The following is a 128,932-nucleotide window of genomic DNA, read 5'->3' on the forward strand; positions in this document are numbered from 1 at the left end:
GCCAATACAAATAATTTCACTAATAAATTTGAAAGTCTGTGTAAGCCATTGAGTCTCATGCGTCAGGCATGTGCTCCAAGCAGGCTGAAGCCAGTGCTCTTGCTCAACACCCATGAAGAGCCAATGGAGACTCGCACATCAAGTCCAAAAGATAAAAACCTGATCTGTTTAATTACACAGTACAGAGAGAAGTGGGAGTAAGGAGAAACCTAAGACATGTAATGATAAGTTCTGCTTTTGGAGGTAACTGTGTAACTACAACTCTTGGGATGAGTGGCTCTCACTCCTCGACGGTTCATGGAGCCTGTGTAAATGCTGGGGGATGATATGGGGTCAGCTGGTGGACAACCTACTGCAAACCGTGATAGTCTCAGTAATGATCTTACTGATTTCAGCAGGGTTGGAGTAAGGCTGAGAACTGTCACCTGCCCAGCGAACAGGCTTCTCTCCCCTGTGTCCTGCCATGGGAGAGCCATGCACCCCACCAGAGTGCAGACAGGGTGTTTGAAACTCTCCTCCGGTCTGCCCATGCTGCTGCTGGTGCTGTGGCTGCTCATGCACCAGCCCTGCCTGAGCTGGGGCTAGTGGTCACCATGGTGTCCTCACCCATCCCCTCACAGGTACCCCACCCAGCAGGACCCAGCTCTAGGAGTTCACCATAGCGGGATTCTGCAGCACCAAGCAATTTATCTCTTCTCTTTATTTCTGTATAAAACATGTCATGAGGTTTAATCTGCCATCACCTCCCTCCCAGTGATGTACTCGTTGGCTCTCTGCTAAGCCCAGACAAGGAGATTTACATCTTACCTAACAGGAGTGTAAGATTTATAGATAACTCCTGATAAGGAATGTACCATGCCAGAAAGATACCTTTGTGCTAGTAACTTGATCAGTCATTATGCTATAAGCTGACATGTAATTAAGCCTCCACAGGGATCATCAGGTCCAGAACAGGTCTTCAGGAGGAGAAAAATCCATGGCTAAGCACCACGGTGGCGTCTGACCCCGGCAGCTTATCCCGACCCTTACACTGCTGTCAATGACAGTAACGCTCCACAGATAAATCTCCAGTACTGCTTCGGGAAGAGCTGCTGATATTACCTACTCTGAAACAAGGCCTAGCAGGGGCAAATTTCCAACCACTGCTCTAAAACACAGCAAAGACATATTTCTCAGAGACTTTTCTAGGTTGCATCCATGTCCCTACTCATGTCAGATGCCACAAAATGCTTCCCACAGCCCCAGGGGACTCATCTGCAGGCTACAGCTTTCTCAATGGATTTACTTTTCTGAACACATTTCTAGCCTCTAAATGGGCTGCATACATCAGTGTAGGTGTGTAAATCCTGCTGTCCCTTGGTAGGCTGCTAGACATACATCTTCATATTTTCTCTTGACACTGCTATTTGGATGTCTTCAATGGAAATGCACAATGTGGCTGAAACTCTGCTTTTCTTGGCATTTCTCTGTCATGCTATGAAGGAAAGCAACACAGCGCTGGTGAGAGCCAAAGGCTCTGAACGTGTCAAGATGCACCTGGAACCAGCACCCAATAACTCACTTCAGCAATGCACAAAGGACAATGGCTGCCTCCCCAGGCAGCAGGTGTTTCAACAAGAGCTGAACCCTTTATCCTATTGCCAAGGGATTCAGACCGAAATGGGCAATTCAACCCTCTCTGGAAGACTGGTCATGCCTCAAAGCTGAAATCACAAATATCAGGGGTGGGGAAAAGTCAGAACACAGAGTGCAAAGGAGAGCTGGGTGAGACCATGGAGGATGCACTTACATGGCATTTGCAGGTAGTCCACACTCTGTCCTCCAGGCCAAAAGGAAGCCAGGAGAACACAATGGACCCCAAGCAGAGGAAGGAGTGGGACTCTGACTCCCTTCCATGAACACTTTCACTGCTTGTAGAGACATTAGCAAAGAGGGTGGACATCACCCACCATTTTTTCTACCAGTTGTAAAAAATATTGCTAGTGGCTTTTATTTGGGAATGGGTTAAAGAGAGGAAGAAATTATTGCACGTGGGCCATTCCACAGGTTAGAGGAGATACCTTAAAAAAAAAATTGATCTTCTGTCCAATCTAAAACTCACTGAACCCAACAGAAACCCTCCTGTTGCCTTTAACAGACTTACCCAGGCCTGATGGAAATGGAGGGCATGCTTGATGAATTGCCAAGACCTGCAGGTCTCATTCCATCTGTCCTGAGCTGCCCATCTGGGAGAGCAACACAAACCACAGCAGCATCTTGCTGGTGTGGACAGGGTGGTGGCCATCCCTGTGGTGTTCAGAAGAAAGCATGGCTGCAGAGCAAAGAAACTGATGTTCGCTTTCTAACAGTGTTTGATTTCTTGGCACCCTCCATCCTGAGACCGTTCTTTGTGCTCCTCAGTAACAACACGATGAAGGCAAGCTGCCCCAGCACCTGCTATTCAATATTTCACCTCACTAGGTCAACAGCCAATGTAATCAAGTATATGGGGAAACAATAAAAATGGTATATAAAACAAAGGGTCCACCCAATGTCCTGGTTTCCATCCCTCTCTGCCAATTTCTGCCCCATCAGCCTTAGTTGTGAAGATATATAAAGCCAGCATAATTCCTTGGTGTGGCCACAGCAAGAAACGAACTGAGTTAGAAGAATGAGAAGACCAGCCAGGAAAGGTAAAGATGTATTTGTAAAGTGAATAGCTTGATATAGGCATTGCTTGTACTTACTTTGATGTGTCTCTGTAAGGATCGGTTCTCATCAGAGTCCACTTTCTGCAAAGACTGATACAAATATGTATGTTTTCTGCAAGTTAAACTTTCTGAATTGTTTTCTTAATATTGTAACAGCATTATAAACAATTCCCAAATGTTTTTCAGAGAGACAGATAACACTTTCACCTTTTTATCTGGTTTTAGCCTCCTCCCTAACTTCCATTTATTCCTCAATTAATTTTAACTCCTGTTTATTTGCTAGTTTTATACCAGTAGTAGGCCACTGTGTGCTCTTCAGCAGGTATGATATTGCTGCAAGCACCACTGCAGCTTACAGACTTGCAGGGAGTTTTCAAAGCTGAGCCTTCTGTTAGTGTTTTTACATCCCCAGGCTCCACATGAGAGCTATGCCTTGTTATTGTACAAAAGCTGACAAGCTCAGGACCACAAGCCAGACCCGGGAGCAGATCCATGGCTCCTGAGCATGGCTCAGTGCCTCGGTGGCTGGGCCAAGGCCATGCCGCTCTGACCGGGCTGCTGCGGGTGCCCTCCTCTTCCAGGCGCTGGCATGGCGAAGCTCCGCGCCCTGAGCATCCTCCTAAGCCTCCTCGTCCCTGCACAGACCACCAGGTCACCCGACTGTGGGGGCATCCTCACCCCATCAGGACTGAGCTACAGTAAGTCTGGACCCCGTACCTCCCATGCCTTCAGCAGGGAAGGGAGGCAGCAGCATCTTTCAGTCCAGCGATGAAATATCAAACACTGTCACCAGAAATTTATGCCATTAATCAGCTCGCTTTCATCATCCCCTTTCTATAGTTAGTAACAGGGGGGTTTAGTATAGAATGGAAGTGTGTCACCTGGACAGATTTCAGTCTGTCCATCTCTGTGCATCAGACCACAGGCTCCAGAGGGTCTCATAAAATATCTGCCCTCTTTCAGTTGCTGAAGTTTCAAAGCTACAGACAGAGTCAGTCCTCAGGCAGGATCTAATGGCCCCAACAGTCTCAGACCTGTTTCTCAGCTCCCCAAAGCCCAGCAGGTGAGTCTGCGGCCCAGGCTTTGCCACCATACCACTGGTTCATGCTGGTGTTTAGCTGGAGAGTTCTGAATATCATCAGGAAAGACATTTTTCCAGTGAGGGCAAAAGTCCTCATGGAGATCAACATGGCTGTTTGGCAGAGTTTAGAAACGAGTTCCTGGCTCCTCCTTTGGGTTCTAAGGGCAGCAGCCATGGTGCCACCATCAGAGCACTGATTTATCTGTGCACTGTGCAGATCTTACGGACTTTTGGGGTTTGCCCACTGTGAGAGCAGACAGGGATTGCACATCAGTCTGTGCCAGTCTCCTGACACCTTCATTTCTCCTCCAGCAGGAACCAAATTAACTCTGTCAAAGTTGCTGAGCTTTCTCTGTCACTCATCCCTGACACCGGGCTGCGGCTGAGCATCGACGTGGACCTTGGCATCACGCCTGCCCCGTGAGTGCTAGGGCTGTGGGGCTGGAAGCAGCCCAAGCCCCCTGATGGAGCTATGGGGCCGCATCCAGCACTCGCTGTCTGCCTGTGGGAGTAGAGGGGGGGCTGGGGCTAGTGGGACCGGGAGCAGTGCCCACACTCCAGCCTCCACCTCTTTTCCCCTGGCACAGCTCAACCACCAAAGTGATGAGACTGTCCATTCTGGCGGACATCCATGTAGAAATGAACCCTGAAGGGAACCTGGAACTAGTGACCTCTGCCTGCAAACCCACCTTGGAGGAGATGCAGAGCACTGAGGAGTTGGAAAGGTCAACCCCATGGTTTTCCTTGTTGTGGGATCTGGATAAGGGGGGTGAGAGAAGAAACTGAGACACGAGCACTGATAGGCAGGAAGGTGGTACAACTGAGATTTGCTCACTGTCCTAAAAGTTTACAAAGGTTAACACAAAAACTTTATCTTCAGAGGAGGAACTTTCTTGTGCTTGTAGGGTTCGTTTCCCCCTTTTTAAGAGAGTTTCATTCTCTCATAAGGGACTGGAGTGTGGAAGGAACATTTTTAATGCAAGTCCAACAGCAATTCTTCAGCATTTTAGGATTCTGAATTGTAATCCTAACATAATAGGGGTTAGAAAATAATGGTAATGCTGTCTCTGGATGCCTTTTGGGTCAGATAAAAGATGCTCACCTACCCTTGGCTGGTTCTTACCTAACTTCTGTTCTGTTGTTTTCATCCAGCGAGTCCTCTAGTTCAGATGTGGACAAGCAGATTAACGTCGATAAGGTAAGATAAAGTTTGTAAAGGCATGAGACAGGAGAAGAGAGAGTTGTACAGTTCTGTAAGAATTAGGGCACTTTAAGTCAACCTGGTGCTTTGCCAGGTCTCCCTTGCAGCCCTGTGGTCACTGAATGCTGCCATCCCCTGTCTCGTGGCTGCTGCATGCCCAGCTGATGGGGATGCCCATGCCAGAGGTGTTCAGGGGATGCCTGATGCCAGCAGACCCCCCTGTTCATCCAGCACCTCTCTTTTTGTTCTTTATTCCACAGATTTGCCTGGAAGTCTCCAAGTTACTGCTTTTGCCAAATGAACATCTGATGTCTCTGACAGGTGAGCATTTGGTTTTCAGTCTTGTCGCAGACTAAGGGCTTCAGGGCTCATTTTGGAGCAGGTCATGAGATGGGGTGGGCTCCCACCCTGCAGCAGAAACCCAGCAGCAACGGCTCTGCTGCCGTCATCCCTGGGAACCTGCTCTGTCCACCTGGCTCTCTTTCCCTGCCTCGTTACTCGGGAAACCCAGACGCTTCCCAGACCCAGCCTGCCGTCACTGCTCCCCTCCTCTTTCTGAGCATCCCTCTGCTTGGTTTGCAGCTCAGTTCCCCATCATGCCAAGCTGCCAGGTCCAGTACCTGCCCCTGGCTGCACCTGTGTTCTCCAAGCAGGGAATCACCATATCCTTGCAAGTAAGTCCTCATTTTCCACCACTCACAGCCCAGCTACAGGCTTTGGGAGAGCTGCTTCCTCCCAGTGGCACATGCCTCAAACTCCTTTCCTTGCCCATGTCCCTGCAGACGACTTTCCAGGTGGCAGGGATGGCAATCCCCCTGCCAGTCAGCCCTGTGCCATTCAGCATGCCTGAGCCAGCGAGCTCCAGCCCTTCCCACTTCACCCTGGCTTTCTCTGAGCACTTCTACACCAGTCTCTTCTTTGCCCTGGAAATGGCTGGAGCCTTCAACATGACCATCCCGGTGAGTAGAGCAAGGAAGGAGTAGAAAATATGCATTTGGAGAGACAGCCCTGCCCCACAAATGGCTTGGAGGAGCCATGCGTCCTGCGAAGAAATGACAGTGCCTGTGGGAGTCACAACCCCTCACCCCCAGGGTCCCAAAAATATTGCTGGTCTAACAATGAATAGAGAATTTGCCACAAGGAGTAACCAGAATGCTGCTCCTGGCACATCCTGGCATGCAGGAAGGCTCCTGCGCATACCTGTGCTCAGCGCTTACCACGGGGTCTGCACAGCCCTGCGGTGCATGAGCCCTAGAGCAGCAGCCCCAAGCAGCCATCAGTCGGATCACAAGCTGTGCTTTGTCTTTCAGAGCCCACTGACCACCGCCACCGCGGCACAGAAGCTTACTCAGGTTTGTTGCCATTGCTGTTGCTCCAAGAGGCACAGCCCCAGCTCGGGCAGCGACCCCAGCCTCCTGCCCACTACCCCGGGGGCGTAGGGGATGCTGCAGTGCCCAGAAATAACCCTCCTCCCTTGGCAGATGGGCTCCCTCTTCCAGGAGGACCTACCAGTAATCCTGCAAGCTGTGTTCAGGAGCTCACCTCGGGTGGTGCTGGAGGAAGGCAAGGCAGCGCTGAAGCTCTTCCTCACCGTCCATGTCGGGGCAGGCTTGCCAGCTTTCCAGAGCTTCCTGAGTGTGAACGTGGTGAGTGTGCCCTGTGAGCGTGCCCTGTGAGCGTGCCCGAGCTGCACATGGGCAATGCCCTTTGCTCCAAGGCCCGGCCCAATGGCAGCTGTTGCAGGGGGCTGACTGAGCCTTCACCTGCCACAGCGCTCACAGCCCCGAGCAGTGTTTGCCTCTGTTGCATAAAGCAGGGCGTGAGGAGCACTTTGCAGGTGGCAGCACATGGATGCGTTCATTGCATCTCACTATTCAAAGCTGAAGTGGGACCATTTGCTCACTCTGATCCTGCCCTCTCTTTTCCCCTTGCAGGATATGTCTGCAGGACTCCTCCTTAGCGTCGCCGACACAAGGATGACGATCTCTGCAGCAACGATAGAGTAATGAACCCAGCTATGCTCTGAGTCCTTAAGGAGACATGCCCTAGTCACAGCAGGGAAAGGAGAGGGAAAGCGGTCTGGGGAATTTATTAGCTTTTATGGTTTGGGCACTGCACAGGTAGCTCTATCTTGGGGGAAACAGTGAGGCTCCAGTAACATCATTGGAGAGAAAAGTGGAAATTGCACCCTACACTCAGCACAGATGTACGCAGGCAACCGGCACACGCTAACACCTTCTGCTTCTCCCTGTTCCTGCTGCACCGTTGGCACCACTGCCGGGGAAAGTACACGCTCAACTACCCCATCTGCAAACACAGCCCACTGCTGGAGGGGCTCCAGTGTGCCCATCGCTCCAGACCCTGGCCCCACAGCCCACTCACCCCATCACAGCCTGCCCGTTTCAGTGGGGCCCCACGAAAGCTGTTCAACCTGGGTCCTGGGGTCCAAAATGTCCTCAAGCCCTTGCTACTGTGCCCAGGGGGAAAGTCAGGCTTCAGCCACCTGCTCAGATGTACGCAGGCACTAAGTTCACTGTGGGCTTGGCCCTGAACTCAGCCTGAACTCAGGCGTTCAGGTGAACATGAAAGTCACTGCTCATTACAACTTATTACAAGCAGTTTCTGTGCCACTGTTTGTTTTCCAGGGATATTGAGCTCAGCCTGGCTGCCTCCGACGTGGGCCCCGTACCGGTAGGTGCCCCAGCTGCACACCCCCCTAGTGACCAAGGGCAGTCACATCCCCTCCTTAAACCATGCTGCTGTGACTTGCTGAATGCAACAGGCCATGCCTTAGCACCATCCTCTAACAGCTGCACCAGCCAGCCTAGACTGCCCTAAACCATCCTGGGGTTGGTTAGCAGCAGGGAAATATTTACTTCGGGTGCTCACTGCACCCTGCAGAAGGCAGAGGCAGGTCCATGCAGGATTAGGAAAGGTGCAATGAGCATCAGGACCCCTCTCTTGCTGGTCGCTGCCCCTCTCCTTCTGCTGTAGAGTCATGCCATAAGCGAGCTGACCGTGGATTTCCCTTTGGCAGGCTGCCTTACTGGAGGAATTATTTTTGCCCACAATCCGTGAGGAGGTACCAGCTCAGATGAACGGTGAGGAGTCAGGAGTTTTGCAGCAGTGCTGCCACACAGGATACATGATGAGGATGAAGGCAGCACCCACGTGGTAACTTTCCCTCTTTTTTTTTTTTCCCCTAGTGGTCCTGAGTGAAGGTGTATTCCTGCCCCATGTCTCCAGCTTTACCTACACCAACGTCAAAGTCATGATTCACAAGGTAAGAAAGAAGACATTTAAATTGCTCCCTGCTGTGTTTGATTTAAAGGGAACCCAGGAGCGATGCTTACCTCCTGGCTCCAAAATAAATCAGACCTTGCTCCTTTAGCCCTGTTAACCCGCAGAACCAAGTTTCATCACTTTAAATAGACATAGTTCCTCTCTAACCCCACTGAGATGAGCAATAGCTGTGTTGGAGGAACCATTGGCCTGCAGAGAGCCCTGTGCAGGCTGGTGTGAGCCACAGAGGCACCTTGCGCAGCCCTTGTTCCTCCCCTTGCTTAGGACTATGTCTTGATCCCCTGCAACCTTGAGCTACAGGCGAGGACTGGAGAGAAGACTACTGTGGGCTGAAGTCTGATGTCCAGAGTAAAACTGTGGCAAAATTGTTCTGTCAACTCTGAAATCATGCTTTATGTTTTGTCACTGCTTGAAATGCTGAAAATCATCTTTCTTGCCTTACTAAAACAACACTTTCTCAGATTTAGGATAATAACAGCATTGCACAAACAGCTTTCCTTTCCAGTCCTGCTCTTGTTATTTTTGTTGCACAAAGAGGATGGATTGTAACAATGTTCCATACCTTAATTAAACATTTCTCTTTCATACTGCATTTTCTGTATGACTACTGACTTTTTTCCCCTCAACGATTTGTATCTAAAAAGACAGATTTTGTCTTGCTAAGAACTGGTACCAGTACAGAAGTCCAGACTTTACATTTAATTAAAGGAGCATGAAAATTCCACTAATTTACAAGGATGCAAAGTAGCCCTGTGCCTCTCAGCTGCAGAATGACATGGCCCCTACCAACAAGAGCTCTTTTATCTGCTTTTCCTCCATTTCTCGTGTTACTATGGGAACATTATGGCTGGCAGTTTTCCCTAGGTCAGAAAGAAGGGGAGGGGAGAGAAATTAGTCTGCACCATGGTTTCTAATTTTAGACTTGAAGGCAATCTTATTTTCAAAACTATACTTCTGACAAAGCTCATGACAGAGAAAATGCTGAATGAAACATAACTGCACACGTACAGACAGTGCCACGCACTGGCTTGGCAGGCGCCCGCCCAAGGGTGCCAGTGGCTGCATTTGTCGACATTGGTATGCTCTTTCCTACTGACCAAACACGTCTCCATGCTCAAGAGGTTGTTCAGCAAATTAAAGGGGTGAAAAAAAAAAAACCCAACACAACAGACTTGAGAGTCTGAAATGGAAGGGTGGACTCGTAACACAGATCCTAAAGCCGCCCGAGTCGCTCCATCGGCGGGTGCTGTTGGCAGCTGCCTCTGGACAGGGTGAGTGCATCGCTGTGCCAGTGCCCAGGAAGAGCACCCTTATTGCTGCCTGTGTGGCTCTCACGTAACCTCTGCAGGGATGATGCCCATGAAACCATATTAATTACATATACCTCTGCTTTCACTTGCAACAGCTATACACATCGTTTCTAGTCTCTGGACCTGCTGAAAAGCACTGCAAAACCTCATATTTCAGAGACTCAGAAATAGGAAAGCAAACACAACAAGCCAAGTTGATTTATTATAAGGAGTAAAAAACCCTGGAGGTTTATGTGCCCAGCTTGGGGACCTGACTAACGATTTTAATGCCCAAAGCTGGCAATAGCGGGAACTGCTTCTAATAAAAATTTCCTGGTAGAGCTGCAACCATTATTCTTTGACTAATATATCTTAAACCAGTTTGCCAAATAGAATAAGCTACAGTAGTAAAATATATATTTATTTACCAGTGGCTATTCTGGCTTTAGGCTTTACTGCATAGCTCTGCATCTCCGGTGTAGGGCTGTGGTTATGGGAGCTGCACACCTCGACTCCCAGTGCCACACACCCGACCTGGGACCAGGTGCAGGCTTGGGGCAGAGCTGGCTTACGCTAGAGAGCTGGGGTCTTCTGCTGCTCCCCCCATCACCCCATTTACCGACCCCACCAGCACCTGCAGGAGTGTTAGAATCATAGAATCATTCCATTTGGAAAAGACCTCTAAGATCATCAAGTCCAACCATCAACCCACCACCACCATGGCCACCTAAACCATGTCTCCAGGTGCCACGTTACACAGTTTTTGAACATCTCCAGGGATGGTGAATCCACCACCCCTCTGGGCAGCCTGTTCCCATGCCTGACCACTCTTTCAGTGAAGACATTTTTCCTAATATCCAATCTAAACCTCCCCTGACACAACTTGAGGCCATTTCCTCTTGTCCTATCACTAGTAACGTGGGGGAAGAGACCAACACCCACGTCGCTGCAACCTCCTTTCAGGTACTTGCAGAGAGCGATAAGGTCTCCCCTCAGCCTCCTCTTCTCCAGGCTAAACACCCCCAGCCCCCTCAGCCGCTCCCCAGCACACTTGTGCTCCAGACCCTGCCCCAGCCCCGCTGCCCTTCTCTGGACACGCTCCAGCACCTCAATGTCCTTCTTGTCCCGAGGGGCCCAAACCTGAACACAGGATTCAAGGTCGGCCTCCCCAGGGCCGAGCACAGGGGCCCCATCCCTGCCCGGCTCCTGCTGGCCACACCAGTGCTGACACAAGCCAGATGCTGTTGGCCTCTTTGGCCACCTGGGCACTGCTGGCTCATGCCCAGCCGGCTGTCAACCAACAGCCCCAGGTCCTTCCTCACCCGGCAGCTTTCCAGGCACTCTTCCCCAAGCCTGTAGTGTTACCTGGGGTTGTGACCCAAGTGCAGGACCCGGCACTTGGCCTTATTAAACCTCACACAATTGGCCTTGGTCCATCAATCCAGCCTGTCGACACCCCTCTGCAGAGCCTTCCTACCCTCGAGCAGATCGACACTCCCACCCAATTTGGTGCCATCTGCAAACGTACTGAGGGCACGCTCAATCCCCTCGTCCAGATCATTGATAAAGATATTAAACAAGACCGACCCCAAAACCAAGCTCTGGGCAACGCTGCTCATGACCAGCCGCCAACTGGATTTAGCTCTGTTCACCACAGCTCTCTGGGCTCGGCCATCCAGCCAGTTTTTAACCTGGCAAAGAGTACACCTGTCTAAGCCACGAGCCACAGCTCTCTATGAAAAAGCTGTGGGAGACAGTGTTGTCCCAAGCAGTCACTTTGGGTTCACCTGGAAAAAGAGATGATGAAAAAAGCATTTGTAGTAGCAACTTTGGCATAAACAAAATCCGTAGTTTTCCTGGGCATTATCCCAGGCTCCCACGGGATGCACTGCTTCCCTTGCCAGAGGCACACAGAGGACAGCCAGATGGTTCAAATGCTTGAGAAACAGAGATGAGTCCCTTCGCCAGCCCCTATGTGTCAGCAGAGGGATGAAGCTTTACCAGGGACATTCCTGGAGCAAGAGCTGGAGAGACCAAAGTCCCACACAGCCCAGGCAGAGCAGCCAGCCCATCACACCCTGCTCCTGCCACTCACCCATAAAGAGATTTGTCAGTGTGTTGGGGTGCTGGCATGCTGGAAAATGACTGCTTAGTGGTTTTTTCACAGTGGACAGGATTGTCACAGTTCCTATGAATTCCAACCTGCAGTTTTCTTCTCTGGATTTGCTCCTGAACCCACCAGCAATTCAAAGCACTAGATTTATGAGATGCAGAAGTAATAAGTTATACTGAGGAGCTGCTGCCCTTTCCTTTTGAAAAGGCTCCTCTGCTTCTTCCCGTGCAATAAACGATGTGACAGAAGCTGGGGCCTGGGAGGAAAAGCCATTTCCAGATGCATGAGAGGACTTCACTTTTCTGTGATCCCAGGCCCGCGCAGCCCCTGCCCTGGCCCTACAAGACAGCAAGCTCTCCAGTTACACTCTACCTGCTGTCTTTTCTTTCTCAAGTCAAACAGTCCCCTGGGACAGCGACAGATCACAGATTATTCCACAGTCTTCCAGCAAAATTAACCTTCCCCCACCCCAGCAAACCAGAATGCACACAAAAGTGCTGGCCAGGAGTGTGCAAGAAAGGTGCTAAACTTCACTTACCATACAGAAGGTGTTTGCTCAGTAACCAGAGCAAAACCTTGTACAAACAAAGCCTGTTATGGCAGCCTGTGGGCAAAAAGGATGGATAGACACCAAGCCCCCATGTTCTGGTAACCCCGAGGTGGCACAAAGCAGCTGCGAGTGCTTTGGCTGTGGGGCTGACAGTGCAGGTCAGCCGAGCTGTTCATCCTGCCCACCAGGTAACAGGGTCACACAACCCCCTGAAACCCTGCTCTACCAACACTATGGACACACCGGCATCAGAGAGCACAAGCAGTGGGGTCTGAAGTTCCATGCTCCCGGCTCACGAGCATGGTCCAATGGTCCACAGTGTCCCTTCTTGTTCACAACTTGCCTCATAGATATTCCTCACGCACATGGTTTAGCTGGTGGCTGGGGCTGCCCACAATACACTACTTGAATGGGGAGTCCCATCACCATGCAGGAGCATCATTTCTGCCCAGGGACAGAGCAAGGTCTGTTACCAGCAGCTGAATGGCCTTTGGAGAGCACAGCCCCACCAGCAACATCAGCCTGCATGGAGCTGGGAACCAAAGGAGCTGTTCAGACTTGCCAAAACACCAGTCTTCAGCATTACCATGTACTTCAACCCACCCAAAACCCTCCTTCCACGACACAAGACACGCCTGCCCACACAATGACAGTAAGTGACACCAGGTTTGCCATTTGGCACAGCACAGGAGACCTCTGGGCAGTTTGCATGAGCCGGGACTGCCAATGGGTCCAGCGCATCCTCTGCTGTGTTCAGTGATTATTCTGCAGCATCTCACTGGGATGCTGGAAATTAATGCAACAACCAAGGGCTTTGGCCAGGCAGATATTGAACTACTCTTACCTTTAGGCAGAAATGCAGAACAGGATGTTGCCCCTGTCTGTTACCTGATCGGTGCTAGACTTCTTCCACACACCACCCATGCTTTAACACTGATGTACCACCACCAACTTTGGGGACACTGGCAATAAATAATGTCTAGTGCTGTTTTTTAACAGGTATTTGAGAAGCCATTTGGGACCTCATGTTTGTTTATTTTTTATCCAGAATCATATGTTTTTCTGAAATCAAAAAAGCCTGAATTCTTTCCCGTGACATGCAGAGACCAACTGACTGTCACATCAGCCTAAGCAAACATGGACTATTTCACGCAGATAGGTGTGCTCCAGTTTAATTGTACTTACCAGTTACCTGGTAATGAATCCCTTCAGATTCTATTAGGAAATGCTTCATGACCTTTGGAAATTCAATTCCATTCTGATTTCTACTTGTGGATTAGCATCTAGTCAGTAGGTTACCTGGCCAGGAGTAGCCACGAAAATGCAAGTGTTTTTTTTCTAAGGAAGTTTGAGTGGAAAAAGTTTTCAAACCACAAACCCAAATATCAGTTGTCACAAAGGAACCAGATCCCATAGAAAAAGGCAGGACAGATACTGTCCCTGAGAAGCATCAGAAACCAGAACCTCATTCCAAGCACTAAAAAAGTAGGAATGTTTATTAAAAGAGTTACATGACAAATGTATCCTGAGCTCCTGCTCAGCACTTCATACCCTTCTGAACGTGGATGGTGACATTTACTTAGAAAACCATATGCAACAAGTTTACTTTTTTGTTATATCAAGAACAATTTTGCCTCAGAACAAATTTAACAATTCCACTCCAGCATCACATGCAACCGCTATAACTCTGCACCCAAAATCATGCTAAGTTCTCTAAATAAATATTCGTACACAGAGCTGCCTAACGGGTTTTGGCTTATGCAAGTATCTTAGCACCCACATGAGCCAATTAACTTTAGTGTGTCTTAAATGTTTTCAAGAATCTTGAATCAAGTTTAGAAGAGAAAAGTAGATAATGCCAGTCTCTGTGTTCCATCCTCATTGGTCTTTCTTCTTCTTTCTCTGCCCAGAAAGACCTCTCCATGCCTTGTACTCCCCAGCTCACACAAGAATCGCCAGCAGGCCCTGAAGAAGTGCAAGGAGCAACACATCCATGTTATTTCCCAACTTCAAGGGGTGCTGGTTCACAATAGCTTGTCAGAAACACACAGTGAACCAAAAACCCTCTTGCAAAAATCCTCACATCAAATTTTTAATAGGAAGGGCACTGTACGCTTTGGGAAGTGTTGGAGAATATCCCGGCCCCTCTGGGGCATCTCCAGGATGCACAGGGCTGAAATTTGCTGTAATTCAAGACATTTTGACCAGAGCCACTGGAAAGGGCTTGCCAGACCCCATGGACCCACATCAGAGCTGCTCACACAGAGTTCTCCAGAAAGGAAAGGCACCCTGGGTGGGGAACCAGGACCTACCCCAAAGGGGCTGAACATTGCTCATTGTGTACCTGGTTCGATAATACCTATTGGCATGAAATACTCAGCAGCATTTTCTGACCTGAAGGAGGTCAGACAGAGCAACCTTTTCTGACCTTTCAAGGCTTAAAATCTATAGCTCTTGCATACTAAACCACCACTGGCAGGGTCCTGTTACAGGAGTCAGCTGCTAGAAACAGCCCCAGTGACCTGCACTGGTGCCTTGCAGGAGGAAATAGCCCTTCCAGACACTTACCGCTAATATCTGAATATCCACCTTTATTAAGGGAATGCCCAGCACGTTTGGCAGAGGGATCCCGATGCCCAGAGCACCTGCAGGGAACAGACAGGTCCTTACACACCACCGGAGGAGTGAGCCCAGCTCCTGCCCCAGGACAAAGCTGCTCCCAGGGAGGGTGAAGGGAGCAGAGCTGCTCAGGAGGCATGGACAACTGCAGCACCACTGTGCACGATGCATTTGGCTTTCCTTATGCTCTCTTCCACTAACTGTTGCTAGGGGCCTTAGGACTGAAGCTAGGGTGGATGGTATAAGAATAAGGTTGGGACTTTTAACTACAGCCTCAAGATGGGTATTGCAGGCCTTTAAAGGCTCCAACTCTCCTGCTACAGCTTTCAATCACGCACACCTACCCCTCTCCCCTCCTCAGTCAAAACACTCCCAATGTTACAGCTATCCCGGGCACCTTACCGTTGATAAGGGGCAGTAATGTTTCTGCCAGCAGACTGCTGAAGTGTGGCTTCAAGTTCGAGATCTGAACCAGAGAAGGAACAAGTGTGTGAGCGGTGTTGCCAGGCACACAACAGCGGCAAGCATAGCCCAGCACTGCAGCTGGAAGACAGCCAGTCCTCAGGACTGGAAATCACTTCCCACTTCCCACTGACACAGCAAAAGAACAAATAGTCCCTCTTTTCTTTAATGCAAATCTACTTTTCTTCCTCAATTTGTATTTGGTCCTTCCTTTGGGAAATCTTCTACCAGGTAAAACTCCTGCTGGACGTCCATGTAAACTTTGACCAAGCAGGGGTGAATAAACAAATAGACTTCAGGATTTACATTTGCATTATTAGAAAAGGCAGAAGAATTTTTTAAAAGTAGCAAAAGAAGAATTGCTATGACCTACAAAGTAGAGCAGCTAACAACTAAGACCCTTAGCAGACGTAATCCATCACAGCCAGGACACATTTCAGCATCACACAGCAACTGCGTGTCTCCCTGCTTCCCAGAGCCGCAGTGCACAGCACTCAGGCACTCCGCCCATCTAGTAAAGCCTAGACTGGTACAAGAGACTTACATTACTGATGCCAACATCAGAAGACTCCAAGGAGAGGGAAATGCTGCAGGGAAAGTAAAGCAAACAGCACATCAGACAGCAAGTCACTGGCCAGAGCTCACAGACCCCTACCATGTGAGCCCTGCCATCTCCTGGTGCAGCGTTATTCAGCCTGCGGGCATCATCAGGGCAACCATAAAGGGATCACGATATCATAACACAAAAATCAGGCACTGCCACACTTGCAAGAGAGAACAGAAAATAGGAAAATAAAAGCAATAGATCGATACCAAAAGCTTCACCTAATTTTTATTTGCTTGTAAATGAAGCAGCACTGCAACAGGGCACACACTAACTCCTAGCTTCCCCTTCCTTCTCCCGTGCCCAGGTAGTTATTCACCTTGGGAAAGGGGTCAGCTCTTGGCTAGCTGAGAGCAGAGCTTCTAGAAAAAGCATCCAGTCTGGATTTAAAGATCATGAGCTCTGGAGAACTTGCTACAGCTCCTAATCTATCATTGCAATCACACAACTATCTCCATAGCTAAAACGTATGCTTTATTTCCACTTTGGATTTCTCTTTTCTACTTCCACTGAATCTTATTATATCTTTGTCTATTGAATTAAAAGCCCTTTGATGCATTTCTATTCTCTATATCCCTGCATACAAGCTATGCCAATGTTGCTTCTAAATCTAGCTCTTTGACAAGCTAAATGTCTTGAAATCCTCAAACCTCACACTATAAGGAATGCTTTCTAATCTTTAATCATACCTTGACTGGCATTAATGACAGTACTTTCCTTTACTCCTTTATCACTCATGTCCAATATCAGACATTTCAAACTACTGTCCAGGATCAAAGTCAAGCTGACAGTCTTACAATTATTCAGGTTATCTCATCTCTCCTTGTTATAAAACTGACACAGACTTTTCCTCCAGTCTCCTAAAACTTTCCCACTGTTGTAATGTTTCCGGAAAGTCAGCAATACTTGTCCACCTCGTGCCATCAGCCAGGTATGAAATTCTCAGATTCAGGAAATGAAATGTCTGTTTTACGGACACTGAAAGACATTTCAAGCTAGCAGCTCCAGAGCTAATATTGCAATGCAGAGAATGTCACCATCCTGTAAAAGGGCAGCACTGCCTGGCTTAGTCACAGCCGTGTTTGTGCAACACTCCTGTCCCTTCTGCCGTAGTTCAGGCAGCTCCAGCAGTGCTGTGTCACCAAGGGACGCGCTGTTATAGTGCTCAGAGTGTCCCTGATGAGTTGCAGTCCTTCCTATCATCCTGCTCTCTTCGGGCTATGGCTTCCCAGCAAACTGAACCTGTACCCTGAGCTCTGGGAATGCCAGAGTCTCCCAACGTGGCTGAACACCCAGTGCTGTCTCAGGAGAATGAGGGTGTCCAGCAGGCTGGAGCATTGCCGCAGGCTTTGCTTTGGGTATAGGGACAGCCTACCTGCCCAGGGACAACCCCAGCACCAATCTGCCTCCAGCAATCGACACGTGGGCGTTTAGACTGAGGTCCTGCAAGCAGACAGGGAGAGGATCAGCCCATGGAGATGTCCCCATTCCAGCTGCCAGTCACTTGGCTGGCTATACACTTCACCAGTTTGAGGTCTTTACATCCACACTTACGGCCTTCAGGAGCAGGAGGTTGAGGGTGGTTCCATCTAAACGCTTAATGAACACCTGAATCAAGACCGAGAGCTCGACGGTGGCTTTGTTTTCTTCCAAGAGGATAAGCGGGTTCCCAGACAAAGTTAGCTTAATGTTCAGAGGACTGGTCCCACGGCAGGTGGAGCACTGTGGGAATCAGGGACATATGGAGGTGGCTACCCGCACCCCACACACTGGCCAGGCAGGGGATGGGCCGTCCTCCCTCTGGTGGACTCCCACAGCCCCTTAACTCTGTAGGGCCTCCCACAAGGTCACACAGACCTTGGACAAGCCAAATTTACAGAGCCTATAGGTCTGGCAGCACAGGTCAGCACTCCTGGCTGCAGGCAGTAAGGGGCTGAGGAAGCAAAGGTGGACAGAAAGCAGGCTGTGGCCCTAAGAGGGTGCCCATGGTGCCCAGGAAACGGGAGTTGCCAGGCATTTATCAGTTCTTTGTGTCAATGGCTGTGAGCTGCAAGAGAAGACACTCCCCTGCTTAGGGAGTGGGAAAAGGTAGGCTACAGCTAATGGTACACAGGAGGACAGGCGCTGTGCAGAGGCTGCTGAGGGCTGAGCACAAACCTCCGGTCCCTTCACCCGCTCCCATCAGCTGGTCACACAGCAGGGCAGCCTCAAGCTGTGCTGGCGCGGTTTGGCCATGGTGCACGCTCAGCGTGGCTGAGGGGAGGGGAGCAGAAGGTACTGAAGACCTTTGGCAGCTGCACCCCAGCATATCCAGGAGCATCACTTGGATGGCCTCGGGCCTGGCGAGGTTTACACAAATCCTCGTGCCAGCGAAATTCACTCACCCCAGCAGGAATGAGAGTCATGATGTCTTCTTGCAGATGGCTGGCATCAGAGAACTGTTGGAGCAAAAGCACAAGCAGCCCTGATGAGCACTCCAGCTGATTTCAGCAACACCATCCTGCCAGGGCCGCCCCTCTCCCACTTGTGTCGCTGCTCCCAGCCAGATCGTTCGCACTCCCGAGGCCAGTCCCTGGGGCCTCATTCAATCAGTGTCCCCAGTGAAGCCGCCGGCACCTCAGTCACACACAGACCTATGTTACAGCAGCACCGGAGCCCTCTGCCTTTTCCATTGCTCCCCAGCTGCCTGGGCGATTCCTGGTCAGTCATTAAGTTGAGAGCAACCAGCAGCAGAAGGAAAGGTAACCCACAGGCTTTCAATGTTTGTCAGTATGTAGACCCCAAATACTTCCCAGTGGAAGTACAGATCAGAGGTACAGAAAATGCATATGCCTAGAGAATTGTATTGCATATATGAAGTTGCTTTTCTCAGTGACTTTTTAAAGAGTCCTTGAAACAGATTACAGACCTCCAAGAGTCTGTGGCATAACTGGTACACAACTGGTTTCAACAGGTTTCCCTGGGGGTGCCCATACAGAAACAAGAATGGCTGATCGTTGCATGTGCTATTATAGCTTTCTGAAAAAAGCAGTAAGGACGCAGTGCTGGGGCTTGAGCATCTGCAGGTGAGCACATGCACATGCGGGCCCCAGACCAGCCACGTGCTGAGCACCAGCAGAGGCTGTGCATGCCATGAATGCCATGCACAGCTTGCTCCCTGAGCAGGCCTAAGGTCACACTGATGCATGCCCCTTCCCACCTCCCCTGGCATGACACATGGGTGCTGCTACACTCACGACTTCTGGCGCACAGGTGAAGGTCTGCGGTGGTATCTGGATCAGGAGGGACAGGACTGCATTGAGAAAGCTCTGGCGCAGTCCCAAGATCAGAAGTTTGTCCATCAGTGGAGGCAAAGCAGAGGGGGATGAGTCATGGGGGATGATGCTGCCTCCCACCTGCTTCACCGCACCCTGTGAAGAGAGGTGACACAGACGTTAAACCTATTCTTCAAAGCCATGAAGCATGCCCAGATCCTCGAGACGGATAGTACTGGGTCTGTGCCAGCTGAAACGGCCCTCCTCTCACCAGCCGCTTAGGGAAAACATTGGACTTGGAGCAATTCCCTCTATATTTAATAGACAAAAGGAGCTGATAAAGGCCAGAGTGCATAACTGAGGCCTTCTTAGCTAGTAACACACCATGTCCAAATCACAACTCACTGCTTCAGTTCATCCTTGAGATTTCACTCCAAGAGCAAACAAGCGGTGAAAGTGCTGCCAACCCAAACCCAGCAGTCCCAGCCCTGCGTTCCCTCCCTCCAGGGCCCAGCCAAGGGTGAGCCACCCTTGGACTCCACAAACTTGCACTGATACCATCTACTTGCTAAGGACACCAACTCTGACCATCTGGGGATGGTGGGGGCAAAGACTAATCCCAGTGAAGTATCTGGACTAAAGCAAGAGCAGCAGTGCTGACTGTACAGACCACAGTGTTTGTTATTAACCCTTGCTATTCTTTTTTGCTTATGTCCCAGTTACTTCTCACCAGCCACTTTTATTTAAGTTCTCCAGTTTGAAAGCACTGTTTGTTTTTTGCTGGTTTTCTTTTTTCACCCCCAGTGAGATAGTAGTAAAAAAATCCATTAGCTCGGTTTAATATTCACCCACCACAAAGACTTAATAGCAAAGGCAGAAAACAATAGCACCCCGTCTGCAGGCAGGATGAGGGAGAGGATGAAAACTGCTTGTCCCAGCAGTTACAAAGAATAGACAAACACTCTCAGGCAGTCTCAGGATAAGTTTGCAAACAGAGCAAAAGCGGGCTTGAAGAAAAGTACACACAGTCACTTGGCGGTGATTTGGATAAGGATGTAAATATTTAGCTAGCATTTCCAGAAGAAGTTGTTAGCCCAGCTCCCCCCCATGGTTGTACTGGAAGAAGATAACTGCTCCCACAGGACAAGGTGAACAGTCTGAAAGCCACCACAATGCAGTCACACTTGCAGAGCCTTGTCACCCAGCAATAACTTACATCTAAATCCAACCCAAGGAACAAGCCAGAGGTAAACGGGAGGCTCGCCAGCTGGTAGTGAATTGTTCCTGCTGTACCAACTGGGATCACCGCTTCATGGAGGGAAAGAGATCATTACAACATCAGGAAATGTGCTGCAACACAAACTCATTCCCTGACTCCACAGGCCCCCAGCCAGACCTCACACCCACAAACCAGTTCCCGAGCATGCACTTCTGAGGGATGCTCGCTGCTACTCAAAATGGACAAAACAGCCCCAAATTCAGCTTTGTGGGATCTGCCTTTAGAATACAGCCTACAAAAAGCATCAAAGATAATAAGCTAAATCCAAGGGTAATGTATAAAAATGGCCTAAGGAGGACCAAGGTGTGAGTGGATCACTTGGACTGCTTGGGTGTGAATTCAAGGTTCAATAATAGCCCTGCAGAAATATAGCTCCTCCCCAATGCACTTATGGACTAGACATGGGAAAGGGCGCTTCCCACCGCAGGACTGCAGGGAACGTGAGGAAGCAGCACCTCATCCTCCACAAGAAACGCACCATTGAGAGTACCCAGGAGCTGGATGTTCACAAGGTTGACGACGATATCAACTACTGGACACAGCTGCAACACAAAGCAGAAATGAAACTGCTCAACCCCCCTTGCTACCCCTCTACAGGGAGCCATCACCCTACAGCCTGATCAGACCCACTCCTTTTAATCTAAATCCCCAGGGGAAAAGTGCTGTCTGGTATTAGGCAGCAGCTGGGATGCTGTGAAGAACTTGGGGGCAGTGGCGCACATGTGGAGCTGTGGTACTGCACCAAAGGGGACTGCCTTCATCTGGAGAATATTTCAGGCATCACCCTGCAGGCAGAAATATACAGGCAGCAGCCAGGCTGACCACGGGCATCCCTGTCAAGCGGCACATGCCAGTGACATGGGAAAGCAACACAGAAAGACAGTGCAGCTTGCTGTGACCTCATAACATGTTGTTCCTGATATTTCTGCGTTTCAGCTATGAAAGGAGGGCGATATTCAGGCTTACCAGACCAGGCAGAGTTGCTGTCAGCTGCTTAAGCACTATGTCATTTACTGATAGGGAGAGTAAGCTGGAAAGGAAAGAAAAAAATTTCCAGTTACTACAAACACAGCTCCAGGAGACCAAAAGGTCCCCAGCCTTCACTTTACACACTACTATGTCTTCAGTCATCCCTTCAGGGACACTGCTGCAGCTAATACTGGCAAGAGCAGGGGCTGTGCAGAAGGCAGGAAGGGCAAGGAGCTGCTCTCCTCAGCGAGGGGAGAATTGAGCTAATTTCTGAGAACTGAAGCTTCAGCATTTGGGGTGTGCAGACATCATTGCACGAAAGGAGTGAGCCTCTCACAGTATAACCTGAGTTTGATTGTCATCTTCTGGTATTTAAATCAGTGGTGTAGTTAAGGGAAAGTGGAGTCGTAATGAAATATCTTCATGTTAGTTATGGGAAACAAACCATTTACATGTGGAATAACAAGAGGAGAAATCTGCTGCGTAACATTTTGACACTGCTGCTAAATAGATCACTCTGGGGTGCGTGATGCCTGCAGGCAGTGCAGAACAATTTACTTTTGATAATCAATATATTTCTGGACTATTGAGTTAGAACATGCAGCAGCACACTTAGCAAGCCACAGACAGCAGGAATTCATAATGCATCTTGTTATTTATGTCCAAGTTCTGCCTATAGGCACAGCTGAGGAACTGCTATGAAGTCAATCACATGTACCCCCACTCCTCCTTACCCCACAGGGACCACACCATCACTTTAATCCTGCAAAAACTTAAAATATGACCTGCAGAGTGGGTGAGCTGTGTTCCTCTACTCACTTATGCAGCCTCCTTCAAACCAGCTGCTGCCCCGATTGGAATATAATGCATAATGCAAAAATTAATTAGAAGAAATGCAATGAACCTGAAAAGTGAGTAATTCAAAAGCAATAAAAGAAAATATTTCCCATGATGAGTTTACCGTTGCATTCATCAATACACCAAGTCAGCAAATTCTTTCTGCCAAGAATTTAAAAAGACTGAGCAAGAGATGGCACATTTGCATGGAATTACACACCCCCACAGCAGTCAGACCAAAAGCCCATACGCCCAGCATCTTTCTGTGACAGCAGCCAAAGGCAGAGTATAAAACCAGGACAAGAAATGGTGCTGTTTTCCTAGAACACTCCTTGCCCTATTATTCCTACCCTTTGGATATCAGTTCACTAGCTAAGTCTAAAGTGCACTGGAGTAGGTACCAAACATCATACTTCAGATCTTAAAATTTCCACGGGCAAACAGGGCAAATTAACCCTCATCTTCCAACAACTACATTTTTTGCCAGTTCCACTGAAGCAACTGGCTTTGGCAACAGGAAAGAAATTACTTCCCCGAGGTCTGGCTCTGTATCAGCTTAGCACCGTCTGTGTCCTGGCAGACTGTCTAGATCATTGGATAAAGAGACGAGGATTACAAGCAATGGAAAACATAAATCCACAGGCACTTACCCAGAAAGCAGCTTGATCTTTATGGCACCAAGAATGCAGAGGCAGTCTTCAATGACGACCTGGACAGTGCCCGATTCAAAATTTGTGCATTTAATGTTTGCAGTAATGTTCACATCCACTAAGATATCAATTAGTTCTGAAAGAAGGCCAACCAAGCTGAAAAAAGCAAATGGGTTGAACAGATTTCACCTCTCAGCCTCTAACCAGAGAAACTCAGCAAAGCCAGAAGCAACAAACTGCACCTCCATCTCCTGCAACTCATTGCAAATACCACAAGCCATCTTTCGGTGCCTGTTCTGCTCTGTGACTTTATTATAGGTAAGAAACACCTAGAAATCCATAAAAGATGCAAAATGTTGTGCAATAGGAAGCCTGTGGGAAGGGGTTTCCCTTAGCAGCCACCGTGAAACACTACACTCACCAGTTGCCACTGAGCTCCAGCTTTGCAGCGATGGTCAGCTGGACCCCGATTCCTGGCAGCAGCACCACTGACAGCTTGGGGAGCCGAACCTTGACAAGGTGTAGGCTGCAAACAACAGCAAAAGCTGGCACAAATTAAAAGCATCTTCTAACAGCTGAGCAGCTGTATGCGCTGAGGAACATACAGCGCCCACAACACCACCACCACCTGCAGCTGGAGGCATGAGTATTATAAGCAAGAGATACCAGCTCCAGGATGAGGGACAGAGTCTGCAGCTGAAACCCAAAAGAAGGCAACCTCAAACCAGATTGGCGTGAAAGCCAACTTTATAGAGCAATCAACTTTTTCTCTCTGTGGCACCTTCCCCTCTCTCTCAGTGCTGTCAAGCATCTCAGATATCAACATCAGCATCAGAGCCACCATTCTGCATCTGCATCCATAACCTGCAGTGCACTTCACCATCTACCTTGCTACCACACGAAAACTTTTGTCAAGCCAGAATTTCAGTATCGAAATAAAATGAGGATAACTACTTGGGCCAATCATGACAACTGCAGCTCAGCTTCTGTTGCTTCAGAATTGCTGCTCAAGGTGAGAAGCCCTCACTCTCCACTTACCCAGTGATGCTGGTGGGAGAGTTCAGCAGACCCCCTTCACCCATGATGTTTGGGAGCACAAGGCCCTGGAGGTGCTGCTGGAGAAGTCCGTTCTGAAGTATGGCATCTGAGAGAACTGGAAAACATCTCTGCATGAGGACCAACACTTGCAGCCATGACGTCTCTCCGCTTGGTCAGATCTGTCTTGGCAAAGGGGTCACACAACAAAGCCCCCCACCGCGCAAACCTCCTTATAAAGTTGTTACCTGTCTCAATGCAGTCAAATCACACAGGGGATGACATTTTACAATGTGTAGTAAGCCAAAAGTCCCCTTAGTGACTTTACCAGGAGGAGTAGCACTGGAGAGCATCCCAGACCTCCAACGTAAAGATTACAGTGCGGTTATGCACTACCAGCAATGACAATGACCCTACTCAGTGGGAGCTGTGCTTCAACTCACAGCTTGTTTCCCATTTGTAAAGGGGTTTTGTTTGTTTGTTTGAAATAGAAACAACTTGAAACAAGCCTCCTTTTTTTTTTTTTTTTTCTGGAGCATTGCAAATATTAACAAGGCTGCTAAACTTCACAGCAGTTATTTGTCAACTATCAGCTGCTCCAATATGGAAATGAGAAACTAAGACAAAAACAGGAAGCAATCCAGATCTAGCCCTGAAATTCTGTATGGCTGTTTGGTGCTGAAAAGTATCCCAGTTCTGGAGCAGAAAGATTTCCCTGACCCGTGAACCCAGCAATGGCTGTCAGAAGTCTGCAGCCCCAAGGAACTACAAAATAAAGATGAAGACACTCAGAAGGTTTTACTCCACAACACAGTCTCACATAGCTTTCAAAACAAAGATAAGTTCATGCTTTCTAGTTACCATTCTGCATTGCCCCTGGACTGACAGCGCAGGACAGGCCGGACAAGACTTCTTGAGAGGGCGAGAGGAGGCCACAGAAAAAGACAATTCCAAAAAGCTTCAACATCGTCATCGCCAGAAGACTCCCCTGCTGGCAAGGGAGACATCAGGGTGAAAAGCTGGGGGAAAGCCTCTAGGAAGGGATCCCAGTGTCCTTATGAGGAAAAAGGTCTAGTGAGATATCCCTTCTCTACTCTTTATTGAGCTCAAGTAAGACTCTCCTCAAGCCTGGTGCAGCACAACCTTGTTCAAGTCCGCTCACATGGACAGACTTCAAACATGGGTCAATAAAAGCCCTTTTCTTGTCCTTTGTGAGTTGCCCCAAATATTCTACATGTTCACACAAAATAAAGCCACACTGCTTTTCACGTGAACTGATGTTTAAGCAGTCATAATTTCTGTATCTCTTAGATGAAAAGTTACACATGTTTTGGTGAGAGTCTTTGCCAAGAGAAGCATCTGAGGATTGTTCTTGTTTTTTCTACTTTTCAAAAGCAATAACTAAAGCTCAAGTAATAAAAATAAGCTAACTATAGAGTTAAATAATTATTAACATAAATTTAATTATGAAGTGACAGACATAGGCAGATGGTTAAGAGCTTGGTGCACAGCAAATTCCCAAACTAAAGAAGCCAAGTACTAGACGCTATACGCATCTTTCCAGAGCTATAAGGTGGTAACACTGCTACCACGCACGTCTCCCTGCCACCACGCAGCCTTCACCAGCTGAGGCTTTGAGGCACAGGTGATGGTATTACCTGCATCAGCTGCAGCCAGCTGGGAAGGGTGCTCGGGTCTGCTCAGGCTCTTTTGGAAGTCGTCGAGACTCTGCGTCGTCCTCCCTTTTTTTCCTGCAACTGAGATGGAAGCAGTTGCCCTTATATAAGGACTGCAGCCAACGAGACACACCTTTTCCTCACAACCTCCACGTCTCACTATCATCTCTATCTACACTCCTGCTCTTCGCAAGCAACAACCAGCTGCCACCTCTGTGATTTACACGAGGTAACGTCACTGCTGACTCTTTGACCAGGTGCTGTGTCCCTTTGTGTCCTGAATCACTCAGATGCCGCTTTTCACCCCCCCAGTCTGTTTTAGAAAGTATGCCCTGTAATGGTGGTGATCTCCATGATTTGAGAAAAGTCAAATTTTAGGAAATCAGGAGAATTACTAAAGCATCTAAACCTGACAGGAGGTTGATGGGGCTGCCTGCCATGGGCAGGCAGCGCACAGAGCACACGGGCACAGATTCAAGGAGGCTTACAGTAAGAAATTATCTACTTTTCCCAAACCCTGAGAAGTTGTAGGACTTATAATGCTCATTCCTGTTTCAAATGCAACACAGGAAAATATCTTCTTGACAAAAAGCAGCATGGAGAAGTTGCAGAAACTGACAAATGTTGGCTTTGTTAAGACCAAGCTTCAAATTGACTTCAATTGTATCTGTAAAAGGTGTCATGAATTGACTGTAAAAAAAATGAAGTTGAAATGAAATGTATAAAGCCAACAATAAATATTATTTTGAATAAGCAATGCTTATGTTTTGTTTTATATAGCTAGTTTTTTAATATAGATACATTTATATAACATTCATATACTGAATGAGTCAAAGGAGCAGAAACGCATATTTCAAAGGAAAATCTCATCCCACAGGGATCAAAATCTCATCCCTCAGCAGACGCCTTGGCCGGGCTTTGCGGAAGTTTCCATTGTGCAGGTCCTCAGGAAGATCTTATCTGGTGACTTTGATCAGGTCTGGTCACCCGTGTTCAACATGGATCGACTCAGATGGAAAACAGGCAGCAAAGGACTGCTGAGATGATTGGGAAAACGGAGAGGGGCCAGTGCTCGGCCTCGCGGAACAAAGACGAGCAGAGATACAATCATTCGCCACAAACACAGGAGAGGGGTAAATACTGGGGAGGGAGAGGAGAGGGGAGCTGCTCAGGCTCAGGGACAATGTTGGCACAGGAACAAACACAAGCCAATACACTCAGATTGAAGTTAGGAGAAAGCTGCCACCACCACAGTTAGTTTTGGGCTAACTTTCCCATGGGAATACAGAACGCAGCAAAAATAGTATTAGGATGTTCTTCAATACAGCACAAGGTGTTTTGCAGTAACAGCGAAGTGCTCTCGCCCAGCAGGAAGGTCCTCCAGTACCTGCTTCCAAGGGCTCAGACTCAACAAAGTAACTCCATCACAGAAAAGCTGTATGAGCTCTTATTTTATTTAACACACACTCAATCTGGACTGCATTTGGTGTGCTGATGACAGTCTAGTCCCAAAAACAGGGAATGAGGTTAGCCCCTCTGAGAAGGCTGGAGTAGTAGAGCAAAGTCAAAATCCATCTTCCCCAGAAGATGCAGCCCAGCTGCCCACTGAGATTGTGACTGCAGCGCTTGGTCAGCAGGGAAAAGACATGAAGCAACACTGTGGCCCACTCCCAGGCCCTTTATGGGGTGCCAGGTGCAGAGCCACACAAGCGCAGTCCTTCCCGCGGCCGATCCCTCGGCAGCACACCACGGTGCCTGCATCCGACCACCGGCTCTAGTCCTGCCTTCCCCATTTTCTTCCCAGGTGCCTCAGGGTGATTTACACATACTGGTTTTAGCACTGACTCCACTGCTTGCCCTAATGCGCTTTTACTGCCTAGGACAACCTATGCATGTTTCTCCTTTTTTGTTCCCTTTCAAAGATCCTCATCCCAATGCACAAGGGTGAGTGGTCATCATGAATGTCCACAGTGAAGAATTCAGGAAACTCTGCCTTGTACATGCTACAGGAATATCACTGCTGGCAAAAGTCAGCTACTGAGCATGTACAAAAGCAGATTTCCAACTGGTTTCAGACATGCCGCTGTGTGTGCAATAAACACCCAAGTTGTTGCATATGCACAACACGACTGCACGCTCAAACCAGATAATCTCGCAGTTAAATGGCAAGAGGCAGACATTGGTGTTCGTACCTGACACACACGTATTGTACCAACAGCAGCGAGCAGAAGCTGTAAGGAAAGCAGCACATTTTATACACCGCTGTAGATATTTCTTCTTGCTGTGCGAGTTTTTCTTATTCAGTCATATCCTTTGCCTCCCTCTTACGCACCTATATTTCATTCTCTCCTTGCAGCAGTGATTTAGATATCACTTACCAGAAGGCTGAATTCAGTTCTGCAGTGACAAGGGAATATATATTAAAATGAAGCATTGCAAGAAATGCTAGATGAGATTATCACAACACAAATGCCGGAAAGTGGAAGGGCTTATAGAAAGAGTAACACCCGCAGAGGAAAGATGCTCCAGAGCAGCCTCTGGCATTCTGAACTGCCCTGAGCTTGTGGCTGAGAAAGATGGCAGGTTAAACTGCAACGGGAACTTTAAAAAGTAATATTAAAGTAAATCAATATTATAACTTATTTTATATTATTAAATTCACTGATATTTTTTCTCTAATGTTCAGAGCCATAGAAGCCTAGGGAAAACTTAGGAGAATTGCATACATCTCAACCTAAAATGTGGCACAACATCGAAGAAGAGCAACAAAAAAAAAAAATCTTAATTTTTCCACCACAGTTTGAAGAATACCACCATACTTTTATGACAAATGAATCCTGTCTCTCAAGATGAAAAATCTAAATATTGTAGCAAGAATTACACCCTGTGATGGAGCTGCCTTGTAAAATATTCAGCCTGGTCTCTTGCAGGGACACTTCCTGGAAGTAGGTGACTGCTTCCAAACAGATGCTGTCAACATTAATGAAACTGCTCAGTTCAAATATGGATGGAAAGTAACTTCCCTCATGTCAACAAAAAGAAGGCAGCTCAAGAGAAAGGAGAAAGCACTCAGGTAGAAAAATGACACAGCAAACCTCAAACTAAATTAGGCTGCTAGAACAAAAACTGGAAAAGGAAGGGGATAAAATGAAATAAGTTTTAAGCACTGGCTGCACCTGGGCTGTGAACTTCCAGTCTGGTTTCCAAATAGCTGAAGTTCAGCTTTATCAACTGTTTTCCACACCTGACACTTCACTGGGGAATACGGCGACAATGGCAGTACGGTCAGATTTGCACTGCAGTAGGTCTGACACTTCAGCCAGTGTGTTGGTCAGTGGCAATTCAATCCAGAGACTGGAAAGCAAATGCACGGAAAAGTGTCATTTAATGCTGTATTCACTCTGCCTCATTGTAAGCAGCCTTGCTCAGGGGAGATTTTTTCCACTCCTGTTTATGAAATCGCTCAGGGAAGTGGAAGGAGGGAACCTCTCTCTGAACTCCCCAGTCCAGCGTAACGCACTGAATTACACTAACCAGAGACTGCGTTAGTGAAGCATCTATCATTGAAAGGTTACCTGTGCTCTTGTTTGGTTTGGGATGGATGAATCGTCCCAGAGCCAGACTCAAAAGCTAATTTCTAGCAACAGGATTTGTCAAAACATGAACTAAAATCTCCTAGAAAGGAGCTGGTGGGTTTCAGTAAGAACTGAAATAATCAAACCCTCAAAGTCCAATCCCAAAAATCAAAGTTTTGGGACTGGACTTTAGCCCAGGATTGTCAGAAGCCCACAATCCCCACAGCCAGATTTACAGTTGATTTAGCAGCTTCCATTGTCAGCGGTCCACAAGGGCAGAGCAGTTTAATTAATACCAATCACTCTTTATAACAACAGCGAGCCTTGCCAAATCGATCCAGGCTTGCATTGACCCAGGACTCCTGCTTAGCGCATGTACCAGGGACTTGTGGCATGTTGTGCGTGGGCAGACGTCAAAAGCATCCTTTTCAGGTTTACTTGTGTCTGATCACTCACCCATGCAGTTTCCTACACAGGGAACTTGAGAAACAGAAAGATAATTTCAGGGAAGGCCCACGCGGAGAGCACGGGCAGGAAAAACAAGGAGAAGAACGCGAGGCTTATGGGCAGCAGCTCTAAGGAGCTGCCTGTCAAAAGGAGTGAGAACACCAGCATTGATTTCTGGATGCATCCGCAATGCCGAGCATAAACAGCAAGGCAGAATAAAATCGCTGCCATGAGATAACAACAAATCAATGTCTCCAGGAATTTTATAGACAGGAAACTTTCTGCTTCCAAGATGTGAACTGAAGTAGAACGAGTGTAATGTTATCAGCCACAAAGAAGGGACAAACTTCATTAATCAGATGCAACATGATGTGTTGCAGTGCAAAAACAGAGACGCTTTTGCGGACATGTCTTCAGGCCTTACCAAGATATTGGAGCTCCACAGTGCAATGCTGAAAGTAGCACTGGCCAAAGGACTCACAGGAGGAACCAAGCCACACCAGGCAGGAAAGGCTGGGAAGCCCTGCAAACCCCTCCCCAGCTGCTTTGGGCAGACGTTGGTTTCACTGAGTTCTGCAATATTTTGTCAGTGTCTGTCTGTCATCGGCCTGCAGAGACTGAGTTGAAGCTGAGGTGGCACCCTGAGCATCTTTCTGGGTGAACATCTTGCATCTTGACTTTTTCAGGTCTAGCACATTCCAAGATTCCCGAGGCCATCCTTTTTCACCTGGCCCCACACAAGGCAAGCTTGGCCGCTTGCCACAAACCACCTGATGTTCAAAGGCCTGGTCAGGTCAGCAGAAGAGGCTGTAACCCTACTGCAGGACTGCCAGGAGTCCCACGCGACAGGACATGGGGCACACAGAGACTCACTGCCCCACATTTGGGGTGCGTGGCCAGAACCACCCCCATGTGTCTGCAGGCAGCTGCTCTGCACTGGCATCCCTGCGTGTGCGCTGCCTGGTGCACGCCCCAGCAGAGACATGGCAGCATGGATTTCTCAGTGATGCAAAGTGCACCTTAAAGTTAAATCTAGTCCTATATTTCAAACAAATGAATCCCTTTCCTGCCTTCTTCCCATCACTTCCAATCACTTGTGCTGCGAGCGCTGTGAACGCCTCAATTCCTCCTCACTCCTCATTCTTCCAATTCACTTTTTGCCTTCCTTCCAGCCTAGAAAATGGATTTCTGTCCATTTCATTGTCTCAGAAAGTGTTGGCACCATGATGCCAACAGAGACTTTTAAAATAAAGACAGCTATTTCCATTTGACTGAAGGAGAGCAACACAGACTCAAAGCCATGTTTCTGTATTGCCTCAGGTTTGGGGAAGCTTCACTTTACAAAAAGAAGAGCAATATTGAGTGAAATTGTCCTTGATCATCTCTATTAATCCCTGGGAATAATTAGCAGCAGCCTTATATTACACACATACATCATTTGTAAATAAAGATTTTAAGCTTTCTATCTTATTCTCAGCTTTTAACAGTGACTTGACATGGTCTCTATGGACACATCATCAGCACAGGTGGCAGAATTAGTGCCATGCTTTGTCCAGACATTCCTTTGAGGATAAATTACAGCCCCTACAAGTAGTCAGCGGTTTGAAGTCAGCGTTATGTAGATAAATGTTTATTTCTAGGAAGATACCAACTGTTCTAAAGAAACAGCAGCTGAAACAAGAGAGTGAGTTCATGTTTAAACAAATCTTGCTAATGAGTTAATTATCCTGACGAGTAGGACTTAGGTCTAACTCACCTATACGCTATTTCCCTTCCATTGTCAGTCAGTACATGAATCCTGTCTCAGGGCAGAAGCCTCAGAACACCAGTGCGATGCTGAAAGGAGGAGACAAAGAGGCATTGGAGGAGATGAAACCGGGAGCCAGCTGGAGGGGATGAAGTCATGCTGGCAGGGCAGGCAGCTGTCCTGCTTCTGACCCTACGTGGCTCAGCATCCCAATTCATGCCTACAACTGGCGTGGATAATTTTGAGTATCCATTCCCTGCCCAGCTCCTATGCACTGGGGAGACGTTACAGATCTCATAAGCACCTTCTCTCGGTTCCCCTGCTTCCAAACAGAAGAGCAATTTTGATGCAAAAACATGGGCAAGGGGAAACAAGTGAAGAGGAGCAAGAAACAGCCACGTTCCCCCACCCCATGATGCAGGCAGTGCTAGGAGCCTGGAGCTAACCCAGGACTGGGGCCCGCGCTGCCCAGACCTTGTACCGACATGGAAGCAAGCCGCCCTCACCCCGGAGAGGTCTCCCCAGAGGGTGGTGAAACACACCCACACACCGCAGCGAGCAAGAGCACAAGGGAGAAGCCCCCGGGGACACGCCGGGCACAGGGAGCCGGAAAATAGCCCGAGGCACACCAGCACGGGGCTGACACGGCCGGAGCAGCCAGTGCCGGCGCCCCGGAGCTGGCGGGGAGAGCCTCGAACCGGCGTCCGCCCGGGCAGCGGCCGGCTGAGGGTGGCTCCGCTCCGGCCCGCGGCGCTGCGGGGTGCGGCGCAGCTGGGGTTGTACCGCCCCCTGCTGGCGGCGTGCGGCCGCGCACCCTGCCGCCGCGGCGGCTCCGCGACCCCCACCCCGGGGCTGGGACCCCCCAGCCTTGTCAACAACGCACCGCCCAAAGATCAGAAAGGCTGTACGGGATCAGTGCAGCGCCGCGGCAGAAGAGTTTTGGTGAAGCTTGATGGCATTTAACGCACGGCTGAAGCGCTGGTGTTTATTAGAGCTGGAACCAAATGTAAAATGGTTGGGGATGTTACGCAGACAATTATTTCAAAGACATGCGCAGGATAACACTCTTCTGAAACAACTCATGGTAGGGTCAAATTGATTCCTGTGCACAAAAATGCAATATAGGCAAAAAAGGAGAGATATTTAATTCCCCTTTAACTCTGAAAAACAATTCGATGCGGTATCTGACACATTGCAAAGAACTAAGCATCAACCTGCAAAACAAATATAGCGCAGTGGAGCGAGTCACACACCAGGCCCTAGTATTTCACACTAGAGAGTGAAGTTAAGAAAAAAAGAATTGGTTCAAGGCCAATTTCACTCACACAGCAAAAACAAGACTTTGTTAATATTGGAAAAGCACAGATTGATCTATTAACAACAACCACTAACAAGCTCTGCAGCCAGAACTCCTCGCATACACAATGGCAATATACTCACCTACACAGACACACCAAAGGTACCCTGCCATCTGCGAGCGAGCGGCCCCACGGCACTGCAGGGAAGCACACTACATTACTCAGCTGCATAGCAGCAAAAAAGGTGTCATGGTTAAAAACTTGCTGCCATCTAATTAAAACCTAAATAAGGCGCCACGGTTCCTTTTAGCATCCTATCATTTAGCAAGAGAGACCCTTTGTAAACATTTGGGGGCACAGATGCTTACAACTGGAATTTGTGCGTGAAATTACAGAGTGCTCTGCTGAGACGTTTCAGCTGGATCACCACAGATAACGAAATGGCTGAACCACAGCACGCAGCCATTAATATTGTCTCTGAAATGAAGAACTGGATTCTTCAAGGCATCGCCAGGCTCTGGTAATTTTCAGCAGCCTCTCCTGACTGCAGATGCTCAGGCCATAAATAATCACTACATATTTTTGCTACCATTGATATTTTATTGCTTGAGGCAACCACTTGCTGGTCTGCCTCCGAGATAAGGCCAGGCAAGCTTCAGAGAGTTTGGATATTTTCAGTGATATCTTCTCTACATCAAAGTCCCAGTAGGATTTTTAGTGAGACTTTAGAAACCAAGTTAAGGATTTTAATGTGCCATACACCAAGTAGCATCAAAGCAACAGCCATCTGCAGGGAACTGCTGTTTAACAGAGTCACCCATAGCATGGAAATAGAGCTGAACTAAACAGCTTTATCACTAGTATTTTGAGAAACTTTTATGAACAGGAGATGAGCACTCTGGAGGTTTATTTGGAGCAGACAGTCTGAATTTTAAAAATTACTTCCCTATTTTCCATATAAAATTACTCAGATGAAAATGAGCTATTGAGATTCTTTGAGCTTGTGCTGCACAGCGCAGAATAAATATTCTCATTGAATTATGATACTTTGCAGCCCTCGTGTAGAATCAAGGTCATCTTTACCAGTTAGCAAGAGAGCTCTGCTCCCTGATCTTTGCCATTTCAGCGTACAATTCTTTTTTCTTTTTCAGCAGAAGTTATTGCTAAGCAGGGGCTATCTGGACTGTCAGGAGTGGAACCATGTTTAATATGACCATAGGCATCAGCAATATTGCTGGATGGGAAACACAGCCGTGCTGTTCAGACTCTGATTCTGATAAGACCAATGGCTCGTAAATCGTTTTCTCCTGTTGTGCATTTCTTCCAAGGAACCACAAGCATCTTGTCACTTGCATCGAATTCTCTGCATGCCTGTGACACCGCACCCTTCAGAAGCGACGGTGAAGAGGCTTGTGATCAAATACACCCAGGACTTCAGGGTCACAGCACTGCCTTCGCTAAATCACGCCAGCAGCGAGGGCAGCGCCTGTACCGCAGCTGCAGCAAAGAGCATCTGTTTTGTCAACCAAAATGCAATTCAGCATGGAGGAATTGAGCATCCAGGCACTGCTGCTGCATTGTTAGCTTTGTCGCTCTCAGCAACACAGGCTGCTTTTCTGGAAGCTGGAGCGACCATACGTTTTCCACCAGTTACCTCTATTTTATAGAGAATAATTAAGACAACAAGGGCAAAGAAACACCACTGTGGCAGAGCAGGATACATGACTCCCTTCTGCAGCACTCCGCACTCAAAATGAATGTGAAATGCCTGCTGCCTCACACAGGTGATGGGACATTTAAAGATATAACACACAGAAAACAAAATAGCAGCAGTTGTCTGTCTTGCCTGCGATACGGTAACAGCTTCAGATCCACACAATTCTCTCATTTGTTTTTGCCAAGTCATTACGCAAGGAGGAGATAAGACATTCTGAGACTTAATTTTCTAAGGAGAAAAGCAGGATCCTGATTAGATCCCTGTTCCTTGTCAAAGAAAATGTGCGCCCAGTCCTACATTGCAACATTCTGTCTTCCTACCTATTCGGTTTTTTTCCTTTTTTACTTTTTGAAGAAACAGCCTCTAGCATCTTTCCAGATCAGCTGGTAACATCCCTACAGATGCCATGGCCCCATTGCTGAATATTATGCTGATGACATTTGTGCAAAGCAGCAAGCCTAAATTGAAATGCTTTGGACAGCTTTTCATAAACCTTTCTGCTTGGACAAAAGCAGCTATCTGCTGTCAGCCAAGAGCTGGGGAGCAGCAGGTTTCCTGGTTGCCACACAGCTGAAAAACCAAACAAATATTAAGTTAATGCCAGCCCTGGGTGCCTCCGCTAGCTATCAAGGCCACCTTCAGCTTTACCAACATGCAGTGACTCGTAAAACACTGAGCTGAAACAGTATTTCATGGCCTGAATTGCTTCAAATCCCCAAGGAACAAGTGTCAGGACTTTCAATAGCTATAGTGTTAATAATAAAACAGGGAACTCTTCCCGTATCAGAGCACAAACACTAGTTATTTCTCTTTCAAAGCTTTGATTCCTAAAACCTTTCTTACATTCAGCTTGACATCAAAACACCCATCTCATTCACTCAGACTGTCACACGAGAATTGTGTGCTGCTATTAGAAATAGCCCTGAGGTGAATTAAGAACAGTCTGAAATGATGTTCCACTACAGCAACTTTATTTCTACCAAACCAAATAAATGAGCAATATTTTATCTGATGCGCCTTGGCTCAGCAGAGAGCGGCAGCTGCTCCCTATATGATTTATTGAATGGATGTTTTCTAAATAGCCAAAGTGAGGCTCTGAAGCCAGTCACAAAATCTCCTATTCATAACAGCCCAGCACACAGGTAGGGAGAGAGAAATTCAGATTCTGGATAGCGGCAAGTTTGAGCATGAACCATTTTATTTGCAATCTTTTTCTCCTGTAAACACATGCAAGAAGCAGTATAACAAAATCTATGAATATTGATGCTTAACAGCTGGTAGCAATGATAGAGGGCACAAACCAGCCTCTTGCTAAACAAATGCAGAAGCAACCCAGTCCCTTTCAGTGCAGCAAGAAGTCAACGGAACATTGGGTGTTTGAAGGCACATAGAGTGCCTCCAGAAGACTGGTGGATGGGGCTGTGAGGAAAGGGTGGAGGGTGGCAAGGAAAGATGGACCTTGCTATGTTTTCAGGAGTGGTACCTCCCAGCACCGCAGTCACACTGGGGTTCGATACTGTCATGTATGCGGTACGCTGGATTGCTGCACCAGTTGCCCCAGAACAGCCAGCCCCTGGCACTGTGGTGAGATAAGCAGAGACAGAAGCAAAAGAAAGAAAAAGAAATCACATAAGTACAAGACCTCCAGCAAACGGGACTGTGGCATAAGCAGCTAAAGGAGGGATTTTTGGCTTTTGGAGAACTGGCATGAGGAAATGTATTTTCACATTGGAGATTCAAATATGGGATATCCTGCCAAAGGACATCTCTGAAGCCAAGGCGTTATTTCGATTCAGAAAAGGTCTGGACATTTACACAGACACTGAGGACATAGGGAAGCATCGGAGTGACTGGTAATATATTTCAATTATATTACTCTTTGGAGGGCTCCAGCTCCTACTCCCAGAGACTCTGAGACCAAAACCACGAGGGGAGGCAGACAGGTGGTTTCAGATGTGCTGCAGAGTGCCGGTACCTCCCTCTGAAGGGCCTGAAAGCAATAGCTGTCAGCAAGAAGTGACAGTCCTGAATGGACAGAAATAATCCACTCTGGCTATTTCAGTTATTTTAATGACAGAGCAAAGGGAAGAGCTGATGAGGGCAGAGCGAAATCCTGACACGGCAGCAAGTGCCCAGCATAGCAGCACTGGGATTTCTGCCCTGAGACATGAAAAACACCCAAATATTTATAGCCTGAGGAATGCCAAGTGCCTGATTCCACGCACTGGCAGGATGTTCACTCCAGGAGTGGAAACTCCGTCCCTGAACTGCAAGGGATAAGGGAACGAGGGGCCACCAGGCTGTGCTGAAAAGACAGCAACTCCAAGAATTACCATCTGTGGAACTGCTGATTAAACATAATCAGGCTGGGAGGAAAGCTCAAACGGCATTGTTTTGTTGGCTTGTAGTTAGCATGTTAGCCCTGTCTCTAATGAAACATCAGTGAAGTCTTAAGGAAAAAAAGCTTGAAATGTTCACAAAATCCTCAAAGGCTTGTCCTTATGCCAGTTCGAGTTCCTCTGTGCAGATTCCCAAACCAAAGAAACCTTTGATGCCAGTGGGGCTCACAATATTCCACTCCATGGTTATTTAAAAGAAAAAAAAAAAGAAAAAGAAAAAGATTTCTCTGATACTTTGCCTTCAACTACTGTGGACTTAAAGAAACAAATAACCACCTGGCCTTGCCATTGAAGAGTGGCACAAACATTTCCACAAGCAGATTATTGACCAGAAGTACAGAAGCCAAGTTATAAACAGGATAGTAATTCAATAAACAAAACAGTACAGCATTTCAAAACAGACCATACAAACATCATTTTTACCTGCCCTCCTACAAAAGTAGTCAAATATCTATTTATGAGATTATAACTACCTATTTGCTATGCCATTCACCAAAGAGAAGAAAAAGAATCAAGATAAAAAGAGGGCATATTTTAGCTGCAAAGGATTTATTCATTCAATTTACATTTGAATCAATTATCCAGGCAAAGCTCAAACACTGCCAACGTGATTTAGGTGACTGAACACACATCATAAATAGTGTAGCATTCAAGTCATATAATCCGCATCTGCAATTTCTGGATAGCTTCATGAGCAGGAAGAATATCCTGAGTCACAGTGTACCTTTATGTCTGAGTAGCAGTGTGCTTTGCTGTAGTTAGGAACAGAGCTGAAATCTCTCATTCAAAGAAAACCCTTAGTTTTACATTCAGCTCAGCGGACTGGGATAAGCTCCTGGAAGGCTGGGACGAGCACGCTGGCTAGGACCAGTGCTGAGCACAAGCTAAAGAGCTGTGCGAGAGCAGGGCAGGGACAGGCCAGGTTGAGCTGGAATTTTGCCTTTACACTGAGCAAGCCATGAAGCCATCCTTGCTGATCTCTCTTGGAGTGGGCTCGGACCAGGAGAGCCCCTTGCTCGTGCTGTGCCCAGAGGAAAAGGCAAACAGCATGAACGGCTCTTGCAGGTTTTGACAAGGATGGATGTCACCTACAGAAATGGCCCACGACACTCAGCAGCAGCAAGGACGCTGGTTGCAGTACTCACCACCTTCCCCCCGGCTCGTTCCCCACACCTACAGCCTGGCTGCGCAAGGTTCCTCACAGATCAAACCTACAGGCAGCAGCTTCAGTGTCACTGAACTCCTGTTTGGCAGGAAAATTACAGATCAGCCTCTTGGAAGGACCTACACCCTGTGTTTGTAGAAAGTTGATCTCATCTACTTTTTGAAAGATGGAAGGGAGGTTTTGCAGCTATTTCTTGTCCACAGAAAAGGAAAAGCGGAGTGGAGGCCACCACTAGCCCTGCGCTACTACCTGCTGCCCAGGCAGCAGACTTCCCAGCAGCCTTCCATCATGTTTTGACACGAATCCCACAGAATCCCACAGAATCCCACAGAATCCCACAGAATCCCACAGAATCCCACAGAATCCCACAGAATCCCACAGAATCCCACAGAATCCCACAGAATCCCACAGAATCCCACAGAATCCCACAGAATCCCACAGAATCCCACAGAATCCCAGGTTGGAAGGGACCTCAGGGATCATCTAGTGCAACCTTTCTGGGAAGAGCACAGTCTAGACAAGATGGCCCAGCACCCTGTCCAGACGATTCTTGAAGGTGTCCAACGTGGCCAAGTCAACCCCTTCCCTGGGGAGATTATTCCAATGGTGACTGTCCTCACTGTGAAAAATTTTCCTCTCGTGTCCAATCTTTATCTCCCCAAGAGCAACTTGTGTCCATCCCCCCTTGTCCTCTCCACATGATTCCTTGTAAAAAGGGAGTCTCCATCTTCTTTGTAGATACCCCTTAAGTACTGGTACATGGTGATGAGATCCCCTCTGAGCCTCCTTTTCTGAAGGCTGAGAAAAACCATTTATTGGGCTTGATCTCATGCCAAGAAAAGGTTGAACACAGCCAGTTCAGACAGGTAATTGTGTGGTTCTGCTGCGTGAAGGGGTGGGAGGAAACCCTTCTGCTACCCTGCAGTGCATCTGCTGCTTTTGCTATTCCACACACCCTGCTTCTTGTGGTATGCATGCAAAGTGCAGCCGCTTGCTCCCTCCCTGGAAAGCAGCTATGAGGAGGAACAAATTCCTGTTATGGGGAAAATGATCACAATGAAAGTGGTGGCAAAATACAGCCATTTATGTAGAGCAACCAAAAGAAAGCAGGAGCAATAGTCAATGTCCCAAACTTTCCCTTGAAGCACACAACCAAGTACGACGCAGGTTTGGAAAGCAGCACTTCTAGCAGAATGTATTTTTAGCAAGGAGACTGTTTAGATCCTCTGTACTTCCTTAGCTGTAATTCAAAAGCAGATGCAAGAGTTTTTACCACCATTAAAATAATCAAAGTTTTAGAATAACAAATTATGTGAATTAAAATGTCTTCCACTCATGACGGTCTGTCTGTTTACTGTTCAGCGTCAGAGACAACAGCAAGCAACTCATCCTGTACCTCAAGATTTCCTTTTTCTTGCGGTAGTTATGGCACATAATACATTTCTGCAAAAACAACAGATGAAAAAAAGCTCAACTAATTTCACAACCAAAGAGTGAATCCTCTCTTCTGCTAAGTTTTTCTCTAGTCAAACACATCTATTCTGCAATAGAGTTTAGCCTTGTACCAATGCAAGAAGAGAGAAAGAATTGTGAAGCTATGAATCCCATTAGCATCAAAATGCAGCTATGGAGACACGAGGATTTTAGGGAGATAAGATATTTTTTGAAAGAATACTAAGAGAAGGGAAAATTTCTTTTATGAAGCACACATTTTTCATAGACCTGGAATCCACAGCACATTATAAAACTGAATTTGTTGCTGCTGTTTTCACTTTACAGCATTAATCACTAAAGGCTTGCTTAGGTAGGCAGGAAAAATCCTTTTTCCATTGTATTAACTTCATACAATTTAAGAAGCCTTTCAAGACCCACATAAATGCAAGTAAACACTTCTGAGTCTAGCTGGTCCTGGGCTAGCCTGGGCACACGGCTGCACCAGAACACAACCTGCTGGACCTGCCTTCCACAGATGTACCTGCACTGCTGCTCCAGAAGGCAGAAAGCACTTAAATCACGGCAGCTCCATCTAGCCAACGTTTGATTTAAAGCCCTTCGGAAAGTCACATTTCCAGAACACCATTTCCAGTATTGCAGGGGTGCAATTCTGTTTAATCTTATGTCCTTGCACAAGTGGTAGAATTCACAGGTGAAGCAAACACACTGTGCAGAGAGGCACAGACAAAAGGGACCAGTGCACACAACAGCAGGGAGAGACATCCTTTAAGTAAAGTCCTGGCTGCAATTCACAGGACATGTTTCTGAGGACAATGACAACCTGCTCATAAATCCTGCTGGCAGCAACCATAACAGGCCAACTACCATTTAGGGACAGGAGATGCCTCCTCAGAGGTATTTGGTTCTGTGCAGCTTCTGCTGGACATGGCATTTTAAAAAACATGGTCTTGAGAAAAGCCACCACACACCGAGATACTGCAGGGAAGGGGAGAGGAGACTCACCCTGTATCCCAGAGGGTTACCTGTGCAGGGGGACAGTAAGCATCTTTGTGTGTCAGTCCTGGGATCCTGAGTGCAGGATTTTCCTGACTTTGATGCATCCTGAATAAACAAAGATCTCAACACCTTTGGCCTGCCAAGTCTCCCCATTAAGATTTGACTAGAACCAGGACGGGGGACAAAGGTAACAGAAAGGTTCTGTGCAAATATTTAACAAATGTCTTCCATATTTGCAAAAGCTTATGTGTATTTACAATACAGGAATACTACACTCCAGGGACAATATGCTGCCTTTATGCAGTTCTTAGTAAAATTATCTTATTACAATGTGAAGGAACAGATGGATTTGGTGCATGCATCTGGAGATAAACAAACCTAAACCAGGTGTATGCAGAAACATGCATCAGGGCTTTTGAATTTCACTGTTCAGTCCCCCAGACAACCACATCTTCATACAATATACATATATTGCTTTAGCACATAAACAGTGCAGTCTAAGAATCAAACTGATGGTTGTGTCTATGCAAGATTCCTAATACCCAGCTTGCCTTTTACGAATTAACACAGGTAGAATATGCAACTGCTCCAGCAAAGAACAGACACTTGAACTGCTCCAAAAGGGGAAGAAAAAGCCAAACAAAAAAAACTCAAAACCCCTCATGGCTTGTATAATTTGGATTTTGACTAATGAGAAATCAGGGAAGAAAACATCCCTGTGGGCTTACAGCTGATTTCCAGAACAAAAGCTCCCACGGGGTCTTGAAGAAGGTTGATCCAAAAAACAAAAGATGACCTCATAAGAAAGTCAGAATGCAGTGCTGAAATCCTACCCCATGTCATCTAGGAGGAAGTGGATTTCTGCTAGAATGGCTTTACACATTGTTGCCATGTTAGCAGGAAACAGTGTGAACGCAGTTTTGCCATTGCATGGCATTGTCATGGGTTTGTCCCCCACTCCTGCCCCCCAACCTGCTGCTGGGCTGCCCACTACCGCTCCGTTAGCTGCTTGTACACAGCTTCTTGCAGAAACTGTCAAGGAACTTCAGGCTCACAAGCGACACTTGGCTCTCACTTACCTCTAGAGGTATTTCAATGGAGTAATTATGCACTTTGGGTGGCTTGGGCACATAATGATTTTCCTTTTCTCAAATGCAATTACAGCTGCATGGAAAGAGAAAGAGATTTATGGACGAAACACCAGTAGAATCGATATATCAGATCAGGTGGAAAACCATGATTTTGAGCTGCTGCTGAACTATATTAAACCACCTAAATTAACTTAATTAGGTGTCAAAACAAGTCTGCCTGATTTATAAGAGATATTTGTTTTTAAAAAAACTCAGTCCTGTTTAAAAAAGCAGGCTCAGCTCCCAATCAAGATAGCTCCTCTGATAAACTTTTAAAAGCTGCATATACCTTGAGATACAGGCCATCTCTGCAAAAGTTTTTTAGCTCTTCTCAAATTTGTATTTAGATAACAGGGATGCCAACATTCAACAATTTACAGAGGAAAAAAAAAACAAATCAGAAATATCAGTAAACAAATGATTCAAGAGAAAACAGGGAGACAATTTAGGGTTGAAAGCTAACCTTTACATGCCTAAACTTCCCATAAGCCCTCAATATAGCTGCAATTAGCTCTTCACAAATCTGGAGAGAAACAGCCACATCAGAAGACATTGAACTTTTCATTAGGTATACATATATATAAAATACATATATATGCATATATAAAGAACTTTGACCATCCCTGCCCTTCTTTCTCTTTTTCCACACATTTTTTACTTTTCGTACATTTAGGGCAGCATTTAGAGTAGCTTTTCTACATAATTAGCAACTGTCCCCATGGTGCTCTCTGTCCTGAAGCCAGTGACAGGTCAACATGCGTGCAGCTGGAACAGGCATTCTGCATTTGGGGTGCCCACAGTGTCACAGCCCATTGCAAACAGCCAGACAGAAGGGGAAAGCACCAGGGCATCTCCCACCAGCATTAACAGGTGCAAAAAGAAACTGAAAAGGAGCCTCACTTACAATTTATATGATGCAGCAACCTCCTATGCCCAACGGAAAAGCAGCCTGGAAGTATGTGTCTGAAACACATGAGAATATTATTCCATTCCAGGCTCAGAGATTTAAGCTTAAGTCAGGTGGAAAAAATAGGCCTAGATTGTTTTCCTTTTAGCAGTGGCAGAATCTGACCGGTGCTGTCATACATTGTTTCAGGGGTGTTAGTCATTAGCACCGCAGGACTGAGCGGAGATCTCCTCTAGAGATACGGCACAGAAGGATAATGCACGCAGCTCAGAAGGGTTAGGGTGTAACAAAACTACAGTTCACTCTGCTCCCAGCAGGGACCTGTCTGCTGCAGCCCTGGAGAGGTTACGTGCCCATGGTCAGGAAGATAAACCAAGGTTCTGCCCCATTTCAGCAGTGTGGGTTTGCAGAAGGGGGGTCTCAAGAAGCAAGTGCTCCATGTCTGCACTTGGAGGAGCCAAGGGAGGAAAAATTGCTTTTCTCTGCCTCATGCTTCTAGTGAACATAATCAGAAATTAGTTGGGTTTTTTTAACTCAAACAGGATGTTGTTTCTTAATGTGACTTCCATGCTTGCATCAATATTGCTGCAGACAAAACGACACTATTACAAAAAAAAACAAACCATTATCAGACAAAAGCACTTGAGAGAAATAAGAGAGCTGATCATCAGGAGATGATTTGATCCCAATTTAATGTTTTTAAGTGCTGCCTCCAGGCCCTTGCCTCAGGAGAAGGCAGCCTTAGCAAGCAGATGAATTCTACCCCCCTCCTGTGAACAGCAAGCAAACAAACCACAGCAGGTTTCATTTCACAGCTGTCTCCAGGCCAGTCAATCCCAAAACCAAAAGGCTGGTTCGAAAGGTTCCTTGCTGAGTGCCTGCCATGGCAAGGTCTGGACCTGGGGAGACCACAGCTGACAAGCCCCACCAGACAGCCTGGGCTTGGCACTGACAGTGTGCATTCATAGAATCTCAGAATGGTTAAGGTTGGAAAAGTCCTAGAGCATCCAGCAAAGCAGCTCCTGCAGGGCCCTTAATTTGCTTTTAAAACATCAACAGTAATACCTAAAAAACCCCCAAAACACCAAAACCAACAAACAATAAAACACCAAAACCCAAATCAACCCCCAAAAACCACAGTTGAAGATGCAGAACAGCAGAAGGAATTGTCCCCCTAAACAGCCCTGGCAGGAAACAAAATGCAGAGAGATGAGAGAGAAATAAGGCTGACTTTTGCAAGATGAGTGTCCAAGGCTGCATCTTTTCTTGCCAAAAACCAGACACATTTATTCAATAAGATTTTTTTTTGCCTTGTCATTTCTCTCCAGATAATCCCTTGCAGATGGGTCTCAGATTCAAGATGTCTGCAAAAGCCTCTCCGTCAGTTAGCTTGTTGATCCTGTAGGCAGGCTGTAATGGATGTACTCAACACATCTTTACTTACCGTATAAGTTCCTCCTGCAGCCACCAGTTTTGCTATGATGCATACAATGCTCACTGTACACCTTAGTCTACAGCTGGGCCTTGAGATTTTGTCAGAAGACAAAGAATCATGCAGAAGCCTTTATTCTGTTTGCCACTCACCCTTTGAAAGCTACTGAATCCACCTTTAATTATGGGAATGTGAATTTGCTCATTTCAGGCTCAAAAATGATATTTGTTGAATCTTCACAAGCTGTAAAGAAAAACACTGTCATTGGGACTAATGCTCAGGATGCCGAGTTGTAACTATGGAAGAGCATCTAAGCTGTCATTTTCTCACTTCTCAAGGGAGGTAACACTTAAAGGAAGCACAGTGCAAGGTTTGTGTTTGCAGTCAGCTAAAGCTGCTCACAATACAATTTAGATTTCTGGATGCATGCAGGTGCACCCAAGGAAGCAGAGAGACATGTGTGGTTTTAATTCAAGTGGATTGCAGCTCAAAAATAGCTCATGCTGTGGGATAGATGAAAAAATCCAAGTCCTTCAAAACTCAGCAGGGCTGAGGTAGAAGGATTCTACAAAACAAGACTGGCTTATGTCCTAAAAGAGATGACATTCCAAATGACCAGGACTTTAATAGGATGTAAAACAAGCAGAGCAGGGAGGAAATGGACATGGAGAAATGCTTATACAATGTGCAGAAATGCTGGCATAAAACTGTAGAGGTTTTACTCACCCTTCTCCTATGTTTCTTGAAATACGATGGCACTTTCTGCATTCGAACCTTGCAGTGATATCAGCAGACCACACAGGAGAAAGACTCAAACCCTCATCATCTTCAGTCTTAATAACCTGCCAGTGACATCCCCAAAGTATTCTCCCTTTGCTCACCTTTCTCTATAGTAATTCAGTCAGACAGGCAGGTATACCCTGTCTCCCATTCAGATGAGTGAGTGAAAACCCCACAGATATTTAAGATATCATAACTTGTCTTTTTACTTTTTCTCTAGAATAATCCACCCATCATCAGCAATTTTGGAGTCCAAAATAGCAACCCACAATTACCTTGCAAAGTATTTGAAGCATACTGTTAAGCAACATGAACCTATTTTCACTTAGCACAGCTTGGTCTGTGCAGGGAACACTCCCTTACACAGGGTGGAAGCCAGAGGTCCTTTCCCCAGACAACTCCTACAAAATCCAGCCCTGGCAACAGCTATTTCACATGGCAGCCCTCCGACAAGATGCCCTGGGTGCAAATCGGAAAACCCAATCCGCAAAGCTCGTCTGTGCAAATGTTTTATTGTGTGCTATTATGACTAACAATTCTCCAAATCATGAAGCAAAGATCATTTTGTACAAAACCTTCATAATAAATACAGCTAGCATTAAAAAATAATAAGGACCTTGCCCTGTTGCTTTACTCTTATCTCTAATAATGAGAAAAAATGTGCTTAGTTCTGAGAAGTTGAGTGATGAGATCTGGATACCAAATAGCCTCACAGCACAAAAGCTTAGGGATACAAAAGATCAGAGAAAGGCCCTAAAGTCTTGGGAAAAGTATACTGCAAAGCCAATGAATTAATGCACCTTCTCCACACTATGACAGAGGCAGCCTCATCACTGACTTCTCAGGCACCTGTCCCTCTAGGCAAATGTACCCTTCCTGAGATGTCCTGCAGATCTTTCTGGCTGCATCCCCAAACCAAAGTCCTTCCCACTCCCACGTAAAATAGGCAAACAAACATACTCTGTCAGGAGCATGATGTGAAGGTGCACTGCTCCAGTTGCAGCCAGCATACCAAGACGACATCCTGCAGCCTTCCTCCTTTTCTTCCCTGCCAGCCCTAGCAGGTACCCAGAGCCACAGGAAACCCCCTGGACCATCCTGCTCCAGGTGCCTGAGCAGTGACCAGGCTGGCAATGGTCCCTAGCACAGGTCACACTAACCTCTCAGGCCACACCAGTGACTAAAGGGGTGAGAAAGAAAAAGGCCAACCTGCAGAATTCATGCTCAGTGCAAAGCTTCCCCTGCCTACATGAAAAGCAGGATGGTACCCTCTTCCTTGCAAGTCTGCAGTGTTCTCCCTCCTCTCCTACCTCCCACACTGTGCAGCGCATATTCACATTGCCCACAGGGAGGTGAGCACACACCACTGACAATCTGCCATGATGGAGGCACACGCTCCACATGCCCAAGCCCCCCAGCTGCTGCTGGCTGTGATATTATCCGCAGCTGTTGTCCAAGCTCTGCTCAGTTCAAAGCCACTTCATAGACAATACGACACTTCAAGGCAGTCCCATAATTGCATGCTAATGACACCTCCATTGCTCTGCACAGCAAACAGCTCCTGCACAGATCTGCTAATTGCTCATCTGGCACTGCACAGTAATGCCACGTGCTTGGCTACAGTCCCAAGGGATAAACCCCAAATTATAAACCTATATTTCACATTATATTTACAGATGAAATGTCAATACCCAGCATCTCTGTCTACTGCAGGTCAACAACTGCAGGCAAACAGAAGCACAAAAAACCTCCAACAGCCTTTCAGGCGTGGATGGACACCACCTAGGTTTGAGCACTGCTCCTTTCTCTGGCCATCCTGGGTCTCACAGGAGCTTTGTCTTACCAGTCCACTTGACCAGAATCCCTGTTTTGAAAAGCTCTGCCCTCAAACCCACCACTGATGCTCCTCATGGTTTCTTCTTGCTCTGCTCCCTTCCCTTCCATGCAAAACCTGGAGCTGGCTCTGGAGACAGCCAGCATAAATTACACATCTAGGCCACTTGGGGAAGTTTTCACCTGCCCCAGCAGGGCAATGCTATGCACACCAAGGTGATCAGTGGTCTGCTACAGCCAGTTTTATCCCACAGGTGCCCACCCAGGCTGGAGCTTTAACCCCTGAATTTCTGCACCAGCAGTGCCCATTGCTGAGCTGCAGGCTGCTCTGTTGCAGTGCCATTCTGCCTGGGCTGGCCCAAGTGTATCACTATTTGTGATGGCAAACAAAGCAGCTGCCTGCATCAGTGCTCCTGCAGTCTCCTTCCTTGCTCAAATACAAGCTTCACACAGCTCATATACACATACACGTTTTACACATAGAATTTATCTTCTTCATGTCTGCCAAAATTGTTCAGAAGGATTCAATAGATAATTCTTCTGGAATAAAACACTGCTCACCAGGTTGTTTCTCTGTTGCCCCATTGCCCCAGCTGGAAGGGTGGCAGCTTCCCATTAGGCACAGCCAGCTCCCAGCACATGAACAAAGGCAGGAGTCAACCTGACATGAGGGAGACAAAATGCTCTGGATGTCGGCTGGTCTCTGGCAGACTCAGAGTGGCTGGTGGCAGTGATGTTTTCCAGACCATTGTCAAGGCTTCACTTAGTTCTCAAGCGTCAAGTGATTTCACAAACCATGACATTTTTCTAGAAAAGACATAACTGTGAATTAATAAGATGCAAGGCACACTGTACAGTACAAAGCATTGTTCCACCACTTGTGTTCTACCTTTGTGTTCAACATCAATGCACAGTAGAGTTCAGGCTTAGATTTAAAAAAAACAATTTCAATTACTTGTTAAAAGAAGATCAGTATCTGTTTCTCATCATGCATTTCCCCCATAACTCTAAATGCAGAGGAGAGGAAGCATTTACAGGCATCCCCTTCTTTCCCTACAACCAAAAAGATGACCCAGACTCCCAGCGTGACACACCTGCCTGCCCTCCAAAAGATGCTCCTCTGCCCTTTGCTGCAGGAAGCTGCTTCCCATTGCTTTGCACTAACCCTTTCAAAGGCTGCAATCCAAGCCTTGCTGGTGCTTACAGTGATGATGTAGTAGAAGCTGCCACATATTTAAGCTTTCCTAACTGTCCCCTATGGTCTACTAAGTATAATTACCAAATAATGTGCATGAACATGAATGCGTCCTTGGCAATTAGGGTGCTGCCATGGAAGGGATATCAGCCACTCAGCTGTCTCTCTTGCTGAGGGTCTCTGGCCAGCCACCATTATCACAATACCTCATCATCTTGCACGTGTTAGCAGAACACCATGCAATGCTCCACTTTCCCCTAAGCAAAGCTGCTGACAGGTTGCTGCTCAGGATTTTAGGCAATGAAAATAACAACCTATCAGTGTTTTAAGGACCAAGCATTCAGAGGAATGATTATGAGCCTGTACAAATGGTGTACTTGCACTTCACACCAGCTGCTTCCCTGTATAAATCCATATGGCCAGGTCTCTTCCCCATCACACTGAGTCTCACCTGTGGGTCCCATCCCTCAGAGCCTGGGGTCCTGTTCTGCCCAGAGCCACTGCCACAGGACAGAGCTGTGGCAGACGACCACCCTCAACACCTGCAATACTGCAAGGACCAAAAAGAAGGATCATGAGGCCAGAGAGGACTGCAAAGGAGACATTATAACTATTGGCAAAAATAAAGTTCACAAGCCTTATTCTTGCTGTCACATCCCTGCTCTTTCTACCAATCCAGTACTTGCCCCCAAGAGAAACTCTTAGGAAAGGGACAGAGGCATTGTCATGCCTGCGCTGTTTGTCAGCTCTGAGCAACCTGCTCAGCCAGTTAATGAGCTTGGCTTTCACTGTGTTTTTAACTAATCTATTCCAAGGAACATCTCTACCTTCACAGGAGGCCGGCACACCCACACCCAACATCTCAAAACCCAGCCAAGATGAGGCAAGGCTTTGGTGGCTCCTGCCTGACGATGCTGGCATCCTGCAACGTGCACACCCTCTCGGGAATAGTCTGCTGGTGATGGCAGCTCCACGGAACCTGCCCTGCCTGCACACTGGGGTTCAAGCACTAGTTCAGGGTATATTCAGCAATAAATGCAATTACTGTAAACATGAAGATTGGCTGTACATATTTCTGAGCAAAAGTGACAATGTGAGATAACAAGAATTGCCGCATTTTCCCACTGGTTTTAGTTGTATTTTGGCCAGGCTGAAATTAACTTCTTCTTGCTATAACTCTAAAATTTAAGTGTCTGCCCCTAAAACGTGGCTGAGTCCAGAGTTGTTTGATCAAAGAGCAACAGATCATAGAATGGCTTGTGTTGGAAGGGACCTTAAAGATGATCTAGCTCAATTCCCCTGCCATGGGCAAGGACACCTTCCACTAGATGAGGCTGAGCTCAATCCCACTGTCTATGTCACTGACAAAGATGTTAAACAGCACTGGTCCCAATACCAACCCCTGAGGAATGCCACTCATCATTAGCCTCCACTTGAACATCGAGCCGTTAACCACAACTCTTTCAGTGTGACCATCCAGTCAATTCCTGATCCACCGAGTGGTCCATCTGTCAAATACGTGTCTCTCCAATTTAGAGACAAGGATGTTATGCGGGACAGTGTACATTCCAGGCAGATAATGTCAGTTGCTCTTCCCTTATCCACCAACACTGTAACCCCCTCGTAGAAGGCCACCAAATTTGTCAGGCACAATTTGCCCTTAGCGAAGCCATGTTGGCTGTCACCAGTCACTTCCTTATTTTCCATGTGCCTTAGCACAGTTTCCAGGAGGATCTGCTCAATGATTTCACCGGGCACAGGGTGCGACTGGCCTATAGTTCTCCAGATCTTCCTTTTTTCCCCCTTTTTAAAAATGGGGGTTACATTTCCCCTTTTCCAGGAAGTGGAAACTTCGCTGGACTGCCACAGCTTCTCAAAAGTGATGGATAGTGGCTTAGCAGCTTCATCCGCCAGTTCCCTTAATACCAGCGGATGCACCTCATCAGGTCCCATAAACTTGTGCACCTTCAGGTTCCTTAGATGGCCTCAAACCTGATCTTCTCCTACAGTGGGCAGTTCTTCATTCACCCAGTCCCTGCCTTTGCCTTCTGTGACTTGGGCGGTGTGGCTTGAGCACTTGCTGGTGAAGACTGAGGCAAAAAAGTCATTGAGTACCTCAGCCTTCTCCATATCCCAGGCAACTGGGTCTCCCATTTCCTTCTAGAGAGGACCCACACCTTCCCTAGTCTTTCTTTTATCACTGATGTACCTACAGAAGCTTTTCTTGTTGCCCTTGACATCCCTTGCCAGGTTTAATTATATCAGGGCTTTAGCTTTCCTAACCTGATTCCCTGGCTGCTCAGACAATTTCTCTCTATTCCTCTCAGACTACCTGCCCTTGCTTCCACCCTCTATAGGCTTCCTTTTTGTGTTTGAGTTCATCCAGGAGCACCTTGTTCGTCCATGCAGGCCTCCTGGCATTTTTGCCTGACCTCCTCTTTGTTGGGATGCATCACTCCTGAGCTTGGAGGAGATAATCCTTGAATACTAACCAGCTTGCCTGGGCCCCACTTACCTCCAGGGTTTTATCCAATGGTACTCTACCAAGCAGATCACTGAAGAGGCCAAAGCCTGCTCTCCTGAAGTCCAGGATAGTGAGCTTGCTTGTGCACGCTCCTCAGTGCCTAAAGGATCTTGAACTCCATCATTTCATGGTCACTGCAGCCAATGCTGCCCTTAAGCTTCACTTTTCCCACCAGCCCCTCCTTGTTGGTGAGAACAAGGTCCACCATAGCACCTCTCTTCATTGGCTCCTCTATCACTTGGAGAAGGAAGTTACCATCAACACATTCCAGGAACCTCCTGGATTTTTTATGCCCTGCTGTGTTGTCCCTCCAACAGATACCAGGGTGGTTGAAGTCCCCCCGATGAGGGCCAGGGCTTGTGAATGTGAGGCTACTCCTACCTGTCTATAGAGAGCCTCATCTGCTCAGTCTTCCTGGTCGAGTGGCCTGTAGCAGACGCCCACTGTAATGTCACCTGATCTTACAACATCTTATGAGATCAAAAGCTAAAGGCTAAAGTAACTAATGCTTTGGGGATAAGACAATTAAAAATAAACAGAGGTATTTCTTCTCTTTGTAAAATCTATACGTAAGTAGGAACCTACTGCGAGGGCTGTCAGGGACCCTTCAGAGCCACGGACTATTCCTCCACTTGCCTCATTTCAGCCCTTCCACTGTTTGCATGGCACAAGCGCTGGATCTGCTGGCACTTCAGCTGGAATCAAATCCTGCTCCCCAGTCTCCCACAAAAACTGACCAAAGGCTAAAACTATTTCTAAGAATGAAACCCTTTTGGTACGAACGAGGCATCCTACTACACTTTCAAATAGGAATATACAGAGTATAAACGAATCAGAAGTTAATTATAAAACCAGTCATAACAGCTAATAAAACACTGGGAGGTAAATATCTGCTCAGGTGATATCATTCTGCCACAGAGCCAAGGTCCCACTTCACAAAGGCCAGTTGATATTAATGGGTGAGTATTCCATGTGGTTCTACCTACGTATCTCCCCCAGAGCTTCCACAGTCTGACATTGCAGCTGCTGCTGAATTAATGACAAGCTTGAGACTTTTTACACACAAAATGTGAGCTATGTTCTTCAAATGACCCTCCAAGAGCTCAGAAGCTCTGAAGGGACCAGGGATGAAATCCAACCATTCACAATCTGCTGAACAGATAAAATTAATTCATGAAGATTCTCACTAAGGACAAGCTCAACAATTTATGGAGGTTCTTGTCAGTTTAACCTTTACATCTTCTCCACTATCTAAATTATTTCTGTAGGAATTGTCACTGTGACTTTAAGAAACTGCAAGAAAGTTATCTGCCAAAAAAAAAAAAAAAAGAAAAGGGGAACTTTCATCCCTTCAGGGATGTGGACAGCAATAACAAACAACTTGTAGAGTTCAGTAGTTCACAGCAACTATGAGACCGAAATGACTCTCAGACACAGCGTGGATCAGTTGAGCACAGTCTTGTTTAGAGATTTGCCTGATGTAAAGTCAGGACCCCGCTGGACCATATTTCTGCATTCAGCACAGGTAAGTACTTTAGTTTAGTTTCCTCCTGAACATACTCCAATTCACCTTAATGCCCAGACAAAAAGATCCAGTTATTAGTATCTGTAGACATGCACTGGGCAACTGCACTCACCTCTCCAGTGCTCTGCTCAGAATTTGCCCAGCTTACCTCCGTTCTTATCTACTGATGAAGCAAAAACGTAGCCATCCTCAGAACTGGTGATTAGGATAGCTGTGTCAGGATTTTGCTGCTCACATTTCTGTTGTAAAATCACCTAGAAGGGAGGCCACAGAGTGACTCATGCATTGTCTGCTCTTCTTACTCTGTGGCCGGTGGGTGGGCTGCAGAGCAGGACCAACAATTCCAACCCTTTGTACAGTTGCTGTTTCACCCCTTAGATCTTTCTGCTAGCTTTGGTCATTTTGTTTTTGCTAAAACTTCAGTTTTAACAGCAGCTTTCTGGTTCTTGAGAGAATCGACACATATCTTGACGTTTTCACCTTCTGCTGGTTGGGCTCTCTGCAAATGTCAGAAGCATCACCACATGCCCAAAGTTCCTACACTTCAAATCATGCTTCACAGACCATTACAGTCATGCTTTTATCTGAAGTACATTCTGCACGTTTGAAGTCCATCACAGCCCTTTTTGAAGGGCATTATTTCAAGATTAAGCATAAGAGAATATCTTGTAAAGACAAATTCTGCAGCAACTTTACTGAGATATAAAACACCCAGAATTAGAACACTATGCTGCTGACAAAGATGAGGCAGAGAGAGAAGCTAGAATGCTAGGAGGTTATGCTTCTTCATTTCTAAAAGAATCTGTTGCTTGGGAGCAGGATGCCTGTAGAAGAAGCAACAGTGCTTACACAGTGAGCAGAGTTTGGATCAAGCGCAAGTTTGCTCCAGCTCTTACCTAAACCACAGAACCACACTTGCTGATGTCCTCTTGCATGAGCAGTCTCTTCTCCTTTGGGCTGTTTCATGACAAGTGAAGCAGATGCCAAGTCTCTGCAAAAGTAGAAACAGAAAACAGAATTCTCTTTAGCACCTTGATGCATCGTGTAAGACTGGCTATATGAGCCCACCCAGCATGTTTTCCTCTCGTCAGCATCACTTGTAGCTTGCACAAAAACTTTGTTTCTTTTGCATACTTCTCACTGATTCCTCTTGATTTTCAGTAAATGTCTGACCATGGGAAATGAATCATGTTTCATCATTGATATTTTCTACTATCTTTCTTTCATCACGCTGCATTTAATACCACTCATTGGCTCCAATAATAAGCACTAAGAGCAAAACAGTATCCACTACTAGAAGCACTTGGAAAAGTTGAATCACTTTTTTAGAGACACACCTGGCAGGATGGCTACAGCAGTTTCCAGTAGAGTCAACTTATAGTGGCTCCACTGAGAACAAGACAGGGCCACCAGCTCAGCACAGGATCAACTCCACAGCCAAACAATATCCATTAGAATACCAAGATGATGAAATCCCTTTCTACTTTTGTAAAAATAAACTGCTTTGTGAAACCTAAGGTAAAGAACACGATGCATTTGTAAAGCATGCAAAAATCCCACTCGGGTACTAGCAGTGCCGTCTGGAAGCTGCAAGAGATTCTGAGCACCAACATGTAAATCAGAGCACCGAGTCAGTCATGAACAGAGTTTTAATCTAAATTTGTTCCATTGATGTGACAGAAATTTATTCCACATCAAGCTGTTTATATTATGATGTGCAAGTGAGTAGATTTAGCTCACGTTTCAGTCTGCTAGAAGCCAAGATATTTTAGAAACACAGTCCATTTAATTCTACTTGGTTTTTACTGCTGGAGTACTATTAATATGCACACTGCTTTTATTTGGATAACTTCTCAATCACTCTTCAACTAGTTTCTAGTGGGCACTTCTCCAAAACCATAATACCCCTGCAAATACTCACCATGGGCCCAGCTCAGGAAAGGCTAAAGACAGACAGGACTGCAGAACAGTGATAAAGCATAATGTAACAAAGCCCATCTCCATGTGTTAATTAGCACTGGTGAGAAACAAGTTTAGGGTTTTTTTTTAAAAAAAAAAAAAAAAAAACACTCTTAAGTAAGCATAAGGGTAATTTGATGAGCTGGACAACATATAATTTGAATGCCTGCATGAACCAAACAAAGCATTCAGCAAAAGAACTACCGGTAATGTCATAGTCCAGAGAGAGAGGGAGCAGCTACCTGCGCACACCCAGGTCTCAGATATGCCTATGCCATTAGAAATGGGATGATTTCACTACAGACCCGATTGCATCAGACCAGCTCACATTCCCAACACCGAAATACATGCATCTTGTACAGTTTCATCCAGCATTACAAAAGGATGCCTTTGCCTCCCTGATGGATTGTGTGTCTAGGGCTCATGCAAGCTGTCCCCAAGAGGAGAGAGTGCACTCCATTGCCAAGATCTCATCAGTTATGCACCAACTCTTTAGAACTATTCATTATACAAATTCATAAATGAGAACAAAGAACAAACTCATTACTAGCTCTTGATGGAGACAGGACATTATAGCTATCAGACAAATGTAGTGGCACGATAACTGGATTAGGAGATCTGTAAATACAGCTTGTTGGAATGGGAAGCTCTGTAACAATTTTTAAAGTAGAAAGGAAACAATGCCTTAAGGACATCTGCAGGGCTGTGTTAGTAGCGAGAGTGCCATTAAAGCCTAGCATATACCGAGCTACTCTGTCATGCAGAGTCTGTCTAAATCATCATCTCCTTGTGTGCACATTGAGAAGCATTTCCCTTCTCTCACCCATGCCCTTTTTCACCGGAAAGGTAGCACACATGAAGAAGTTGCTTACTTTATTCTAACAGGCATCAACAACAGGACAATGGTCCATCAATATATCCCTGCCAGGATTGGATGGGTCACTTTTGTCTGCAAACAAGTACAGCACATTAAAATCACATTAACATGCAACAAACATCATGAGGCCAAAAATACAGGGAATCAAAAGGTGGAAAAATTCTAATTGTATGAATGCTACTTAATTACTTTAAAGGTTACAAGAGAACCCTGACACAATACAGGCTTTATATACCAGCCTTTGCAGAAATTTCTACCAAGCTTAGCACAGTTCTGCCCTACTACTAGAACTGTGCTGCCATTAACGCTGACCAGCATCAAATGGCTGATTAAGACATGAATCTCAGTATTAATAATAAAACAGTGAGTGTCAGAAAAATAGCTATTATAAGCATGTATGATGTCAGCTGCAGAATGGAGAAAAACTTTTATGGTGTCTTGCCAATAACATTCATCTCAGGGGAACCATCAAAACTGAGGATGCCTTTGTCTAAAGCAATCACTGATGGCCTATGAGCAGAGAAAATTACACCTATGCATGAATATTACAACAGGTAATTTGAAACACGTTGCAGATTCTCAGCAGAGGTTGCATAGGATAGGTCTGTGCGTCTGTCTGAGTCTACATGAAGAATTCCAGGGTAAATAAAGAAGGCACAAAAAGGAAAGATAGAAAATCGGACAAGAGGAGACACTGGCTAAAAAGAGAGCAAGGCAAAGAAGGGAACAAAGGTGAGACATTTATAAAAGTATCCAAACCTTGAGCATCTGTAATAGTCACAGACAGAAACTCCTGATCTAATCAGGTTTAGAAAGAACCTCCATCCAGACAATGAAGCTCGATTGATTATATCCGTACCCAGGTAAAAAATTATTACAGAAGAGCAGGGGCCATTGCTGGCCTTCACTTCATGCAAAGCTAATGCTGCATGCAAGTGCTATGCAAATTGTTAACTCTGTTCCCAGAAGGAAAACCAGAGAAACCCAGCACACGGCTAGTCCCTTCACTCCTTTTTGAGGAATAAGAGAGGAAAAGAATGTCTCCTTTTGCAGTGGGCTAGCTGTTAAAGACTGCAAGGAAAAGGAAGGACAAATTGCATGATATCACAGTCCAAGCAGAAAAGGCAGTAGAGAAACAAGGTGTGGAAAGAGCAGCTCAGGAGAAGGATACAGCATGTCCTCTTCCTGCAGGCTGGAACAACTATGAAGCAGAAGTCAAGTGCAGCCACTCTTTATACAAACCCTTGGATAGCACAACAGCCAGGACTGGGCTCTGGCAAGTAATATAGTCATGATTTACAACCTAAAATCAGAGAGTCCTAATAGAAAAATAACAGCCTGTCAGTGTAAGTGATGGTGCTTGCAACGGCCTGCCAGCCTCTCAGAGCAGCCGCTTACAGCAACCGCTGTCAAGGAAAAGGAATGACCAGCCTGGGCAATGGGCTCTTCTGTCAGGAGGGAGGGCCAAAGGGGCTCCTGTTTTGCTTTGGGGATAGTTGGTTTCTCTGGTTTACAAGTCCCGGACAACCCCCAGAGCAGGAGGCTCAGACTCCCAACAGGCACCTTCCAGATCAGTAGCACTTGGTACCCTAATGGAAGAAACACAGCTACTGCTAAAAACTAGAACATTGGCAAAAAAGGACGTGAACACTGTGAGCACAGGTGAAGGAGCACAGAGCCAACTGATTACAAACCAGGATCAACTTTTGGCTTAAAAAAGGGGCCCAGACAAGAAGCTCACACCTGTTCCAAGATGCCTGGAAATTAGTGTCTCTTTGCACTAGAGAAAATTGCTTTGCAAACAGAGAAAGCATTTCTGGAAGGAAGCTCTTTTGGACTGGCCTTCTGCATTCCCTTGCCATGAAGCGCACATGAGGGATGGCTCTGAGCAGCAGTTCTGGCCATGCAGCACAATCCCAGGTTTGCTCAGTTGCTAAAAAAACAACCAACCGTGGTTTGAAAAGAAGCAGGTGTATAGATTAGCAGCAGCAATGGGCCCCCAAAGAAGTAATTTAAACAACCAACAGCGCACCTCAAATGCCAAATTCTGAATATTTGAGGAGCAGTCAGGAATTTGCAAGCCACTCAAGGGCTGAAATTCCCTCATATACAAAGCTTATATGCAAATAACAAAACAAAACAAAAAAAAATCTGCAGAGATGACCCAGGTTAATCCCACCATATAAATCCTTCCCTGAAAACTACACAAAACCCCAGGCAGTTTACAGCAGAAACGAAAGCCCAACAGTACCACCTGGTGGTAATCCTCTTCTGCTACAGCCAGAAGCAGAAAAAAATCATTAAAGTCATTCAGCATATTAAAAAAAAAAAAAAAGTCGTTTTTAAACGGTGGCAGACCATTACGCCATCCTCAAAATTCACTCCCGTACACCAAGAGGAAGCACCAGAAGCTTTGGGTTTAAAAACCACAAGTTTATCAGAGCCACAGTGGAACGGCTTTCTTAGGGAGAAAGGCAACAAGCCCACGTGCAGAATAGCCTTCAAAATCACCACACCATTTCCTTTAGGCTCATCTATCCGGATGCAGGAGAAGATGTAAGAGAAAGATTTTTTAAAGTAAGACAAGACAAAATTTACACGCTGATGAATTATGACAGCCACAGAAGACTCAACATTATCCTATCCACCAGCATCAAAAACAGAAAAGTTTAAGAGTCCAGGTGGCAGCAATAGGGATTTTAGTCTCTTGGAAGCAGTAATTTAACGTTCATATCTTTTGTTATTGCAGAATTGTTTGGACAGGCGAAACTGCAGTTGCGAAGACCCACAATTTCCAGGCAGACGTTATTCGGCCTACATTGCTGAAGAGCAGAAAATAGCCCGAACAGGTAAAACAGAGAGGAAAGAGTGATTACTGAGGGTGAAGAAAACAGAGCGAACAATACTGCTGTAGGTAAAAAAAAATTGTCAGATGTCTTCCAACTTTATAGCAGACCAGATACAGAAACATGTTTGGACAATTGCCAGCATGCTAAATAGCAGCTATGGGGCTTTCTGTTGTACCCCATTAGCTTTCAGGAGATGGTGGATTGCTGCCAGACTAAATGCATTATGAAAGCAGGGAAGGGGGATGGGAGAATGCAGAGCCACAAGAGGGGAAAAAGTGAGAACAGGAATGAAAAAGAGGGATGAGATGCATATAAAGGAGAGACACAATCAAGGAATGTGAACAAAAAAAGGAAAGAGATGGGAACAAAAGGAACGGGGGAATTCAAATGGTGGGAAAGCTGTGTAATATTTGCAAGAAAAGCAGAGAAATAGGACTGAAAGGGGAACCAGAAAGTCGAGGGAGGTGATTTACCAGGAAGATACGCAATTTGTGCAGGTGAGCAAGACGACCTCAAGCATCCCTGTTAAACTAGCCCTTGCTTTCCTGGGCTCATTCCTGCTCCACTCATCTGGGAAGGCAGAGCCCAAATACAGCCATTCAGTACAACCCCTCTTCCCTCTGACCAGAGATCCAGATTCCTCTGCTACCTTACCCCATTTCCCTGCAAATGTCTAAGGCTCCCCAGGCTCACCCTCTTGAGGCAGGCTTCCTCATCAACAGCCCTCCCAAATTCATCATGAGGCTCTAGTCAGCAGCAGCTCAGCCTGAGTCTCTCTGCCACAACCTACTGCCAAAGTCACTGCTCCAGCCTCAGTTCATGTTCCTGGCATCTCGAGTGCCAGTTCTGCCAGAGGCAATGATTCTCTGCTGGGAGAAGACCACAAGTTTTCCCTGGGCCATAGAGCCCTGAGACAATCCACTCAGTTTCCTAAGCCAGGAAGGAGAATGCCTTAAGATGCCCTTCTGACCCAAGGGGGTGGCTCCAAAGGACAATGTTTTCCTACAAAAACCGATCCTGCATACCCAATCTTCCTCCCACTCTGCAGGAGCTGTCCTCATACAGCCTAAAATAACTTTCAAAAGTTTCATTTATTTAAAGGTTAAAAAAAACCACATAAATAATTTTAAAAAGTAAGCCCCTTCCACATTTTCTCCACAACTCATGTTTCCTAGCGCCTGAAAGTTTGGTACCAGTACGTTCTACCTGGAAGGAAGAGAACGTTAAAATACCAGCAGCATTGCCTGATACCATTGTGCAATGGATAAATTACAGAACAGAGACAGAGACCTGTCTTACCGGAGTTTGCCTGTGTTATTTTAATGGAAGCAAAGTAAGCATCGTGGCCCTCTTATCAGTGGCTGAGCAGGAGGCAACAAGCTCGAGCTCAGGAATGAACTTTATCTGGTAACACCAGTTCCCAAGGAGTGCCTGCAAAAGAGGAAAGATTTTACTTAATGACATTGTGATTTAAGCCTCAATGTATTTTACTGCAAACACCTTGCTTTTATGGGAGGAGGTGGGATGGGGGGGGTCCATTCAGTCTAGTCCACTGTTTCTGCTTCCTCAGAAAAGAACAATTCCAGTGGAACATAGGCAGTAAAATGTAAGTCTGCAGAGAAGCAGAAAACAAGAGGGAGTGGAGGGGACTGGCCACAGAAGGTGAAGAAAACAGAAACACTGGAGAGAGAAAACACAATAGAAAGCCAAAGGAGAACAGAGGAGATACAGCATTTCTGTGCATAATCGTGGTTCAGGATAAACAGAAGACTACGCATGCATCATTTGCACTGAATAAAGGCCATGAGTGTGTCTTAACTGCAACAAGAGCAGTAACATCCCCCCAGAGGGATTCCTCTCCCTACAACCCAGTAAGCAAAGGGTATGTGAAGATGCATTAGCCATCTGGGGCAATGTGCGAGCTGTGTACAGGCGAGTGCTAGAGAAGGCTCACACCAAAGTCACTGCTCTTCGGTGAGTTGGCCCTAGGGGGGTGCAGACAGCAGAGCTGCTCACAGAGTGCTGTCACCTGCTCCCAACGGCATGGAAGGCGCAGGAGCATCAGCAGCGAAGTACAGTCCCTGTTTCGGTATAGGAAGGCAGAAGCAAGGAGAGAAGTAGGAGTGCCACTGATCCACTGTTACTAATATTTATATTATGCCAGCAGCTTATGAGCAACAAAAATATTCCAGACAGTTTCATACACAGGATTTGCTGCCTATTTAAGACACACACCCGCAACAACAGTTTGCTGCACTGCCTTACAAGAAAAGACTGAAGTCGTCTCTGTAAAGTACAGAGTTCTTGAAGAGATGCGTCAGGTCTCCTGGCAGGAGACGAATGCATAGCCTGAAGACCTGGAAGAGAGTTATAAACAGTATCTAAAATGGCAGAAGTAAATTAATTTAATTGTCTCCATACCATTCAGTAGTGAGAACTAAAAAATTCAATAAAACATTAAAAGGCCTTACTACTTGCAAAACATGAATGAGCAGCAAGCAGGAACCTGAATTAATCCATGAGTAACAAATTAGTGATTACCTGGAATTTGCCACTGTGACTACGTTGTACACAGCAGCCACCCTGGACACTGCAAAATGGTCAGTGTGGAGCTCAGGCCCCTCCAACTGAAAACAAAAGTTCCCACCCCCAGCACTGAGCAGAATCATCTCTCAGCGTTAGGAGCAGGGAGCCCAGAAGCAGCAAGCATCATTTTACACCCCAGGGAATGCAACCAGACCTCACAAGCACTGCTTTTCCCCCGCCTCAGGGACCTCTTTCATGAAGGGAAGGCACAGACGTCTGATCCAAAGTCCTGTTGTAAAGAAGTCATTTGTCCGTTTGGAGAAGCATCCCACCAGTAATCCAAGGCCATGTCCCAGCTGTCCCATTCAATGAGGCAAAACATCCCGTACATTTGTTGTCACCGATATCAAAGAATTTGGTGCCAGGTCTGCAGAGAGAAATCCCATGACCCAGGACTAATGACATGCTGATGGCACCGTGGCTTCACACACTTTTAACCTAAGGCATCCACAGCCATTTTGACAGTGATTCACAAGCATGCATAGTATTAGATGCACTGGTAATAGCCTCAAATATAAAAATCACAAACCAGTTGACAAAGGCAAAGTTCCTTTGACTTCCAAGGCAAATATACTGTGCACAGCCCAAGAACAGGTAGTAATTTTTCTAATTATTTACCAACAGTTCCATGAGCAGACCCTATCTCTAGCAAGCTGACATTGCTCAGACCCACCATGGCAGCAACCCACATCTTTTGATGTAGTCCTTGATTAGTCTAGCCAAGCTGCAGAGAAGGAACCGCTTGTTTTCAGAATTCAGGCAAAAGGGTGACACCATCTGCTCCTTGAAACTTCACTGTCACTGTAAGTGACAAATAGGCTTCCTCATGCCTCTGCTCTTGGATGAACTCCACTCCAAAAGAGCTGCAAGTCAAATGTTTTTCATCCACAATAACCTTTACAGAGCAAAAAGCCCAAGCAAAACTCTACAAATAATTTTAGCCCGAAGCTCACTAATGACAAAGCAGAGCGAAACAGGAATCAACGGTCTAATTGCACCTGTCCAGAATTCAACCTTGATTCATTACCTTGTGCTCAGTCTAGAACAGTTGACTTAGCAGGCAGTAATTTGAGCTGAGACTAGATGCTTCTGTTTAAACATACCCTGCTGGGAAATAAATGAAAAATATTGCTTATGTGAAAAAGTGCTTGTTTTCCCTCTTACACTTTCTAAAAAGTATTCAGGAGAGCAGTAGCAATATAAAGAAAAAGCATTTCTCGCAGACATCATCAACCATGAATTCATAGACACTTCCACCACCTTGTGACACTGCTCCCGTCCTTGCTTTCTCAGCACCCAGATTTGCTAACTTTGAATTCATCTGGCAGGGTTTTCCTCCATGGACTCTCTCTGGATGGAGAAGAGAGTTGTAAGGCAAATGAAAAAGATGGGAGTGGGATGAAGTAGGACAGAGGACATTGTGCTTTGATGAAAAGGCAAGCATACCTAAGGAGTTCTTCATATTTCACCTTACTGAAGACCTAAAGAATCAGAACCACTTGTTTCTTGAATCATAGAATCAAGAATGGAAGTATAAGGGATCTCAGAGTGGGGGGGGATCTAATCCAATGCCTGCCTACAGTGGAGTCAGGATCTTTATCTTTCTCCTAAATGTCAAACTTTTGCACTCTCCTTAGAAAGTCATCTTCTACTACTGCCCTGCCTTTAGTATTAGAAAGGAAAAAAATATTTGTCTAATATGGAATTTAACTCCAGGAGTTTGTTTCACCACAGACATGGCCAGACTATTTTCTTTACAACAGTCTCTTATGCATATAAAGACTTAAGTCTCTTCCTCCCACCTCAGAGGAGTCGTCTTTCTGGGTTAGATTAACTTCAGTTCTTTTAATCTTCCCAGGTAGGCCGTTTTACCTTTGTAAATCTAAAACCTGTGAAGGAGAATAGCAGTCATATCCCAGTTTGCCTTTCTAACAGGCACACTCTCCTAAATTCATGGTTTTGCATACAATAGCCAAACCAGACTGATTAAACCCAAAAGAGAACTCATTTAAAGGAATAATTTGTCACCAAATCTATTACTTTATAGTAGACATTGTTCTTAAACAAGGGACTGGTTTATTAAGCCAATTTCATCAGGGAGGATGCTCATGTCTTCTATTTGATGAAAAAAAATGAATGCTTAAGTAGTAGACATTTTTCATGGCAGCACAAGAGAACCATTTCAGCGCAAGACAAATACAAGCAGCTCTTAATGCAGGATTGCACCTCAAAAATACCTTACAGAGGGATTACTTTCTTGGGCAGTTTGGAGAGCAAGTGTGATTTGCTTTCCAGCATGGTATACTTGCTTCTGAATTTGAGTAGCACACAGTCCAGATTTACTTCCTGCAAGACAGACAGTGGTTTCATTTGCACACTACCAAAGGGAGAGCACAATTAATTACCTGAGGTTCTGTAGTGTTGACAGAGCAAGAATTATGGAAGACAGCTATGAAAATAAACACTGCCCTACCACCAGTAAAAAATTATGTTCGATTTCTTCCTTTTCTTTTTTAAATATATTGGGAAATTACTTTTGCAACTGCTACTCCTTAGACCTCATCTTTCATCACAGAGGACAGTGTCATTACCCAGGCTATGAAGCATCACAGTCAATGTCAGTCTTTATAACATGTCATCAATATTTTTATTGTTAGTATTATCTATAATTTCTTTCATTGCCATGCAGAACTCGTTCAAACCTGTGAAAACAAACACCGCAAATTGAGACCTAGACCCAACCAGATAATTCATAACTGAGAAAAAAAGACCATAAAGATGGCATGTTGTAATAGCGTTGTATCAAAGGTGAACCCAAAAAGAACTCTGCAGATTATTTCTACAGTTTCCAAATCAGCAAATGCATTTAACTGGAAGCCTAAATGGTGCAGTTCACAGCCATTATGCACCCAGACAGGTATGGTACGCAGTTATTTTTAAATGGGCCATTTATACATGCTGCTTTCTAGTTTGCACACGTATCTGCCATGATTTTGCACACAGAACAAACCACTACATAATTCTGAAGTATTAAAATTGTGTTGTGAATACCACTCACTAATCAAAACTCTCCTAAATTGGTCAAGAGGGAATCACAGGTTGCAGCTGTTATTATTAGAAATCTCTAGCCTGAATGCTATTGCCTTCAAATATTGAATGTGGAAATGAAGGTACATTTTTCATAAAAAGCATATCATAAATTAAGAGGTGAAGAAACTCTTTTCATCACATATTTTGAGAGATGTTTCCCAGCCAGTTTGTTTTTTATTGTAAGTGATCATAAATAGTATCTTCCACTTGTTGGGCACAGGAGATCTCTCAAAGGCAGCCTTTGACCTCTGTCTGAAAATCTCCTAGACTGGAAAACAGTATGATTCAAGAATGGACTGCATGGAGCTTTCATGGCACACAGATTCTCATAATTACATCCCGCAGAAATGGAGGACAGTTGCAGTACAGCAAATACACTGGAACACTCTTACAAGGTTACTATTTCTGACACACTATCTATAGCTGTAAGAAACAGCCTCTGTTTGAAAAGCTTTACCATGCAAGGTAACCAAGCTCACATCTCCTGCTAGCGTAAGCACACTTTGAAGACATCAGCCTGTGAGAACAGAATGAGCCAAGAGAAATTTAGGATAATGCAAGTGTTAAACCCCAGTTTTGATAATGCTTATGACAAACTTCAACCCATCCTTAGTAGTCCAGTTTTCAATTCATAGCTGTGGTGCAGCTAACAGGAAATTATCTGAATAGAGAGGGCATCAACCCCCATGGACACAGCTGACCGAGCTGGCTCTCCAGCCACCCTGCTGCAGCAGCTGAAGCATGGCGGACTCTTAGGGTTCATTTGCCCAGAAAACTAAGGTGAAACTAATAAAGCCTCCAAACAGTTCACTGGGCTGAAAACAAAGCTTCCTGTGCAGAAGGATTACGTAAACATGGATGTTTCCTGCTTAGAGGAGTCTCAAAGGTAGGGACAACTGCGCACGTGTACTCCTGATCAAAGAGCACAGCAGAAACCTTCCAGTAGAGGAAAAAAAACTTTGCTCCCCAACTCCAAGGACCCCGAGAGCATTCCCCCTCCTGTAGATTTGGCTGGCGGGGCTTACACCATCTAATTATTTCAATATATTTATGTGAATTTATAACTATTTATTCAACCATTAAAAAAACAAAGCGACAAACCACCTAAAGCAGCGATCAAAAGTGTCAAAAAATCTTGAAAGCAATGAGTGGCATATTGCAGCTCTTTCATTGAGTCCATCCAAATTATGTTTTAACAGAGCTAGAGAATGCAGGGGGGTCTGGGTTTTGGGTTTTTTGTTGTTGTGTTTTTTCTTTTCTATTCACCTGCATCATGACTGCTCATTCCCCTTGTGCCATTTTTGAAGACCAAGAGATCATTAAACAAGTGCAGCCTATGTCTACCCTGAAATTTCAAATGAATGGAAATAACCTTATGAGCACACTCACTGTGGCAACGCCTTGACTGCAGCTCACACCCGACCTAGTTTAAGATTAGCCAGCTCAGATAATACTATCAGGGTAGCTATGGCAGTACCAAGCCCTACACATACTAATCACCCACACATTTAACCTTCCAGGCCCACATGAATTGAACTAACCTTAATAATACAGCAGTAAGAAGGAAGATCTCTCATTCCTTCATTACATATGAGGAAGCTGAGAGCTCTTAAGCTCTTCATATCCATCCAAGTATTTAATAAGGATCTATGGTGATTGGGATTTCTAGGGAGGTTCAGAAAGAACAGTCTTATCTGAAAAAAGAATGAAACCAGCTGCCACCAGGAGCTTTGTGTCCCATCTTTCAGCACCGTGTCAGAGTAGGACAGTTGTGACTTCTTATGGTGTTATTCACCTTTGTAGCAACACATTTCGTCTGTTCCCACGTTCCTGTGCATTCACTGGTCATGGGGAGACAGCTCCCAGGGGTGACTGCTCCACCTCTTTGCCTTTCTCTACCTTTACGTGGGGCTGCTGTGGAGCTTCACTATTGTCTTGACAGGCACTGTCACAAACCCTTCTGTCTGTTTTCCTCCTCATTCTCCCAGAAAGCCCTTCTTTGAGAGAAAAGCCAAGATTAAACAGGGGTTTGTATTCAGGTTTTGAAAAATGGACCCACTTCCACTTTCCCCTCATTCTAACCTCATCTGCTCATCACTTCATAAATATCAATCTGCAGATCTTTGAATATGTCAGGACTTATATCCACGCTGTCCCATGAGATTTAATGCCTCCTGAATGTCCATTCATCCTTATGCATCCCCTGGGGACAAAATCAGAGTCAGAGCAGTATGAGAAGATTGACAGACAACCATTTTACAAAATTATTTTCAAGAACAAAATGTCTGCAAAACACCTTTCAGACTTAAAACCAAAACCAACACCAGTTCATGTTTCCTACAGTTCTGACAGGCCAAATATATTTTTATACATATAAATGCACACATATATTACATATTTATATATGAATATTGTGTTTATCTTCATGTTGTATAAATATATATAGTTTAAATAATTATTCATACATCTAATTATGTATCAATATGTTAAATATATATACATTATTTAAAGGCCACAGTTTAAAAAGCCTGCCATCTGCATTGAAAAAGACAGAAGAATAATATTTTACAGAAAGCGGCCTTTGACTCTCGAAAGCTGGGATGGCCTTCTGGGAACTTTCTTCTTGGTCTTAGCAAATTTCAGAAGTTTAACTTTGTTCCTTCTCTATTAAAGAGAAAAAGAAAAATATTTTCTTGGACAATAGGTTGTCTGTCTTATTAACAGTGTAAGTATGCATATCCTCAAAAATACCATTTTCTTCCAGATAGTCCAATCTTCCAGCTTAACAGGTACTACAAAAAAGATAAATCCCCTTTGTTTTCCATTTCTTTGGATGGACTTTGCCTGTATCAAAACTAGCTCCTTTTCTGCAGTACCACTACCTAACCACATATTCCCTGTCCAGTATTTGTGCACCATTATTCCTCTTTAGCCATAGAATATTGCTCCTTTCCTTAAAAGTGTTCTCTCACATCAGATTCAAGCATTATCTGTACCATTTCACGGCATGATTTTATTCCTATGCATTTATCTTGCTCCTTTATAACTGCAACCTTCTCTAATTTCTGCTTCCATACCTTTCATGTTCACTAGTCACATCTGTTTAACACCCTTCCTTCCTCTAATTCTAGGCCCATTAACTCATCCAAACAATTTTTGTGAGGAACTGACAGTCACAGACACAAAATCTCATCCCAGATCTTACCAATCAAGTTTATTCAGGTCTCCTTTCAGCAAAAACATGGTTTGCATTTTTGTTCCCTGCATTCTAAGCACCACCAGCTACAGTATTGCATGCTCTCATCCAAACGGCTTGCAATTTCATATTCCAATTAACCAGAAGTGGACCTGAAATGACTTTGTCTCACCTGACTTTCTCTGCATTAAAAGATCAGTAAATTCTTCAGCTGCCCTGCTCGCAAAATGCAGGTGCACATTTTTTTCTCCGCCAGTAACCTGGGTTGTTTGCAGCCCCTGCAATAACAGCCCATATGTTAGGCCCATATTATTACCCACTCTGTTTCTTGCGCTAGCATAGAAATTGAGAGGCTAGTCTGCGTACCACCAGGCTAGCTTGAAATCTACGGTAGAGTCCTCATTATGTTTACACATTGACTTCCAAAAAAACAAAACAAAAAAAAAAATCTTTCTTTTGTGAGAAGTAGATTCTAGCCTTATCCTTGGAAGGATGTTCTAAGAAAGAAGAACTCCCACTCCTGAAGGACACGCACATTCCTGCGAATGGACATTAGACTAGACAGACTACAAGATGACTGGGTGCTCAGGCAGGCACATTAAGTAGTGATGATACAACAGCAAGTAAGTTTTTGGCCTTTATTTGAAGGCGTTTAACAGTTACAGTACGAATTGTCATTGCAAACCAGGAATTCTTAAAAAATTGAACAATAGAAGTTTAAAAAACATCCACAAGTCCACCTGCAAGTAAGACATGTTGGTACAGAAAGGAGATGTGAGCTTTTGCTTCTTCCATTCTGTCCATTTTTCAAATATCTGATAAAACTAAGATACTAAGAAAGGTTGGATGCCATCGGAATTGTTCGGCAGGTGATCATTTAATATTTAACAGCATATACTGTACCAGTGTAACAGAGTAGCTATGTTAAGTCTATGGGTTTGAGTTGGGCTTATTGTTATTTTCTTCCCAAAATGACATTTAAAAACAGATTATGCCAAGATATCTATAATGTAGTCATAAGTTGACTACATGCCTTTGTCCCCATTCCATTTATAACTCATCTTGGTGGCAAAGTAGTGATGTAAGCAACTGGAAATCTTAGCAGCATTTGACTTACAAGACCGCAGTTTCTAGTTTTATAATGCACATCCACACATTCAAGTCTCACAAGGCGCACTAGCAGTATTTCTGACTCATCATTCTCTTAGCATAAAAGGATATTTGCTTGCTTTGCTAACAGAGATCAAAATCAACGTAACACAACCCATTTGATGACCTGGGTGCTTCACAGTTCCACACATGCAAAAGGGACTTCAAGCAACCAGGTCCCAGTGCGCAACTGGACTGCAGACAACCAAGAAGCCCTTTTCAAACTCAGCCACATACTATTGCCATCTTTTGCTTTGAGTTGCTGGAATAATGGAGTATTTAGAGTTGAAAAAAAAATATATGCTTCCAACCTCAAAGCAAGCAAGTAACGGTAAAGAAGATTTTATGTGCATCAAAACCCCCGTTCTAGGTCTGCACTTCTGTAGTCCAACACCAGTAGGCAATGCCAGCAATGCCTGTTCTTTCAAATAAGGTATCTATGGAGCACCTCAGGGGCAGGGAGGGTGTTCTCCAGCATGATAGAGAAGCCCTGCCGGGAACACTTCCAATTTCAAGGATAGATACATCCCATAAGCACTTCTCTGAAGATGCTGGTCTGTGCACACATCTGTGACAGTAACATTTAAGCTCATCTGTGAAACACTTCAAATGAAACAACTCAGCTAAGTTTACAGTCAATCTGCTCAGAGACTGGTGACAGATGCGGTTAACATCTTATTTGTTTATAACTAATAACCAGTGTTTTAGCAGTTTTAAAACATTTTAAACACACTTAAAGTCATGCAACAGCATTCCTGTTACACAGCCCCATTCTCACACCATTAGAAGGAGGAAGCCAACAATACACTCACATCTCATCAACTTGGGGGGGGGGGAATAAAAAAAATAAACTTTTTAAAAAAAAAAAACAACCACAAAACCAACAAAACCCAAACCCAAAACTCAAGCAATGGTTTCCCCCAGCACGCTCCAAGGAAAGTTTCAACATTCCTGCTTTTCAAGTTAGCAATGACTATTACTAGGACTACAGAATGAAAGCTGATATTCCAGGTCCTGCAAGCTTCATCATGAAAACTATCACAGACTTTAGCTTTGCCTAATCATATCTGAAAGCATGAGAGACTCCAGCAGACATGACACTCTTGAAATACAGAACTTTATTTAGAAACTGCTTAAAATAGAAAAACCCTGTCAAGAAAAATCCAAGTCAAATATGGTTTCTCAGTAAAATGGAGTTTTAGGGCAACAAAAGTCTAAAAGGCCACAAGAGAAATAGCACCACTGCAATTTTAAACAATGGCTAGATACTTGCTTTTTTGGCATTCACTGAATTTGGGTTTTTCTCTGAATTTCACAAAGATTCATGCACTACACAACAATTACCATAAAATGCTCTCCTACACACATTTTAGGACAAGCTACCACCAGAAACAAATGAATACAAGCACAACAGGACTGATCAATCTCAGTAGTGAAGGGGGATCAGAAGTCTTGCAGGATCTTGCCAAACACAACAGTAATGAGGGGCATGATAGCAAAAAAGGACAGTTAAGGAAAGTACTTTAAATATTAATATTTAAGTTAGTCTCAGTACTGTATTTTCTGCAATAACATTAGCTCTGTTAGCCAGCATCTTTTAGTTTTTACCCCAGCAGACTACTGAACTGGCAAGTATTATTATTAGATATGCCCTGGTTTGAAAGGGGGAGTAAAAAAAAATAGAAAAAAAGACAGAAAAATCATCATCATGTGTTCAATTCACTTTCAATCTAGATAGTTGTACAGTACAAGTACTGTTACAACTATCGGATTTGATCAGCATTCCTTGGGATGGGAAAGAGAAAAGAACAAATGAGAGACTAAAAAGTATACCAACAAAACCAAAAAGAAACAGGACAAACAGAAAGAAGAGCCAGGAAGGAAATTTACTTCTGAAGAGCATTTTAGGCAGTAAGACTGGAGGCCTTTTGCTTTTTTTTGTTTTGTTTTTCTTACAGAAAACACAGTACATTTTGGCAAAGTCATTAGCCACAATGCCGTACAAAAAGGCTTTAGCACTCTTCAAGGTAATTTATGTGTCTCAGCTGTTCATACTCCCTCTAATCTTGTGACAGGCAACGTTAAGGCCTATTTCATCGAGAACTAATCACTTAGTAAGCAGCTTTACATAGGAATGGAGTTTTGTTTTAATAGCCCCTTTTGAGCACTTGCTGACAAAGTGAGATTGCCATGCAAGGCCTCTCAGACAGCAGTGAATGGAGTTAAACAATCGTCTACCCCAATATGAAGCACATAAAATCTCCTGTCACATTACTTCAATTTGGCATATGGAAGCATATTTTAAATACTCTTAAGGCATTTTATTATAATTTCTGTGCTGCAATTTCACATTAACTCAATCTTTCTGTGAGTCAGAGTCTTCAATTTCTCTAATACACACCAACTTTGATGCAAAGAGTCTTCCCACAAATCAGTGTTTTACCAGCAAATCATTCTGCAACAAGTTCCAAATATTCAGCCTCTTGCTCCCTAAATATACCACCTAGATGTGAATACTGCTCTGCTACAAAGTGAGAAAGAGCTCCTAACTCAAACCCACTGTAAAAAGTGAAACTTCTGCAAAGTGCACTTTAAGAGGAGGTACTTTTTTTGCTTATGAAAAGAAACCAGTGAGTCCTCTAAGAATAAAGTGGAGTATTTTACAGTTAAGCACATGATCTGGGGCAAAGAATTCTGATGTTGCTGCTCTGCTGGTACAGTATGTGGTCTGTTAATACTCTTCTTGTTCCTCCTGTGGTGCTCCTTCGTCAGGTATCACAAAGCCTTCCTGAAGGGGAATAAAACAAGTGCTTTAATGAAAATCTGATGTCAAATCAGTTCCTGGCTACTCTGTATGCTCTTATTATTTCCCTTTTACTTAGGATATACACCCTTAAGTGTACATTTACAGTGTCAAGATATGTCACCAGAAGAGTTATTTTCCTCATCTTTGATGTATCTGTTACGTACTCTGTATGAAAGTCTAACCTTGTTTGCTGCCTGACTATAATTATGTTATCTGTGCCTTTATTACAGCAAAAAGCTAGGCCATAAACCTAAAGAAAAAAAAAAAGTAGAAATAGAGTGAGCCCTGAAAAGCAAACCAGCTTCCAGCTACAGGAGGAGGGAGGAACTATGCAATACAATTTAAACCAGATTACTTACATCTGTGGCATAAAGAATTTCCACAATCCTCTGCAACACTGGATCATTCTCCCCTTCATTCTCCTGGCAGATCAATTCGATGTTCCTCAATTTGCCAAAGTAGAAGTCCCTCTCCTTCTCCAGGTCTTCAACAGTAAGTTTCAATACATTGATCTGTCAAAGGGCATCAATATTAATTTATCCACCACAGACAGAATTCAGTAGTATCTATTCAAAAGGCAGGGTCCCCAAAGCTCTCGGAGGGTGTTAATATGCAAAACACTTCAGAAGTAACCAAGACGGAGGTGCAGAACTGGGAGGAGGAAAAGGTCTAGTTCCCAAATTGTAATATTACTGCCACAACACCTAGTCCAACACACGCAAAACCACTTGGAAATTCTACAGGCTTATTAAATGAAATAGGTAAAGCACTAACTGCCTGCAGTTTTTCTTTGCTAACACATTCTTTCAAGACAACTCTCACACTGATGGCAGTTTTAGTTGTATTACATTCAGTATTTTCAGTGAAGTAGCAGCTGCTCATAGCTCAGTTGGAATGCCGTGATAGCTGCAACACAGCTGTGGAAATACAATGCTATGTGTGATATGGCACATACTAGGTTTAAATGTCTCGGCGCTTATGTTCTGCAGAAGGGGTTTCGCTCCTATCAGGAGAGCACGACCATTATAATTAAGGTTTCCAATTAAATTATTTTAAATGAGCTTACTAGATTCAGATAATTTTCTTCCATCTGCCTGACCCAGTCATTTCATGCTATTTAAAAAAAAAATCTGCACATAAATCTATACAGCACAGGTCAGTATGCAGGACCATTTTGGTCAACACACCTGCTCAATCAATCCTGCTGACTCATCATCTCCTGCAGCCTTTTTGACCATTCCAGTACCAGTTTTTGGAGTTGCTGCAGTCCTCTGCGTAACAATGGGCCTCTGTGGGGCTGCAAGATTAATTCAGTGTTAGTTCCTCTCAGAACACCTTTCTTCCTCCTATAAGGTACTAACCCCCTTCCAAACATGCTTAGGTCTGTAAGAGTTTGAAGATACGGTCCTTCCTTCTTGACACCATATGACGTCCCTTTTTTTTTTTTTTTTTGCATGTGTTGGCACAAATCCTTGCCATTTTCTCTTTTAGAGAAGATTGTTCTTTCTGTAGCTTCCAGAAAACTAGGTACTACAGGATGACTCAAGTGTTTGAAGCCTAGCGTCTCCAAAACAAGATGCAAAATACTGTAACTTCATACACTGATTTCAAATAGCAACCCAGTCTTATTTTCCCCAGAGTTTTTAATGATCTAGATAATCTTTTAACTATTTTCTCTACCTGCGCTGCTAGAACTGAGGGATTTCTTGGGTTTGTTCACAACTGGAGCAACAAGGTTTGGTGCTACTGTCTCTTGGCCTTGTCGAGCTGCAACAGGATCATACTCCTTCCCATCATAGTTTGCATCAAAAAATTTTTTGAACCACTGAACAAATTCAAAGTTGTCCTGAAATTTTCCTTTCACTAGTTTGTCCACAGGGATTATCTGGAGGGGGAAAAAAAAAAGTCAAACTCGTATTAAGGGTAAAGAACCTCTCTCTCTCTTTTTATATGAAGTTTTAAAATTAGTGCATTCAGAAGATATGCAAATGTAAGTCTTTGTCCCACCTAGAGAAAACCCTTCTTGAACATAACTGTATGTCAAACAGTAGGATGTTTGCTAACAATTGGAATTTAAAACAACTAATGTTTTCGCTGTAAGGGTCCAAATAATTTTCAATAATTCTGCAGCAAGGTTTCTGCTACACCAAGTTTCAACACAACACTTCGTTCAGTAAATGTGAAGCTGGCTCATCCAGTGCTAGGTTTCATGAATCTGAACTGCTGACCAATTTCAGACTGCTAACACACAGAACTCCTACGAGATCTAAACATCACCTTTTTAGTAGATTACAATTACAGTTACTCTGGAATGAGGAGTATAACCGAAGATTACTAAAAAGATGCAGGAAACTGAAGTCTTGTCTGTAGGTCACGAGCTGAGAGGTCATTACCTGGCAGGGGCCAGGAGCCACTACCATTACGTGACCACTCAGCATTTGAAAGCATGGCTGGCTGTCCTTTTCTGGACATTCTGCACAAGCTACTTCCCCCATGGAGAAGACCTATTCAATATGCGTTGAAGCTGCTAGCCAACACAGAATGAGGCACCCTCTTAATGACAGAAAAAAACTTTAACACAGAAATGTTCTGCACCATACCAAACATGTTGTCAGTATCTATTACCTAGATAAATCACCCTTCCATAAGCAGAACTATCATTCGATCTGAAAAAGTTTTTTCACAGATGTCATTTTCACTAGCTTAAAGTTACATACGCTTGTAAAGAGGAATTTGAAATCCTTAGGACTAACACACCATTAGGTTATGGGAACATACCTGGTACAAAGATGGTTCAAACGCGAAAGAAGTAAACCTTACCTAACAGAAATTTCAATATTAGTCTGTGCTACATAAGATGCACAGAGTTAAAATGGAAAAATTCATCCAGTCAGTAAGAACTAGAAAGCTAACCTTAGCTGGAATAAAGCAGATATTGTCCTAAATCAAGCAAGGACCCCAACGCCAACCAAAACCAAAACTTTTGATATTTACAAGCCAAAAGCAAACTCTGTTCCCAGATCTATTCGGCTCTAAATTTGAAAGTACATTCCATCTACAGAGAATCACAATCCAGCTTACTTTGTCAACACCCATTCTTTTAAAACCTGCTTGTAGAACCTTGAAGTTCTGAATGTACTCATGTTCCAATTTTGCTTGAAACTTCACTTTCTTGAGCGCTACAGAACCTGGGAAGAGCATATCCATAAATTGACAGTATGCAGCACCTGCCAAAAAAAAAAAAAAATACAGATCCTAGGATGAATCAAGTCATCTCACTACCCTGCGTAAGGTACTTTATAGTCAGATCAGCAAACTGACCTGATGAATTCCTCAGCTACACAATCCCTTAAAGGCAACAAAAGCAAGAAAACAGGAACCTTCAGTCTCCTGTTCTGACAGCATGGTCATAAATAACCTTGAGTGAGCTGCAGAACCAAACGTTTGGTCTCATGACTTGAACCCTTATGAACAAGAGCAATACTGCCTCCATAACCCCCAGAGAAAAAAAACCCAATGAGTAATTTGACTTTCTTCATGGATATCTGAACCACAAATCTGAGACATTTCATGTGTCTAACACATATGTAAGCTACTCTTATCAACCCTAACAGAACTAAACTAGAAAATTATTCTAAAAGTTATATTTAATCGTTATTAAAATAGTGACACACTTACTTACTACAAACAGAACCTATACACAACGCAAGGTGCCCTAAAGGTAAGAGGCCAAATTAAACTGGATTATATTTAAATCATGCCTTAATCAAAGAACTGAAATGAGACAGTGTTTCCTTCTATTAATTTTAAATCTTTCATGTCTTTCAATTCAGCTCTTACTGTAGAAAGAGCAAAAAGAGGGATTCAGTTCAGCCACAAAGACTCGACAACCACCTCCAAAAAAATTGGCTTTTTCAGAACATACACACCCATCCATTAAAAGAAAATACATTTTAAAACTGTATTCTCACTCTGCAGTGATGATATGCAACTGTGTGCCACTGAAATTACAAGTGCAACATTCTAAGCATTATTCCCCCCACCAGTATCAACAAAGCATAATGGGAACCTTAACCCAAAGCTTTAAACAGCTACATGACAAGCTTTTGTGAGGTATCTGAAAGCCAAGAAGTCATACCTCATGGTGTTGCCCTAAACTAGTCTATTCATCTCAGCCACAGGTGACAAAGTCCTATACTGTTCCCCTTCTACCAAAGTATTTTGCAGGTCTCTGGGGCTCCCACTTTCACCTGCTACTAGAAGACTGTGGCTTATCCACTGGTGCAAATTAAAAAAAAAATAATCTTGCTGTTTGATCTCCACTGTCTTTCAGTTCACTTGCTAAAGAACTCCAATGCCCAGCTCAGAAAATAGATGGCTTGCTAGAAATCAGGGGTTTGCTAACTATTGGTAGTTTGAGCAATAAAGATGACAACAAAAGAGAAGATCACAGCATAAGCCAAACATCATCTGTGCATTTATGCAACCAGAAACTGCTGCTGCCACTACTGTCCTTGCCAAAGGTAGCAAAGCAGCTTGGAAACTCCTGTTTTCACATGACTATGACAGACAGTGGAAGCCACTTCCACACCTGCAGAGGCATGAAGTATTTTTGCAGACACAGGAAAGGGACATTACTCAGCACATGCCACATCAACAGCTCTCAGTCTTTTCCTGAAAACAGGTGAGCTGAAATTCTGCAGAGCCAGTATTAATTATCCTCACTTCTCAGAGACAGAGCTGTCATAGCATTCAAGACACACACCAATTCTAAGCAAAACTTCTCAGCTGTATAAATCAATACTGCATGTGTCAGCTTTTTTAATCCGTCTATCTGAAAGTGGACAAAACTTACATTTCCCTTACTCCTGTGGTTGCAGAACTTTGGTTCCTTCATCCATACAGTTTTCCTCCATCATCTCACCAGACAAAAGCCACTACAAATATCTGTCAGATGTCTACTGTAAATACCCTGCTTCTCTGTGATCTTTGTCAATGTTTCTCCCACGGACTCAGCCAGAGGCTGTATGGACATTCCCAGACTTATTTTAAATTTATTCCTTCTTTTATTCTGTATCTCTCATTCTGTGAGCAACACCTTATCTCAAACTCACTGTATGACCGGTGCTTCCACTTTTCACTAAGTCCCTTTCACCTAACTGTTGCAGTACCCAAATCACCATCTTTTACCTACACTGCATTTTCAGCCTTGGGGGTTTTTTTTTTTCAGCTCCTACTCCATAGACTATTATATTTTATTCGTTTCTACAAGCCTCCTCCCACACACATACTCCTCCCTATGATGACACTTGACTCCATTTCAGTACCACAGTCACTTCCCCTTTTCTGCCTACAACTCTATCCAAGATTCTGCTTTGCCAAAGTCAGCTCAAGCCAAAGTAAGCTAGGGTAACACAGGCTGACATGCTTCTTCACCATAAGGAGTTGTAAAGTCCTGAGGCTGAAGCCAAGAGTCACCAGTATGCCTTCCTCACACTGCTCCTTCTGCCCAATCGGTATCTTCAGGCACCTCCCAAATGTCCTAACTAGTTCTCTTCCGTAAGAGATCACATTTGTTTATGCTAGTTATTTTATTTGTAAGACTTTAATCCCCATTCTGTCTTACTGCATCTACACTGAGGTGATTCTGAATACGCCTTTTCATTACACTTACATTATTAACAATGATTTCAATAAAATTCTAACCATAACCAGATTATAACACTTACTGTAACAACACTGACCATGAATCTGTTCATACCAGCAATTAAGGCAACTGTATGGCTGCAGAGGGCCAGCACAGACGGTTCACACAGTGCGGCTGCACCTCCACAGAACCAGGATGCACATGGAACCTGGAATTCCTCTCACTCTGAGCCCCCTTACCTGAGCACAGCTGTTCAATCTTTGTCAGCGTCAGCTGCAGAGACTCATTGATCCACGCGAGCATGTCATGTCGACTCAAGTTATCGCTAGTCACTGAAGTAGAATACACATTAACTGCCATTTTCTGAAAGACAGAACCAAAGGTGTAAATACCACAAAAACTAATACTGCGTGTTTTCATCGCTGCTGTTAAGACACGGTCACTAGGCTGCGGTGGAAGAGCTTCCTTTTGAGCCTTCATGACACAACAGCCAAGCATAACATGAAGCACAGGAAACGCGATGAAGCTGCCTGCTGCTCACAGCTGGGAGGCCGGACCTCGTTTCATCACAACTGTACAGGACAGGGTTTCGTGCTTTCTGAAGAAAAATTAACACCGAGGCACTCACATGGAAACTTTGATGAAAGGAATCACAGCTGCGGCACGTTATTCATCCCTCTCATCCGCGGCAGGAATACTTCCTGGTCGACCACGGTATCTCTCCAGGGAGAAATACCAAGCAGCCCGTCCCCGCCCAGCCCCGCCGGCACAAAGCGGAGCCGCCGCGCTCGCTGCCCGGCCGCGGAGCCCCGGTGCAGCTGCTGCCGGTCAGGGCCGGCCGCGCCGCACGCCCCCGCCGCGGGTGGGGCCGGGGGCCGTGTCCCGTGTCCCACTTCTCCCCCACCGCCGCCGCGCCTTCCCCCCACCCGCCACAGCGGGAGGCCCGTTCCGCCCCGCCCCGCTGCTCCGCCGCCACCGCCTCCCGCCGCGGCCCCGCGGCACCCCGCGCCCGCCGAGGGGCGCGCCCGGGGCAGGCGCGGCCCGGCCCTGCAGGCCTCACGCCGCTCCCCTCACAGCCCGCCGCCTGCCCGCCCGCCGCTCCCCGGGCCCGGGCCCGCGCCCGCAGTCCCGTCCCGTCCCGCCCCGCCCGCCGCCGCAGCGCCGCGGCCCGGCCCGTTACCTGCCCCGCTCTCGCCCCGTCTCCTCCGCGTTCAAACCGGCCCCGCCCGCCTGCCCGGGACCACGTCACTCGCACGCTACGCGCTCGCGTCACACGAGCGTCACACCGGCGGCAGCGAGCGCCGCTCGCCGGCTCGAGAGGGAGCGAGCCGCGCGGGGAGGGTGGGGCGGGCGGTTGCTAGGGGGCGGGGAAACCCGCCGCGTTGCTACGGCGCGGCTCCGCCCACTCGCTTGCCTGCGATTGGCGGTCTCTAGCTCCGCCCACTTCCACGGGATCCCGCGTGCCGATGGGGTCTATCACGGCGCCGGTCCGAGGACCGGGCATGGCGCCCGGCCGCTCGCCACAGCCGGCCGGCTCCGGCGGCCTGGGTTTCCCCGGGGGCGCTGGGCTGGGCCTGTCACCTCAACGGGCGGCGGGGAAAGGGGCAGCCCGGCTCATCACCGCCGGGAACACTCCTCCCTCTGTAAAAACCCCTTTTTCACACAATGAATTCATCAAATAAGGACTGTCCGGTCATACAGAAATACTGATTTTTAATTAGACGACGATAAATGGTAAACTTGTTGACATGGATCCCCTTTCTTTCCCACACCACCATGAGTAAAACTGCGTGGAGGAAGGAACAGATCTTTTGAGTTTTCGCACTCCCCAATACAAAAAGCGTATGAAACATGTTCAACAAAACGATATGCTTCTTTTATTTTTAAAAGATTGTATAAAAACCCGCAAGACTTCAAAGTCAAAAATTCTTAACCTAAAAAATAGCACCAGGGAGAGTTAGAAACCTTTAAAAAGTATTAAAAAGGCGTTTCTGAAATCTACCTCTCCTTACAACATTTTTATAAACACATAATAAAAGGCAGCTTTTACAGGGAAAAATATTTCAAGGAAGACTTGTCTACTACAATTCTTATCAAGTAAGCTTAATGTCAAGACAATTCTTATTCCTCTTATCTTTGTTTACTTTCCCCAAGTCTTTTTTTTTTTTTCTCCTCATCTATTTATTTTTCTTTTGATCAGATACGAAAGGATGTGAGATCGGGAATATGAAATTAGAGACACCACGGAGTGGAGGTTAGGTGTTAGCCCAGTTCAGAAAATAAGAACCATCAGAGGATCCCAAGGCAGAGGATGGCTGTCACCCCTGAGGCCCCTGTCGGGCTCCATGTGGGGGCTGCGGCTGGGGCTGGGCGGAGGAATTAGTGTCATGGCTCGGGTCCAGGCTGGGCATGAGGATCAGAGGTTGGCAAGGGGTCCAAAACCAGCCGGCACAGCGGTGGTGATGCCAGGCTTCCAAACACCTCCAGCACCCGCAGAACCCACCCCGCCATCCTTCCCAGCCACAGGGCTGGTGAACAAAGGTGCCAAGAGGGTGCCACTTGTTCCCAAGCGCTTGCCGAGCGTTGCAGATGCCAGCAGTGACGCGGAGGAGACCGCTTGGCTTTCTGCAGCGGTTTCTTAACTAAAGTGTGCAGCTCGAACACACATCACTGAGATTGAACCCTATGGGAGGACTTTAAAAAGTAACCTCCAGGCAGGACCACAGAAAAAAAGCCTTTAAACTACCTGGGCTTCCCTTCCTGCCCACTTGCAAGTGCAGCCTTGGGTTGGAAACTGGGAGAAGACGGTCCTCAGAGCCTGGGGATGGGCACGGGCTGGAAAGCTGCGCGCACATACACACACACAAGAGTGGGAAATGGGAGGGTCCCTCCTCCAGGGAGGCTGCCGTCCTCCACCGCCCATGAGGAGGGTACAAGGGGGTCCCCGCATGTCAGAGAGGTAGAAGGAACTGAGAGAGAAGCTTTGATTTCCCACTGATGCTGTACAACACCTCGTGAGACAGCCTGGCATTGGGTGAAGGGTTGGTCCAACACAAAACCACAGTTTGCACATGCCTAATTTTGAGAAGGCACCCAAGGACTCTGCCAGACCCAGGCGACAGTTTGTAGTGAACAGCAGAGGTAGGGGAGGACAGAGGGACCAAGGGAAGAACATCACAAGTAGTTTCAGTGCATTGAAATGTGCATTGGAGTTAAAGAGTCCCCAGGAGACGCCAGCCAGGACAGCAGCCCTGAAGCTACAGCAAACCTGGGGGAGGCAAAAGGGCTCTGCTGCGCATGCACCCGCATCTCCCCAGGTGCCAGCCATAGGAACAGCATGCCCAGGACTTCAAGGACAGTGAGATAATCACTCTGGCAAAGTCAGGGAGTGGAGGAGGGCAATCAAAAGGGAGCATAGCAGCAGCCGCAGGAGCTCCCAGTTTTGGGGTATGGCCCCAAGAGCCCTCCAAGACGCTGTCAGGCTGGGACTGGGCATATAACAAGCACAGCAGCATCCCTCTGTGCACAAAGTCACGCACAGGGAGATGGGTGCACAGGAAAGGAGAGGTAGGAGAGGTACAGCGCCTGCCTGCGGACCCCCAGGACCTGCCCCTGCCCCTGCTGCATGCCCCTCACCCCAGCAGCAGTGTCTGCAGTGGCAGGGGTGCACATGTGCAGCCCCCAGCAGCAGCAGCTTTCCCACCTCACTGCCACTGCGGGGTCAGCTCTGCCTGCCCACAGAGCAGGATCAGTGTGGGGTGAGGCCAGTACTGCACTCCTGGACCCTACAGCCCCACGGGGGTTGGGTAGGATTTTCCCTGCGAGGAACCCCCTGCACCACAGCTAACGCACTGCCAATACTGATCGGATTCATGACATTCTACATGACATTTTAGGGGGCTGTACTTTGAACGCAACATTGACTACTACACTATCCTTCCTGCCGATGTGCCATTCATTTAAGAAATGAATGCTCAGAGAACATTTTCCTTTATGGACACTGGAGACCAAATCCTCTGTGCTCTGATTACTGTGTGAGCTTTCAAACCACTCAGCAGGATTTTAAAATGTAAGGAAAAGTTTTTGATGCTTTAAAAAGGAAGTAGTGAATATTTGTAAACTACAGCCAAACATATAAAACAATATTTCTTTAGTTCTAGCTAGAAAAGTATTTCTATCACCTCACAGTTCAGTTTCAGCTACATTCAGGTCTAGAAATCTCCACATTCTTATGTAATGCCTTAAAGCAGCAATAGACATTAAACAACAAAATGAAAGTTTATCAAAAGTCTTAAAAATAAAGATTTGGTTTCTGTATCCTGCATGTTCAGTGTATGTAACCTGACCAGGGTCTCTTACACCTGCTGCTACAGTATGGGGATTTTTGGCAGTTGCTTCAAGAGAGGTTTCACTTGTTTAGGAAAAGCAATAATTCACTATAGTTCAAGTTTGTCTGCAGCACCCCAGCAGCTGCCTCCACACTTACTGCTCAGCAAGTTGTGACTTTCCAGCTCTAGGCTAAAACAGAATATTTAATGCTCTGGGAGAGACTTCTCATCTCATCAGTTATGCATAGAGCTTCCTGTGCTGGGTAATTAAAGCTCTTTTGTCCATCATTTTCTACGTATCGCTGCCGTTAGTCCCTTTAAAGAAAAGTTACCCTGCCAGGTTCTTTGGTTAAAGACATTTCCTCAGCTCTCCCTGCGGGGCCAGGCTGCCTTCCCACAGCACGTGGCCAGGGAGGGATGGTGCCATGGCAGATTCTGGCGGTTGTGCCCGTCCCTCTCCTGCCACGGCAGCGGAGCTGTGCATCTTTACCAGAGAGACGAGGGACGCTCAGCTTGCTATTCACAGGCAAAGTAATCCTTGAGTGGGGAAAAGAGGTGTCGGATGACGGGGACACTCCACGATCTCCCCAGCAGCTTCTGGCGAGCCCCGCGGCCGATATTGGAGACATCTGTGTAGTGCAGGGGGAAGCCAAAGATCCTGTGGAGCAGAGGCGGAAGAGCAGGGAGTGAGGCTTGGCAGCTGCTCCACTCCCCTGGCACCCACTGGCCACGGCAAGGACACGGCATCCCTCTGCCCTGTTCCCACATCCAGCCCACAGCTCCCTCGAGCCCCAGCCGCTTTTACAGTCTCACTCAGCAAGGAGCTTCTCATTGCTAACAGCCAGCGCTCCCCACCAGATCTCCAATTTTCTTGCCCAGAGCAGCAGTAAGCACATACCACTTTCCACCTGAAGCCCTGAGAGCATTTGGCAAAGGCAACGCAGTTGCTCCTGCTCTGCCCAGAGCCAGCGGCAGACCAATCCCAGGGCAGCAGCAGGCAACAGCCGGAGAGCCCACATCTACTACCGCCCTGCTCCTGCAGACACAGGTAGCCTCACAAATCATCCCGCACGTATCTGTGCAAGCTTATCTACCCCATACAACTTAACCTGCTTGAGGACAGAGACCAAGTGCCCAGAGCCAGCTGTAGACTTGAGATGCAACCCAGCCGTCAGAGCCCAGCCAGGAATGAAGGAGCCCCGCATTGCACCTGCTGGCCCACAGAAATCTATATGTGGTAAGTATGCGCACGTGCCTCCCACCCCGGACGTGCTTGTGAGCAGAGAACAGTGAGCTGCCCAGGCACTGGGGGCTCATAGCACCAAGGCATTTACAGACACTGAGGGCAGCCAAAATTAACCACTAGCAATACTAAAATTTTCTATTACAACTCTGGAGCCCACGAAGCTGCTAGGTTGCAGTGATATATGCTGTACTGAAACACTGGTGACTGCGTGAGCCGAAAGATGGATGAGACGTTGAGGTACACCCTGATAAGTTGACAGGACAGCAGCAGCCCTGGGTAGCCACAACCATCTCAGGGTTTGAGTCTTACTGAAATTAAGAGACAATTTCTCATAGCCAGGACGCAGTACAGGGCTCTTGCCTTACCAAAGTGCCCTGACATGTAGTCCATCAGGTGAAACACAGCAAGTGTGCTATGCTTTCCTGAAGTACGTACAGTGATGTGTCCATCCCACCAATGGCCTCTCCTACAGCCACCACAGCTTTCTGCCGAAATACCAGTCACCTCTGTAGACTGCCTGCCTCAAAGGCTGGAGCAGAGGTGTCAAATACAAGAGCATCACTGCACTAGGCAGTTGCTGGAGGGAGCAGAAGCGCTGCAGCAGGCTCTCAGCACACCGCCACCTCCACCAGCACACCCAGCAGCCGATGCCCCTGGAAACATACCCCGGCAGAGCTCAGATTTCCCAGTTAAAGGGAGATGCTAGCATTAAGACCTTGGCATGCTGGCTCCATTTTAAAATTGGATTAGGAAAATAAAAGGTAAAGCAGAAGAGCCACCAATAATCTCTCATCCAGGAATCAGCACTACCACTGAGTACTCGGGAGTAAAAAGTAAACACTAAATATCTAAAGACAACAGAAAGTTCCTCCTCCCAGCAATGTGCGTCAGGTCCTCAGTGCAGCCAGCCTCTCCAGCTTGGCTGAGGTCAACAGATCACTCTCCGAGTACCTACCCGGTTGTTAGAGGCTGTCTGCCATAAACTCACAGCTCCTGCCTGCTCCAGCATATGCCAGACCAGAGCCAGGGCAGGCACAGGAGCCCTTTTCCCCAGGGCACCTCCCTCCCTGAGCCATCTAGAGAGGTAATAAGCTTCAGGAGTCTCCTACAGGAGAGTCTCTCTGCTCCCCTGGTCAGAGTCCTGTACAGCCTGAACAGTATCACCATCCTCACTCTTTAGCCATTCCTAATGGGGCTGGGCAATGCCAACCCCCTTTCCCCAGTGCCCTTGGTAGCTTTTCCTAGTAGTGCTTTCGAGGAGCCCTGTGCCCATGCCATCCTGCCTGCCTCTGCTCAGCAAGACACCTCTGCAAGCGCAGCCCCGGGCTATTTCATGGAGTTAGCTCTGAGTCACCTGGGCGCTTCCCCCTCGTTGCAACCAGATGAAAGTTCAAGTGCCATTTAAACTGCATGACACGACAAAGGCTTAGTAATTGCTATTTCACTTTCAAATACCTACATGCCTCTAGCTCAGCTTTAATTAGTTTTAACTCCAACAAATACTGGCAATTTAAATATAAACAAGCAAAAATATTTAAAACCAGTCTGTGTTTATTGGCTGAGCTTTTGGCTGCACAAAAACTCCACAGTTTTTGTTTCTAAAAGTATTTGGTGTGCAGGAATGCTAGTAATTGGATTTTACTCTACTCCAAGTCCTTCTGTTGTGTTTTGCCATTAATTTGGGGTGTTACAAGGTGTGAACAAAGTTTGGAGGAGTGCAGCCATGCTTTGCCACAGTCGCAGCAGCCACCTGCCATAGCATGAGCTTCCCCTCAACACTGCAACGGGCTGAGCGGCCCCGGCCCAGGCAGCTGCTCAGGTTCACCTCCAGCAAACCCCTGCACAGCACTAAACCAGGGCACAGGGTTGCCATACAGCACCCCCACATCAGCCTGGGTCTTAAAGGCTGGTACATGTGTGCATCCCCAAACTAGACACACCATGCAGCATCCTGCTCAAGCCCTATCACTCTTCCCTCCACAGGCTTCAGGTCCGGGGGCAGAGGATGCTGTTGCACTTCCCCACAGTCCCGTCATTGCTCATTAACAAGTGTATTATCATGTGCACACTGCTGCAGGGAAACTGCATCAAACTGCATGGGAGCTGAAGCTCTTTGGCTGCCAGGAGCTGAGCTTAGGGCCAAGGAAGAAAGAACCACCACACAAGCATCACGAAATATAAAACTACAGCAAGAAATTCAAAACCACAATGAACGATTGATTACCTGTTCATCCCTGGAAGGTTGCCCCAGAAGTAGCGTGCTCGGTGGGCAGCAGATATCTTGATAGCATCAATCATAACTGGGTTACACTGCAGGCCACAAGAGAGGGAAAAATAAATGATAGGAGGTGGAGGTGTGGGCTCAGGCCTCTTCTGTACAGGAAACCCTTCTCCACTGCACTGCAAGGACTTAAAAAGTCTTCAGCAAATCCTCCTAAGGATGTAGCCCCAACAAACCCTTGTTCCACACCAGAGCACGGTCTGATTGGCCACATGGGCTTCCCACGCCATAGCCATGGCCAGAAGCTCATGAAAATCACAGCATGCATCAGTGCCAATTTCTCTGGGACAGGATCAGGACCTTCGGCCTCTGATGGGGCTTTTACACACATTGGTTCCCACTGACCCACAGCTTGTCTTGGCTACCACTAAGTTATAAATCCTTTCCAGTCCCTGACTTCCCTCTCCCTAGAAATAACAGGTATTGCTCTGCACAGATGCTTTATACAAGGCTGGCAAAAGCGTTCCTGCAGAGAACTAGTGCTGAAAGCCATAAGGGATCCAGACCCATGACTGAAATGTTGATTCCTGGCACGTGTATCAGGCAGGGGGTTTTCCAGCGTTGGGGCTATATGAAACCACAGTCAAACCCTCACAGCTTTGGCACACCTTGCACAGCCCAGCGTCTCCTGCTCCAAGGCCTTTCCCAAAGCCGGCGGCAATCCCTACCTCCAGAAACCGAGAAATGTCCCTCTTGTCGTTGACCCTCATGGCCACCACATTTTCAAACATCCAGAAGAAGGGGCGCTCCTCTCCCGCCTTGGGACGGGCATAGTTGAGCAGGTGGTAGAATTCGAAGAACAGCCTCCCGGTTCCTTCTACAAGGGAGGAAGCCGGAGCGGCAGGTTGGGACCAGCTGTGGCATGGGGGCATGGGCATGGAGGCCCTGGCTGCCCTCCCCACCATGACTGGCATGGAGACAGCCTGTGCTTTGCAGGTGACACCCACAGTTTGCAGCTCAGAGGGGAGCCACCACCAATGCAGACTGGGGCTGAAGGACTTCCCTGGACTTTAAGGTGGCTCTGCACCCCAGGAACACCCCAGGGGTACCCAGCCCTGCAGAGACAAAGCAGCCTTACCATACAGCCCCTTCCTGGCTGGATTGACAAGGGAGAGGTCGTTACAGGGGCTTCCACCGATCACCAGGTCAAAGGGACCCCATTCCTCGAGCTAGAGTGAACAGACAGACCCAGTTAGAAGATTCCATGTAAGTGGGTCTCTCCTCCCTGGCAGGGCATGAAGCAAGCCTGTCCCAGGGCTGGTGGGGAGAGACCCATGCAACCGTGGTGCCATGTTCCCCAGCCCTCCCACAGAAGTGGTGCTCACATTTCTCTTGGTTATGTTCCTGACGTCGTGTACGTAGGTGATGTTGCCCTCATGCCGCATGGTGCCCACAGCAATGGGGTCTTCACAGATCTCCGAGGCAATGTACTTTTCCACTTGGATGCCCAAGTCCTTCAGCACCAGATACCCTGCCAAGGGACAGAGGTCTGAGGCTGCACTGCTCTCTTTAGTCTCCCAGTCTCCTTCATCCGCACAGAAGCTTGATGTAGTCACTCTTGCATGTCCTAAGTGGGTGCATTCACACAGGACTTCTGGATGAGCAAACTTATTTTTTTGACCTGTTCATTTGGGCAGGTTTGCTCCCAGAAAGCAGAACTCCAGAGCTGAGTGAACTGAGTCAATCCAGTTGCCCTCAGGCACTTCTTCACCAAAGGCCAGGTTACCGGCACACCCACAGCTCTTGCTTTCGGTGAAACCAGCCACCCAAGACAGCACTTGGTGCATCAGGAAACCTCTGTGATCAAAATTCTTATGCCCTCCCTCCATCCCTCCCTCCTCCACAGCCATGTCCTGCAGGAAGGGAATCCCCTTGCCCCTCATCCCCTTCTCCCCACCAAGCTTTCAGACACAGGTGTGAGGTCAAGAAACTATTAATCCCTGACATTCAGTGCTGCAAGCCACCAGGGCGGTGCTCTTCCAGTGCCTCACCTGTTGCTATGCCATCAAATAAAGAGAGCACTCGAATAGGTCTCCTCTTTGCTGGTGGGACCGTTGGGTAGATTTTGGGTGCAGCCTGCAATGAAAGGACACCACTGAAGCCCCAGCTCTGGGCAGTGCTGCGATGCTCTATGAGGTCAAACCCTGGCTCTACAGGCATCGCCTCCACCTTCAGGAGAGCATCTCTGGGGCCAAGAGCCCAGCAACCTTGGAGAGGGTAGATGAGCGAGACCAAGGCAGAGGGCTGAGGAATTTTGACCTGTTCGCCCTGCCCTCTGAGGCCCTCTCCCACAAAGCATAGTGTGCTGGGCTCCCCTGCCCGCAGCCCTTACATATTCCTGTCCCTTGTCGCTGGTGAAGAAGTCCTGCAGGCGGGTGTTCCAGTCCTGCCGACGCTGCAGCACCCCATAGCTCCTCTGGGGCTGGCACATGTAGCAGTTCCATGGCTCCTGCTCTTTTGCTTTGGCCGACGTCCCTCGCCCCACCAGCACTTCCAGACACTCCACACAAAAGCACCTGCCCAAAACCACAACACGTTATGCCCGTCACCTCCAGAAACTCCTCTGGGTCACCCCAGCCTCTCCTGGCATCTCCCCTGCATGCAACAGAGCCCCCATCCCATTTTGTAGGATGTTTTTCCATGCAGTATTCTGGTTTTTAAGGCTGCTAACACAAGCTGGTGACCCTGGCATGGGTAAAACTCCTGCCATCTTCCCCAAGGCTTATTCAGGTGCAGAGTGTCACAGCGGGTACAGTTAGGTGCTGGAATGTGCTGTGTGGCAGCCAGCTGCGTGCCAGCACAGCACCCTGCCCAGGCTCACACATGGCCCGGCTTCCCAGCAGCTCCCGAAGAGCTCTGCTGCAAGCTTAGCCGGAGGAGCAGAGATGGGGCCCACCTGCAGCAGCTGGCGTTGCTGCAGAGCAGCAGCTCCTTGCCTTCACAGCAGACAGTGCAGTAGGACTGGTAGCCGTCTTCGTCGTACATGTAGAAGAGCTCCAGGAATCTATCCTAGCAATAGGACAGCAGGGAGAAGGACAGAGGATCAGGATCCATGCTCAAAGGGTGAAGAGATAACACAGCTTCACTCCACCCCCGGTGCACGCTGAGAGCTCAGAGATGCACATCCCCAGTGCTTCAAGTGGAGAGAACATGCCACGGGACAGCCCTGTGTTGGATATAGCATGGCCAGGATCCAGCACAGTCAGCCCCCCTGTCCCAGCAGCACTGGCTGCAGTGGAGCTGGACTCTGCACCCCATCCTCCGGCCCCAGGCTCCCACTCACCCCCAGCAGCTCTTACCCTGCATGTCTGGCAGAGGCCTCCCTCAAACAGCGGGTGGAAGGTGGCCGGGTTTCTCCTCCCGCAGGACAAACAGCTGTCTGTGTGACAGAGAAAGCTCTGCTCACCCCAGGGTATGCAGCCCTGTGCAGGAGTGCAGACCCCACGCCTCCACCCCACCATGGGCTGCAGAGGCTGGAGCCTCTCGTCTGAACTATGTGACAGAGCTGAGGCTCCCCAAGGAACAGGCCCCACAGGAAGGATCTGCACAGCAGTCTGCTCCCCTCAATGCAAAGGGAGGCTCAGCAATCTGCAATCAGTGCTTTCCCCCTTCCTACACAGTGCAGTTAAAAAGGGACCCACAATCTTTGCCTAGTGCTGCCCGCAAACACCTGCATCAGCCCCACACCTTTTCCCAAGAGAGATAAGGGCAATTGCTTACCTTCAAGACTCCCACTGTTGTTTGTAACTTCGGAAACCATTTGCTCTTTATAAAATAAATTTAAAAAAGATATTTATCATTTCTTATGTAACAAATTTTAAATGCACTCTACTTACAGATGCCTTATTTCTTGCATTGAAACTGCTACAGCTTTGCCAAGCATTGCACAGAGAAGGCAAGCCATGGGCATATTAGAAATTTTCGTACAAAACCCATGTCCTTTCACTGCTGGAGGTGTTAGAGCTAGAGCTCAAAGTAGCAAACGCAGATCATTTCCAAGCTGAGCAATTAATGGAGCCCAGCTTGTGGCATGATGTCTTGCAGTTGGGTTTGCTGGTGTCTTGTAAGGCACAAGTGAGGAACACGAGAACACAAAAGCTTTTGCCTTGGGAAGCCAAGCTCATGGTTCCCAGGAAGAGCCAAGCCCTTTCCCACAGAGGTTTCCCAGTGCTTTTCAGGATGCACGGCCCAGGCCATGCTACTCCCCAGCTCTCACTGCCAGTTACCTCGGGTCTGGTCCTCTTCCACTCGCTGCTCCTTGCTGTTGTTGCAGGGGTTGGTCTTCAGCCTCTTGGTGGGAGGGCACTGCTCAAGGGATAGCACCTCCTCTGTCCCGTTCCTCAGGGCCCCATTCTCTGCAAGGGAAACATGGATCCCTGGGAACAAGTCTCTGGCCCCCGGAGCTCCCCAGGGCACTGGGAGGATCTCCTGCCAAGCCCTGCCAGGTCCCACCCCAGGAAAAAGCAGAGCCCCTCCTGGCCACCGAGGCTCCCCACGCATGGTTCGAGGCTCAGCCAGGTCATTGACTTCCAGGAGCAATAGTTCTGAGAGTACTTTACTCTGGCTTTTTGCAATGCTGCTGTGGGAGACCTCAGTGAGGAATGAGGAGCCCCAGGGCCATCTCAGGACCAGGCCACCCCAGCTCCATGCCCAGCTCATGCCACCCCCTCACCTGAGGCTTTAGGCGGTCGGAGCCCCTTGAAACCCAAGGGTTTGAAGCCAGTGAGTGCCCAGTCAATCATGGGCTTCAGCTGCTCCTCCAGGGACTCCCCGGGGGCAGCTGCAAACGTCTTCCCTGACCGGCTACGGGCAACCTGCCGATAGAGGAGGGACGGCATGGGCCACGGTAACCCAGACCAGGGAGCAGCCTGGCTGCAGTGTGCATGGCCCATATGCCTGCCAGGGCTGTGGTCCCAGGCCCCCTCCCCACCATGCACACACATGTGCAGGGCTCAGCATCCCTGGCACAGCAGCAGCTGCCAGATTCCCATGCTGGGCGTGCCCTTGGCCACGGTCCTGTACCTCCCCTCCCTGCAATGAGCCCATCTGTCCTCCACCAGTCCCAGTCTAGCTGGAAACAGGGACAGCCCAGCCCCAGCTCTTGCCCAGACTCTGCTACCTGGCCAGCAACAGGAAGCAAAGAAGAGGCAGAAGAAGTGCCTGTGGGTTTGCAGCACCATAACCCAGAGCACGATGCATTCCCTGGATGGGGATCAAACCTGCAGGGTGCTCAGTGCCAGCCCCAACTGCAACGGGCATCCAGCACCAACCCACAACACCTCCTGCCAGTGTGACACTGCCTTGCAACTGTGATGCTTCTATGCAAAGCCCTCAGATGGAGCCTGGCCCCAGGGGTTTCTGCGACAGTGAGACCCTGGAACAGCAGCAGTTACTCCTGAATCCCCCAGGATAAGCAGAGTTTGGCCCCATGGCTGTGCCTGGAAACAGTCCCAGCAGAGAAACGAGGGTTTTCCTACAGACATCTGTCCATATCATCCCAGCAGATGGGCGAAATTATTAACTCTGGACTGTGGCAGGAGCTCCCTCACTGATAGCTCTCAAGGTGACTCGCAGGCATTATCCAGAACCACTCCCAGATGCAAAGCAGAGCAATGTGCAGGAGCAGACCTGGGATGCCCCAGCCCCAGCCAGCTCCCCACACACTGCCTGAGCTCTGCACATTCCTGGGCTGAGCAGATGCCCAGCTTCCCAGCTGGGGCACCTCTTCCTGCCCCAGTGAAGTGTTTCCTTCGCTGGCTCAGCTACGTCAACCACCCCCAGCACAGCCCGTCTCTCCCTGCATCCCACTGCCTCCCACAGAGCCCGGCCGCTTCACTTGGCACCTTATCCATCCAACCCCAGCTCTGCTCCACAGTTACCTCCAGGGCATGGTATATGGCTCGTCGGTAGGAGACCAGCTTATGAAACGTGGAAGAATTGAAATGCTGCCTAAAGGCCATCAGTCCCACCAGCTTGTCTGCAGAAACCTGGGGGAGTGCGACAAAAGCTTACCAGCGGGCACGGGCATGCCTCACTCTGGCCTTCTCCCCCACGGCACCATGCCCCCACGCTGCAGACCTGGCCCTGCAGCACAGCTGTGCTCAGCATGGCTCTCACGCCGCAGCCAAGGGCGCTGGACCGCAGACATGCCACACTCCCAGGGCTTTGTCTGGACTGTGCAGCTACACGAGGAAGTCCAGTGTCAGCTTTGCAGAGGACGACAAGCAGCAGAGGGAGGAACACAGAGGCGGCAGCATCACACTCATGACTAGGACGGGTGTTTTGCACCCTCTGCTGGCACTGTGCCTCTGCCAGCACAGCCGGCGTGGCACGGGCACCTGACACAGCATGCTCCTTCCTCCTGCCTGCAGCCCAGGGGAGGCTGTGGGACGGCCAAGGGGTGATGGGGCTCCGGGAGGGCATCCCTCACCAGGCAGGGAGGGACAGGGGCAGCCCTAGAGACCAGGGCTTGGACAAAACCCTGCAAAGGGGCTGGGCAGCTGTCCCAGTTGCTGGATCCTGTCACCAACCTATGGTGGCCATAGACACTAGAGCCACGAGCATGCCAGCGCCTGACTATGCTAAATACCGGAGTCCCTGCCTGGGGAGGCTGCAGCAGGGCACACACCCACCCCAGCGCCGTGGGAATGGGACAGACAGCAGAAATGTGCAGACAGCAGAAATGTGCAGGGGAGTGGATTTCAGCCTGAGTGAAGCTGGGCACAGGCAGGGGCAGGCAGCAGGCTTACCTCAGAGAACTTCCCGTCTCCAAACCACTGCACCCACCGCATGCCTGAGACAGCCTGGCGCTTGGCTGTGGCTCTGTAGGAGACGACGATCGCAGGCCACCAGGAGAAGCCTTTGATCTTTCCCCAGACGAGCTCCCCAATTCCAAATTCCTTCCCATCCTGAAAGCAAAAGAAGACAACACAGATCAGCCAAAAGCACAAACTCCCCATTTAATCCAAGCAGCTGTGCAGGAGAGCCCTGGAGTGTGGGGGAACGGCCAAGGAGCACCCTGCAGAGCTGCTCTGCCATGTGTGTCACTCGCTGGAGTAAAGTCACATGCACAGACCTCTGTGCAATGATCTACAAAAGCTGCACCCCTCCTCCCTCAAAAAAAATGGCAGAACACATCCCCGGCAGCGCTGGCTTCCAGCCCTGCACCACGCAGCTCAGCAGGAAGGTCTGCACGTTGCCAGCCCCACGCCAAGCCCGGCACCTGGCTCACACAGCACATTGCGTGCTCCTGCACAGCCCTCCTGGCACCGTCATCCTATGCATGCCCACTCCTGCCTGCCCTCCCGGGGTCTCTGAAAACACCAGGAAGCCCTTCCTTGCCCTCACACAAGCCAGCAGCTAGGAAGCTCTGGCTGTCACAGAAGGGCTTGCAGCAGCCCTGGTGATGGGAGTGGTCAAAGCAGGTGGGCAGCAGCTCCAGGGAGTACAAGTGGCCTCTCCTTATCCCCTCACTCACCACAGCCATGTTTGCCTGGGAGAACTCGGCTCACTGCAAACTGCTGCCAAGCCATGAGGCATGGCCCAGGCAGAGGGATGCGGGAAGTGTGGCAGGGGATGCTACATGTCCTGCCTGCTGCAGGGAGGAATTTGCACCGAGGTTGCTCCCTGGCTTCCTGAGCAGACAAGGTTGTTCCTTGGCACAGGGAAGCCCCCTTCCTGGGGCTCACAGCTCAGCTTGTCTGGCTACACCCCAGGGAGAGGGCACCCACCCTCCTCTTGTTCCCACCGGAGAGAGCAGGAAAAAGGGCAAAGCAAAAACAGTGAGAAGAAAAAGAAGAGCTGGGAATTTTGGTGTGACCGTGCCTAGGGCCTCCAGCGGGCAGCCTGTCGGGCCATTTCTGGCATGGTGCTGTGCCCAGGGAGGCATCTCATGCAGGAGCAGAGAGTCACCTCTGCCTGCAGAACCCTCCTTCCCAGCTTTGTTCTGCAATTAGGCACCTAATTATGCAGCAAGATGCAATTGCCCAATTCCTGCAAGTTTCGGGCCCTGTCCTGATGCCCGCAGGCACTGAATCATGCTTCTCTGCAGCTCCAGCAGCTTCATGCCTCTCCAGCATCTCCTGACAGAAACATTTTCTGCACACACAACCGCCTGCCTCAGTGGGGCAGGATATGGCTGCCAGCCTGGCGTGTGCCGCACACACGTCTCTCAGGGGCCCTTGAAGGTTTTGTAGCCCCACATGCGGCGCAGGCAGGGGCTTGGCGGGGCTGGTCCCCGCACACTGCCCGTCTGCAGCAAGGTGCCCTCGCAGCAGCACCGACCCTGCTGCCCTGCCGCTGCCTGATGGATGGGGACAGCCAGGCACCATCACACCCTGGACATGCAGGGAAGGGCAGGCAGAGAAGAAGAGGCAGGAGAAGCAGAAGTGAGGTTTCCAGAGGGTCCCCTCGCCTGCAGGCTCGGAACAAAAGCCCTGTGCTGTCCCAGGCGCAGGAAGGATCTCAATGTAGAGAGTTTGGCCCCTCCATACCTGGTACTCCAGTGCCATCCCCGTGTCTCTGCCCTCCGGCTCCTCGGCCCCCAGCTCAGAGGAGCCATTCTGGCCTTCCTGGGAGCTGCTGCCAGAGAGTGTGCTGCTGCTCTGGGATGAGTCCTGGGAGTCATCCTCCGTCAGGTCAATGGTGGTCACAGGGATGGATGTGGCTGTGCGTCGCCTGGAGCTCTGTGTGGCGGAGGGAGCAGAGTGTGAGTGCAGCAGAACAGCAGGGAGAGGGGCAGGGGCAGCAGAGACCTGCCCAACATTACCCCCAGCCCCTCAGCCAGGGATCAGAGAGCAGAGATGGGGAGCCAGGGAGCAGGGGCACTGCTGCAGGCAGGAATGGAGGGGAGGGCCCAGGCCTGGGGCGTCTGAGGGGGAACTGCTCTGCTTTTACTTGCAAGACACATAGAAAACAGTGCACCACTTGCTCTCTCCCCTTTTCCTCTCCCCAGTTCACCCCAAGGTGTTCAAAGCATCCAGTTCATAGCAGGGGCAAGCAACAACACCCACACACCTACTTTACTTCACAGGGAAAACTGAGGCACGGAGAGGCTGCACCATGTGTGAAGCCACTTGGCCAGGCCACAGCCGAAATGCAGGTCTCCAGAGCCCAAGGGAAGCCCCAGGGAAGCCTTGGCCCCACACAGACCCTCACCCGCAGAGGAGTTGGCAGGTCCCTGAGAGTCTCCACGCTGTTTGTTTCCTTGATCTTCATCTCATGCCGGGTCTGCCCTGCCTGGAAGATGAGGCGGACGGGGGGCTTCTGCCTGAGGCTGCTCTCCCAACCAGCACTGCCCCGGGGCCTCACCTGCAACCAGAACAGAGAGGTGCTATGGCACGGATGCCTTCCCATGCCAGCCGCATGTGGGGACAGGGACAGCGCACACTCCCTGGGGCTGGGCATCAGTGGCACCAGAGCCCTGGAGATGGGGACACGGGGAAGGCAAGAGGAGTGTAGACTATTGTGGGAGGCACCTTGGGCTGAGCCCCTTGGTGTGACCATGCATTTCACAGCATCTCTGCTGGGCTGCACAGCTGTCCTCAGGAGCACCCATTGCTGCAGCCCCCAGCACCCTGCACTGGGGGCAGCAGCCCACCAGCAGCTGCTTGCACCAATTTTTGTTTCCAGCTGACACGTGCATCCTGGACTATACCCTCCTACACCCTCCCGCCCTGCAGCTACAGCCATGGCAATGTGACCGACAGCAGTGAGAACCAGCAGCTGGGAGGACCGGCCACCGGGAGAGCCACGGGCCCTGTCAGAGCAGCCATCATGAGATCATGAGCACAGCAACCGGCTCACACATGGGTGGGTGCTCTCACACAGGCACGGGTGTGCTCCCTCCCACAGCCCGGCCCTGCAGAGGCACCCAGGGCAGCCTTTCCCCTGTGGTTTCAGCAGCCACAGTTTACAAACACTCTAACCCAGGCATGTTTCCTGCATCCGGCACAACAGAGTTTCAAAATGAAATGAGATATTGCAAGTGAAGAGCCCCCGAACCAGACGTAGGGGTAAAGCAGAATTTTCACCCCAGTTGGATTTATTTCTCTTTCTTTTGAAAGCTGACTCATCACAGCAGATCTCCAACCTTAGGGTTTTATTTCAAGGTCAAAACAATAAAGCCAGAAGGCAAAAATGCTCCCAGACCCTGGAGGTTCATCAACCTAGCCCACAAAAAGAGGGATGGCAAAACTGGGATCCAGTCTCAAAGCAGCTAAAAGCAGGCCACCCTGAGAGTGGATGACACGAGATGCTTTGGTCCATCAGTACGGCCAAGACTTTTTAAAGACAATATCAGCATAATAATTATTAGATTGCTGCAACACATAGTGGGCATCACTGCATCGAACACCACAGCCTCCTGCTGCTGCTGACATAACGTGAATCAGGAATTTAAATATGAAAACAAATACTATGCTTGTAAATTAATACTGCATCTGGCATTGGACTGTTCTCCCATCGCTGAGCACGAGAGCCATCCTCCATCCTGGAAGGGAACAGGCGAGGGGCCCGGGCACCAGCTGCCCATCAGTCAGCCCACAAAGCCCCCAGGCAGCAAGGTCTTAGGTCAGCCTTGGTGAGTCCTTACCTCCTCTGCCCCCGTGAGAGCAAGCGGCCAGGTCAGGTCATCCTTGGAGAGGTCTCCCTTGCTCACCCTCTTGCTGTTCTTCAGTGACGGCAGACCCAGGCCCCCAGCATCTGCACAGGGACAAGGCAGAGCAGCCTCAGGCTCTGCAAGCCATTCTGGCCATGCCCCCACAAGCCTCCACCTGCAACTGCTCAAGCGGCAAGGTATGATTTCTTTGAAGAGACCAAAACCTCATCTTGGAGATATGTGGCCAAAAGCGGAAGACAAGCAATGTCCCCGAGACTCCCATCATGGTACTGCTGACACCGGCAGTCCCAGGTCACCCAACTGCCCCCAAAACTGGGAGGGACTCTAATAGCAAGTGTTGGAGCGTTCTTATATACTTTTTTGTATCTGAAAGCTCCAAGGCATAAGGAAACTATACTCCAGCTATTCAGGGCTTATCACCAGTTTACTTAAAGCAGGACCTCAGAACGCAGGAGGTGGGATTTGGAGACCACGACCAGAGAATCCCAGGAGCTGTGATGCAGCCCCTTGGGCAAGCAGCACTCTTCAGACAGGCAGGGGATCCCTGCCTCCCTTGCTCCTGGGGGGTTAAACCATCAAGGCGCAGAGCCAGCATCCCAGCGTGGCACCCATTTCCACAACCGCTTCTGTTGCCATGGCCTGGGCTTGCTGCTGGAAAGCAGAAACCCAGTGGAGTCACGGAGAGACCCTGGCCACGGCTGCAATGGTCAGCCCCCAGCAAGCTGGGAGATCCCTGGCCCTGTGCATCCCAGGCATGGTGCAGCTAGGCTCACCTGGAGTGCTGGGCTTCCTGTTCGCCTCCAGAACAAGGGTGGGTGTGTCGCTAGCAGGATCAGTGCAGTCCCCATTGATGAGGATCAGCTCTGCCCTGCAGTCTGGCTCATCCCGGCCATGGCTCTTGTCCTTTTTCATGGTTGCCTGTGGAAGCCAGAGTGGAAAGGAAATTTAGCCATGCTGAAAGCCCCAGGGAAAGCAAAGCAGATAGCATAAGCTCTTCAAGCTAGCCACAACTTCTCATGCCCTCATCAGAGGGGTCTGGCTGGAGACGCATCTGGAGTGGTACCAGGAGCTAATGGGCACCTGGACAAAACCTCCCCACAAATATGGTGGCCCTGAAGATCCACCAGCTCCAGTGAATGGATCCCCAGACACAACCCCCTTTTCCTTAGGGAAGCACCAGGGCTCTTCTCCAGGGCTGTGCTGGCACAGCCCCACCATCTGTATGCTGTGGCACACTCCTGGGCTCGGTGCTGCCCAGCCCAGGCTGGCTCTGCTGGATCAGTCCCAGCCATGGCTCAAGACCCTGTCCAGAGGGAAGCTATACTCCTCAGCCACCCTGCAGAGACTAGGCGATATCCCAGCCCCACTGTGCTCCATCTGCCCAGCATGCCCAGCACACCCAGCAGTGGGTGGGCTGTTACAACAACAGTGGGACACAGCAGACAGCTCACCATGTGGGGCAAAGTCCTGGTGCCTGCAGTGAGTTAAACTCCCCCAAAGAGAGAAAACTCCTCCTGCCCCTCAGCTGCCCCACCCCAGGGCAAAGGGGCTGGGCAGGTGTCTGTGCCACAGCACTCATGCACCGCCACTCCCTGCCCTGGGGGCCAAGGAGTGCTGGCATCCCCCTGCCCGGGGAGCTGCTGCTGCACAGAGAAAGCCTGGCCAGGTATCCCCCCAGGAGAGGTGGGGCATGCCTCGCCTGTGCCCAAATGCCTCTGCCTTCCCTCTGGTGCCCTTCCTGGATCCTTTTTTCAGAAATGGAAGCTCCTAGGCTCTCTCAGAGGCACCCAGGACTATGCTAAGAAAGCTGCCTCATTGCTGGGCTATGGATCTGTGCTGCAACTTGCCCCTTTGCCAGCACAGTCATCTCAGTACATAACTCAGCTCAACAAGCTAAGGAGCAAGCAGGGCTTTATCCACCTACAGAAGCAAAAGCAATCCCCTTCTGCCCCGAAGAGACCCCAGGTTCCAGCCCCACCACCCCCTCCCTGGTGCTCTCACTCAGCATCGCCTCCAACTGCTTCCCTAACAATTGAGATTTCTGCTTTGAGATCATCTGTCATCACCTCTGACAAACAAAGACCAGTCGGGGTTTGATGTTTCAGATGCCAAGGGCAGCATTTAAAACCCTGGTAACATCCAAACACAAAGAAAAACAGGTGTCCAGCACCCACCTCTGCAGGCCAGAGCCCCCAAGTGCACGTCGTGCCTCCTCCCACAGACCCATCTCCTCAACAAAGGGATGAGGAGAGGAATGGCACCAGAGGGAGTCTAAAGCTGCCTAAACCCCTACAGCTGTGTGCAGAAATCCCACTGCTGCAGCACATCTGCTCCCAGACCCAGTGAACAATTCCTAGGAGCTGCCCAGACTTGCTGTGCTGCCCCCGGCTGCCCCCGTCCCGGGCAGCCGGTCCCGCATGCTCTCCGATGCAGCAACATGTCCCAGTGCAGCACAGCAGGATCAGCTCCTCCAGGGACTGCTTCCCCTCCCCAGCCTGCGATGCTGCAGAACAGCAGTGATGCCGCCACAAAAAATAGCAAATTTCACAAAAAAATAGTGAATATCACAAAAAATAGCGAATCTCACTCGGGAATTCATACAGTGAGATGTGAGAGGATACACTGCTCTCTTAGCATGATGGCGACCCAGAGGAGAGGCTGGGGACAGGGAGATGGGGCTGCGTGAGGCTGTTAAGATCCAGGGAGGACAGGAACAGGCACAGCCACCTCCCAGCCCTGCAAAACATCTGCACCCTCAAAACCCTGCTGGAACCTTCAGGGAACCTTTGCATTCAGTCCTTTGTCAGGACCTGGAACAAGAGCCTGTTTGGGAGCCTCAATAAGGAGCCTAAGCCCAGGAGGCTCAAACTTGCACTGCAGAATGGTTTTTCCTTTCTCAGCCCCGAGGCCCCCAGTGCCTGGCACAAGCAGCCCGCAGCAGGTGATCGGGCAAGTCTGTTCCTGCCAGCCCTGTGCTGCGGAGGGGACACAGCGGCCAGGTCTCTCATCTCACCCCACGCGAAGGGCAGCCCTGCCAGCTGCTCTGCGGGACGAGCAGCCAGGACTGATGCACCCAATGAGCAAAGCTCAGCTTTCCTGAGCACTTAGGGAACTCTGACACCATCTTTGTTCCAAGTGTAAAGTGGGGAAAAAAAGAGTTCACTTTGGAAGCAACCGCTCCCTGGCAGAGCTGAAGACCCCCACACCAGGGCCCTGCGGGTCCATGAGACCTGGCCACAGGCACTGGCGTAAGCACAGGCATTTCAGCTCACCAGGTGCAGGCAGGGCCTGCAGCATACGTGTAGGCACAAGCAGTGCGTATGCAGGAGCATACACACTGCTTGCTCCATGCACTTCTCTAATTGCACCACCTGAGATCCCGTCGCCATCCTCTGATATGCAAGTGGGAAAGGGAACATCACACCATGACCCAAACTACAAAGCTAGTTAAATTCTCACTTTTCCAAAAACCTACACCAAGAGGCAGCAGGACAGCAGTACCCATCCCTTCTCCTGTTGCTGCTGCCTTTTGCACCAAGCAATGAAGCCACACACTCAAGACCGTCCTGCCTGCTGAAGAAGGCTGTCCAGCCCACTGCCCCATCAACAGCAGATGATCTCTTGTAGGAGCCACCATCCTTGGAAGCCTCACCGCCTCCTGCTCAGGAAGAAGGCTCAGCCCTTTGTCCTCGCCTCCCCTCATAGAAACACACACCAACATCTGCATGCAGGGCATTATGAAAATAATAAGAAACAGAGCACTCCCCTCACATGTTCTGTCTCACAGGAGGAGGAGAAAAACAGCACCGCAGTGTTTGCATTGGTTAATGCACCGCAAACATACAGGCATGCACTACAGCCATACGCTTCGTACAAGAACGCACGAAGAGTAAAATAATGCAGAATTCCGGCTCCAATGCTCAAAGCTCCCCAAGAGACTGGCGCTAGCGGCAGCCCCAACACTGCCTGGTGACCAGGACATGCCCTGCAGCGATATCCCACCGAGACAATGAACCCGCTGACTCCGGATCCCGCCCTAGTTTTGCAATACCAGTTTCTTTAAGGTTTGCCAAACTGGTTAAAGACCATGCCACAATATTAACTGCTTAGAGAGACTCCCGGTCCCTGCCTGACCGAGCTCGCTGGCTGCCCTGCAGCAGGCAGAGCGGGCAGAGCGGCTGCGCTCACCTGCGAGGCGTCCCGGCAGGGCCGGGCCTCTGGACCCCGCTGGCCCCGGGACCAGGGCTGCTCCCCCAGCCTGGCTCGGCTGGTTTCAGTTTTCCTTCTTGAGAAAACAGAGTGGCCCTTATCAGGTGCGTTTCCCCAGTAGGTGGAGAGATTGCAGGGGAGACAGCCGGACTTTGCCTCCAGACAGGGGCATGCATATCAAAAGGCTGGAGGGAAGCGTTTTACATGATGGCTGGGATGGCAGCCATCACCCAAGCCCTGTTTGAATAACAAAAAGAAATAAAGGACCCCAATGGCCGGGCTTGCTCCCTCCAGCCTGGCTCCTGCCGAGGGCTCTGGGCTATCGGCTATCGCTCACACAAATGGCCTTTAACTCTCCCCAAACTGAACATTTCCCTCTAATCCTGGGAAGAAAAGAGTTGCTGGGTTGGCAGTTTAGTAAGAAAGGCAGGCCATTTTGGCAGATATGCTCATTAAGAAGGGCAGGCTCTCCCCTCCCCTGCCCGTTTCCTGTGCCTGGCCCCTCTCGGCTCTCGCTGCTCTCCCGCGCTCCGGCACTTCCCTCCATTTTCCCCCTGTTTCCTCTCCTGCCTCCCCCTGCCCCGCTCTGCTCCCCCGACGGACCGCAGCAGCCCTTCGCGGCCATCCCCAGGCTCCAGCACATCGCCCGCTGCCTTTCAGCAAAGCTGGGTTGAAAGAAAAGAAACAAAAAACAAACCGGCCCCTCCTCTCCCAGTGAAGACCAGGCCTGAGAAGTCTCCTGGGCAGCCACCATCACAGCCAGCCGCCGCTCCAGCCGCTCTAGGCTCTTTACCATGCTCATCTCGGTCATGTCCCGCTGAGATGAGCCACGCTGGCTCCCCCAAGCCCCCTGCCCTGGGACGTGCCCGGGGTGGAGCAGGCGCCTGGGCTGCAGGCAGGGCTGGGGGCTGCAGGGGCTCCGCCGTCGCACAGGTGGGTCTCGCTCAGCGGTGGCAGGTCCTCCGTCCGCAGCCGTTACTGCTTCATCCTTCTCCTGCACAAGAGGACATAAAGCGATGACAGTGACACCTCACTGTCCCCATCTCCCCTCACTTGGCCCCGTATAGCGGGGCTCAAGCCTCCAGCCCTCCCCACAGCCGGGGGCTGGGACACCCTGGCTCATTCCCCCTCATTTCACTAGGAATCAGGAAACTGGAGGCAGAGGCAGAAAAGGCAAGTCCTGCTACAGGGGCAGCACGTTTCTGCCCCCCTCACTTCTCCAGCCCCCTTTCCAAGAGAGGTCGATGCAGAACCAGCGAGAGCCCCAGGACCAGTGCTTGCCCCGGGTGTCCCCCCGCTGCTTCCCTCTCCCGGACCCCTGGGACTTGTGCCCCACGTTGGGGCCACCCCGGAGTTCAGTTCGCTTTCTCCGATGCTCTCCATCCCCTGCCTCTCCCTCCACCGGAGCTTCTCCCCGGGGTAGGGGGGAAGAGGATGCCGGCAGAGCTCCCCCCGGGCTCCCCTCGGGTCGGTACCTGCCGGCTGGGCCGGTGCCTGGCAGCTGAGCGCCCCCCGGCTCCAGCCGCCCCCTCCCCTCCGTCCCCAGCCCCGGGGAGATTCCACGCCCGAGGCGCCGGCCGGGAGCTGCTTTCCTGCGAAGAGAGAAAAAAGCAAGATGTACTGACAGATTCATGCCCCAAGAACGGAAAACAAAGGTGTTCAGCCCCGGCAGCACTGCCGCCGCATCCCGGGCTCCCGGAAGCCCTCCCCGTGCCCCCCTGCCTGGGGGCGGCGCTGCCCGGGGCCCGCCGAGCCGCGGGCAGGGTAACCCCAGCCCTCCCCAAACCCTCCCCGCCCCGAAGCCATCACTTGCCGTTTCACCGACGGGAACCCGAGGCTCCCAGGGTTTGCCGTGGTCCCGCCGCGACCCCGGGCTCTGGCCCTGCCCCGCTTTCCCTGCCCGTCCCGGCATCGCCAGGGTGCAGAGGGGGTCTCCAGCACCCTCCCCGAGCCCGCCGTGACAGCCCCGGGACGCGCCCCCGGGATACACGGTCGCGGCGGCGCCTCAGCGGAAAACTCCGAAAGTTGCGACGGGAGCCGGCGGGGCAGGCGGGACCGGGAGGGAGCCCTGCCCGGGGCTGCGGGAGCACCGAGCCCCCCCAAACTCCTCCGGGGGTCGACCACCGGCAACAAGTGGCGGCGGGGCTCGCCGCCCCCTCCGCCCGCTGCCCCGAGCCCCCCCGGGGCGGAACACCGCGAGTACCCGGGATCCGGGCGCAGGGCCGCCCGATCGGCCGGGACCGGGGGCGCTCCCGCAGCAGCAGCCGCTGCCGCGCTCCGGTGCGCCCGGTGCCGCGTCCCCGCCCGCCCCATTGTCCGCCGCCGCCGCGCACAACAAAGCCGCCCACGAGGATGCAGCGCGGCTCCGGCCCCGGTCCCGGTGTCTCCCCCCGCCCCGGTCCCTCCGGTTCCCCCCGGCCCTGCGCTCACCTGCGCCGCGGCGGGACGCGCCGTCCAGCGGGGCCGCGCCGCCGCTCGCCGCCGTCCGCGCCCCGGCCGGCCCCCGACAGCCCCGCGCTCCGGTTACATGGCGCTTTAACCCTGCCCGTGCTGGGCAGCCCCTCCTCCTCCGCCACCGCCGCCCCACGCCCGCCGCGCCGCACGGCGGGGGAGGGGAGGGGAGCGCGGGGTCCGCACCGCACCGCACCCGCTCAGCCCGCCCGCGCCCCCCGCGCCCGCACCCCCCGGGGCTCCGCATCCCTCTCCCGGTGCTCCAAACCCCTCCACCATGCCTCGCATCCTCCCGGGGGTCCCCATCCCCCGGTGCCCCCCCCGCTCAGCGTCCCCCCGGGCTCGACCTTCGAAGCCCCCCCCAGCTCAGCCCCCCGCGGCAGTGGAGCCCCCTCGGGGGAGAAGGGGCACCCTGGGCCGGGCAAAGCCCTCGCCCCGCCGAGCCACCACTCTGCCCGCGGGCCCTCCGTCAGCGTTGTGCCCCTCGCAGCCCGGGTGGACAAAGCCTCACAAGTTTTTACAGTCGGTTTTTGTTTGTTTGTTCTTTCCCGTACAGAGGCGAGACACTTGTGAGGGCTGCACTGGGATGAGGAAAACAGCCCGCGCCTCTCCTGCCCAAGACAAAGCAACCAGAGTCCACGTGGGGTATAATCTTCTCTGCTCACTTGCTATTACTTCTAGATCCAGCAGAAAACTATATAACAGTAAGAAGAAGGAATATGACTATCCTGCTGTGATAGAAATAAGCTTTCAAGGCCAGGAGGAAAAATGAATGCGTTAGCCAAAGTATCTTCACTCTGCGGGAAGTGCCTGTACCAGCCCACAGGCCTGTACAGCAGGTTCCCCCAAACCACCCCTCCATCCCTGCAAAACACAAGCGTGAAAAATGTGGCTGCACGTGCAAAAAAAAGCCCTGCAAATGAACAAGAGAAGGGGCCAAGAAATCTGGTCTGGGTAAGCCTTTGGCAACACTGGAGATTACAGTTCAAATAAACACACATCGCATAGAACTAAAGCTAATTTGCAACTCTGTCGAGGAGATTAAGACCAAGCAAATAGATTTACTCCTGTTTTTCCAAATTTGGGAAAGCAAAATGCTTTTGCAGGTTGTGCTCACGAGGGTTTCTAGGGCACTGTTGGGGTGGAATTAGCCCTTGCTTCAAGCATCCACAGGATCCTCTCCCTTTCTACGGAAACCTTCCTGCCTCTGTTGGCCCCTCTGACCTGCCATCAATCTCCCGCACAGCTGAAACGCCTTCTTTCTCTCTCTCCCCCTCAGTTATCTTTTAATTCAGGAGAACACGTCTGTGCATACTGTTTGTGAATAAGGCTTGGTACAAACAAAGCAGCTCTGGGCAGATTATGAGCCGAACCCTGACCCTTTTCCCTGTTTCTGCTACACACAACCACAGAGAGATGCTGCAAGTTTATTTCTTAACTGTTGAGAGAGTTTGTGTGACATCTCATGGGGAAAAAAAGGCACCTTTAAAGAGGATTTTATATTCAGGGTCCTGCCAGGCATTTCTGGTACCCTGCACCAGGCTCTCAGCCGTTCCTGCTGAACAAGGGCTTGCAGCTGACGGCCTCTGCCAGGTAGCTGCCAGAGCAACCCGCCACCGCTCTCCATCAGCCCTGAGGCTCTCTGGCACAGACAAGCAGCAGGACACGGCCCTGCATCACTGGAGCAGCTTCAATAAACCGGGAGGCGTGGCCAGGCACAGGCTTACCTGGTCAGGGAGCAGGGGCTCAGGAGAGGTGGGGGGTCCCTCCTCACCCCTAGGTGCAGACCGCACATCCTCTGCACACTGTGCCACAGCCACGTCCCTCCCCATGATGGAGTGACTCTCCCAGCTGCGGCACAGCTGGACTGCCCAACACTTCTATAGAAAATCATTTCACCAAGAAGAGCCATTTTCACACCTGGCTGGCCTCCCTCAGCCAGTATTTCAAAGCCATGGAGCCGGTGACCGACCAGCTGAAAGAGTCGCTTGGTCACCATCAAAACAGTCAGATGGGACTGGCAACATCAATTCACATCAGAAGTGACTCCTCACCCTCATCTTCCACTGTGACTTCTTCCCAGTGACTGTGCCAGCCCTTCCACATGTCCATTGCCTTCTCTGCAGCATCCCCAGGTTATGGCACCTGGCCCACCTCCTCTCTGTCCACTTATTCTCCCACATCAAATCTCTTCCTAAAATTCTCATCCACAACCCTGGCTAGGCAACCAACACCACTCCCTGCCCAGAGCTCTGGTCTGGCTCCGATCACCTGCTGCCTCTTGCTTTGTATCCAAGTGTCTGAGTTGGGACCTGCTCCATGCTTCATAAGCAGCATGCCAGGAGATCCTAAATAAATAAAGCAATTGAGCAAATATGTGTCAGTACCCACAGCCTTCAGCAGTGCAACTTTCTCACTTCCGGATCTGTGTGTTCCAGATTCCCAGGTCCCAGTAAAGGCTGAGTGTTTGCTTAGTGTTCTAGCAGGTAGGGAGAAGAACCAGCACCATTAAATCACCTCAGACAGTTGCAAGATCCTTTAGCGACCATGAGGCAAGGAACAGGAGGAATTTTCCTTTCGCTGAAGCCAGTGGCAATGCTCCTGCTGAGTTCAGGCTTTGGGGTTTCCCATGCCAGTGTGCACACAGCATGGCAGCTCTTTCCCAGCCCGCAGCAACAATATTTTTCACTGCAGCATTCTTCACTGCAAGACCCCATCGGAGCACGTCCCATGGGATGTGCCCTACTCTTCCACAAGCAGCTCCATGGCCTGAGCCCTTATCCCAGCCCCACCCTGACCACCTACCTTTCTGCCAGCTCCAATCCATCGCAGCTCCCAGTAACAAGCTGCTCCTCACCACCGCTCCCTGGAGAAGCTCTCCTGCCCCTGGCATCCCTCTGGAGCATAAAGGAGAGCCGTGCTAACCAACAGCACAGTGGCAGGGCTCTGGCTACTGAGAGCAAGGTCTGCCCCTGCTGTGGGGAAGCCTCATCCTGCTGCCACATGTGGGAATACAGCCTATAGCCTCCCGTACATCCAGGATGGCTTTTCCTATCTGGGGGGAATTGCTGTTTACACGGAGATAGGAAGTGTTATCCCTCCTACATGAAGTTTCTAGCCCTTCCTGTGGGCTAGCCAGGACCACATGATACAACCCTCTAATAAAAATAAGGTTAAAAATAAGTGTCATCTGTGTAACCAGAACATGTAGAAAGTCTGCAGCTACTAGCACATAAACTTCAAACGCAAAGGCACACAAAGAAAAATCTTCAATGCCTCTCTAACAGAGCTGGCCACAAAATCCTCTTCTTCCTAGAAAACAGGATACGCCTGCTACAGGCTAATCTGAAGAGACGAGGCCTCCCCAAACCGCCCTCCCAAGCATATGCGCTTTTATCAGGAGAAACGCTGCTCCCAGGGTCAGCTGCCAGCAGAGCCCCCTCCACTCCTGAAGCAGAGCTGCTCCTGCACTCCCGGGTAAGGGATTATTATACCCACTCACAGGCAGGGGAGCCCCAGCAGAGGAAAGGTTTTGCCTGTAGTCACAAGGCAGGAGTGTACCAGAGCTCAACAGTGGTGCTTCCAGCCCCGCCATAACCTTCGCACGCAATGCTTGCAATAATTTACTCCTGTAGCAACATTTGTCTGGGAGCAAACAGTGCAGAACGTGATGGAGGAGAGGAAGGGGCATTGAACTGCATGAGAAAATGAAATCTTGGTCTCAAAGATCTCATTCGTATCAGCCTTCCCTAGGAACAGAACTAACTCCTCCGAAGTTTCAGCCAGGCACTCTCCATTGCACCAGCAAGCTGGGAGGAGTTGCAGCATCCCTCAGCCCGTGTAGGGGGGTGTTCTCATGAGTCCACACAGCCCAAGGCAGACGCTGCACATGGGCAGAACACACAGAAAGTGGGTGAGCTCAGGACCAGCCAGGATGAAAGGTGCCTGGGTTTTACCCCCAGCTTGTTCACACACTCTTATCTTTTCCAGGCCTTTCCCAGGCCAGCAATTGCAGGTAATAATCCCCAACTTCAGGAAGGCACTCCAAGGCTGACCTTGGAGTGACTGTAAAGTGCTTCAAGTGCTTTGGATAGAAAGTGGCATCAGAGAACAGAACGGCAACACCCTGGGATGTGATCGCTTGAGAATATATAGTAAGGAGCCTTCCCTAGGTAACACTCTCCAAGTGCTGAGGAAGCTTTTCAAGTTTGGCAGGTGAAATGAAGCTGAAAAATCCATCTGAAGTAAGGCACACTGATCCTCTGGCTCATTTTGGAATGTACCATTTTTTAATACCCTATTTCCCGGTGTATGTGTGTCCCCCATTGCTTTTTGCTGCTACTTTTACTCCAGTACTTGTGGTGAACAAGCTGCATATCTGTAACGGGGAACTGCTGTCCTCGGCTTGTCCTCAGCTCTGATGAGTCCATCAGCAACACATTCTGCATGAGAATGGCCTAGCAGAGACACCCATTGAGGCTGATGGCTGCCAGGGGACACAGGCTGCCAGCGCCAGGCAGGGGTAGCCCTGGGGGCTCTGCCTGGGGCACTGGGAACCAATTTCCACCTGGCACCCCTGTAACTAATCCAGACCACCATCACCCTGCAACCTTCTCTTTTATCCGAGTAAACCCTTTTCAAAAATGAGTGCTGGCAGAACCAAGCCTGCCTCCCACTGCAAAACTGCCAGTGCCATATGAGGGTTCATGGCACTTGCGTGCCACACTGCAGCCAAACCAGCATCCCAGGAGGTGGGACTGCCAAATTTCCTGGTGATTGTTTGAACAGGATGTTATGAGCACGTACCTCAACTTAAACTCTTCTTCTTGGATCCTGTCACTTAACCTTCCCCAAGAATTTGGTTTGCTGCCTGGGAAATTGTTTAAGAACGTTGGCTTCTCCCTCCTGCCATACCTCCTGCATGCTCACACAAGCATGCATGCGTGTACTCAGACCATCCTTAATTAGTTCCTAAAGCATCACCCTAGAAAGACACAGCAAAGTAAAGATCAGTCACAGGCTGCTCCTACACGGCAAATCCCAGCATACAAACCAGACAGAAAATTGTCTCTTTCCTCTTTTCAGTTTTTCAGCCTCACAGTACAGGTGAATTAATTTTGGTGGTTATGAAATCATGCAATAATTAACTGCAATTATTAATTTGCACTTGGGAAAATTTACATAAGGCTGTATGCAACATTTTAAAGCCAGAGAGGAATATCATGTTCACATGCTCTGGCATCCCATGCTATCTAGTCCACACATGTCCCTGAATGAGTTTTAGTTAAGATTAACTTTTTTTAGAGACAAGCATATCCTGTGGTTTTAACCATGCTGATGTGGCCAGTTCATCACAGAACCTGATAAATGGTTCCAATATGAAAAATCTGCACCTTGTTTTAAGGTGTCCTAAATATTTAGGGTCAAATCCTACAGGCACTCCCGCATGAAATTTTTTCACCTCAACAGTCTTAAATCGAGGTACCCTGTTCCAGCCTGTGTATATTAAATAGAATATCTCCCAGCTGGGCTAGGAGGTCGAGAAGGAAAGGAAGTGGTACGTGAATGCTATTTCCAGCCAGACCACCAGTATCTCTTAACTCCTCATCATCAGTGGTACTTGCTGCTTAACTCCTTGTTTATAAACCACTACTGGGATACCTTCACAATGAAAGCCACTATAAAATTTCCTACACTCTCATTTGCAATTGAAAGTGTCAGTAATAAAACAGAAGCCTTGTGGGCTGCCACAGTTTTACTTTCCACAAAGGCTTTTATATATTGTCCTTCTGCCTGGGCAACTAGTGAACACCTTTCCAGATAAAATGGATCAGACACATTTGCACTGGTAGTGGAATAACTGCTGGAGAGCTTATTTTCCTGCTCTTGGAAAGCTGCAAAATAGCAGCTTAAGGCAAGGGAGTCTTGAAGCATGCGATCAGCTCCATTGTCCTCAGTGGGAATATATCCAGTTTTCTGGATCAAGGCCTTCCTCCGGAGCACAAACAGAAACAAGACCATGTAACAAAGGGTGAGAAGGCAATTTTACAACTCGCCTGCCTTCTTACACGTCTCTGAATCGAGGAGACCTCCTGCTTATGGGTTATGGTGAGAAGTGGGTTAAAATCTCCCTGTGAAACCCTGAACCCTTTGACATCTAGACACTTTCTGGCTGGCCTAAGCTGCGTCTTCACTTTCCTTACCTGAAACCTGTCCAGCCAAAGGAGCCCAGCTGCAGGAGGTGAGCTGCTCTGCCCTGGGCCACCCACCACCGTGAGCCTGTGCCAGGCTCATCAGTGGGCAGCACTGGGGTGGCATCTGGAGGTAAAATTCACAACCAAGTTTCAGGTCCTAAGCTGAATTTTCAGGGGAAAAAAAAATTTACCCTATAAACTATGTTTTCTAAACAATTTATTTGATTTTTTTGTACAGAAAAACGACTTATACTGTTCAGCTGCCAGCCCGACCTCCAGCCCGCCAGTGAAGTTTAAGCCTCTGCACGCTGAGGGTGCCCACAGCTCTCTCCCTTCTTGGCTGTAGTTTAAGCTCCACACTCACCAGCAATCACACATTTTATTTTCCATGAAAGTGATCAAGTGCATAAAATTAAACATGTGGCTAAATATCTCTAGGATGGAGATCTTAGCAGAATGAAGCGTAAACATTTATTGGCAAAAACAGACAGGCATATACATGTACTGCAGCTGTAACTTTGGGGTTCTACAAACTAGTTTTGGGTAGGAAAGCAAGATGCTGTCCCAAACCTTCCCATCAAAAATAATTGTTCTACGCGACCAACTAATGGCGCAAGAAGGTGTGCTGGGAGGTGAACCAGCCGTGCTCCCCTCTGCCTGTGTAGGTGCAGCCTGGGGACTGCATGGCCTTGGGGCCTGTGGCAGAGCACCGCCGCCAGCACCAGGGTGGGCAACCAGGCACGCCGCCTGCTGCCCACCCACCCTGCCAGCCACTGGCCCCACCGGCCACCTTCCCCCGGTGCTAACGAGGGGCTCCCCCAGCACCGCGGCAGGCACTCGGGCTGCGGCTGCAGGGGCGAAGGGGCCACCTCGGGGTGCGCCATGGGCTGGGTCGGGCCAGGCAGAGGCTGGAGGTTGGGGGAGCCCCACCGGCTGCCCTCAGCCGCCCCTCCACCGGTGCGGGGTCGGGGGCGGCGGGGCGGCGGCGGTGAGGAATGTGCGGCCGCCAATGCTCAGGCTGAGGCGGGCACCGGCGCCGGGCGGGGCGGGCGGAGCCGCAGCCGCCGCCATGGGGCTGCTCAACTTCACCCGCGACCCGGTGCCGGAGGCGGTGAGCGGCGACATGCACAACCTCAACCAGCTCAGCGCCCAGGTGGGGCCGGGCCGGGGGAGGGCGGGGCGCGGCGGCGGGAGCAGCCCCGGCCCGGGATCCCGAGGGGCCGCCGGCTCCAGGGCAGCCGCAGCCGGTCGGGGCGAGCCGCCACCTGGGGTGCCGGGCCCAGCCGGCCCCGCGGCTCCGGAGCAGCCCCGGTACCGGGCCCCGTCAGGCCCTACACCCCCAGAGCAGCCCCTGTACTGGACCGGTGCTGCAGCCCCAGTACCATGCCCAGCAGGCCCCACACCCCCAGAGCAGCCCTGGTACTAGGCCCCATCGGGCCTCCAGGCCCCACAGCCGCGGTACTAGGCCCAGTCAGGCCCCATACCCCCCGAGCAGCCCTGGTACGGGGCCCAGTGGGCCCTCCAGAGCAGTCCCAGTACCGGGTCCCATAGGGCCTCCAGGACCCACAGCCCCGGTACCAGGCCCAGTCAGGCCCTACAGCAGCCCTATTACCGGGCCTGGTGGGGCCCAATAGGCCTCACTCCCCCAGAGCAGCCCCAGTACTGGGCTCAGTCAGGCACCGCATTGCTAGAGCATCCCTGGTATCGGGCCTGGTCAGGCCTCCAGGCCCCAGTGACGAGGTCCCTGCTGGGTCTCAGCCCATTCCAAACAGGAACCGCATTTTGTAGTGTCCGAGGCGGTGTTGCAGAGCATGGCCTTGTGCTCAGCAGCCCAGCCCTGCACCCAGCCGGGCGAATCTCATGCACTGCAGGAGCTTGTTTTTCAGGCCGCAAGGTGTTCCTGATAAAGGGGTTCACGTTGTGCCCTACGTGGGCAGTAGGGCCTTGTTGAGCACTGTTTTTTCGCAGTGGGACTGCACAGCATTCAGGTTGTGATTGCCACCCCACCACCCTCCTGTCCCAAGTCGGTGCTCCCAGTCAGCAGTACACATCTGCCTCTGGATTGCTGACACACCGGGTATGCGGCCACGTCTCAGAAGGTTGTTCAGCTTGCGCTGAAGTTAGTGGAGGACCTGAGGCTTTTTTAGCTCAGCTTTCCAGAACGATGGGTAACAGTCCTGTGCCATCTCGGTTACATGGCTGACAACGAGGGTAGGGCAGGATGCCATGTGCAGCAGTAGACCAGTGAGCCATACCCAGGTCATGGCCAGTGCTGGTGCCAGCAGAGGAGGGAGGGTGGTGGTGCTGCGCCCCACAGGCAGGCTTTCCAGCCCTGCTGCACACTCAGAAATTGAAGGCGGTGACTAGACCTTTAACCAGTTATTTTCCTTTCCCAAGTTAGTCTGGTTACCCCATGGGGTTTGTGAAACATGAGAGTAGATTTCGCATCTTTTCCCACTCACAGTTTTTGGATTACACAGGATAGAACAGCAGCTTCTGATTAGCCACGAGTCACAAAAGCCCTTTGCAGTGCCAGCTACCAGCTGCTTAAATCCTCTGAGAGTCTCTGAAAAGCATCCATAAGCAAATCTCATCCATAGGAATCTTGTAATGCTGAAGACAGGGGTACCTTACAAGCACAGGAGGTCAAACTCTGGGACCAATGTACTGGAGGCAGGTGGTGCTGGTGACATATTGAGGTCGTCAAGGTGGTATATCACCACGTAGTTGTGGTGGTGATGGGGGTGGTGAGGTGCTGAGAAATGGTGCATGCTGATGCCGGACTCTCTGTAACCCTGTCCTGTTTCTTCACAGCAATTCTCAGCGCTGACTGAAGTGCTCTTCCGCTTTCTAACAGAGCCCAAGGAGGTGAGGCATGCACAGAACACAAAGGAGAAGTGTGTGAATGCAGGACTCTGGTGAGAAACATGCAGAGATAAGATTGTGTTGCTGCTCTTTCTCTTGAGCAGGTAGAAAGGTTTCTGTCTCAGCTCTCAGACTTTGCCACCATGAATAAAATCAGCTTGGGCCCCCTGAAAAACATTGTCAAAAGTATTCTTCTGGTACCAAATGGTAAGTGATACATTTGCATATGCTACCCTGAGGCCAAACTATTGCATCTCTTCCTGCATGCTGCTAAAGCGTGTCTTCAGAATTGCAGTGCACTTGGTTCACACAGTAAGCTCCAATGGTAGCTAATAATTGGCTTAACATTTAAGCATCAAAAATTATCCTATTGAAATATCCCTGTTTGATGACTTGGGCTTTGTATTCTTTACACCCTGCCTGCACACCTTTCACAGGCTTACTTAAACTCACTTAAATATCTGTGTATTAAATGCAGGCACAACACTGTGACAGTGCTTGGTTTAACTTACACTCTAAATCCATTTTTGCCACACAAGCACAGCCTTATGTTGGGACTAAGTGTTTGTAGGAACTTCTATCCGAGTAACCTGGTACTGTAATTCCTACAAGGACAAGTGCTGTTTGAGACAGATAGGACAGTGTATGCATGCCTCTAGGGTGGGCTGGAAACTGGCATAGTTCTAGGCCATGTAAAGGAGGCATCTGTCCTTGCAGTCTTGTTTTGGAAAAACACTTAGGTGTCCAGCAGTTTCTCATTCATTAATAGTGGGGAAGAGGGGCAGGGGGATTCCCCTTGGATACCCCAGGCTCCAGCACTTTATGAGATTACTGTGATGTTGTGGCTGCCGTTTGACGTGATAATGCATGAAGCACCTCCACTGCACATTCATCCCATTGATCCTTCTTGTTATTAATAGTCCCTTGCTACTATCCTTCAGGCCTGGGTTCCCCATAGCTTTCTTCACAGCAGTGAAGCTATGCACTACTGTTTCCTGCATTTGGTCTAAACTTTCATTCTACTGCTTTAAACCACTTCTGTCCAGGAGTAGCAAAGAATAGTTTCCTTTCCTACAACTGTCTTGGGGGTATTTAATGTGGAATCAGCATTTTCTCCATTACTGATTCTGGACTAGGTGCACTCAGTCTCGTCATTCCTGTTTGTATGCACTGGCTCCAATCCCGTTTTAACTTTTCGTTAGCTCTGGGATGCCACAGACAGTATCGGAACAGATTACAGCAGATAACTTTGCCTGTGCCTACACAGACGGAAAGCCACATGGGACTGGCAGTTTCTTTGAATTTATGAGATTCCTGCTCTTGGCTTCAGAGAACAGAATCCTTGTAAACTTCCATGTGCTGCCTGCGCCCCAGAACAAAGGAGGCAGGCACAGCAGGGGAAAGTGTTATATGCACACGTTCACACCCATAATCCAAAACACAGCAGGTAGGTCAAATTAGTAGCCTGCCAGCCTTAACAGTTCTCCTTTAACAAGCAAAGCTTCTATAGGAGAGAAAGCAGCAACTTCAAAACACAACCGCTGCTGCTGTTTCCATGGATACCTACAATGAAATCTCTCCCTCTCTCAGGCACTCCCATCGCCCTGACTTTTAAAACACTGGGCATCTGCAAAGATACCGGCAGGCACAACTGTATTTCCTATCTTGGCGAGCTATGGTTTGTTTCAAAACACAGTCCAAGAACAGAGGCTTTCTGTCGCAGGGTCTCCGTCCCTGCATTTGTTTGACTCAGTAAAGATTGGTTTGACCCAGTAGAAAGTTATTTTTCTTCTTTGCATTGTTTATTCAGGTGCCTTGAAGAGGAATTTGTCTTCCGAACAAGTCAGAGCAGATTTTATTGCTCTAGGTAGGTCACCTGACTTGCACTAAATAAAAGATAATTAATATTTATCACATATAGTAATCTCATATGGTTTCCCCCACAGGCCTCAGTGAAGAGAAAGCCAGTTATTTTGCAGAACAGGTATTAATATATTTTTGCTTGTTTCTAAGCTAACAAAATGACAGTCTATGAGTGGGAACTTGTAAAACCCCTCTGTGATACTGAGTTGTGTCAGCACTTTGCGTATTTTTTTCAAAACCAGCTCAGAATTCTGAAGTGAAGATCCTTGGATAACTGATAAGGATAACTTTGTCTAATGATACTTCTGGTTTGCTGTGGCCTCTATCTCATCAATTTTCATGACTCCTGCACTTCTGTGTGGCTTTCATTTGATTGTTTTCCTCCTGTGCATGCTTTGAGTCTCAGGGTCATGCAGTTACATGAACACATGACTTTTCGCACAGATACTGTTACACTGAACCAGTATTAAAACAAAAACAGTGAGTTTCATTTGCAGAAGTGACATGGCAGATGGAACTCCTAGCAGGACTCGAACATCATTGAAAGCCCTCTCGGCCTCATTAGTTTGCCCCTTTACACACCTCCACTTTGGGCTGCTGCCATCAGCCTGCCTAGTTTCCTATTTATGTTGAAATTACAGGTAACATAAATAGAGGCCTCTCTGAATTGATTGCTTCTGTGTCTTTTGCTCTTGCAGTGGAAGGTGAATTCCCCCACCCTAACACGCCTGGCTGTTGGTCAGACGCTGATGATTAACCAGCTGATAGATATGGAGTGGAAGTTTGGAGGTAATAGAGCATAAAACATAAACTGGATGGGTTGGGAAACCCAACAGCAGCTCTCAGCTACATAACTTTTTATTTCATGGTTTAGCTAACAGATTATCTCCCTTCTCTACTTTCTGACTCACAGTGACTGCTGGGAGCAGTGAACTGGAAAAAGTGGGAAGTATCTTCTTACAGGTAAATCTCCTACATCAGAGGGTTCAGGCTGTAGCGCAGTTAAGGAACAAGCTGCGACCAGGCATGTGGGAAGTAACTGGTTGAGAGAGGAACTAGAGGAAAGCTAGATCTCATAGGAACAGGCTCTGCAACAGTGCATCTGCTTCAGTCATCAGAGTGCAACTGCCAGCAGATAGCAGGCACACTGGTATTTGTTTCTTTTCTGAAGACGTCATGTATCACAGAAGCATAGCCTGCTCTGAAAAGCTGTTCAAAAAGCTCACTCTAGCAAAGGTCACACTATCTTGGGGAGGGAAGGGAAGTGTGATCACTTATAAGGACTTCCAGAGATCCTCCCAATGCCTAAGGAATCTATTCCTATGGTGACACTTCCTGAAAAGCCTGTCAGAGATGTACATGCTTTGTAGCAGTCTGCCCGTCTGAAACTCTCAGCACAGTCCTGTACCTCTCTCATTTCATGGTGCTCAGAATACAGGTCTCTCTGAATTAAAATACCTCTGCTTTTTCTTCCCCCAAGCTGAAACTGGTGATTAAAAAGGGGACCCAAATGGAAAACGTATATATAGGTGAGTTAATAGTTCTGGAAAAGAAGTGAGCATTTGAGTACATGAAAGTGGAGCAGCAGCTCAGAGCTGCTGGATGTTGCTGGAGGTGGGGAAGCTTTGGGTGCAGACCCAGCAGGGGTCACTGCGAGAGCATTGCTGGAGGATGCTGCAGCTGCTCCTGCCCTGCCCTCTTCCCCCCGCAGTCACTCTGGAAGTATTTAGAAACACTGAGTGTTGGGCAGTCTTCACATCTTTGTGTAAGTAAATACAGATATGCCACAGAGCCATGAAAAGCAGTCAGAGCAGCATGGCAGATGAAGAAAGTAAACAATTCCCAAGTGTTGGTTGGTGTTAGAGAATCCTAGCCCAGAACCCCTTGCAGCCCAGCTGCTGAGAGTCACAGAGTCTAACCCTGCCTAGCTCAGGTGAACACAGGTTGCTCTGCGGTAGCACCAGAACAGCTTTTCCAATGTTGGAAGTGTAACCTGAAATCTAAGATTTGATGCCTCTTTTTTTCTGCAGAGTTAACTTTGCCCCAGTTCTACAGTTTTCTGCATGAAATGGAACGGGTCAAAAACAGTCTGGAAAGCTTCAGCTGAAACCGCATGGGCTTGACCTGACGTCTGTCCAGGGTGTTTAACCTTTCCTTGTGGGCCCACAGATCAGCTCTTTCCCACCTGACTGTAGCACCCTTAGGAGAGAAGACAAGGCTTGTGTAACAAGCAGTGATGTCATGGCCCAGAAGGACTCATCAATCCTTCAAATCCTGAAACTTCAGCAAGTGTTTCAAAGCAGCTACAAGTCCACTTATCTCTTTTTTTTCTTAATACTATTATGGGAAATTGCAGTCAGAAATATGTGGATATTTGTATTAAAATAGCAAAGAAATAAACCCATTCCCATCCCGCTCCGTTTGTGTCAGAATCTGATTTTTTTTTTTTTTTTTTTTTTTTTGAGAATAAAGAAACAGAAGCAAAGACTCATTTTCAAACTTGGAATAATTAAGCAGAGACGACAAGGGAAGCAAGGAGAGCATCTAACCTGGTGAATCACTCAATGCTCACTTCCAGGCTTCTTGCTTCTCTTGTATTGAGAAATGGATTGATTACATCCTTCCCAAACATGCCTCATTGAAAAGTATCTCAGTGGTAGGTGATTTTAAATCAACAAAACATCTGCCTCCATGCACAGGGGGAAAAACATCTCTGGGGGTGACTAGATAAATCTAGTTTGGCTGTGCTGGTTCTAGCGAGCAGCTTTTTAATCAGCAGTTTGTATGACATTGCGCAGATAGATCCAGCCTGTTTCCTTCTGGACGTATGTCCAAACCCCATGAAGCACCGTTAGCTCAACTCTTCAGTTGTCTAATGGCAAGGATGAACTTGTAATCAGGAAGCAGAGGGGTGCTCCTCACTGGACATGGGGGCAGTGGAAGATGTTAGGTTCGCTGAGGTTCCTCCCGTCTAGACCGTTTAATTGTCCAGTGCCTCTTGGCAGCCTGAGCTCACTGTAGCCCCCTCCCACAGCACAGAGCTGAACGAAGCTCCCTCTTACAACACGCCTCCGTCCACTGACGGGATTTCCCAAGGCACCTCCGTGTCTCTGATGAACTCAGTGGTCACAGCGGAGGGAGTGAACGCAGCACCAGGGGAAATACCAGTAAGCTCCTCTCAATCTCCGGCCTACATCTGCACTAATTCACTGTCCCATGGCATCGTGCAAGCCTGTTGTGGGACAAGAAGCACTGCGGCTCCCTGTATGTGCATCTGCTCCCCATTAAAGCTGTACACAAAAAAACAGTTTCTGTGAGAAAGGAGTCACAAAGCTCCCTGTGACTCACAGCTTTACCCGAACATTTTCAGCCTGCAGAAAACCCAGTGATTTCCTGCATTGCATTTCATGCAGTCCTGCATGAGTGACTAGAAACGATAACAAGTATAGGCTGAACTATGTGTTTGTGAAACAGCTAGGGGAATCCTGCTGGCAAACCCGGGTACAGTATTTGCATATTTGTTTTCCCACGTATCAGGCCATTCACAAGTATTTCAAGCTTTGTCACATGATTACAGTAAAAATTTTTTTAAAAAATCCTCTGAAACAATGCCCTGCAAAATATTCTATCTCCTTTTAGGTGGCAGGAAAAGCTATTTCAGGGAGGAAGAAAATGTCCGAAGGGCTGCTTTCTCAAGACAAAAGGAATTTTTTTGCTTTACATTTCTGCTGCCTGTTCCTATTATTTCTCCTCAACCTCCCCATGCCAGGGCGGCACTACCCAACCCTACCCAGTTACCACAGGAGGTAGACCTCAGCGATGCTGGAGAAGATGCCAGGCTCAGTTGTGGGTCAGGAATCCACCACCCTCCTGCGCTCCTCCCCCTGCCCGGTTGGGATTAAGCTGCTCGGGGCTGATGCACGCCGCAGCCCGCTGACCCCAAGCACAGGGGTCACCTCTATGCTGCTCCGCAATCCCCATGGGCATCTCTGCTCAGCGGCATTAGAGAGCACTGCCGCCGCACTGCTGGGACATGGTGTGACCTTCATGCTGCCGCCAGCGCTCCCCAGTACCCCGGGAGCACCCTTTCATCCTGTGCACTTGGCTGAGCATGAGCCGAGCTGGCAGCCCTGGCAGGGATGGGGCACGGGGAGGGAGCCAGCTCCGGCAGCACCGGCCCAGGGTGACGCCAGCCACAGCAGAACCAGGTTGCCTTCCCGATCTTGTTGACCAGGGGCTAGCACGGTGCTGGGAAATGCACCGCAACAGCCATGCCTTTCCTGTGCGGTGTGGCCCTGGCTTTGCTGCGTTGCCACCAGCGGCACAGGGTGACAGTGAATGCCTGGACCCCTGTCCTGGGGCTTGGCAGGCAGCGAGCTCAGCCACGGGGAGGGTTGAGCAGGGACTCAGCTGCAGCTGGGAGGGAAGAGGCTGCCGTGGTGCCCGTTTTGCCCAGGTTTCCGGGCGGCCCTGCCATGCTTGCTGTGCTGCCTTTTCCGGCTGCCCATCAAGCCCAGCCAGCTGAGAGCTAATCTCCGCGGGACAGCAGGCACAGGGGAAACAGGGGCCTCTTACAACTTGGGGTGAAGCTAACTGTACTCCTGCAGCGGTTTGCCTCCCCAGGGGCTTTCTTGGCCCATTTCCTCTGGGGGCGGTCATGCTGCAGCCCCCTAGTTCCTGCACAGGCCCCCGCTGCAGGGGCGGGAGGACACGTGGGCCCTCCCGGCTGCAGCCTGGCTCTGAGCATGGGGGCTGCAGCAGGGCAGGGGCAGCTTTGCTGCACTGAAGCTGCAGCAGTCGCCCCCTCACATGCTTAGACATTCATGCAGCCTTGCTTGCCACAGCAGGGACCCTCTGCTGCCTTGGGGACCACCTTATAGCACCCCAGGCTTCCAGGCAGTCTCTCCTGAACCCAGGGGAAATAGCAGAGTGGTCCCCAGGAGCCAGGATGCAACGGGTCCCATGTTCCCATCATCCCACACACTCATCCCTGCCAGCCTCCTGCGAAACCACACCAGAGCAGCCAGGAGATGGGGGCTGTGCTCACAGGGTCTGTCGCTTCCCAGCACCAATTCAATGCAGCTGTGATTCTCAACTGTGGCAGATGCTAATGACCAAGAGCCAGGATGATTTCAGATACAGCATCTTCTCCCCACTGGAAATGCCGATGCTGTTCCCTTCACGTGTGAAGGAGCCCTCCAAGCCCTGAGAACAAAAGCCTCAGCAGTGTCTGCCACCCTCCCCCTGTTCGAAGGTGGCAGAGCAGAATCAGGCTCTGCTTCCGCTCCTGCCTTGAGCCTGTGGGGAAGGAAGGAACCAGGGCTCACTGCCTGCTCTGCCTGACCTTGAGCAGGTTGCATGGGAACTGGCAGAGCTACCACAGGAACCCCCAACTTTCGCAGACCTTGTGGGGAGCCACTCCATGCCAAGGGCTTCGAAAGCTCAGTCTTTATCCCTGACCCGGCCTTCCTGTTTGCAAAATAGGGCATCAAATCTTGGGGTTGGCCAACAGCTGGGAATGAGCTGTGGTGGGTGAGACAAGCTGGGGAGAAGAACCAGCAGGCAATGGCCCTAGGAGCAGCCTGGAGGTCAGCCCCATGCCAGGCAAAGCCTGCAGCTCACGGTGAGGGTGCAATGTTGTGCCTGGCCCAGCTGAACACCACCCCGGGGGGAAAGGAAAAGGCATCGCCTCCATGATGGTGCTAATCCTGCACAGAGCAGTGTGGCTGATGAAGCCAGTCTTGCCTCTCCTTGCCTCACGCTGAGAAGGACCTGCTGGGGGTGCATGGGGCTACCAGGGGCTCCCATGGCCCATGTGCTGGGGTGAAACCCCCAGTGTCTGCCTCCCTTACTTACTGGGAACAGATGGGTGAGTGCTGCATTTGATGCCATTGCTAAGGACACACTCCCCCAGGAACAAGCCCTCAGCCTGCCGTGGGACCAGCTTTTCCTGCGCCTGCCCTGCTTGGGACAGACAAGGAGGCATACCACCCTGCCTGTGAAGCTGAGCTGCTGCCTCCCATTCTTGTGGGGGGGTGGGGGGAAACTGGTGGTGTCCAAGGCAGTGGAAATATTCCTAGCATGTCCTCTTCTCCTAAGCCTTGCCATCTCTCTAGGCACTTCTTTGTCCAGGCACACTGGGAACAATTGGGGTTGCTCAGCCAGACCGCAGGCTGTCGATCAGCAGAGCGAATGAATACTCAGGCATAAGGAACCCATCTTCTCCCACAGCACGGGGAGGTGGCGACCAGAAACAGGGCCCGTGGCACAACAGCACAGGCAGCAAACAATTCCTGGGCACCAGCACCAGTACTAGCCCTGAGAAGGACAGTGGGAGCTCACCAGCCCATCTGAGAAATAGCAGACCGGGAAGGGATCACCAGGCTTCCCCAGATGCCACCGTGGTGCTTGGGGCTGCACAGTTGGCACAACATGGATGCTCTGAGAGCCAGTGCCAAGGCCCCTATGCATACCCCTGTTGCCAGCCCTGAGTGCCTGCTCTGCAGGCAGCCGAGGAGGAGCTGGGTCTTGGGGGCCATTTCAGAGCCCAGCCCAGCGAGGAGCGCCCCCGAGCTGCGGCAGGGCTGGGCTGGCCCCTCACACCACTCAGCACCCTCTGGGCAGCCCTATCCAGGACTGATTGCAATTGCTTTCCTTGCAGGCACAGCTTCGTTACCAGCACCTGGACCCGCTGTGACAAACCCCCCTGTCCCCAACAACCTGGTCCAGCTGCTCCCCTCTGTGACACCCCGAGCAGTGCGGGATGGTGCATGGTGGGGGATGCACCCCGCCAGCCACCCGCCTAGGCAGCTCAGCTACCATTTCCCAGCGCTCCCCCACAGTGCACAGCTCCATTTTATAGGGCTGCTCTGTCCCAGGGGCATCGCTGCAGCAGCGCAGCCGCTAAGGAGGTTATCCCCGACCACGCCACTGAGTTCACGATGGAAAGAGAGGGAAAGCAGGGTTAACCCTTGTGCTGCTGACACATCCCACAGCACTGGGGAGTATCTTTGTTTGAAAGCACTCTTGATAAGTCCCAGTGGTGAGTGGCTCCCGCGAAACACCGGGTGAGGAGCCCCTGTGCCATCCCCATGCCGGCCCCTGCACCAGAGCATCCCCCACATCCATATCAGTAGCACTGAGCCCCAAGACAGCCCCAGCCCTTGTGTACAGTGTCCTTGGGCTGCATTTTGGGGCGGCAGCCCTAGGAAGGACTGCGTGTGCCCCCCTCAGCAACTGAGTCCAAACCCTTCCCTAAGCTTTGTTTCACACCAGTGGGTGGGATGGTAAATAACGAGCGGGACACTGCCAGCCTGTGGACTGGATGCATTGCTTGGCTGAGGCCGCTGGGAGCACTGCTACCCACAGGCACCATGGCACTGCTCGTGTTTCGGTGCAAAAATTTGAGTGCTGCAGGCAAGGTCAAGGGCATTTCCCTTGCTGGGACCCTGCTTCACACCACCACCACCGGGCTGGCCAGACCCACAGCCGCTGGGGGCTGTCCCTGCACGTTCACCCCACGGCTCCTGGCAGGACTGGCTATGGGGCCCCTGTGGGATGAGGAGCAGGTGGGTGAGCACAGGCAGTGCTCGCCGGGGAGCACCAGCTGGGCATCTCCATTTCCCGGTCTCAGCAGCCCCGCGGGGCAGGGTTCGGGGTGGGGGTCCCCAAGCAGGCCCCCGCAGTTTCGTCCATCAATCACATAACTGCTGAGACCGGGCAAACTCACGGCACCGCGGTGAGGCGGGCGCTGCTCCCCGCCCCCGCTGCGGTGCGCAGCGCGGACCAGCAGAGGGCGCCAGAGCACCGCGCAGCGCCACGGCCCCGCCCCCCCGTCCGGGCGTCCCGCCCCGCGCCCTCCATCCTCCGGGCATCGCTGCCTGCATCCCTCCCTCCCTCCCCGGGGCATCCCGCCCTCCATCCCCCGGGATCTCTCCCTGCATCTCTCCCTCCCCATCCCCCCTTCCCTCCCTCCATTGGCCGCCCCCCTCCCTTGCCCCATCCCTCCCAACCGTCCTTCCCCCCGCTCCCGGCAGGCAGGACCCCCCCCAGCAGCCAGAAGCACCATCACCCCCCCAGCTCCCACAAGCACTTTCCCAGCCGGGAGCTCCGGAGCCACCCTGGGCCCCCCCCATCATTTCCCCGGGCACCGCCCGGCCGGGCCACCCTGCGCTAGGCCCCCCCCCCCCACTGCCCCTGCGGCAGCGACAGCCGGGAGCACCGGTACCCGCCGCCCCTAGCGGAGCCCCTTGCACGGGATCAGCCTCCGGGCTGGGGGCAGGAGCTGTGTCACGGCAGCACACGCCCTCCTCGCTTTCCAGATTTATTCAAAATGCAATAAAACCGAAAACCAACTGTCCCCGTTCTCTGCCGACACCTGGGTACAATGCCTGAGTGGGCCCCGTCCCACCCCACGCACCCCGTGTTGTGCTGGGTCGGGGCAGTGCATCAGTCGGGTTGGTTTGCTAAGAGCAGGTTAATAAAAATAATAGGGAGAAACACTGCCTCGCTGGGGGCCACCTCACAGCATCTGGTTACCCAGCCAGGCAGGCTGGTATTTTTAGCTTCCACTACTGAGGAAATGGCTGTATGTACATATATATATATATACACACACACACATGTAAAAGTTATCAACCCACCATCTCTGTGGGGCGTGTGGGACACTGGTGGGTGCCCAGGCCCCCAGCTGCAAGTGGCCTCTGCAGGGCCAGGCCCCCCAGGAAGGCAGCAGAAGCCCAGGATGAGGGGGTGGCTGGCTGCCTGCGGGATGCTGGACCCTTTGCTGTCACCCTTGGTGCAGAGCAGGGGACCCCTGGGGTCAGGCAGAGCTCCACAGGCTGGCCTGGCCAAGGTCCCGCTGCATGGGGAGGGTCATAAGGCCCACGGAACTGGAGCCCATGGAGCACAGCCGGAGCCCCTCCACAGAGTGGCTTTAGCAGAGCACTGCCAGAGCAGGTTGAGGGGTGGGGGGGAGCACACGCCTTTTCACCAGCTTTTCTACTTGATCTATCTCACATATAAGTGAATTCTGAGCACACAATGCAGTTATTGAATAAAATTATGCTTTTTTTAGTACTTGTATGCATGTCTTTTTTAAGGCTCTGCCTAGAAACCAACCTTACAGCCAGGAGCAGAGAGATCAGAGGGAAAAGCCAAGCCAACCCCAGACCCCACACCAGACTCGGAGGGTTGCAAGCTTAGCACCACTGACAAGAGCAGCTCGCAGGTGGCACATCCATCCCTCACAGGTGACAAGCCCACCGCTCCTTCCACCCTAGGGAAGGAGGAAAAAGCATTCCTGGATGGGGCAGGGACACGACAAGGAGGTGCAGACGCTGCAGCCAGCCCAGGGGCTGCCTCTCCTCTCCCTGTCACCATCTCCATCCCCCATGGTGTCAACTCTGTCCTCCTGCAGAGCTCTGCCTGCACCCATGAGGAGGAGTCCTGCCTCCCCCTCCGCCATCTCACTCACCCTCCAGGCAGCAAAGCCAAGGCTCAGGCAGCTCCATCTGCACAATGCAGCAAGCACCGGGCCAAGGGGCAGGACCTAGCAATCATGCTTTTTTTGAGCGCATCATGCTCCCGCCTCGCCAAGGGTGTTAGAAAGGGGTGGCTGTAATAACAGCGCTGTGAATAACTGCGCCTCACTCACCATGGCCTCCGAGCCCGCTGTGTGCTCCTGCTCTGCCTCCAGCTCCAGCCTCACCCCCTCCCGAGGCCGTTCCCTGCCATGACATGCCCTGGTTTCCAACCTGCCTTATAATCTCCTGCCCGCAGCCCTGCCCCGGCCCAGGTGCCCACAGTCCCCCAGTCCCCCCACCCAAGGGCTGACCCGTTAACACTTCTCCCTCTTGCAGCTGGTTTGGCTTTTATGTGTCACTCTCCTCCCAGCAGGACTCCCGTGATCTGGGGGCACAAAAAGCCCCAAATGGCAAATCTGCTGTCCTGTGACAGACAGCATCGCCTAAACATGGCACAACACAAAGGGCTTGTGGAGCTGTTATTGCTGCTGATCCCTGCGCCGCCTGGAGCAGAGTCCGCCTCTGTAGCTGGCATTCTGCAAACAGTCCTCCTGAGGGCCCCCCAGAAGGGCCAGGGTGCAGCTCCCCGCTCCCCAACAGACTGGCCGGAGGGCAGCAGGTACTCTACTCCTCTGTCACCAAAACTGGCTGCAGTGGCACTGGCTGCGGTGGTGCCATCTGTTCAGCAGGCAGAGCCCTGTGTCACGCTGTGCTGCAGGAGCTATGCCAAAGCGCCTGGACCCTGCTGGGGTGCCCGCATGGGAACTGGGGTTTGAGGGCAGTGACCAGTGCAATTTTCAGCCCTGGTGAAAAGGCGAGGGCACAGATGCCAAGGGCACGTTCCCGGCTCTGCAAATGAGCCCTGTGGTCTGGGGCTGTGGGTGCTGGGGCTGCAGGGGTAGCCTGGGGAGAGGGTGCCAGGGCTCTAGTGGGGGCAGCTCACCAGCCCACCCACATCTTAGCAAGGTAGGTGCCTCATGGGGTCCCAGCAGCAACAGAACACCAGCATGTCCCAGCAAGGACACAGCCATCACAGGGCTGGAGCAGCACTGGGAAGCCTCATGCTGGGCTCCATCCTGCCCTGCTTGTTCACAAGTGAGAGGATTTGTCAACAGGGAGCTAATGGGTCCCATGAGGCAACCAGCTCACCCACCTCCCAGCAACTCCTGCCTGGTGGGCGGCCTCCTGATGACACAGGGTGGCGCAGGCACCAGAGAACAGGCTGGCTCTGAGAAGCCAAGTGCTCTGGAAGGTCTGCATCTGCTGCCCCACCAAGCACCCCCGTGTGGGGTCCCCAAACCTGCTGCCAGGGCAGCACAGCAGCTCCAGAGGTGCTGACCCCATAAGGTGTTTCTGAAAGACGCTCAATGTAACCCGGGCAGTGCTTGGCACACGGACCAGCCACACGCAGCGGAAAGAGAAATATTCTTTCACTGGGAGAACAAGAAGAGTCCTCTGATGGCTGCCTTGTCCCTTGTAAACACCAACTTTGAGAGCATCAAATTACAGCCGCTGCAGCAGCTCCAAACAAGATGATAATCAGGAGCACGGGAGGCACTGTGCCTGCACAGCGGGTGCTGCCGGGCAGTGGGGCACACCGGGAGCCCAGCCCAGTGGCACCACCAAGGCCACCACGCTCACTCCTGCACCGCAGGACAGCCAGGCCCAGTGCAGCCGATGGTCCAACAGCCACCCCGACCCCACACAGCGCAGCGGCTCAGCCAAGCCCTGGGGCTTGCAGGAGCTCCCCTGCCCTCGGCCCAGCTGCCGGCCCTGGCAGCCTGCCTGCATATCCCTGGGTGCAGACGTGGAGGAGGGACCCGCTGGGCACGGGGCCCCATGGCAGGGAAAGCACCGCGGCTTGGCTGAAGCAAGGCCATGCTGCAGCCCAGCTCACCGCAGCCATGGGTGTGCGGCATGCATGGCTCCCACGGCGAGGGCCAGGGCAGACCAAGCCCCTGTGGGACAGGGCCTGGTGTGCTGCTGCCGCCTTCCTTCCTAGCATCACGGCTCAGGAGATGCACCATCCCTGCAGCCTGGGGAGTCTTTGAAAACCCCACCTGCAGCAGGGCCGGCATCCTGGGCACAGCCCTTGCGCCACGGTGAGCTTGCTGCCAAGCAGACCCTTTGCAGGCAGGCACAGCCTGGCAGAGTGGAGGCCCAGGACCCCGCAGCTCGCAGAGCTGAAGGCAGCTGCCTGCAGCGCAGGGTTCCCCACTCACCTTTGCCCCGCGGCCCCCCCACGCTGCTCCCCGCCGGGGTCCGGCCACGCAGCGCGGCACCCCCGGGTGGAGGGGGCGCCAGTTCCACCCGCCCCCGCTCCCCGCCGCGGCTCCGGCAGCGGGCAGGGACCGAGCGCTTCCCTCCGGCCCGGGGCTCCGCCAGCCCCGCACGGCGCGGGGGCACCGGGCGCCGTCCTGCCCCTTCTCCCCTCGCTGCTGGTCCCGGCCCGCCCCGGGGTCTCCGCGCTCGGCCGGGCCGGGATGCGCCGCGCCGGCGGGGACACGCGGGACCGCGGCTGCGCCTCCACGCCGGCCCCCAGCTGCCCACGCTGCGGCAGCTGGCGGGGTGGGCGGGCGGCGGATCAGCTGCGCGCCGCGGCCGGGGATCAGCTGCGCTGCGCTGCGCTCCGCTCCGGTTGGGGCCCCCCCGCCCTGCTCCCCGGGGAGGGGCGGTGGCACCGGCCTCCCCGGCCCCCGCCGGGCACCTCCCGCCCGCCCCTCCCGGGCGCTGCCCGCCCTACCTGCCCGCCGCCCCTCCCGGCCCTCCCCGGGGCCGCTGGCTGCCGCCCAGCCCGGAGCTGCCCTGCTCTCCTCCTCCTCCTCCTCCTGCGGGCGCAGGCAGCGGCGTGCACAGCCCTGTCTAATCTCACGGGTATAAAATCCACTCTGCGGCTTTTGCCGAGGAGGAGACGGAGCGGTTCCCGGGCGGCGCTGGGCTGCGAGAGCGCCGGTCGGAGGGGCCGGGGAACCGCACGGCAGGAAGGAGGGAGATGCTCTCCGGCGGTTATTATCCGGCCGAGCCCTCCCGCATATTGCAGCCATAGCAACAGCGATGGGCTGTCCCAGCCGGAGTCTGCAGTGCAATAAAAGGAGAGAGAGGGACGCAGGGAAAGAAAGAGCCGCGCGTTGCACTGGGCAATCTCCTAAGGGGTTGGCACAAACAAACAGCAACTGGAAGCAACTGGAGCCAATCCCCCAGCTCCCTTTGTAATGCTTTCTGACACAGATTCCCTCTCCATGGCTGACTTTGCAAGTTTCCCCATCCTCTCCCCTCCTCGCGCGGCTTCTTTTCATGCGACTAAATTATACACGAGAGGAGGGACATGCTGGAAATTCTAGTGAAAAAATAAAAATGTGCAGGTTTGTGCACGCGGCTGCAGCCTGGCTGCCTCCAGGACTCATTCTGTGAGTGATGAGGGACAGGACCTGGTCCCAAGTCAGTAGCATTAAAGCCCGTAAATTTTGAAACCACCACCAAGAAAAAAAGCTTTTCCTGTGGAGAGCAGGAGATCAGTGGTGCGCAGACCAGGGCTGTGCCTGCGGCAAGACCACGGTGGGTGCTGAGACCGTGGCCCCTCTGTGAGCGGCAGCTGCTGTCCCAGCACGCAGCACCCTTGGGGACGGAAGACGATGCATTCACTTCCCCTGAGAAACGTCTTGTTTAGGGGCCAGTAAAAAATATGCAAATCTGGCAGGGCTGGGCCTCAGAGCCTCTAAGGCAGCCTTCCTCCCCCCACCTCTGTGGTTCCATGGGAGTGAGCTGAGCCCTGAGCAGCAAAGGGAAGGGAAAGGCAGGGCCAGAGGGAGCATGGGGGTGGCTGTAGGCTGAGATGTGGGATGCCATGGAGCAAGATGGGAAGATGTGCACGGGATAGTGGCTCCTCCAGACAGCAGGCATGCGGAGAAGGCTCCTGTTCCCTGCAAGCCCGGGTGGGTGGAGCGTGCTGTCACTTTTTGGTGCTGGGCAAGCCCGGCATTGCTGTCGCAGAATTGCTGCCTGTGCTCTGATGAGTCAGTAACAGTGCTGCCACGTTTTCCTCCTACCAGGCAGCGTCCTGTTGCGGGTCGGTTGTGCTCCGCACCAGGACGCTCCCACACACGCGGTGCTGGTTCAGCTCCAGAGCCACGTGGGTGGGTGAATCTCCGGCAGCAACTCTCCAGGGAAGCCCCTCTGGAGCAAAGGGCTGCACAGGGATGAGGACACTGACCTGCAACCCAGGTGACATGCAGAGCGCCTGGCTCAGGCGGCGATCCCACGGGACATGGGCATATTCCTGTGCCTGCGTCCCACCTCCTCTGCCAGACAATGAAACACTGCCCTCCTTCCCAAGTCGCAGCAGAACAAATAAAGCAAGCGCCATATGGTGCCAAGACACGTTGGAAATGGGGCCAAGCCCAGGAGGTAGGGAGATGGCAAGCCTCCATCCCCACACCAGTCCCCATCTCGAGCTCTAGGCCAGGACTGGCCCTGAGGGAGCACTGCACCCTGCCCCTCCTCCCTCCACAGCCACTGCCCCACTCCCCAGGCTGCTGGGCACAGCTCCGCATTTCAGCCATGGCTTTGCAGTGACTCACTTGCCCTCCTCTCTGCCTGCAGTCTTGGGGAGCATGGAAACCAAAGCTGTTCTCCAGAGCCCTTCTTCCAGTCAGGGCTGGGCTAGGGACACAGGAGTCACTGCTGGACTGACACTGGGACGCTATCAAGAGATAACGCCTTGCACCCTGCCACGGGACAGTGCATGTCCTCCTACCCTTCCCTCAGAATTATAAATCGGAGAAGAAGCTGTTTCCTAATGCCCCTGCAGCCCTGGGGCTGAAGGAGAAGCTTCCTCACAGCTCCAGGACACCATGGATACAGGACCCTCCTGTGAGCAGAAACTGGCATTGTCTTTCTGCCTGCCACAGTGATCCTCCCACCCAGCCATGCTCCCAAAGACCTGCAGCTCACAGATGCCCTGCGTGTTTTCAGGCAAGGCACCTCCAAGCACAGGCACCTCGAAGTGAGATACCTCCAAACAGAGCTGGGCATCCCAATGGCTGGGCTTTCAGAGGTGCTGAGCACGTGCAGTTCCCCTGCAGCCAGCTGCCGGGAGCAGATGCACATCCCCCTGAATGCCCAGCCCACCCTGGCTGCCTGAGGCTAGGGCCTGACCCGGGACAGCAGATCTGAGATCTTCCTCAGGGGCTGGAGATGATGAGCTCCTGGGGGAAGAGGGGCTCCAGGAGCTCCCAAAACTCTAACAGACCTTCTGCAGGTTTAGCAAGCAGATGCCACCCTCAACCATGCCTGGCAGCCCCATTGGCACAGCCACTGTGATACACACCCGCCCTGCCAGCCTCATTTGCCACATTCCCTCTGCAAGGGCCTCAAAGAAGGAAGCCCTGGGTTCTCCCCTCCAGGCCCAGTGAATAAAATTTAGGATCACTTGAAGGTTTTATAGCCATGGGGCTCAACTCTATCACTTGCTAATGTGAGCGGACCATTTGCACCTGAGTCATTCAGATGACAATCAAGTAAGTTGTGCAAGCAAAGCAGTTTATTGAATCATACACAAAAATGTAGGGATGATAAGGATCAAACAGGACCCAGAGCAGCCCACAGTTCTCTCCCTGCCATCCTCCTTTCTCGTTTAAAGAGGCAGCTCTGCCTGATGGAGGGTCCCACCAACCTGGCCCCTGTCCCTACTTGCCACTGGCCTCCAGCAAGACACCCATCCTCTGGAAATGCTCTGCACCAACTAGTGCTTGCAAGGTGCTCTGCAGATGTGAAGCACTGTATGAGAATGTTCTGCATTATTATTTATTGCCAGTGTTAGAGATAACGGGAAAAGCAAGGGGCAGCCTTGTCCTGCACAGCCTACCTAGAATTCTGCAGAGGGAATGTGGCCCCAGCAGAAGGTCCCAGCTGCAATGCTGTTTGTTGGTCAGTGGCTGTGGAGGTCTGCGCTCATTGTGGTCCCAGCTCCACTCAGACTTCCTACCCTACCACATGTTGATAAACGGAAAAAAATTTACAAAATGCACAAGGGATGCATTGAAGTTCATAGTTAAGCAGAGTACAGCAGTGTCTGGTCAGAAGGGGAACCTCTGCAGTATTTTTTCATCTATTAATTCAGAGGTGGGAATTGGCTGAAACAAGGACAATTCACAGGATGCAGGGCCGGATCTGGACTTTTGAACACCCCTAGGGTTAGATCCAGGGCAGGATTAAATGCCAGTAGGCAAAAGAACAGCAGCAACACCAGGAACAAAGGGGACGTGGGTGTTCTGGACAGGCGGTGGTGGTTGGTCGCACAGGCTACTCCTAGGAGCACAGGAAGGGGTTGCTGGGAGGTACGGGGTTAGGGCATTCTGCGTCCCTGGAGACAGGCACCGCTGGGAAAGCACGTGCAGCTGCAAGGTGAGGCCAGGGATTCAGGGTGGATCACCAGCCAGCGGCTGGCAGTGGGCTCTGCCAGTGCTGCTCATGCACCAGGGACCATCAAGGAGGATCACCCTGCAGAACAACCCACCTTTCCCAGTGGTGCCAGTGCCCGGGGGATGTACCGGCCAGTCATGGCACTGGCACTGCAGCTGCATGCACAGGACAGTGCCCGGGTGCTGCAGGGGCGAGCCGCGTGCACAGCTCAACCCAGCAAGTCACCGAGCTGCAGGCAGTGGCAGCGCTGGCAGGGAGTCCAGGCAGCACAGCCAGCAGCAGCCTACCCAGGGCAGGGAAGACGGGGAAGCCCTGGGTCCATGCCATAACCCAGGATCTTGCAGCTTCCGAGGCCCCCAACTGGTGCGGATGGCCCCTGGGGTTTGCACCATGGGATGCGTATGCCCGAATGCTGTGCTGGCCAGATCCTGCTCATCAGCAGACAGGCCTGGGGCCTCTGCCTGGCAGGAGGTATCGCAGGATTGGGCCCAGAGCAATCTGTTCAGATAGAAGTGGGTGGTAAATTAATGGAAATGGGAGAACAACTCCCCTGTAGCTCCAAAGTGGGGCATTATCAGCGAGCAGAGCTCTAACAAGCTACAGAGAAGGCTGGAGCCCTCTGTGCCATTTCATTGCTGCTGCTCTGCGTCGGATTTCCCAGGAGCCCTGCAGCCTCGGCCTCATTAATTATGCAAATGAAAAGGTGTTGCCAACGCACCATCCCTAGGTAGGATCCCTGTGACTGAAGTTGTGCCCTGAACAGTGGCCGCTCCCCTTGCATTTGGGCAGGGAGGGTCCGGGAGCACATCAGGCAGGATGGATGTTTGCAATAATTATCCAGTCATCCCCTTCAAGTGTACTGCAGCCATAGCAACAGACAGATGTTCTGTCCCAGCCAGAGTCCACAGCGAGCTGGGGAGAGAAGCACAAAAATTAACCCGTTCAGCCCCAGGATGACACAGAATCCGCTTCATTCTTGGACCAGACCAGACTTCAACATCCCTGAGAAAATTCTAGGAAATCAGGCAAAAAACCAA

The 128,932-nt window shown here is 49.7% G+C and overlaps 5 protein-coding genes and 1 long non-coding RNA gene across 16 annotated transcripts; 2 read left to right on the plus strand and 4 right to left on the minus strand.

Moving 5' to 3' along the window:
- Nucleotides 1-3,279: 3,279 nt before the first annotated feature.
- BPIFB2 (BPI fold containing family B member 2) lies at nucleotides 3,280-8,608 on the plus strand. Its single transcript, XM_075109068.1, has 15 exons — nucleotides 3,280-3,388; nucleotides 3,654-3,753; nucleotides 4,087-4,191; nucleotides 4,359-4,496; nucleotides 4,924-4,969; nucleotides 5,233-5,293; nucleotides 5,555-5,646; nucleotides 5,755-5,931; nucleotides 6,283-6,324; nucleotides 6,454-6,618; nucleotides 6,907-6,974; nucleotides 7,618-7,663; nucleotides 8,010-8,073; nucleotides 8,179-8,255; nucleotides 8,540-8,608. Exons 1-15 carry the CDS (start codon nucleotides 3,280-3,282, stop codon nucleotides 8,606-8,608), a joined length of 1,359 nt encoding a protein of 452 aa, XP_074965169.1.
- A 5,111-nt stretch (nucleotides 8,609-13,719) lies between these two features.
- Nucleotides 13,720-33,038, minus strand: LOC142064024 (BPI fold-containing family B member 4-like). Its single transcript, XM_075108543.1, has 17 exons — nucleotides 32,822-33,038; nucleotides 25,595-25,693; nucleotides 24,798-24,927; nucleotides 23,940-24,054; nucleotides 23,323-23,427; nucleotides 22,902-23,057; nucleotides 21,412-21,475; nucleotides 20,924-20,987; nucleotides 20,383-20,474; nucleotides 19,149-19,322; nucleotides 18,297-18,350; nucleotides 17,467-17,634; nucleotides 17,288-17,355; nucleotides 15,853-15,895; nucleotides 15,249-15,312; nucleotides 14,796-14,872; nucleotides 13,720-14,192 (listed from the first exon to the last, which is right to left on the minus strand). The coding sequence occupies exons 2-17, from the start codon at nucleotides 25,598-25,600 to the stop codon at nucleotides 14,169-14,171; spliced, it is 1,404 nt and encodes a 467-aa protein (XP_074964644.1). The 5' UTR covers nucleotides 25,601-25,693; nucleotides 32,822-33,038; the 3' UTR covers nucleotides 13,720-14,168.
- Nucleotides 33,039-37,298: 4,260 nt separating this feature from the next.
- Nucleotides 37,299-62,413, minus strand: LOC142064192 (uncharacterized). Its single transcript, XR_012663025.1, has 7 exons — nucleotides 58,722-62,413; nucleotides 54,569-54,645; nucleotides 52,634-52,728; nucleotides 44,607-47,300; nucleotides 44,033-44,123; nucleotides 41,491-41,575; nucleotides 37,299-40,516 (listed from the first exon to the last, which is right to left on the minus strand). It is a non-coding gene; the product is annotated as an uncharacterized LOC142064192 (long non-coding RNA).
- A 6,128-nt stretch (nucleotides 62,414-68,541) lies between these two features.
- On the minus strand, nucleotides 68,542-77,177 carry MAPRE1 (microtubule associated protein RP/EB family member 1). Of its 3 annotated transcripts, none has more exons than XM_075108402.1 (7): nucleotides 77,077-77,177; nucleotides 76,136-76,259; nucleotides 73,331-73,476; nucleotides 71,930-72,134; nucleotides 71,437-71,546; nucleotides 70,609-70,761; nucleotides 68,542-70,231 (listed from the first exon to the last, which is right to left on the minus strand). In XM_075108402.1, exons 2-7 carry the CDS (start codon nucleotides 76,254-76,256, stop codon nucleotides 70,175-70,177), a joined length of 792 nt encoding a protein of 263 aa, XP_074964503.1. In that variant the 5' UTR covers nucleotides 76,257-76,259; nucleotides 77,077-77,177; the 3' UTR covers nucleotides 68,542-70,174. The 3 variants fall into 3 exon arrangements, with proteins under 3 accessions (XP_074964503.1, XP_074964504.1, XP_074964505.1); XM_075108403.1 differs by having other exon boundaries at nucleotides 77,081-77,139; XM_075108404.1 differs by lacking the exon at nucleotides 77,077-77,177 and adding an exon at nucleotides 76,525-76,694.
- Nucleotides 77,178-77,592: 415 nt separating this feature from the next.
- DNMT3B (DNA methyltransferase 3 beta) lies at nucleotides 77,593-101,122 on the minus strand. Of its 4 annotated transcripts, none has more exons than XM_075108530.1 (21): nucleotides 101,009-101,122; nucleotides 100,054-100,170; nucleotides 99,372-99,572; nucleotides 95,143-95,287; nucleotides 94,343-94,452; nucleotides 92,908-93,060; nucleotides 92,244-92,435; nucleotides 90,501-90,659; nucleotides 89,631-89,738; nucleotides 88,424-88,565; nucleotides 87,978-88,106; nucleotides 87,472-87,516; nucleotides 87,051-87,130; nucleotides 86,648-86,760; nucleotides 86,084-86,267; nucleotides 85,743-85,827; nucleotides 85,077-85,318; nucleotides 84,830-84,920; nucleotides 84,420-84,568; nucleotides 83,695-83,780; nucleotides 77,593-80,882 (listed from the first exon to the last, which is right to left on the minus strand). In XM_075108530.1, the coding sequence occupies exons 3-21, from the start codon at nucleotides 99,387-99,389 to the stop codon at nucleotides 80,741-80,743; spliced, it is 2,373 nt and encodes a 790-aa protein (XP_074964631.1). In that variant the 5' UTR covers nucleotides 99,390-99,572; nucleotides 100,054-100,170; nucleotides 101,009-101,122; the 3' UTR covers nucleotides 77,593-80,740. The 4 variants fall into 4 exon arrangements, with proteins under 4 accessions (XP_074964631.1, XP_074964629.1, XP_074964630.1 ...); XM_075108528.1 differs by having other exon boundaries at nucleotides 99,276-99,572; XM_075108529.1 differs by having other exon boundaries at nucleotides 85,077-85,222; nucleotides 99,276-99,572; nucleotides 101,009-101,121.
- A 6,996-nt stretch (nucleotides 101,123-108,118) lies between these two features.
- On the plus strand, nucleotides 108,119-114,369 carry COMMD7 (COMM domain containing 7). Of its 6 annotated transcripts, none has more exons than XM_075108629.1 (9): nucleotides 108,119-108,334; nucleotides 110,038-110,091; nucleotides 110,193-110,295; nucleotides 111,899-111,955; nucleotides 112,035-112,072; nucleotides 112,650-112,740; nucleotides 112,865-112,914; nucleotides 113,432-113,480; nucleotides 113,982-114,369. In XM_075108629.1, the coding sequence occupies exons 1-9, from the start codon at nucleotides 108,233-108,235 to the stop codon at nucleotides 114,056-114,058; spliced, it is 621 nt and encodes a 206-aa protein (XP_074964730.1). In that variant the 5' UTR covers nucleotides 108,119-108,232; the 3' UTR covers nucleotides 114,059-114,369. The 6 variants fall into 6 exon arrangements, with proteins under 6 accessions (XP_074964730.1, XP_074964731.1, XP_074964729.1 ...); XM_075108628.1 differs by having other exon boundaries at nucleotides 108,224-108,334; nucleotides 110,190-110,295; XM_075108625.1 differs by having other exon boundaries at nucleotides 108,227-108,376; nucleotides 110,190-110,295.
- The last annotated feature ends 14,563 nt before the right edge of the window (nucleotides 114,370-128,932 follow it).

The sequence above is a fragment of the Phalacrocorax aristotelis genome, chromosome 13 (assembly GCF_949628215.1).
Source record: "Phalacrocorax aristotelis chromosome 13, bGulAri2.1, whole genome shotgun sequence".
In the NCBI taxonomy this organism is placed as follows: Eukaryota; Metazoa; Chordata; class Aves; order Suliformes; family Phalacrocoracidae; genus Phalacrocorax; species Phalacrocorax aristotelis.

What these genes read in the sequence shown, in the direction of transcription:
- BPIFB2 (XM_075109068.1), top strand. Translation starts at nt 3,280, where the DNA reads ATGGCGAAGCTCCGCGCCCTGAGCATCCTCCTAAGCCTCCTCGTCCCT. An exon ending in GAATCACCATATCCTTGCAA is followed by an intron (nt 5,647 to 5,754) that starts GTAAGTCCTCAT and finishes ATGTCCCTGCAG; the next exon opens with ACGACTTTCCAGGTGGCAGG. An exon ending in GCTTCCTGAGTGTGAACGTG is followed by an intron (nt 6,619 to 6,906) that starts GTGAGTGTGCCC and finishes TTCCCCTTGCAG; the next exon opens with GATATGTCTGCAGGACTCCT.
- LOC142064024 (XM_075108543.1), bottom strand. An exon ending in TGACTCTCATTCCTGCTGGG is followed by an intron (nt 17,635 to 18,296) that starts GTGAGTGAATTT and finishes TGATTCCCACAG; the next exon opens with TGCTCCACCTGCCGTGGGAC. An exon ending in ACCTCCTGCTCCTGAAGGCC is followed by an intron (nt 17,356 to 17,466) that starts GTAAGTGTGGAT and finishes GTCTGCTTGCAG; the next exon opens with GACCTCAGTCTAAACGCCCA.
- MAPRE1 (XM_075108402.1), bottom strand. Translation starts at nt 76,256, where the DNA reads ATGGCAGTTAATGTGTATTCTACTTCAGTGACTAGCGATAACTTGAGT. An exon ending in CAGCAGGATTGATTGAGCAG is followed by an intron (nt 70,762 to 71,436) that starts GTGTGTTGACCA and finishes GCCCTTTGACAG; the next exon opens with ATCAATGTATTGAAACTTAC. An exon ending in AAATTCTTTATGCCACAGAT is followed by an intron (nt 70,232 to 70,608) that starts GTAAGTAATCTG and finishes ATTCCCCTTCAG; the next exon opens with GAAGGCTTTGTGATACCTGA.
- DNMT3B (XM_075108528.1), bottom strand. Translation starts at nt 99,389, where the DNA reads ATGACCGAGATGAGCATGGTAAAGAGCCTAGAGCGGCTGGAGCGGCGG. An exon ending in GAGACGGGAAGTTCTCTGAG is followed by an intron (nt 89,739 to 90,500) that starts GTAAGCCTGCTG and finishes GCACTCCCCCAG; the next exon opens with GTTTCTGCAGACAAGCTGGT. An exon ending in GCCTCTGCCAGACATGCAGG is followed by an intron (nt 86,761 to 87,050) that starts GTAAGAGCTGCT and finishes TCCTATTGCTAG; the next exon opens with GATAGATTCCTGGAGCTCTT.
- COMMD7 (XM_075108625.1), top strand. Translation starts at nt 108,233, where the DNA reads ATGCTCAGGCTGAGGCGGGCACCGGCGCCGGGCGGGGCGGGCGGAGCC. An exon ending in TCAACCAGCTCAGCGCCCAG is followed by an intron (nt 108,377 to 110,037) that starts GTGGGGCCGGGC and finishes GTTTCTTCACAG; the next exon opens with CAATTCTCAGCGCTGACTGA. An exon ending in TTCTAACAGAGCCCAAGGAG is followed by an intron (nt 110,092 to 110,189) that starts GTGAGGCATGCA and finishes CTTTCTCTTGAG; the next exon opens with CAGGTAGAAAGGTTTCTGTC.